The 144,179-nt window shown below is 37.0% G+C and overlaps 1 protein-coding gene across 2 annotated transcripts; it reads right to left on the reverse strand.

The window, feature by feature from the left end:
• Positions 1–12,829: 12,829 nt before the first annotated feature.
• On the reverse strand, positions 12,830–102,431 carry PTPN3 (protein tyrosine phosphatase non-receptor type 3). Of its 2 annotated transcripts, none has more exons than XM_053992793.1 (26): positions 102,294–102,431; positions 90,804–90,911; positions 90,607–90,649; positions 89,473–89,551; positions 88,054–88,098; positions 87,109–87,161; positions 78,142–78,262; positions 74,313–74,400; positions 69,532–69,620; positions 64,205–64,268; positions 58,924–59,096; positions 53,996–54,130; positions 52,312–52,488; positions 42,967–42,990; positions 41,024–41,222; positions 39,938–40,015; positions 38,893–38,949; positions 34,294–34,450; positions 32,441–32,607; positions 29,829–29,919; positions 29,521–29,582; positions 28,528–28,674; positions 26,289–26,417; positions 20,936–21,081; positions 20,185–20,320; positions 12,830–16,311 (listed from the first exon to the last, which is right to left on the reverse strand). In XM_053992793.1, the coding sequence occupies exons 1-26, from the start codon at positions 102,429–102,431 to the stop codon at positions 16,234–16,236; spliced, it is 2,784 nt and encodes a 927-aa protein (XP_053848768.1). In that variant the 3' UTR covers positions 12,830–16,233. The 2 variants fall into 2 exon arrangements, with proteins under 2 accessions (XP_053848768.1, XP_053848759.1); XM_053992784.1 differs by having other exon boundaries at positions 90,607–90,664.
• Between the last annotated feature and the right edge of the window lie 41,748 nt (positions 102,432–144,179).

The raw sequence follows: 144,179 nt of genomic DNA on the forward strand, positions 1-144,179 counted from the left end.
ATCAGGAATCAATGGCAGACAGGCCAGGTGGATTGGACAGCAAGTGGGTATTAGTGCACAGAGCTGCTGCTCAGCTCATGGCTTCATCACCAGCTGAGGGAAAAGATGTATTGGGACATTAAACAACCACTGCAGGCCTTACCACATTGCCCCCTTGAAAGTGATGGTGACTACAGAAATCCATCTGTATTGTTCTTGGATTCATTGTGAAAGTAAACTGATGTGCAAAAAAAAAAACCCAGCTACAAACCACATATAAAATCCAAGCAGTCCTAAAGTGCCAAGAGATTTCATAGGAGCCCCTGGTGAGGCAGGATGCAGCTGAGGTAACCTGCTTCTCCAGCCTCCTAATTGCCTTGATCCATTTTCAAGGAAGAGAATAAAATGTCACAATGACATATTTTGCTTGAGTTAATCAATGCTGTAGGCTGCAAAGCAAAAGAAAACAGCCCCATTAATTCACAATAACCTTCTTCTGAAACCTTTTGGGACTTTATGCTTAGCTGGTACTAAACAGAGGAGGTTAAATAACAAAAATGTAGATTTGCTTCTCAGCTCTGATGGGCAGCCTTCGGAGCAGGCACAGCTAGAAGACAAATGCTGTGGCATGATCCAGACCAGACAGAGCAGCTCCCTCAGGCTTCTGTGCCGGCTGCACTGCCAGCGCTTGCATCAGTCACTGCTGGGCTTCCTCCTCTATCATCAGCAAGCAGCAGACGTGCTCTGAGGAGCAAGGGAGCCTCCTGAGGAGCCTGCACTGAGCTAAAGCTGGAGCAGCATTAGGGCCCAGGACAGCTGGAAGGCTCAGGTGGTGAGCAGGACATGTCAAGCCGTTTCCTGTGTGCTTCTTCATCGGCCTGTGTGAATGAACCACCTCAGAGCTCTTGGTGCGGGCTGGTTTTGTTGGTTTGTTTGTTTGCAGGTTTGGACTTCTTTTGTTAAATATGAACAGAGGTTAGGGTTATTCAGGGAGGAAGCCCTGTCTCTTCTTTCCCAAAACTCTCTTGCTCTGACACAAGAATGCTTTCCCTGCCTCACTGTCACACTCAGAGACTTCTCCCATCCCTTTGTATCAGGCTCCCTCTGTGCTCCATAGCATGTGCACACTGAGAGTGCAAAGAAAGCCAGCAGCTTTCCTAGAATTACTTTTCAACAAAAATGACTACATTTTAGCAAAATTTACTAACTTACTGCTACTACTTACTAATTTAATTTATTTTAAAAATAAAAACACCCTGAGGAAAGCTTCCCTTTAAAAAGCAAGCAGACCAATAGTAAAGGAGTTAAAGCAATTGATTTCAAAACAATTGGAATTCCAAAAGCTTAATAGGTGACACCTGTGGCTGGACTATTATGGAATAAATTTATAGCTGTTTAGAAAGGGCAAGCAAGAGTAAAATAATGTGTTTGGTATGTCAGTGAATCATTTTTAAATATATATATATTGTTTTTAGTCTGATGGGACAAAGGATAAACCTAGAAATTTCTACTTATTAAGGAAAATAAAAGAAGCAGCCTGGGACACACAAGAGGTCTGCTACAGGTCATCTAACAAGCAGCATTAGGTAGAGAGTTTTAATTTATTTTCTTAAAAAAAAAATGAAGTAATTAGCTGAAGACTTTGGTAACCTTCTCCCTTCTGAACACAAAGCAATGAAACAGGCAAGGGATTTAAAAGCTTCTTGGGATATGATGGGAATGATTTTCTGCAAAGTTAAAGGGAAGAGGGAGGTTCAGAGGATAGGTAGCTCTCTGAAGAGACAGTATTAAAAGCACACACACACACACACACACACACACGCTCTGCCAGTGTGGAGGAAGCATAGCAGGAGAGCAACTTGGCTCTGCTAGGAGCTACGAAACAGCCCGAGACTTGAGAAGAATAGAAAAATAGGACATAGGGGAAGCTATTCAGGAGAAGCATGACAGAAGAGCATGAATTTATGAGGGTAAAATCAAAGGCCAAAGACACAGAACAAGCCCAGAAAACAGCAACATCACCAGGAAAGTATGTAAATGAATACATTAGCAAGAAAATAGAGAAGTGGGAAGGGAGCAATGCATTCTACTTTGCACTGAAAAGAACACAGTTAGGAGTGGATGGGCAGAAGAATAACACCCAGGAAAAGGGTAAAAGAGCCAAGATGATACCAGAAGAGAACAAGCCATCGGGTACTCTGGTAAGGAAGAAAATGCCTGAAAGCTTTTTTAACTGATTAGACCCGAGGAAATGTACCCAGATTGCTCATCAGCTTATGGAAGAACATGTCAGAATGACCAGAAATTTTTGTTGAGCACTTGGAGAAAAAATGGCACTTGGTAATGGGAAACAGAAAAGCAAAATGGTCCTTAAAAAATTACTTCAATGTCCAGTGATAACAGAGCAAGTGGTCAAGTGGTTTCGATTGCAACTCCTAGAAAGGCACTGGAACAATGATCTAATTATATGTGAACTTGCAGTAAGCAAACATGTTACAAGGAACCAACATCTCCAACTCATTAATAAAACCCTCATTGAATCAATCTAGTTTTTAACACATTGCCATACCAGAATATAAAATCTGAGAAAGGCTTGTGGGCATGATTTGGGGATTGTTTTGTGATCCCCTCTCCATTGTTTTGGGTTTGAGCTGGGCTTTTTTTCCCCACATCCAACTAGGTTTGGAAAGGAGAAAAAATTGGCCGGTGAGTGAAACAGAGGAACCTCGGGGGACTTTGGCAATACAGGAGCTTAATAATGTGCCATGAAATTAGATCTCTTTAAATGTTTCTCTTTATTTGTACATATTACAGTCACTGCTTTGTGTGTCTGGCTGTCCAGATCACTCACGTTAGCTCCCCACCATGACACAGGTGCTACAAAGTATTTCTTTAACAGCACAGTAGGAATAAGGCTTACAAGGAAACCTGGGGTTCACAAACACCAGATGAATGTAAATACACATTTCTGTGTGCACATGAAAGCATACTGCAGTGGCATCCAGAGCGGTTTTAAAAATAATTATATGCATTAGTCATGGGGTTGAGCAAGGAAAGGTTTCATAAAGGCAGAGTTGTCAGCCTCCATCCACACACAGCCGAGTGTGGGGAGGTGCGGGCAGAGATCTAAGATGTGAAACTGGCTGATAATTACCTTACACCACTCAGCAAGAAAAATTAAGCTGTGAAAACCATACAATATATGTGAATTATTACCCCACGTGGAGGGGGGTGGTCTCTGGGGCCAGGGGCACATCATGTCAGCCCCTGGGGCAGGGGGTGGTAAAGAGATTCTCAGTGCTGCAGCTGCCTGAGGATGGACGCGTAGGCCTAGGGAAGTTCTGGCGAGAGGCATGAGACTGAGAGATTTCAGGGATCCACAGGGGAAACCTAGTGGGTGGCTGCAGGCTTTTCCTTGTGAGGCAACATGGGCAGCTTCCAGGCCATGGCATCAGGCTGGGCAGGGGTATGAGGGACAGCCGACCTGAGTAGGGGTCCTGTTTGCAATAAGTGATGGGGACATAACAGAAGAAGATAGGAACGCCAGGAAGTTGTGGACTGTGGTTCAGAAATCTGGGTACCTGAAAGCTACCAAGACACAAAAAATCACTGGTTGGATTCCTCTCCTCCTTGCGTTACCTTGGCTCAATACACATCATCTAAATAAACCAAACAACTGACAACCACTGGCCACTGAAAAACCCAACAAACTAACCTCAACTTTCCAATTGTTCCAATCCAAATAATTAAGGGAAAAGTAACCAAGCTTTTCAACAAAACCTCTAAATTTTCCCCTTTTCCTTTAGCAACCTCCTACAACACATGAACATAACTAGTGGCTGCATTGCAGACACCATCTGTTCCAGCACAACAGCAACTCACCCACTTCTACCCACTCAGCATGACCAGAATTTAGCAGTGCATGCTGCATGTGCAGGGGAGGCACATGTGTTGTGAGTGGTGGAGGAGAGCAAACTAGGATAAGGAAGGGACAACCACTGCTAGAGCGGGAGCAGAGTGCAGCTCTGCAACAAATCTTTCTTTTTGAGAGGGTAGCGAGTTGGCCACACTTGAAAAGGGTGAGAAAAATTCATCCTGGGATAAACAAATGTTTCACCATCTGTAAACTGCCTAGTACTGATGCAGCCACCCAAACCTATTGCTTCCTTACCACCAGCAATCCAATCGTTTTTAGTGTGAAAATCTTCCAGTACTGTGCTCCACAGAGTATTTTCCACAGGTAGGGCATCCCATAGAATATGGGTAAATCATTCTGGTTGTCAGCCTGGCAATTCTGGCATCAGCCCTGGCATGGACAGACTACAACTTGGCCCTCAAATCTCTTCCCTCATCCAATAGTTTTGTTCTGTGGCCATGAGATTCTGCACCTAACCTTGGGGGAAATACAAATTACTGCATCTCACATGACGGCAAAACAAATTTTGCTTGGCAACAAGACACAGTACCTCGTCTGTGGGGAGCTATAGAAAAATGTATCCTCTTCTGCTGAACTTCAGCTCTTGCTACATCCTTCCACTGTCCCCAACATGGAATGCATGAAATCTACCAAAACCTTTTTCAGTAAGAATTTTAAACATTTAGCACAATTCCATGCAGGAATAATTTCTGTGAAGCAACAGGAACACAGTGAGAACAGAGCCCTTTGCAGAAAGGGCTCTGCACTGTGGGCTTCCTCTCAAGGCATGTTGCCAGTGCTGTGCTTCCAGTTTCTATGACTTTATGTTCTCTTCCTTGCTATACTCTGATAATCCAGGTTCCATGCAGTATCATTCCCTTTGCACTTGGATGCTTTGGTAATTCCATCAGTTCACACAGCTAAACTTCTGCTCTTTAAATATCTGCTGAAGTTATATCTGCCTCATTTCTGTAATTGAGCAGTTATTAAAGAAATTATTTTCTCCTATATTTAACTCTTGTGTCACACCTCTGTTTCCATACCATCACTTGGTTGACTGTGCATGTATAAACTGTTCTGTTTCTCCTCTGAACTAACCTGAAAGCTCATTGGAAGTGGGATTGCATTTGATAGTTATTTGCTCACCATTAAGCACCCTAACTGCATCAGATTACAAACCTGAATAATAATTGGCTTGATTAAGGCAAAAGGCATGATATGTAAACCAGTGCTTGAACAAACACTGAATGTAATCATTGCTACATAAAGTATTTTATTTTCTCTATTCTCTGCCATCTAAACTCCCTGAAATACCAGGAAATCACTTTCCTGAGTCATTACCCTTAAAATAATCCTCAATCTACATAACCTTGTAATGACAGAAGAGCAAACAGTTTATGCAGATGGCAATAAAGCAAGCAAGATTCAGTGTCACTTGAAGTAGTAAATTATGCATGTATTACAGGAATCTACAAAAGCAAAATCCTATGCATATAAATAATAAAACCGGCTTATATACAGACTTTTTTTTCAATAGTTTGAATCAAGTTTTTACTTCACTACAAAAACTACTGTAGCAATCTAGAAAAAAACCCACTCCTTATTCATACATATTATTTATATTACCTGTATGGTCAGCTTCATTTTAGACTGACCTTTTTTTAATACTGTCTATGGCTGAGATGTCAAACTGAATATATGTGTTCTCTGCCCATTTTTGGAGCTACTTTTGTTATTCACTTAAATGTTCTGTTTTCTCTTTCTATATATGTGCTCACATATACATCTATCTCTCTCTATATATATATACCCCTTCCTATCTTGTCTTGATAAAGAGATAATATTTGAAAGTAATGCCATTTAAACAAATCTTTAAGACTCCTATAAGACCACTTGCCAAGATGGAGCTTCTTAGTTACACAGCTGAGGAGTTTTAAGCCAGGCCAGTTCTGAGCAGCTGCTGCCGTAGAGGGTGAAGTTGAATAAGAGAGGCCAAACAGGAAAAAGCCAGCATGACCTGCATCACGCCATGAGAGAACAGATGACTTTGAAAGGGAGCTCAGACTGGCTGTGGCACTTCTTGCCACAGGGACTGAAGATGGAGAGCCTGTTTCCCTTAGTAAAAATCCAAGGGGAATGGGGAGGATGAAGAAGCATAGGAAGCTCCTTGTAAATGGTTATCCTCCAGTCTTCAGCAGGTCTAGTAACACTTGGGTTCTGTAGGTTTCCTGCAGAGCATCTAGACTGTGTTCAGTCCTAACTTTCCTTCAGCTGGAAGTTCTCCTCACTTCCTGCTTTTCTTACCCAAGTAGGGGAAATATCCACTGTACAAGAAAGAGTTCCTACAGAGGTGGCAGTTTCACAGCTGGGTGACTGAGACAGCTTGAGACATTTGCTCATGCGCTGTCATCTCATTTGATAGAGCAGGCAGAGTTACTGAGGTAGCAGAGGTGCAATATCACAGTAATGAGAGCTGTTCTTATGGAGGACAAAACAACATCCTCTATTCAAAATGCAAGTGTCCTCAGCAGTACAATATGGGGAGGTTTTCTTGTAATAGTATTTCTAAAACAAACCAACCAACCAACCAAAAAAAACCCAAAAGCCCAAAACAAACCAAAACCCCAAAACAAAACACAAAAAACATCACTAAACAAATGAAAAATCAACCCAGCAGCACAGATGAAAATAACAAAGCCCTGACTCAAAAAAAAAAAAAAAAAAAAATTAACACTCATAAGCAATCGGGAGGCAACAACAAGTAACTTTGTAAGCAAAATGTATTTCAGATTTTGGCACGTTACCTGAATGATGGAGTCACTGCATCCTTTTAGGCTAAGTATTGTACATAAGCAAATTGGCCCCATTTGAAAGCAGCAAGCTTATGCTAACTTGGAATCTGTAAAATTGAATGCAAAGCTAAAGAGCTACACTACATTTCCATGACGTTTGTATGACCACGCATGAGCAGAGTTACCCAGATCAGAGCGGAGGACTCTCATGCTTAGCAAGGAGTAACATTCAGTATTTAAATGAGAATTTATCAGGTCTAAAAGAACAGGGCATTTGGACTGACACAGAAAGCTCTGAAGGCCAAAATTACACTTAAGCAGGAACAAACCCATTAGCAATAAGCATTCCTATTGAGCTACATCAAAGTATACAGTGAGGATTTTCACACACCTTTCCATCCTCTTATTACCATCTGACACCCCAGTTCACACCATCATTTGTGCCAGTGCAACCTGGCTGTCCCTGAGCAATTAACCCTTGGGCTTGAGAGACAGTTAGTGCTGAGGAAAGCTTTTCCTATCAGTGCCAATTAACTAATTTTTTTAAACTGCACCTGATGCACAGATGAACTAGAAGGCTCCTGTTATAAATGATGTTGCATCTTTTGTGGGTGGGTGCTAAACTCAATGAAATAGAAGTAAATCAGAACACCTTTGCTTAAAACATAGTGTTGCAGTTATTTGAGTTCCCCAGTAGCAGTGTCAGGCCACACAAGGGTACATGTACACAGAGGAGTATGGCCTTTTATCACATTCCAGTAGAATATTGGTGCCCCTTATTCCTGAAGATGGACCTGGGAATTTGAACTGGCTCTGAACCCAGACAGCAGCAGCAATGACCCCAGTCTCCCCAAATGACTTTCAGTTACTCTCACAAGGGTTCATTTAAACAAATTGTGAACTTTGAATGTTGCCACTCAAAATGAAGAAACAAGTTTTCTTAGCAGACTGGCTTTTGCACATGCCACCTTTGCATATTTATTTTTTAGTACATGAAACCCTGATTAATTACATTATACTAGGACTGAAAAAAAACCAAAAAACCAACTTAATCCCAAATGGACATGAAACCAGGTACTGATACTTTTATTATATTAGTTAAAATATTTTACTTTGAGTACACAAGGAAGATAAGCTAAATTGAGTCACTGCTTGAAAATGTTCATATCACTGAACTAAGGCATGAAAAAGCTAGACATGAAAATAACATATATACTGGGGAATGCCATTTGACATTTATATTCCCAATTGTTACAAATTCAAGCAAGACTGTTAAAAGGGAGGTTCTCTTGCCTGTGACTGCTTGTTAGCAGTCTGAGTTACATAAAGGCACTTCTTCATACTCTTGGCTTCCCAGTGGAGCACCTCACTCCTCTGTGGGGTAGCCAGTACCATAAGAATTTTAAAGCTTGTATGGAGGAATAGAACACCTTCATGTCCAAAAATCACATGTAACACTCAGCAAGTTAAAGCCCTCTTCTCCCCTCTAGCAATCAGCTATGATTCAAGCTACAGGCTTGAAGTTTACTTCTGCCTTATCTCCTCCAAAAGGTCCTTCTTGCACCCTATCTTGCTATCAAGCTGTGAAGATACCAGCACATCTTTCCATAAACTGCTTCATTTGGATTTCCAGCAAAGCCTTCATCTTGAATAGCCCTCTATGTACCTATAAGAGATTCCAATGTGCACACATATCCTGTGTCTGAGCTGTCCAGACAGGTGGTTTTGACCATGTGCTTCCTTTCACTGACATTTTATTGAATTCACAACTTCATCATGAAGGGTTATTGGCCTCAAGCTTGGAAAGACTAATCAGTAGGCCACACCTTGTAAACAGCAAAAAGTGCTGGCTAACAACCATCCCAGTTCTTAATGAAATCCCAAACATATTTTCAGGTCAATGCTCTATCCATCTGTTAGTGTTTCATTCAATGTGTTCTCTATTTTGAAACTTATGAACTTGCATTTTAATATGCATGTAAACAGAAATAACTCAAGAACAGCATCACAGGTCTCTGATTTGTTGTGAAAACGTGATGACCACCATGGGGCAACAGACGGTGTAGAAGATTACTCAGACATGCCTGGTGAGTACCCTGAGAACATGTGAAATCCCAAAAGGAAGGACAGGCTGCAGATTTCATACATAGGAGCAAAAAAGAAAATCTGCACTTGAGCAAAAAAGAAAATCTGCACTCAAATGGTTATGTGGCCTTGCATGATGACTGTAAAGGTTTATTCACCTAATTAATCAAGACAATCCTCTTTCATAAAACTTGTTGCAAGTGAAATATTCCTAAGAGTTTGTGACTTTTTTTACTGTGGTATATAGACCAGACACTTCCCATACATGCTTGATTGCTCAGATAAAATTCAAGCTGGATCCACGTGTGATTTCTTAGATGATTCCCTTCCTATCAAAAAGACCAGTAACTTTTGAATGTAATTCTTATTTGCTTTTTGAATAAGCCACAGTAAAACCATATAGCCAAAAAATGCTTTATTTCACCATTATTTCACCATTAGCCATATAACCAATATGCATAAAATGGTGGCTATATTTTTGTTCAAAACAGTTCCAAACCCCAAGAAAGCTCTACTGAAAACATTAACCAACTTTTTATTCCTATAAAAATAAAAAAGAAAAATTATACATTCAAGAGGTGTCTACACTTTTAAACAATAAATTAAACTTTGTAATATCAACATCAATTTACATTTCAAATTATTTAAAAGAAAAGTACAGCGTAGGTTACAAAATAATCTCTTTCCTTACCTTCCAAATACATCAAAAACATTATTTTATTCCTTTAATGCACTGGCACCTAAGATCTTAGAAGAAACTATAGAGTGCTACATGAAAAGGAAAAAAAAGTTAAAAACCTCCAGCCAGAGTCCCTAAATGGATATTATCTTCCAAGATTTTGCTGACAAAACTCTCTGACAAAAATGCTAACTGAACTTATATGAAAATACAAGCTTAGTGACTAGAACAGTGAAATTTTCTTCAAAACTTGCAAAAAAACCCAAACAACTTTGGCTTTCCCAACTGTTGTGTAATTTATTCCAGTACTATAAACATGTTGCCATATCAGTTGTAATGAAGGTCAGTTTTAACCAGTGCATCATTTGTGAGAATGAATGGCAGGCAGATTTTTAAAGCATTTATAGGGCTGTCCCCATGATATACCTTATATTTCTCTATTAAGGTTACACAATGAAGTGTGAAAACCTAAATAAACTATGTTTAGCGCTCACTGCACAGGTTCCTGGAATGTAAGGATTCCATTCCACTGATACTCATCTTTTATTTTGCAAAACCTGGATTAGAAATAGATTTACATTTGAGCACATATACTAATTCCCCACCTAATTTCTACAGACACTAATTCAGTTCCTTCTAAACCCTAAGTTTTCAATCATGTATGCAAAGCTCTGAATTAGAAGGGCACTGATCAGGACTAATCCAAATGCTGCCACACTCACCTGCTGCTTAACTGAAGCAAATGAAGCCTGCTGCAATGAACACTGCTGGGCTGAGCTTTCTGGTGTTTTGGAATGGAGTACTTTGAGATCCTTGCAACCCCATACAGATACTTTCAACTAGACTGCTCAGCTTAGATAATACAAGTACAACTGCACTGAGATCAATATAGGCTGTGGATTTACTGTGCAGGATATTTCAGTCCCTTTCCCAGAGGAAGGCAGCCCTTTTTCCTTACTTCCTGAATCAGGATTGCAACCAACCATGTGCAAGAAAGTTGACAAATAATGAAGCATTTGGCCTGATGATGCACTTTCTGTGCTTCAGTGCCCATACTGCACACTAGCTGAGAGCCAATTTGCTTTATGACTAGGTAAGCTGCACCCACAACTAAGAAGGTACTTCTAGCAGCTAACCTTTGCATCTTGTAGGAAAAACTAAATTTTTTTCCCTTTTAAAAGGTATGTTTTGTACAGAATTTGGTAAATAGTCATTTCTTACTTGAAGATTTAGATTTTAGCTTTTTGTTTTATTTTAAAGCTTAAATTCTAGCTTGGTGCAAGACTACTTCCTGATGCTTGGGAGTGCAAACTCCAAGAACTATTTACAAAATGTTTATTCTGCAAGAGGCTGATAGAATTATGATGCTACTCTGGTTTAAGTTGGTAACTGATGTTAGGTAAGGGGTTTAATAGCCCTGTCAAAGCATCTTACTCCTCTTAAGCATGCAGGGCAACCTCAACAGTTACCCAGCCAAATGCAGGTTTCATCCATGTATCAGAAAAAGACATCAAATGAAAACAGACAATATAGTTTTTAAGAGGAAAATATTTAAAAGTTTTTTTTTTTTTAATGTGACTTAAGAGCACAAACCAGTAGATGAGGAAAATGTTCCACTTAAAATTATTTTCTCGGTGGGTTTGACAAAAATTAAATCCCATGGCCAACAGTATAGGTCTTTACTAAAGAAATTGTTCCAAGAGAAATGATGTGTTTAAAACACAGAAGTGTTTTAAAGGAAAAAGAGTAAAAAAATAATATATTTTCCACCCCTACTTTATCTGTTAAAAGCATTTTCATGTTCACAATGTTTGATTTCTTTTCTTTTTATATTTAAGTTAAACACAGGTCTTATTTGCCACGAGGAGAAGATTTCTTACATGCTTTTCCATATATCTTTATGATCTCTACCACTGCTAGCAGCACTGGTTAGAAAAGAGATCAGTTTGAGACTGGTCTGAACACCACACTGCCCCTTTAGCAAGTGAAAAAAAAAATCCTTTCTTAAGCAACAGTATCATCACTTTGCCTGTCTGAGACAGTTTCACAATTGTAGGAAACCTCAAAGTGATTTTATAAGGCAAAACAATGACATTTCAAGAAACAAAATCATGTAAGTCAAGTAAACAGAAGTTAAACAGTTAACAGTAAACTGAAGTGTTTCACTAATGTCTATTAAAATAAACACTTTAATATTTTACATACAACTTTAATTAAAGGTTAACCTGCAGCTAAACCCAAAATAAAGCACAAACTAAGACTACTCTTATCCAAGTAGTTTGCAAGCAAATGTCCCCTCTTGAGATGAATTTATCTTAAAAAAAAAAAAAAAATAACAATATTTCCTGGTCTCCTACAGTCCATACATTTTCTTTTTTCCCCATAATATTATCCTCAACATTTGCTATTTATATGAGTGGTAAGAATGCTACTGTCACAGAGTTAGTCTGAGCTGAAAAATGGTTAAATCCATTCATACTATGTGGTACTACTTCTTTTGATTCAGAGAAATGTTTTCTTTAGAATGACAGGCTTCAGTGACTGTAGATGCTACTGTTTGAAGCTTAGATAGTGTTAAAGTACACTAAGACTAAATAATATTGCATTAGACTGGTATATTTAAACTGTTAATGTAAACTACAGTTAAAACAGACATTTGAGATGGCTGAGCACTATCAGTGTTAGAACTTAAATGCAAGAAACCCATATAATCAAAACACTGTTTTATATAATGAATTAATCATTCACCTGACCTTTGAACAAAATATTTAATGAAAACTTTACCTTCTAGACAGTTTCAAGTAAGAAAGGCTTTTAACCGAGTAGACTGGTTGCAGGTTACTAATCAAAATACAAACATTTCCCAGCACATATTTTCTTGAAAGGCTGAAAAAAATCAAATAAACTTGTACTTAAATGCTTCATTTCAGGATAGAAAAATAAAGCCATAATCAGTGAAATAACTATGTTTAAATTATAATTGACTGAATAAGAAACATGTGCATCTATTTTTAACATTTATGCATTTAGTCTGACAAAAGAATACTGTCTACAGGGAAGAGCTTTTTTGTAAAAAAGTATCATACTAGACTTGTAATAAAGCCAATGCAAAGTTCATTATACAGTTCAGAATTAGAGTTCTTTTAAAATACATATATATTTAACCAAGTACTGCATAGTAGGAAATATGAGGGGAAAAACATCAGTTTAAAAACTGAGTGTGTATGAAGACTTATTGCTGAATTTGTGGGTACACTTTGACTGGATATAATGTAGTATCAACACATAGAAGACAGGATAATTAAAAGCAAACCCCTAGATTACAATTTTTTTTCTTTTTTTTTTTTTTTTTTTTTTTTTTGCAAAACACCACCACTATTCAAGGTTTGGTTGTATTTTAATGACTTGTATTTCATACATCTGGTTACACAAAAGGCATTCATGGTTTAGGGCACTGTTTTTCTTATTTTTAACAAATAGCAAGACCATCCCTTTCACTTCTGTCTCAGAAGTGTTCCCCTGTGAGATTTCTGAAGACATGCTGAATAGGCAGTTACTTCCACATCAAATATAAAACCACTAAGTTTAAATTTGTTTAATTCTGCAGAAATAAATGTTAGTGTATTTCACAGTGATGAAAACGTCAAGGGTTTTATTGCTCCCTCTTCATCCACCACCACATCAGACATTTTGAATACTTATTTTCACGACCATACCAGCACAGGAGAAATCAAGGGTAAAATGTTTATGAAGGTTATACAGAATCTTTTCTTCACAGCATTTTCTACCACTTGCCAACTGCTTGACAATTCAAAATGTTTTGCTCATGAGTTTTAACTCCCACCAAAATCCCCCCAAACCTATAAATTAAATCTGTATCTCCATGATTTTTTATTTTTTGTGAAAACAAAAGCCCGTGGTAAGATGTTTTCATAATTATGCTTTCACTGCAAGATCAGATCTAAGGCATGCTTCATTCAGTGCAAAGTCATCACACACTACAGAGAGAAGACAAAACCCCTTCAATTCTCCCCTATGCACCCTACAGGTACCTGTGCAAAACTCAGCAAGACTGAAATAAAGATGGACACAATATACAAGATACTTGTCTAGTTAATATTTCCTCTAAGGTATTAAAAAAAAAAAAACAACAAAAAACTTATAGAGATTACTATTTATATAGCTTTGAGTATTCTCTCTGTGGCCAGCAATTTCAAACAAGTTATTAAAATCCAAGATGGTAGTCCCCAATGGCATTACCAAACCCATCCAAGTTTACCAAAACAAGAGCAGCATTTGTTGTCACAATATGACAGTCACCCTTTAAATGCACATGTACTAACCCAAATCAAGCCTATACCATGTATATTGAGGCTGAAGTTATACGAGAAATACATTTACAGTGCTTTGGTAAGTACATATTAAACATAAAGAAACATAAATAGCAATTGGAATATAGGAATAACCTTGAACACAAAGAAACTGTGAGTTCTTCCATGAAAGACACGGATGTCACAAAGATGCTCTAAGTATTTTCTTACAATTTATTTTCTTGCCTTTTTTCACTTCTTGACAAACTATTAAATGCAAGTCATGCCAACTGCAAAGGCTGACTCTGAGACCTGGGCACAGGAAAACTTAAAAAAAAAAAAAAAGTTATGTTTTAACAGACAGGCACACACGTAACAAAGCTTCCCAAGTAATATGTGGATGTCCATTATAATTTTACATTTGGATTCACAGACTGATTGAGCTACCTGATACAATTTAGCAAGATAAGAGTGAACCTGTCTTTTTTTTTTTTAATCTATGCCCAATCAAGCAATATGACAATGATCCAAAAGATTACAGAAAACTCCAGTCAAAGTGAAATTTGGAATGCACTATATAAAGATGAGTACAAACTTATTCACCGTTCAACCTAACAAAGCCAAGAAGGTTTCCATGTTGCCAACTATTCTGCACATCTCAATTAAAACTCTTTTCATCAATAAACAGTAACCAGATATCTTCTTCAGCTATAGCTAAAAATGTAATCTTGGAGAGAGGACCAAGCCTGCAAAAGACAAGTCAGCAATTTAGCTCATCCGACATGCACTTCCTAGTTACCTCCTGGGGGAAAAAAACATAGTCTTCCAGTAACATGAGAGATGCATATTGTACAGCTGTGATAGTTTCTATAATGAAACTCCAGTTATAAATGATAATATCCATAATACAAACCATAATTCTAAAATACATCTGAATATGTGTGTGCATATATATCTCTCTGAAAAAAAAATTATCTAGTTTTCTCTTTTGTACATATAAACATCTGGCTAATATGCCTCATAAAAATTTTTCCCTATTTAGGACTAATTTTTTAAATAACAGAGTTTTAAACAGTCCCTTAGAATACTTTTTAAACACTATTAAAAAACTAATAACTATCTCAGGGTAATCAAAAAGCACACACAAAATAATTTAACATTATACAAATGTGGTTATACTGTTCAGAAAGTCCAATTCTCCCATCTGAAATGAAACAGAGACCAGTGTACCTTAGGGTGAATTATTCATCAATGTACAAATTCATTCTCTCTTTCTATGTAAATCTTCAGGTGAATTTAACTGCATTTCTGTATAAGCAAGAAACACAGTAAATCTGGAGAACTCTTGCAAAAGGGAGTCGTGTTTCACTGGATAAGAGCGCTTTGCTGGAGGGCAGCAAGTCAACATTTTATCACCATCTGAACACTAGCAACACCTGTGCCCTTGTAAGCTTCACACCTTGAAATAGCAGCAACATATTTGATGGGTTCAGTAGTAATTTTTCTTCCAGTATTGGATTAGACTACTTTGCATATACAGTAAGTCAAAATCTAGTACTTGTGTGCAACATTAATCCACATTTACATCAGAGAACTCATAAATACACATGGAAACAAACATGACAAGAGAATTAAACCTAATTTTAAGTTAAAATGTTTACAGTCCACATATAGAAACAGCAGTGAAAAGTATAAAGGAGATGGATAGCAGAAACAGAAGAAAAGGGGTGTAATAACTAAAACTGTAAAAAGTAGGTCACTGTCAAAAGGGCAAGTTGCAAATAAAATTCATCAACAGAAGATGTAGACTGTACCATCTGCATAAATGCCTAAATGCAGCATTATTTTCACATCACATACAGTAGATGTGATTTCTAAGCAGCATATTATAACAGCTGGCATACTCACTAATAGATTTATGGTAACTGAATACTAAATTTCTCCAGCTCAGTGTACAGTAGTTATGCATTAGCCTTTAAAGCTCTTTGTCAGCCTTTTAGTCAAGGTTAGAGTTCCATGGATATTTAGTATCCCAATAAGAAAGTTATAAATATTCACCTTCAATGAATTTTCATATGAAACAAATATACCTTCTTAAGATGAATAATTTCAATAGTAGTTTTCCTTTTGCTGTTTCAAAGGAAACACAAGGAACTTTGTAACTTCCAAAGTAAAGGGTGTTTTAAGGCAGTAAAAGATGTGTTAAGGTTTCCATGATTGTTTATGATTTTCTATGTGAATAAAGCATATTACACACAATTGCTGTCATATTTTTATCTATGTGACTTTGTTATACTGTACATGATTTAGCAATCTTCTTGAGAAATTTAAAGTGCCACAGTTCAAATGTGCTCATCTGTCTTTTCATGGGCTTCTAGTCCGTTCTAGTTGCTTTCAAAAACAAGCCCTTGCTTTGCTTAAAGAGCAGGTTTTTTAGGCAAAAAAAAAAAAAAATCATCCTTCACTGCTGTGCTAACTGGAATCCAGTGGTCGAACTAATCCTTCTTTGTAAACACGAAGAATAGCTTCACAAACAAATTTGTATTGACTCTGTGGAGGAAAGAAAACACAAAAACATTTATGGATGTTCAGTTAAACTGCTGATTAGACAGTATTATTGAACAGGACTAACAGTTCCACAGCTTCCTGCTTTCCTGAGCAATGACAGGAGAGAAGCTACAAGGATGGGAGGAGAAAATCCTACTCTTCTGTCTGTGTTCACAGTAAACAAAGCTGACATTTACTCTTCCTTGAAGGACAAGCACTAAAAAAATCACACATCAAGGAAAATATAGTTCCCCAAACTAAAATAATATGTGCTTAATTTTCAGGGAAAATGAATTATTTGTAAAAACTATGCATGACTTTTGACTAAATTTAACTTGATATTTACCTTCTTTATACATCTCATCTATTTTTGGGGGAGGGGTTGGTAGTTATCTGATTATTATGAGTATTCTGAGCTTTCCAATCCTGCAGTTACATATTACTGGGCACATTTAAAGTTGACATATAGGATCTATAGGTGCAACTACCTAACTGAAACCCTTATGTTTTTTTTTTTCCAAACCACCTACAGTACTGCAGAAGGAGTCACTTTATTTTCAATTTTTGATCTGACCACATATCTCCTTTTGTAACAGAAGGGGATCAAACCCTTTCAAATTAATATTTTTGAAGATCAGCAGCCACATTAATTCTTCTCTCACCCAACATTTTGATCTCAATTAGATCTTGAAGTCTTCACAAATTAGAGTTTCTTTCTGCATTACACTATTACAAAGACTAGCTCTTCCATGTCCTTGTAATGTAACTATTTGTTAAAAACAGTTAGCCTGTAAGCCTCTTCCTAAAAAGTGATACAAGGAGACATTATCAATAGGACTAGTGCAGAACTAAAAATCCAGGTAGCCTGAATAAATTTTTTTGACTAACACAATCCTGAGAACACAAGATGATTGAAAATTAAAAGAACTTGCAAAGATCAAAGCATCCTCACTTCTTCTGTGAAAGTACTATTGTCAAAACCCCAAAATGAACCCTTTTCTCCAAAGTTCCGTATCATATATTCAGAGAAGCAAAGCTTCACATTTTTCATATCCCTTTTTTCCATCTTTGAAGTATTCTCCCAGCTGCCCTTGTATTGTCAGCTCCCATCAACTCTTCTGAAGCGTCTGGAAACATTCTCCCACCATCTCCCGAAGGGCAGGGCTAATAGATAACATTGTGACTGGGAAGCACCTTAGGTTGCCTTTATATACCAGCAGTTAGGAATGTTACTCTTGTCCATAACATAACACAATACATTTTCTTTTAAGTACAGAAAAACGTAAAGGAAAAAAGGAAGGTGGAAATTAGTTTTCTGCATCTTGATTTTCCTGGCTTTTCTTTCAACTTTTCAGTCAATTACTCCCACCTTCAATATCACTTTGATCTTATTTCTTAATTACCTTGACTTGTCTCTTCACTTGTTATTGTCAGTTCTATATTTCTACTGCCTGAATAAACCAGGTGTGGTATTTAGCTCTCTGTTCAATACTTCTGTTAACTTGTGTGATCAAGTGACTGAACAAATAAAAGAATGAGCACTTCACCATTGCTTCTTCTGACTCAATCTCTGACTACTTGTTTTCTTTGCTCTTATCTGTTGCATGTATTCTTACTGCTCACTCAGCTGGTAGCTACTTCTATTACGCACATCCTAAGCACTGTATTCCGCATTGCTTAGATACCTAATTTCTCTTTATTGGTTAATCTTGTTAATCTTTCTTCTTTTTAATGAAAGGCCAGTTACACCAACTTTGTTATAGTTTCATCATTTTGCTTAAAGCTTTTTTGCTGCTCGTAGTAACAAAATTACTGTTTTTTGAGAGGCTACAGCTTCCACATGGTTAACAACAGACACTAAACTAACCAGAAAATAGCTCTGATCATCCATTCTTTTTGAATATGCCCTGTCACGACACGTATCTGGCAAATCATATCACCTTAGAATTGGAGCACACACACAATCCTCACAAGGCAGCTCAACACGCTTTAGGCAAGGCTATTAAAACTGAACAATCCCTTTATTTTACAACTGAATAATCTCTAACAGCTTCTCCCAGACACCCTAAGCGGGATCTCAAATATGAGCAGTGAGGCTAGCTGGAATGCAGGCATGGGAATGGGATAGAGCACACAGGATAGATCGAAATATTAACACACAGCTCTCTGGTACTCTGTTTTCTCACAGTTGAATGCTTGCTTCTGTGTCTCATTTACAGCACAGTATGCCAGTTTTGCTCAGTGGCTGTTCACAACAGTACCTGCCCTCAGAAATAACAAACGAATTTAGTTTCACAGTATTGCTGCTACAGATCATCCCTCTCCTGATTGTGCTGACAGCAAACTGTGTAACCCAGCAAGCAAGGTAAAGAATCCTATTGTAGATATCCGTTTTCCACACCAGGAGTCTGACTGTAGCTGTATTTATTACCATTTCCTGTATTCTTCAGTTATATCAAAGCGTGGATTGAAAGGACAATTCTGGCTGATTTCTATTGTAACAAAAGGGATTCAGTCTTCTGGCAAGCTGATGTTTACTTCAGGTTTTTACATCTGATTCTCAAGGAGAGGACCACTTCTAGAATGTTGAAGCTTGAACTTGTTTGGGTGATTTTAGAAACTGAGGGGTACAGACAGATGCAACTCCAGAAGTTAACACTCAGCTTCCTTAAACTGGAAACTAGTATTCTTCATCTTGTGACCACCTTTGTCACCAGCTCAGCTTCCACTTCAGCAAGGAACAGGCAGGGCACCCTTCAAACCACTGCCTTTCAACCACACAGTCCTGACCCTCTCCCGGAGGGGGCACTCCTGCTGCAATGAACACGAGTCCCAGCAGCATGCATGGACAAGCTCTGTTCACTGAGCACTCTAATGGTACACAGGCAGCTGCAGATCCTGACACTTTTATGCCCTTTGATGATCCAATATTTCCCCCACATCTAGTCATAATGCTAATTCCTGCAGTCATTGACTGTTAATGAATAGAATTTGTCTTTTTAAGTTAAGTTAACTTTTTTTGCGATCAAATGGATTTGATTTCAATGCATTTCAGGCATTTTATTTGTAGGACGAGACAAAAATGCCCGATTTAATTGTTGGCTTTCTGTGTCTAAACCCCCTTACTTTCATTTCTCATAGGGCATTTAGCTCTCCAAGATAACCCACACTCGGAATTCTTGTCATCCATCTTTCTCCTAAAGAAAGAACAATTTCTGATCCCTCATCAGTCTCTAATGTCAATATGTTCATTTCCAAAGCTGACAAAAAATGGCAAACTCAAGTTGTCTCATTTTCATCTTAAAATTGCCATCTACTTTCATGTTTCTGTTACTGGTGCAACACAACTTGCCCTTAGTTTTTTTCCAACTGGGTAGTTGCAAAATTTTAAAAACATCTATATGTTCTTATAGAATTTCTACTCTAAAGTGGCCTTTTGAAAAGCCACTTCCTTCTTTTCAAACCAGGCCACAAACACTTTGATTTTACCTTCAACTTAATAACTTCCTATGGTGTTCTGTACTAGAATAAAAAGCAAAAATTTACTCCAGCTCCTTGCAGAGAATTTAGACAAAGGACCAGGAACAGATGATCAGTACAAGTCTGACTTTGGGCATTTTAACTACTTACAATGTATCAAAATCAATTATCTTTTCATGGCAAGATAAGAAATATTTTAAAAATAGAAAAATATATACCTCATTAGCAAAGCAGCCTTTGCCACCACGCTGCATTATGCTAAAATGATGAAGTTTGATATATAATAGCAACTGAAGACTCATACTACTAGATCCTTTATAAAAATTTTGGACCTGTTTTATAACTTGAAAAGTGCAGTATATATACAGAAAATGATGCTTCCTCTCCATCACTTACTGATGTTTGCACCATCATAGCTCTCTGGTCTCGCATTTTCCGTACAATATCCAGTGGATAAACAGGTTGGTTCCTTTCAATTAAGCACATGGCTGTTTCCATAGTGACCAACACACCAGTGCGACCAATTCCTGCACTGTGAAACACAACAGGAAAATAGTCTATAAAACTAGGTTTTTGCAATACACCAAATTCATATCACAGTCTTAATAGTAGGACAGCCTTGGAAATTACAGGAAGACCCTAGTAAAATTCAAAGAGAGTGCAAAGTTTATTTTTAACAGCAACTTCAATAATATTTTCTGATAATTACTAAAAACAAAATATTTTAAAATATAAATAAAACTAAAACCTCACCTAAAGTAGATCCATGTTTAAACAATTAAACTGCTCAAACTGTACATGTTTGATATTTTTGTTTTAAAAAAGGTAAAATCTAATTGACTGCTTTTATGACAACACACACTTGAACAGCAGGAAAATAATTTTAGCAGTACCATTCAAATGAGATTACAACAGTGGCAGAGGATAAAAATCAGAAAACAAACTAAATTGCAGATTATCAGATCTGTGATAATTATGTGACTAAGCCATTTCACCAAAAGGTTGCAGAAGAAATGGAGACAAAGCAAACTCTTCCTTTAGCTATAACATCAGTGTTTCCATCATCAGCAGTACATGCTCGTATTGCACAGTTTAACATTTTCATCTCATTCAAGGATCTATAATCAGAGGTTTAAAACATAAGTACCTGCAGTGAACAAGAACTGGCTCGTTCTTTACTCTCTTTGGTCTCATACAGGTCACAAACTCCAAGAAGTCCATGGAGTCATCAGGAACGCCATGATCAGGCCAAGCTACATACTGGAGATGGGTGACGGTGTGCTGTTGTTCTGTCTAAAATACAGTAAAGTTTTAAAAAAATGGCCAGTTATATGACTCCTGTATTAATGCTTACTAGATACTAGTAATATTTTTCACACCAAGTGTTTTCTGCAGATGCAATAAGAGGTAGATGGTGTAGAAAACGTTTGTGATTTTAAAATTCAGTGTGAAGTATGGACACATAATTCCTGGAAAGAATTCATAAGGCACAACATTTTCTAAATAAATGAGGATCAAGTTTAACTTCTATGATGTGAACATTTTAATTTTTTTGATTTATTGACTGTTGACCTTTTACATCATTGATTCACTTGAGGTAAAATGCTATAAGACATAAGCATAACAGTACTACACAATAGTTTAGAACTGGTTGGAAGAAACAACTGAGAACAGCAGAACTACTGAGAACAATACCAGTATAACAGGCATTTAGGGCTATACAATCTATTGTAAATATGTCTGGCACACTTACAGATTCAGGTATAATAAAGTTGCCTGCAACACTTGCTAAATCTGGTTCCTGTTAGAAAACAGTATATATACATCATTCATACATACATGCTTATTGTACATATATGAGTGACACCTGTATGATCCACAGGAGACTACTTTTCTGTATGGAAGCAATATAATTACCTAAAAGATTCTGTTGTACAATGAGCTCTTTTTTTGAATTTTTGAATTATATGTAAAAACCCTGCGGTTTTAGAGAAGTCCTTTCAGTTTAGCTTTTTGCAAATTTTGATTATGAAATCACTCAATCATCTCTGCATTCAGATTGAGCTGAACTGTTACAGATGTAAGTAATGGTTAGGATGGGAAGGAAGAGACCTAAGATGCTCGTGAGCTCTGAAGCATCATGCAGCGAGGATGTCAATCTTTACAAACTGAGACAAGTCTTCATGTTCCTTTATTCCTTCCACATGTTTTGCAATAGTTAAGCTGTTACCTGCATTTAATTTATGTCCATTATCAGACTTAATATTTGGCACCCTTCTGAAATAAAACTCTAATAAAGCAGCAATTACACATAACAGTTTGAGCTGATTCTCTTAAATCAGAGATGTTTGAATTACAGCATCCTGGTGAAACAAAGACTTGATTAATTTGAAAATTATCAAAGACTGATAGTTGCTTTCCATGTGCTCCAAGAACTTAAAGCTATACAACATGGATAAGTGCCAGTGGCACACCTGAGAAACACTGACAGCGATCTGTAGAAGCAAAAAGTAATTTTAAAAGCTTAGAACAAAGGAAAGAGCTGATGTAATTTTTATTTATCAGTACTTCAGGCTCAAATAGAGTGAGCTGTATTTAGTTAAATAGTTTACAGACATTAGGTACAAAAAGTACGTTACATAAGACTTACTCAGAGTGAGAATACACAAAGAACATGCACTTAGTCCTCAAAGCTGCTGCTTTTGGTGTAAGTATCTTCAATTTCTGTTTTGTGCCCTAATCACCCTTAGAGACCAATACAGGTTTGTTAATTATTCCAGGTATGCCTCAAGCCTCAGTGTAGCCTTCCAACTATTTGTGCTTCAACATGATCAGTTTTGATTCTTTTGTTGAGCTCTTATGAGATGATTCAAAATGCTGAAATTTAACTATTCTGCCACGTGCTTTCCAAAATACACAAGTATTTTAAAACACTTTATGTTTTACTAGCAATTTAAACCTGATGTAAACAGTAAATATATTTGTTTATGTTAGAATTAGTTTTTCCATGTCTAAGTTTTCCTCTCATGTAGAAAATGTCAAAGCAATACTCAGAGAAAGTCCACATTTTTAAAGCTATTTTTAGCAGGGTTTTTGGCTTTTTTAAAAACATATTCTCTTCAAGTCTAGTGAAAGTCAGTTTTTAAATACAGAAAATGTCAGCCAAACACCCCACATGGAAATAACTAACATTAAAAGACCATCATAGTTGCTAAAATCTAGAACTTCTACATGAAAAAAAACTACTAGAATTGTAGTTACTGGTTCCATAAGTAGCCCTACAGTATATGTTCTGTTAGCAATACTTATTTTTAAACACTGTTCCTCTCAGATCTTGCTCTTTACACAAACCTGATAATGGAAAATAAGAGCTAACTTCTCATATTCAAGTTATTCATTAAATCACTATTCTCTGCAACTCGGTTTAAATCTTTTCCACAATTTTTTCTTTTAGCACTGAGGTTTTCAATGACAGTCATCCTAATGACTAATAAATGCATAATTTTTCTTCATAAAAATCTGGCTTTATTAGTCCTGTTTTATGAGCCTTAGAGAGACAGCAACAGCTGCTTATGGCTTGGTTGCTATTTTTTCTTAACTTGACCTTGTACACCTTGGTATTCCAAGGTGTAATGGGGTTTTTTTTGCATTCATGTGGACTGATTTTAATGGAATTAATGTATTTGCTATTTCTCCAAATCTGTTTAAAAATTATGGATTCAAAAAAATTAGCCCAAACAGACTCCAGTGACACTTCAGGCTTATGTAATTTGCCCAGTTTATTGTCAGCCCTTTGGCCAACATTTAGCTTCTTCATGCCATTGATTCACATTCACTTAGTAAGGAGCTACAGTGGTATAAGGCATCATGTTAGTCTTACACCTCTACAGAGGTGCAAGACATCACCAGCTCTTTGTTATTGTGCTTCTTCGCTGTCATTACAGCAAAGCTGTTCGGCAAAAAAAATCTCCAACAAAACTATGTACTTGTCCCTACCCCTCCTGGGCAAATTCAAGATACCTATATTGTGGTTGAGCTAATATCCTAGATTTTGCTCAGAAGCACATGATCTTTTCCAGTGAGTCTGTCATTGGGGCTGAAACTCCTGACAAAGAATAGGGCTGTCACAGGTAGTGCTTCAAATGGCTGCTCTACCACTTGCAATACAGCTGTACTGTCAAGACCTTCAGCCTCAAAAGTATCCAATCTTCATCCTTCTGCAGTTTGCAGTCTTGCTTATTATAATCACATCAAAAGGCAAACTTCCTCGTTTCATTCTCCTTAAATGACAGACTCTCCCTGATTAATAAAAGATTTGTGTGCTCTTCAGAAAATCAACACACAGAACTTAGAATCATAATAGCCATATAGAAAGTAGGAAATTTAAACTTGAAATGTCAACCTTAATTCTTACTTATGTTGAAACCAAACAATTGATTTTGCATTTCAATGTTTCAGTTAATGTCCCTTTTTGCAGAAGTTATAACATAATCTTCAATAATGAGACCAAAAAAATAAAATCACAATGTAGAACTACATTAACCCTGAAATGGTCTTTTAGTCTTCTAAGCAGGAAAAAGTGTGCTCTTTGCCAGTGAGCTTCATAAACATACCTTGAAAGCTGAGTCTGAATGACCATGGTTAAAGCCTTGTTTCTAAAGAGTAGATACTCTGGCAAGTGGCATTTGTCATTTCTTGGACAACTGTTCATACATTATTATGCTCCTGCACATAATTGTCATAACATTTCTCACTTACTTTTGTTATTTGGCTCTTTATGTTTCAAAACCAGTAAAATTTAATGCCTAATCATACATTGAGGCATTTGTCTTAAGGGAAACAAAAATTTGTTTCAGGCTTCTTATGCTATTTTGTCAAAGACCATAAAGGAAGACGTATCTCAATTTACAAAATAGTGCACTGTGTGATGAGCTCTGAACTCTCACTACATGATTTCTTTCATTTGGTCTGTTTGTTCTGGTCCCCAAAGTGTTCTGAACCTTTTTTTAAAAAATAAAAAGCTTCAACCAACCCCCAAAACCCCCAAACTTAGTGCTACAATATAGCTTTCAATCTTGGTCTTGAAAAGAAAAGGCAAAAAATGAAACCTTTCTTCATTTCATCAGATTTAGAAAGGTTACAAATAAATAATTTGAGTGAAAAGGACTAAAACTTTGGGTACATAGAGTTGCAATACTACTTTCATGAGGTTAATTTCCCCTGTGCTGACATTCAGGTTTATCACTTACAGAGTAATTGGCCAAAATACAGAAACAATTATCATGCTGCTCCCTGACTGGGTGGTTTCTCATATCTAGAAACAGAAGTACTGTAAACTGTCTTAACTGAAAAACCCTTAAGTACTGACATCTGACATCTCACATGTTTATGACTACAAAGGAAAACTTAATCACATTACAGCAAATTTGGATGCACTGTCAAGTGAGAGAATGTCAAGTTACAACTGTATGAGACTAAAGGTTTGGTCATCTTGCTGTAAGAACATTGATTAAATATTATATTTTAAAACAGATCTTGCCTCTTCCTTGCTTACTACTTACTATTACTACTAGCAATTCTGGTAACAGGAAAAGCTACTTAACTATACAGAAGTCTAAAAGACTGACTAAAAATGAGCCTTTGGTCAGTATACAGTGATTTCTTACACATCTTATGATAGCATAAATCCTTAATTTTTTTAGAAAATACCTATGGCCATGGAATTCTGGAAAAGAGGAAGGAAGGGAAGAAGGGAAAAGTGCAAGAAATGCAGGTCAACTTAGAAACAAAAATCAAACTTCAACCCCTACAATTCAGGTTGTGGAAAGTCCAGATGTGACCTGAACACTGATTTCACGACACAAGATAATATGCTGTGTTTTGCCTTCTCTTTGCTTTCTAACTCCCTAGACATTAGCGTGAAAATATTAGGAGTTATAGAATATAAGTATTTTTCATAAATTGAACACATTTATTTTTAAAATCTGACTAAAGACAATGAAAAGGAACTGGCGAGATTCTGCATCTTCTCTCAAAACAATTTTATTATGCTTCACTTCTTTATTAGCTGTTCTAGCTGCATGTGCTATTAACCAAGTGACCCATATTTCATCCTTGGAAGAGCAGAGTTACTTAGGAAAAAAACTCTCTTTATAAATCAAAGTACTTATGAAGAGTCAGTGATTGCAAAACTGTTTAAAGAAAAGCACTAAACATCCTTATGATGCTTATTGCAGTACCTGTACAGCATAATGTGTTATAGAACTTCAGAAAGTGTGTCTTTGAAGAAGCTCTAAAGAAATAATCATACCATGTTGATCCATATAATATACACATACTCTATTTTAAAAAATGTGTGTGTCTGTGTGTATATAGACACACACCATATCCACACCCAGAGATATACACATATACATTTGCCAAACACAGTCTTTATCTACTCATCTATAAATGCATCCATTCAGCTTGTTTGGGGATAATTAAAGGCAAGGAGCATTTACCTCAATGTTTGTAATGACCATTTCTCTGACAACATAAGCAATTGTGCAGTCTTCAGAGTGGCACCTGACACGGAAGCAGCCATATTCCATTACATCTGGTGGATCAGGCCAATACTGATGACATTTGGTCTGTAAAGACAATTAGGCACATGTCAAGACTCTTGTATACAAGCCCTTCTGTTTCTAGCCTTCTTTCTTGTGTTGTGGTTCAGGGAATTCAAGGAGTAGTACAAAATCTGTTTTAGTTTGCTGGTTAGATTTTTTTCCATCCAAATTGAAAAGTAACAGGACAAATTAGGCTAAGTTTTTCATAAACTTCTGTTTTAGTGATATATAATAAATATTCAGGTAAATTGGATGCATGATGCTTTGTCTGCTGCTTATCTGAAATTGCAAGAATGACTTCTCAAGGCATAATGTGGGAGAATAAAGATGGATTTTTGCTGTCTTAAAAAAAGAAGTGCAGGGATTAAATTTGAAACTAACTTTAGCCCTCTAACAGCAGGTTACAGCAAAGGCTGACCACACTTTTCCTGAAAGTGAACAATATAAGGACAAGAGGCAACTGGAAAGAAGCAACAAGGGAAATTCTGACTAGATGCTGGCAAAAAAATTCCACAAAAAAGGAAAAACATAGAAACAAGAAGCCCTATGAGAATGTGGAATCTCCACTTGTAGAAATTATTAAAACTTTGATGTGACACTGCAACCTGCACAAAGTTGTTTTTGTCTGTAACTTTTAAATTGATATAAAGTAGCATGAGCTGGAATTTTTGGAAAGTTAAATTTCTTAATTTTGCCTTTAACAGAGCTCAATTTTCAGAGGCTTGAAATCCAAATTATAACTATTATGCCTGAAAGTTTCATTGTGGTAATTTATCTTAACTACTTTCTCCTTCAAATTTAAGCCAAAATAATGTATTCATTTCTGAAAAAAATGAACATTACTATGGAGAAAAAAAACCCTATCATACAAATCTTAACACCATTGGAAAGAGATAGTTTGGAATGTAAAAGCTCCAGGGACTAGGAAAACGTTAGGCATATTTCAGTGGGGATATTCTTGACAAGAATCTACATCTTTTTCTATGCCTGAAAGTTCACCCACAAACTGGACAAATCTAAATAATTTCTGAAAGCAAACAAAACTCATAAATGTGTCTGGTGTACAAAGGTACCAGAAGGATGATTAGAAGCTATCAACAATTGCCTTGAAGTTTCCAACTAACTGTATGAACTCCAGACTATTACTAATCTGTGTTCCTCCTCAATACAAAGAAATGAATACAACAATACAATCAAAAGATGAAGGGAGCATTTCCATGTCAGGTGATGTTCAACAATGTCTGCTTCCATGAGCAGCTACATGATGTGACCGTGTTTAGAACCTGATTGTTGCTTAAGTGTACTTCCTTATATCTCATTCTTTATGCTGTTTAAGCCCTAAAATACTCACTCCCTTGCTTTCTAAAAACACTGGGTTTTGATTGGGATGCCAGATAAATTTGATAATGTAGGACATATCATAGACTAAATACAGAAAAAGGCTACAGTGAAGGCATACAGGAGTCACCACCTTCTCCACCTCTTAAAAAATCCGACTGTTGAGTTTTCAGCTTCTAAAACTTTAAAAACAATACCTTCCCATTTAATCTAAAAACTTGGTCTTTAAAACTACAAAGGACAAATTAAATCAAAATACACCAGATTTTTACTGTGCTATTCCAAAATTCAAGGAGAGACCTAATTTATCTAAATATAATTAAAATAATTATCAGAGCAATTCTAGGAAGGAACCTGAGATGTAAATGAAAATAAGCAAGCTAAAGTCTGACCACTAGTAAATATCACAATAGCAGACTCCTTTTTACAGCTAGACTACAAGGTTTGCACAACCCACTCAATCCTTCTAGACATTTGCTGAATTTTTTGGAGAGAAACTGCCACATGGAAGCCAATAGTCAGGAAGAAAAACAACAGCACGTAGCACCTGTCTGATCAGCACAACAGAGTGAAGGTAGTGATTTCTGTTTATCACACAGCTGGTTTGTTTGCAAAACAGCATAACAAAAAGCAAATTGAGGACTATCTGCTCTGTCTAAGTAATTCAGAAAGCCTGGCCCTCAGAAGAATAATTCAACAGAGTAAGTTGGCCTCTTTTAGGGTTTTTTAACCATAACAATGGAAAAATTTCAAAGGTACAGTACATTTTTCAGCATACAAGGGACCTGGCACTTACCCGTCCTCGTTCGGTGAGTGTTGTTAGCATGATGATCAGCGATAATCTGTGATCCCAGACTACTTGCCAGAAGTGTGCACATGTGTGTGGAAGAGGCCCCTGAGTAGCAATGTACCGGTTCACAACGCCAGCAGAAGGAATTTCCATCTACAGAGGGAAAGAAAAATCCTGTGTTAAGTTCACTCTCACCAATCAAGTACTTTTTTAACTTTTGCATTTCATTCAAGGAAGTTTTGAGGGAAGATAAAGGCAAAAAGCTAAATAATAAGACAATCAAGATTACAATTTGTTATGTGAAAAACTTTTAAATCATTAATTTAGAACAGATGCAAAGCACTGATTCTATAGTCCTTCATGCTGAACTATGAGCAGGAGATTAATAGTGAAAATGTACTTGAAAGCTTGAAACTGCAAAGCTTTCTAAATTTCCTTTAATATTTAGTAAGTAATGATGTCAGGGTGTATACACCAAAGGTATAGCAAAAGCTGTTTATTGTCTGATACTAAACACAGGAAGTTAATAATTGACTCTGATTTAGGCGCTTAGCTTATGTATCTGACAGAAATATATACGCATTTTCCCCATTTTTTCCCTGACTCCCAGCCTACAATTGATTGATTAGAGAAATCAAGGCCCTAGTTTATCTTCTGGATCCTCCATAGCATAGCTTTTAGGTCTTAAGTGGTCCTAGAGGGAAAAAAGGCTTAGTTTTATGGAGACAACCTCAGCTGTGGAAGCATATGGAAAAATAAAACAATTTTTACTGGTTACAGACTCTGCACATATCACAGTATATCACTACATGGTAGCACCCACTGTGTATTAGGATGGTCACTTGTTTCACAACAGACACTATTTTTTAGGTTATGAAATTTTACATCTTTCACATTTACAAATCCCCCAAATTAAAACAAAATATCCCTAAAAAAGCCAATTTTTTTCTGCTTTAGTAATATAGAAAGTGAGTAAGTGCAGGTCTCTGTATGACTTACATTCACATAATTTGCATTAATGTAATCTTCATCTCCTTGCAATATTATCCTTGTGGCATCATCTGCACACACAAAAGAAAGAGGGAATAAAATTAGCAATTAAGAGACATACTTCCCCTCTATTAAGTTAAAAAAATCCTGAAGACTTGCAGAAACACAAACAGCAGAATACAAACAGAATAAATTACCTTTTAGAAAATAAAATGACCAATTACATGACTTCAATTATATAATGAAATCTTTAATCAGCAAGTCCAATACAGCAGTTTTAAAAAGCAAAATAGGCAGAAACTGTACTTTAGACTCACAAGGTAGAACATCTTTGTATCTATTCTTGTCCATATTCTGAGGTACCTTTGCACATGTAACAGCCAATCCTGGTTTCTTTCTATAAAGTTGCTGCAAAGTAGAATGAAAAATTATAGGATTTTGAGGGATGTGATTATGCTATACACACACTACATTCACACAAAAATACATAGACTGAAAAAAAATTCCATATTTTCTTTATGTTTTTCCTATCCTTCTGCAAAATTCACTTGAGAGGTTTTTGTATTTAATATGACCAGAATTTCTGTTATTGCTAGCCCATCAGGATAGCTAGAAGAATTTATAGGAATAAAGCAAAAATAGCATGTGAGCATCATCGCTATAAACCATTGCTCTGCAAGTTTGCCTTTTGTTTTTAAAACTGCAGACCAGAAGGACAACCATTGGTTGAGGGTGGAACAAGGGAGCAGTGAATGGCATCAGAACAAAAAAATACCTGCAGATTTATTCTCTGGAATCAACTATAATACAAAAAAAATCAGAGAAGTTTATGTATCCATTTCAATTCTGCAAGTACCTAAAAAACCACAACTTCAATGTATCACAATCTCTTAACATGTGACTTTGCTTTTGGGCCAACCCCTATGTTGCAGACTTTATCTGGAGTAAATGGACATATGAAATGGGGTATGTATATTGTGTGTATAACCAAAATTTTGAAGTTAGTGTAAGGTTAATGGTTGGGCTCTATGATCTTGGAGGTCTTTTCAAACCCTAATGATTTTTGCTTCTATGTATATCAAACAAGATAAAAAAAAGGTACAGAGGGGAAACAAGCAAAACAACACAACCAAACCCACAAAAACTGTAATTATACAACTATAGCTTTTGTGTATTAAATATACATGAAAGCACCTTACAGCTGAGTTATTAATCTGGCTGTGCCCGAGTTTTACATCCTTCACTGAACACTTACCAAAGAGTTCATTATATATGAACTGACATGTTTGATGAAGATTTTGAATATTGTTCCATATATTAAATGGAATGAAACAAATAGGAGGCTAAAATCCCCTACTTCTGGTCGAGAGAAAAAGAGCAACACACAAAAATATTTATTCTACTGAGATTTGTTGGACCGTAAATCTCTGCATTCACAGATCACTACACTTTTCAACTTACACAACATAAACAAGCCATGTGAGAAGAGGACTTGATAATATATGTAATGGAAAAGCTTCTATCTGCTGTAAGTCAAGTTCCACTTTACTACAGCCAGGTTGCAATTTCTGCCTTTTTTAGGAAGACGAGGAAGAATAATTTAAAGTCAAATAACCATTCTTGAGCTTCACTGTTGCCTGGCAAACAGTCATTTGCTATTGACAGACTTCTTAAATTCTGACTAAATGAAGATATTCTGAAAAACTTGATTATTCACAGTCTACTGGCTAATTTTTTACTATTTTACTAAAGAGAATAAAGAGTTTGAGTCACCAAAGCTGATGAGGAGACACTGCCATTGCCTCTGCTTCTGAAGATCACTAAACAACAAACTTGAAGCAAAAGGATCACTAAGCTGCACCCCTAGCTTATTAGATTCCAAAAAGCTTTTGCAATTTTTCTGTAAAATCCTTTTATAAACAATGCCATAAAAATGATAAAATATAGGATCAAATATCCTATGAAGATCACTACAGGAAACTTGTGCACCAATTTGACAATTAAGAAGGTATTGAAAGGTCAGTTTACATTTTTGAGCTACTGCTTCAATAGCCAACTGCTGCATTGCATTCAGTACTGTGGATTTTGGAAAGCAGTTATGAACTATTGTCTAGAATTCCTTTAAATCAGGGGAATTTTAATTCTCAGAAATCATAGAAAGAAAGGAAACCTCATAAAAAGAGTGGTTATGCAATAAACAATACCACAACTCTTCAGCCATTACCATTAAATTTTCCAGCTTTAAAAAAAAAACCAGTAAAGGAAAAAAATATCAAAAGGGGGAAGAAATTTTATTGCTGTTCTACAAGTTTTCAGTGACAGAAGGGGTTACTCCAGAACTCAATGCCAATTTTAAAAACCAAAATAAACTAAGGTTTGGTCAGAGCTACTACAAATGTTTGAATCTATAACAGTAGAGCAACCACAAACACACATACTGCACTCATTGCCATTAGAGAAGCAGATGAATTATCCTTTGAAATTTCTTATACTAACACTGAAGGAACTAATTTAGTAAAATATGAAACATTTTATTAGCTAGTTTTCTATGATCTTCCTTGCTAACACATTGAAGAACATAGAAAAGGAAACAAGTACAAGACTGACCTCTGTCAAAATCCCACTACTCTACTCAATCAAACAACTGCAAAAAAATACTGATTTAGTGAACTTTGGGTACTTGAGCCAGAAACATATTAATTTAAATACATTTTTCACAGCAGATGGTATTTTGTGTAAGACTTAAAACTCGATCTTCCCTATTCTAAGTAGTGAAGTGTGAAACTGATGGGCAAGTCAGCTTGTTGCTCTCCTGAGATAAGATTGAACAGGAACAATGAGATTTGCAAATAATTACAACCCCTCCATTACTCACTGATTGCAGCTATTGTTCTACACTAACAGCATTCCAGAGTTGAGTATTACCTACCTCAAACTGAATAAGGACTGTCCCACTTTCTAATCCTCTTCTTAGCTGCTCCATAGACTCCTCCAGTGTATCACCACCATATTCAGAACAGACAGGAAGAATAGATTCTGGCAGAGTGTGGGAATCAGCTTCATCTTCTGATATGGGCTCCACAAACTGTTTAACTACTGAAAGATGTGTATGAAGTTATAATCCATTACATAAAACATAAATGTGTTTTTAACATTACCAGCTTGAAAAAAACAGGGTTGGCAAAATCTCAGAAAAGCAAATAGCAACACATTTAATCATATTTCTTTTTGTACTATATTACTGTAGAAGCTATAAAGAGTACACTGTCCCTAAGACCTATCTGAAATTGAAACTCCAAATGCCCATTTATGAAGGCAAAGAATTTGAATTCCTAGCACAAGGAGGTTTTTGCAACCTTGTCTTACCTAATGAACTGCTAAATAGGCTAATGAAACACAACATCCACCATGGTAAAAAAACAAGGGAGTTTTACCTAAAAAAGTGTAGATCATAATTAGTGGACTATCTCTACAAGAAACTTGTATCAGTTTGGACCTCCAACAGCAAAACAAAGGCAAAAATCCCTTCATCACACTCCTTTGCCATTAGAGAAGACACAATTAGCTTTTGCAGTTTCTTATGCTAACACCAAAGGAACTAACTAAAGTTAAAAAGAATTCTTAGTCCATTTTCTACAACATTCCTTGCTATTGAAGAACATGACAAACATTAATGTGGAGTAATCTGTATGGCAGTTCTGTCCCTATGAAATGTATTGTATCACCAGACATGTCCAGCTGTGGTTATCCTCTGAAGTGATGGGAACAGTTCATACCTGCCAAACTTCAGAGGATGGGGAGCTGGTTATGCTCATGCCTATAAAAAATTACTGGTATGGGGCCACAGGTCATCTTTACATAAAAGCAAATTTCTCTTATCTGCAAGTTGGAAGGGGACTAAAAATTAAGGGAAAACTAAATACTGCATAAAGCCAGTGGAAAATAAAATAAAGAGCCCCTCTATCTTCTTAGAAACACAAGAAGTTTTAAATAAAGCCAATGTCACAGAAGTACATATCACTTAGACTGTTTTATTTCCTCCTGTTTCCTAGTAATACCTAATCCCTTCAGATTTTTATGTCTTCATGCAATCAGAAACTGTGTAATTGTGTGTGCTAATGTCTTACCATAGCTTTTAAGGAAAGCAAATAACCACTTATGAGTTTGACATCATCTGAAAGCTCTTGGGATCTACAGCTGTTTAAATATGGAGCAAGCAATGCCAAGCTGGATGAGTTTTCCATTTTTAAACATACAGGCTTAAGACCCTGCATATTTCAAAGATTGTCTCCTCTTTGCAGGCAGCAGTTCTGCAAGCAACCAGCAGGAGTTTATCTCAGTATTGTCACAAAATGTCTACTCTAAGAATCAGGTGAGGAGCAGTTTATTTGACTTGTTTCATCACATAATTGTGCAGGGGAACAGCACATGAGTTTTTGCGAATCTGCAATTGTGGAGGGTTTAAAATTATGCTTTATTCACAATAAAACCCAACACCCCACATGACCAAAAAAAACTTTTTCAAGGGACTACTTATTCTCACAGATTTTCAGACCAAAAAATAAGAAATTCTAACTTGCTAGATTCTTTGTTGCAGTGGTAAGAACCTATATAATTTAAACTACATGTACTGCTAATTCAAATTTAGTGAGACCTACTCTTGGCACAGATCTATTCCAAATGCACTGAGAACATGTTTATGCAAACAAAAGAGGGTACATCACCAAGCATAAGAGCAACAGTCTCAAAAACATTAGAAGTGAATAAAATTAGCCCAGTTACCTTTCCTCCTGACCAAAAGTGCAAGCTCTCTTGTGTGAGATTCTCTGCTGGCTTTTATGAACATGACCACCTGGTCATGCGTGTGCTCTGAGATATCTCGGCCATTAATTAATACTATCTGATCACCTTCATTCAGCTTTGGGATGCATTTATCAGCCTGTTTCAAGACCAAAGAAACACATTAATGTCATCACAACCAGCTGTGCAAGCAGGAACATATCAGGATATTAAGTACATAACCAAATGTAAGCAAAGTCTTCACAGTTCTCCTGGCAAAGTTTCATATTCTGTATCACAGGTTCTATCAAAGGTTTCAGCTCTAAAGCTCTCATGCTTCAAAGCCTCTCCATGATGATAAGGAACAGTTCAAACAACATATTGATAGCTTTAAAAGGAATTCACATTAATCAAACAGCCATCATCAAATTGCTCTTAAAGATCTGTATTTCAGACTCCCAAGTGTCAACACTGTCTGAATTTCTGGATTAAGTGTTTTGAGATAATCCAGTTCACTTTATGCAGTGAATACTAAGAAGTCCAAACATGATTTTCATGAACATGATTTAAGTAACATGACATTCCCCAGGCATGCACTTTTTAAATTTCAAAGAAATCCACACACATTTAATATCTCTGTTATTTTGTAGAGTCTTTAGATTTAGATTAACTGCTGGACTCCAGGGTTTATTTGTCTTTTTTTCTGCCACGGTTCTTTGTATGCTTCGTCCTATGTCCAGCACAAAGCAATTAAAACTCTGGCCAGAATATGATGATGATCATCATCATATTGATCATCAAAGATGATCAAAGGGACAACAAGATGTCTAAGGGACTAGAGCAGCTCTTGCATGAAGGAAGACTCAGAGAGCTGGGAGTATTTAGCCTGGAGAAGAAAAGGCTCAAGGGGATCTTGCAATGTCTGATTCTAGGTGATTCTTGGGCAAAGGGCATTGGACAAAAGGACCTCCAGGTCCCTTCCAACTTTTTGTTTCTCTAATATGAATATGCAGGATTCTACAATCTTTGAGTGACAAGTAATGTAACAATTTTATCATCATTACTATCCTAATCTTTATTTTGTCCAGGAAGTCTCCAGCTACACAAGTGATATACTTATATAAACACTTCATTTCATTTATTGTATGAATGAGACATAGACCTTTACTGTTTTTATTTTTTCATAGATGTTCCCTGTATTTCCTTAATAGCCAGCACAGGTTCCCTGAGCTTTATTCATCCAATATCGTTAGCCCTACCAAACAACCATTACCAATCCCCTGTGAACAAGATATTAAAATTAGATTCAATCCTGATTATGCCCTGCACTGATGGCTTATAATATACTGATATTACCAACTAGTAAATAAGAGATGGAAAGAAGAAATTATAATGAAAAAAAAATCAACAAGATGAAAAATGAAGAATAAAAAAGAAATATAGGCAAGAATATGAAGAAAATAAATTGGGAGTAATTTGTACCAGCAAACAAAGTTAAAGAAAAGAAAACTTAAGACCTGTCATACTGTCAAAAAACAGATAAAGAAGAAGAGAAAGAAGCAAGAGAAGAAAGATTAATGCAAGAGGAAAAAAATCCCATGCAGAAAAGCTGATTAAAAATTTAAAGAAGGAATAGTTGCCCCCAACTTTTCCATAGAAATAAGGAAAGAAAATAGTGAAGGATAGTGAAAACTGACAATGATTGACAATTGACAAAGATTGACAATGAAAATGTAAACAGAAAAAGAATGAGAATTAGGAACAGCCATGATGTTCTTCAACACTGATTTAACTAGGTATTCACAGGTCCCTAAGACCCTCCTTGCCATATTTTGCACAATTTACAAAGGCAAGACTAAAGAATGTAACTATGAATAACTGAATAATTTAATAATTTTAAAATATTGTTAAGTTATTGTCTCTGAAATATAAATATTTGAAAAGATAGGTGAGACAAAGACCATATCAGGTCAGTCTAGGAGAGTCAAGGAATGGTTTCTGAACTCCTATATTTGCCTATAATTAAGATTTCTTGTCTGTCTTTACTACAGATGGAGACTAATATGTTTGCTCAAACAAACTTTGTTAATCATGTGATATGCTAATGCATCAACTTTCTTATTTGAATCATCTGACTATATAAAATATATCTCAAAGGAGAATTAATTCCTCCTATGCAAGCATAATTTATAGATTTTTCAGAGTCTGAGCTTTTCCAGTCAATTTATTATTTCAAAGGCTCTCTGTCCTATTGATACACCCAATGTGTCATTTTATGCTAATCACCTGCTAGTGCTCCAAGGAGCATGCATGGCTTTTTCCCATCAAAAGATCTATTAAACAAAACCATAATGACCTCTTTACCACCTGAGAGCCTTAATACTGTTTGTGAAAAAAATCTGGTTGGAACTTTAAATTAAAAAAAAAAAAAAACTCAGACCAAACAGATGAAATAAATGGCTGTTCCTTCACTAAAATATGCTTTCACAAAAAAATTGGGTACTCTGTCCTTCAATTTTCCCTGCATACTACATTGCTGCTTTATTAAAGGATTTTTTTAAAAGAACTTTAGGATGTGTAAAGGAAAATGCTGCCTTATTTTGGGGAGTAGATTTGCTTCCCCTCCTCTACAAAAAACACACATTTTTTTGTAGGAAAGTGAGAAAAAGGTGACCTACAAACCTGAGAAACAATCTTAGCAAATAATATTACCAAATAGCATCTCTAAAGACAGTTCACAGGGTAATGAGTGAATCTAGTGGAAGTTAAAATAGCAGAAATGAAGGTAAGGCATAACTGAGCTAAAATAATACCAAAATGCATTCCATAGACTTAAATTTGAACTTATATCAGCTATAAGCTATTTCATTAAACAGTAAAGAACAGGTAAAATTTTCTTTATGGAAAACAATATAATCAATGTTAATACTGCTATTCTCTAGAAATAAGTTTATTATTTTCCTCTTGCTATAACATGACATGATTTCCCTAGCACTGCTGCTGAGTATTACATATTGGATAACTGTTTCCATTTTTTATTGTGATCCTGGCAACTAAATCACCAACTAAACTTGGTCGTTTACTAGGCTAGAGAGATAATTGATCACTCTTGTCCTTGCCTATGAGACCAAAGGGAGACACTTCAATCAAGTGTTTAAAGTTGGAAGTCCAGCCCTTTTTCAATCCAAGAGAAAAAATACAGATCAGTACTTTCCAGAAGACCAGCCAAATCTACCAAAGGAAATTACTGCCTCTGGAGAAACATCTTTCATTCTCTGATTGCAGAATGAGCCTGTTTGCCCTATATAATTTCAGAATCTCAAATCACCGTTAGAATATTTGCTAGGTTGACCATGAAATGTCTTAGGAACTGTTTTATTTTCAATTCCTGGATGTAAGTTATAATTTCCTACCAAACATTTTTTCAAATAATTATTATAGTTCATAAAGGAGTGCTATGAACTGTGTAAGTCAGGCCAAAAATCATACATGTGACAAAAAAATAACTTCTCAAGCAATCTGTTTCAGCTGGATTAGCATCATGACATTTAGATACCAGTCCTGTGACTGCTTATCAAATTTCAGAAGAGTCAGAAGATTCAGAGTGCATTGTATTTTTAGGATTAAGTCAGTAATATTTCCTAACAAGTCTGCACTGAAATTATTTTATGAGTGTCAGGAAATATAGTTTGGAAAAAGGCAAGTGAAAAAATTTGATATAACATTTGTCCTCACAAATTTATGTAATAATTATTTTTTAAAAAAAGTTTTAAAACATTTTATGTTCCTATTATTATAATCACAAGTCAACAGATGAACTCAATGACTCTGCTGATTCTTATAAACATTTCACCTAGTCTATAAACATCTCCATAAGCAAAAAGTCTATGGCAAGATAGGAGCAAACATATGCTCCCTTTTTATGCTCCCTCTCTCCTGCCATGTACTCTCCCATCCCATAAATAATTTTAGCCCTAAGGATTTCCTCAGCCTACTGTGACTAGCTTAGTCAGTAACAATAGCTTTTTTCCCCACGTATTTCTCCTGTCCTGACCACATAAAAAATTATTTTAACCACACATCCTTTGTCAAGGAGCTTCACAGGTAGGCCTACTATCTTCTGCGCAAAGAACTACTTCACCAAACATGAAGAACCTGACCTTCACAAACTTAATTTAGTAGTCCATATTTCTGCTGGAATTCCTTTGTCACAGTGCTCCTAATCTTGCAGATCCCTACTACATCTCCCTCAAAGCAGCTATTTTTTCTAGGGTGCAGGGGCCCAAATTATTTACTTCTTCAGTAAATGATGTTCCTTTTCCCCAGTTCTTGCCCCTCATCAAGCATTTTCCAGTTCAGGACGCACTTCTTGAGATGACAGGAGAACACAGATATACTTTCTACTTATATCTGGTTGGACAAACTCTTCCAGATCTTTTAACCTCTGGTTGAAGAAATCACTGGTTAAACCAATCCCTAACAAGAACAGTTCTGCTGCTATCTCATACTGGTTACAGGCGTCCAAATTTCTATGTGTACAGAATTTTGAGAGGTGGAAGGAGTAGCAATGGAAGGGGTTAAAAGCCTCAAGAATTTACTTACAGGTGATCCTGGAGTTATTCTTGATACCAGCAGTGGCATTTTCTGATCTACTCCACCCTAGAGGAATGAGAGGAACATCAAGTAAATAGCAACCATAAATCTACCATTAAGCATAAGCAGAATTTAAAAGAAGTAATTGCTTATTTTCTTTTTATATAATTTTTTATGTTGTGTCATCATGGACAGGCTTGGTAGGACTGAATTTTCATCAGTAAATGAGGAATCATGGGGTGGGTTGTGGTGTCTTTAAATGTATCAATTTCCAGTAAACTAGATTGGGCATCTCTTTCAAGCCATACATTTTAATCGGCATAAACAGATAAAATGGAACATTTTTTTGTAACTCTGTCCTTGAAGTAAGCCTAATTTAACACTTGAACTTCCAAGGCAGACAGTTTTCTTAGATTTTGTGACAAATGTGCAAGGAATCTGGTAAGATCAAAGTTCCAGACAACTGTTCTCCTTTATTCTCTTTACATCACCAATAAATAGCCAAGGTGAAATGACCAAAGTCTACTCTAATTTTATTATTATGGCAAATTTATAATATTCTGCTCAAATGGCATTTCAGTGAGGGAATGTAAAACATTTACAATAGTCAATTATCAATACTAATTTAAATTTTCTTCACAAATTAATTTTGAAATTTTCAATATGATTTCTAATGGGTATAATTAAACAGAACAGCACAAACTATTTAAATTGTTTTATAATACAGAGGTCCAATTTTCCAAAAGTCGATGCCTTAAATTAGGCTTTTGAGTTCATATTTCAGCAGCCAAATAGGCACTGTGCCTTGGATATGTGCCATGCCCATAATATATGCAACTGAAAACCAGACAACTATTAGATGCTTATTTCTGTATGTTTTGCTTTAGCACTTAAGGATTAGGCTGCCACTTCTAAAAACTCTCAGTCCAGAGGACATTCTTGTAAAATAGACCGCTTTCTCGAAATCATTATACTAAAAAAATTCTAAAAACCTTGAAGTAAAAACATCTTATCCATAAAGCATTTAAAAATAATTAAAAGACAGCTGCTTTACCTTTAGATTAAAGCCAAACTTCCCTTCTTCATCTGGTATGATACGCACCAAAAGTAAATCTCCCTCTATTAGGTCATTCTGCAATATATAGAAAGAGAAAGAAAATGTTCTGATTTTTAAAAGAAAATATCAGCAAATTAGAAAACAGTGCAACCAAATTTAGAAGTGCTGAACAAAAATACTCTATGTAAATCCACATTTGAAATAGAAAGAGGATATGGCTGTAGAATATACCTATGGTAGTGACCTTTTAAATAGTAAAAATAACAACATACATCTCAGCAAACTTCTTCTGGTTGCTCTGTCCTAACATTGTTACTCTTATCTTAGCTTTGCTTCCCAGCTGATAAATCCTATTAAAGTTCCAACCTGTTGTCATTAAAAGCTTAGGTGCAACATATGAATAGAAATTATTCTACTCCAGGAACTATCAAGTGACCATTTTTCCCTTGACTTTTCTCCTTTAAATAGGCGTATTTTTATGCAACAGATCCACAGAAGAATTACGCAACAAAAGGCAGAAGAATTAAAAAGTGTCAGCAACTAATGGACATGGTGGAAATGATAGAACTAATTTTAGTTAGTTGTTTTAATTAATTGTAAGTGCCCACTTTTAGCCAGAACCCCTCTGGAACAGGCTGGGGAAGAATGATCCACTATCATAACGTTAGCAAGGAGCAGCTGATCTCCAGCCAGGTCAGAACCCAAAAGGATGATGTTTAGCCATCCTTAAGAGATGCCTGGGATAAAGCAGAGCTGTGTCTGCTTTTCAGACAGCAACTTGAGTTAGCTGATCTTTTTTTTCCCTTGGAAGAAACAAGACTTAATCATGTAAGGATTTCTATTCCACTAGGAACTTTCCCCGAAGCTTCTAGAATGCTGGACACTTTGGAAACCAATGCACCTGGTAAGTTTGTCTATCACAGAACCTTGGATAAATATGAGTAGCAACACGAGATCTACTCTCATTACTACATAAAACATGCCCATCCTGAAAGACAGCCAGCACTTTACACATTCTCAAACCGCAGCTCCAAGTCACATTCACTGCTAGTTCTGACTTTACGAGCACCCAAGTGCACATACCTTATCACAGTAGTACTGACTGGAGTCTTCCGTCGAGCTGCTTTTTGTAACGTTGTCGTACGTTTCTAGGAACTGCTTATCCACCCCTTCCAATGGGTAAGAGCCAGAAATGTTGCCAACTCCATTGGGAGATCGAGCCAAGGCTTTAGGTGAGAGACGGGTCAGAGAGCTCCGTGTCGGACTGTTTCCCAATACATTCCTTTATTTTGAAAGGATAAATATTGTAAAGGTACTGTTATCTAGATTTTTAAATTAAAAGATTTAAAAAGAGCAAGTTCTAAGAGTTAAAAAGATTTAATACCACTTTTTAGTGGAAGTGCAGGGTAACAGGACTGGAGTGTGATCTAAGCCTATCATTTGATCAGTGGACGTCCAGAAAAACGGACAAAAATTCTGGAATAGCAAAACCATTTTAAGCAAAATGTTTGGATGCTAGCAGTGAAAGGCACTGTTGCAGTGGTACAAGAATTCACAGTAACAAATGGAGAGGGCTGAACCACAAGGGAAAGGCACTTCAGCTGCCAATTCTATCCATGAAAAATCTTTTGCTGTGATTCCACTCTCATTCCTGAAAAGCACTTTTTTTTTTTTAAAGATTCCTCCCTCTTACAAGTGCCATCTCAACCTTATCCCTGTGGGAGAAGGCAGTTTGAAGAAAAGCCAGGGTAAATTGTCAGAGAAACAGGAAATGAAGTGACAATGAAAGGTTTAATTGCAGTTGAAGTATTGTGTTATTGAGGCAGTTATAGCCACACGAAAGGACTCAGAACTACCTTAGGGTACAGATCTAGCATTCAAGAACTTTAACATTCAATGATAACAAAAGTCAGTAACTAAAATCCTCAAATCTGGGAATTGCCCAAGTTTCCTGATGGTTCTCCAGGAGTTCCCAAACATTCATTTAGCTACATTCCTCTTATGAAAAGGATGACATACAGACTTCTCATACAACCAACCCCCTTCTTTAATTGGACCAAACTCATGGATATCATACAGACTAACTGCTCCATCCTTTTAAGTACTACCTAATGTGAAAATATCTGCCTTGGGGAAAGCTCAAGGTATAGCAACATCACATTTTGACAGTGCTAAAGTGGCAGCAGTACATGTCTTGCCAAGTAAACCTTGGCATTAAAATTTTTAAATTCAAACAAATTTGAATATTTCTGCTTTGGGTAGATATATATGAGCTTTTTTGAACCATTTCCAGCAGCCATTTTGAGCTGTCAATGAAGAAGTAATTCTACAGTCCAAGGAGTGTAACTTTTCACATACAGGACTTGTATTGCAGCAAACTTCAATGTTGCAGCCACTTGTTTTTCAGCCTGTGATAACCTGATCACAACAAACGCAAATGTCCTGGAAGATGCCATCAAGGAAATGTATTCTTACCATAATACCTCCGACCTTCAGTTAGACTATGTGTACTTGGCAATGGCAATGAGGTGCTTCATGCAACATTTGCAGTATTTTCAGTTACTACAGGAAGTGGTACTTTCTGAATGCATTCAAAGTTTGAGAATGCTTTGAAGCAGTGAACTATAATTACACTGTCAAAATTCTAGTTTTATCTAGTCGTTTCCAAGACTTTTCATGATTCTGATGAAGTCAATGTTAAGCAAGGAGGAACACTATATAAAGGCACTATATAAAGAGTCACCACATAAAATTACCAGTGGATTTTTGCATCATTAAACTTTTGTAACAGTTTCTAACCAACTTTTTTTGTTAATAGTGATGAGAGATCTATTACAACTTAAAACTCTCCAAATCCTGATGCCAAAACTTACTTTTTTTTCCCACAAATCTTTACAGTCTTCATTGATTCATACATTTATTTGTATCTTTTAATCATACAAAACCACTACTTTGAAAAGTCAGTTGAAATTACATATGTCATTATTTATCTTAAAGACATAGGAGAAAGCATAAAGAAAACTCACTTTGGTGATTCTTGTTCAGATGACCTGGTAAAATAAAAACAGAAACACAAAACCAACGTTAAATGAACGTAAGTTAAATCTTCAAGAAAACAAGAACTAAACTCCAATTAAAAAAAAAAAAAAAAAAAGCCTGCATAAAAGCCAAAAGGTGTGCTCATAATAAATTAAAGAATACTTAACCCTATGGTGAAAGTCTGAATCAGATAACTGATTGGTGTTTATGAGACACAGCAAAAATCCCAGGGCAGCTCTGATCACCCACTTCTGCTTTTAATACAAGCCCAATACAGGCAGCACCTATCTGCTACTGCAACTCAAACTATGCAGGAGTTTACACAGGCAATTATTTAGCCAGACACACTACATCATTTCAGAAAGTTTTAGGTGTGGATTATGACTACAGATTCACCGATAGTATTTTGTAAAAGTCAAAATATGGCAAGATCTTTTTGTTTAGGTAGCCAGAAACGAGCACAGGTGGCTTCAGAAGCTTGACATTTCCAATGCTTATTCTCATGAAGTAAGAGCAGAGACGGTGTTGACAGAAAACTTTGAGACAAAGTATAATGAAGATAGAAGTGGTTATAGCAATGAGGACAATCTAGAATGGAAAAGAAATCAAAATTTGCTGTACACAGCATTTTCCAATGCATTCAATTAACTTCAACAAAAATTCCCTGAAACAGCAGCTAAATGACATGACAGAAATTAAAACAGTAGCAGTGCCACTAAGACAAATTTTAAAGTAAAAGTTACCAAAAAACATGCTTACAAAGCAAAGTTTAAGGCAGATGGAATAATTTTACAAATTCATTTAAGGAGTGACCAAAAATCCTGGAGTGGTATATATCCATGCTGGAAAAAATATGTGAAGTAGTTCAGTTTGAAAGCAGACTTGCTGAACTGCAAAGTTATAGGAGGCCATTCACAGTATACAGTTAAATTTTCAATTCATGCTCTCTAAATCATCCTTAATACTAAGAATTACATACTACATTTCACTAAAATGACAGTAAAAATAGCACCAGTATCAACCTAGTTAAGATTCCTTGTATGTAATTTGACAATATGAAGAAATTCTTCTTTGAGCGGCAGAGATGATAAAGCTTGATCCCTGAGGAATTTTGGAGGTTTGAGTTCTGTGTACTTTTAATACTTTTAAAACATTAAGCTTCTTCCCCTTTTATTGCAGTCATATCTAACGTCTGACCCCACTGACATCCATTCCCACTCACCCACTACTATCTCTGGTTCCGTTTGTCCACAATCCCCAGAGAATTTTTACCCTCCAAGGGTAAGCAGATCCTATGGGAATGCAAACTCTCCTGCTGCCTGACCAGCCCCCATCTAAACGGGACAAATACTGAACTTGTACTTTAACTCCTCAGTGAGAGGACAATGTTTTGGGATTTTTTCTCTGCCTAGTCACTGACTTTCACTAATCTTGAGCAACTTTGCATGTTCAAAAACTCATCTCCTACATTACATTTGATTGCATTGTCCAAATATTCTCAAGTGGAAACAGGCAGAAGGACTGTACAATGACATAAGCCTTATTTCCTTAGGAAGTCACACTAAAAATAAAGAAACACTGAATTTATTTTCATTAAGGTGATGGATTTCCTTGTAAGGCAAAGAACAATGAAACTGTACATCTTTTTTTACATTTTGCCACAGGAGACCTGCAGCTCTATTACTAAATTCTGTGCAGAATCAAAATTGCCCTGAGTTAACCCTTTCAGCAGTCTTCATCAAAAATTTACAGACATAGAATTGTGATGAAAATCAATACAATGACCTGGTTTTAATATATTACCTCCACTCTATCTTTCCAAGAAAAAGAGGCAGTTTGAGAAAGTAAGAAAAAAAAAAAAATGAGCTTTGGCTTTCATTCACAGACCTTCTATAAACTTACAGTAAATTTTTCATTATCTCTACCTTTGGAGACTTGAATGTGGGAAATAAATTCTTAGTACTATTTGATGAAGACTTATTTGTTAAATTATTGCACTTTAATTCAAACACATTAGCTCTAAAAGATTAACTGAAAATTCTATAACCTTTTAAATTGGGAAGAAAGGTGGCCAAATATTTGACTGAGAAAAGTGACCAAATTCAGTGCCTGAAAGAATAAATGAGAGGCAGCACAGCTGCGTCTTTTAAAGTCCTCAGTAGGTCAGCATGCTAGAGCTGCAGAGTTTTGCACTCCAACGCAGTTAAATAGTTTTTCTAGCATTTAATTACTCGGCAATATGATAAAATACCTTAAACATGAATAACTAGGTGATTTTTTTTCAGCTACACAGTGTTACACTAAGCCATCTTCCTCATTTCACAATATACAAGGACTGTATTTTAAGTCAATGAAAGACAACACTCACCAGACCAGCCATTCAACTTTTTCATCAAGGAAGAGAGTCCTTCCTTGCAAGGAGATTAAGCTTTCCATTGATGCAGCAAACAAGCAAACACTTCAAAACTTCATGTAATTTCTATTACATGAAATATAACTATAATCATGCCATTTCAATCTTGCATTCAGTATGGATTGATCTATTGACAATTACCTTTAAATATAGGTCTTTGCCTTGAAAAGTCTAACTCTCCTCTTCTGTCAAAGGACAGAATGGAAAGGTTTTAAGGAAAGACCCCACCTCCTCATTTTGGTGTGACCTACCAGGGAATTCTGCTATTTTGAGAACCTAGGATCATAAACTACAGCAGAATAAAACCCCGAGAGAAAAGGGTCAACTGAAACAATAGCACTGTAGCAAAACTCCCCCTTTACAAACAACTGAAGGAAACATCTGTAGGTTTTGCCCTTGTGCTGTTCTTGAAGTTCTTAAAGCTTCTTTCATTGTAACACCTGCAGGGCTGGGGAAAGTGAGTATGCCAGCATTTCCACTATCACCTCTTTTCTGAGGACTCACCATTACAACTGGGTTTTTTATTCATAAGGAAAATAAGTGGAAGGTACTTGCAACAACATCTTTCTGCTGCCTTTTAAATGAATTTATACACAGAATATTCAGCATTTCTATGAAGAGAATGACTGTGTAAGGTGTCATAAGTTTTTTGTACTGTATAATTAAGAGAACCAGTACAGAAAACTTGAGGACTTCATGGCATACACAAGCTTTTCAGTGAATTCCTATAAATTCCAGTCATTCAGATTTGTAAGCTGCTACCATCACCTTAAAAGGGATACTTTGTTACTCTGCATTGTCTCTATTGACTGTACCCAGTTTACTGGCTTGCCAAGAAAGTTTCATGTGTTTTGATACACAGCAACTGCTTTGATTGCTGCAAGGTTTGCCTTATCAAAGATTTGCAATTCAACTTTGAGACTTTCCATTTAGATGCAAAATTCTTGCATTTTGAACTGGCAAGGAAAGTGTAGTACATTTGAATAAGGATATATTGAAAAAGCAAAGTTTGCATCTAAGCAAAATATATACATGCACTATTTTCATGTATATTTGGGTGGAAAAGCACAAAAAACTTAAAGTCTATTAGTAGTAGCATTATAATTCTAATTTGAAAGTAATTGAAACATTCCCAGCTCCACTGTCTAGTATTAGGATATCTTCCTTGAGAAAGGCTGAAGTACACAAACAAGGACAATAGGATTTTGTGAAATGCAACAGATTTTGTAGAAACAAAGAAATTATCATATCTGTGTATGATTAAGTACTAAGGATAAATAACAGTTTACAATATGGGGGGGGGGGGGTTCACATATTTGCAATTTTCTACCCAAAAAGTAGCTACAGGGTCTCAGCTGGATAAATCTGAAGGGTACTTTTATCAACAGTAAAGCTTTAAAAATTTTCCTCTCATGAAAAATCATATTTTAGTTAAACTAATAATGTGTTCCCATAGTACATTCACCAAAGCTCACTATGCAGCCACAGTTATTGTCTACCAAATGCTAAGCTAAAAGAATTGAACAAATGCAGCATCCGTTTAGGAAATCTATTTTCAGTGCAATACCTTCACCAGATGATGCATCACACTCACACTAGGAACGTATGTGCACTTCCAGAAATTCATAGCACAGTGCAAGTGAATTTCCGTTTTGTATATTAGTTCATCATTTCATTTCCTTCCTCTCCAACTCTGGGGCTGCACACATTATTCCATCTGTATCACTAGCAAAAGATAGTTTTACAATGTAAATTGAAAGATGCTTATAGCTTTGTAAGCATTTCAAACAAAAGTTTATGAAGAGATATATTGCATTTTTAACAAGAAGAAATACAGACTCAAAATAATTTATGCTGGAAGGGATCCTGAGAGGTCACATAAACTCTTATTCAAAGAATAGACATCAAAGCTAGATGAGGGTATTCAGGTCCTTGCCATGTTGTGTTTTGAGATTTTCCAAGGATGAAAACAACTCTACCTTTTTGCTGATGCATAAAAAGGCTTAAATAATCAAATGTGATTCCCTCCCCCGCCCCCCCACATTATCTTTTGAGTATCTCCCTAGCTGTAACTTGTGTTGGCCTCACATTTTTGCTCTGCATCTCCAAGAAGAGTTGGCTCTATATTCTTGATAATCTTCTTTTGGCAGAGCAAGGCAATAATGCAACCAACCCCTCTTTGACTCCCCCAGCCTTCTGGTTCTCATGCATCATATGCTTGCACCTGTGAATAACTTGCCAGGTTTATCTCATCAATCAATGTATGGCTCTAAATATACAATCTATATCATCTTACCTGCCAGGGAGCTTTTCTTGCTGACTGTTACTATACCTTCTCACTTAGAAATATGTTTTACAATAATCTTCTTTCTGGTTAGACAGAAAATTTCACTAATCTTTTCTGTTAGGCCAGCAAACCTACTCTAAAAAAGTACCAAAACACTTGCTCCTACACAATCTGCTGTTCCAAATCAAACAGACATGTTTGGCTTATTTAATTACAAGGTGAACAGGAGAAGCTGAATATAAATCAGATAACAAGACCCTCCTTCACACAGCTAATCAGGTTACTTTTCCAAGCCAATAAGCCAGTTATTTTTTCTCTTTAGCACCTTATATAATTCCACAAAACGACTGTGCTGGTTTTGGCTGATGTAATTTTCTCCACAGTGTCCAGTATAGGGCCCTGTTTTGGATTTGTGCTGAATTGTGGTTTGGATTTGTGCAGGGCTGATAATACAGAGATATTTTTGTTATTGCTGAGCAGAGCTTCCACAGAGCTAAGGCCTTTGCTGCTTTTCATGCTGGTGAGAAAGTTTTGGGTGCTTGGGAGGTTGGGAGGAGACACAGCCAGGACAGGTGACCCCAACTGACCAAAGGGATATTCCAGACCATATGACATCATGCTCAGTATATAAAGTGGGGGGAAGAAGTAGGAAGGAGGAGAATTTGGAGCGATGGAGTTTGTCTTCCCAAGTTACTGTTATATCAGGGGGCCCTGATCTCCCAGAGATGGCTCAATGCCTGCCTGCCCATGGGAAGTAGAGAATTAATTCCTGGTTTTCTTTTGCTTCTGTGCATGGCTTTTGCTTTCCCTCTTTAACTGTCTTTATCTCAGCCTATGCACTTTCTAGCTCTTACAATTCTGATTCTCTCTCCCTGATTCCATTGGTGAGGGAATGAGTGAGTGGCTGTGTGGTGCTTAGTTGCTGGCTGGGGTTAAACCAATGCAAATTTATATATTCTTCCTGACAATTCCTATTCAGAAAAGTGCATTCAAAAACAGGAAGAAAGGCATTAAGAGGGCAAACAACAACTATATTAACACTCCAAACTATTTCATCTATGATATAAAAAAATTAAAAATATTTTTTAAAGCACAAGCCATTAAACCTGAATTTACAAGATCAAAAATAAGCTCTTCTCCTCATATAAAGGAAAGGGGAAACAACTCCTGTACACGTAACATGACTAAGATTATCCTGAACTGCCAAAATAAATTATGGTTTGTTTCAGTAATCCTTTGCATGTAACACCTTCTTTTCTTAAAGAAACCTGAGCTTACTAACATTCACTTAAGGGACAGGTACAGGTGCTGGCCACAACACAAGTCCTCCCACAAAGCCAGATGAAAACCTTAAGTCCATGAGCAGAGAAGAATGGAGTATACTCCTTTTTCATACTGAATGGTAGAAAAACATGCAGCTTCCCATAGCTGGGTTCTTGGAGGCTGAGCATTAAACAACACAGTGCTTTTCAGTTTTCATTTCTTGTCATTTGTTTGTTTTCATTTCTCATTGCCTAATGAAGGGTGAACATCTGTATCACACCTCTTGTACCCAAAGATGCTTGAGAAAAAGGAAAGGAAAAACGAAAACAAGAAAAAATAAAGTCCAAAGATCCTTAAATAGTATTTGTTTACATTGGCTTTAAGTTTTCATGGCAGACCTTGGTATTTCAGGTTCACCAAGTGTTTAAAAAGTGTATTATTGAAACATTGAAAATTACATTTTTAATTTACACCAAATACCTTAACATAAAGACACCAGCAAAATTGTTATAGCAGTTTAAATTTTCACTTATTTACTTGAGGGTAAAGGGCATGCTACTTTATTTTAAGTTTTTCTTTTTGTTTCTTCAAAGAGCTCATGTATGAAGAATCCTACACATATTCAGTTACATTTTATTTTTTTTTTTTTTTTTAAAGCTACCAATGCCAAGAACCAGACCTTGCACTGGGAATGGCCAGTGCAGCCTCTCAGGAGAAAACCCAATACTTGATAAAAGAGCAAGCATGTCAAGGTACATGATTCCAAAACAACTCATCTACTGCCCCAGTTAAAACCAAGTTTGATTTGAAAGTTACTGAATAAATCAAGGATGTTTTGGAATTTCCCAACCTGATATTGAAACAATGCCACATACTTCAGTAGGACTATTTTATTTTTCCTGTACCTTTTCCCCTTAAGTGACACAGTAGCATACAGATCAGAGTGGTGTCAGGGAAGGCAAATCAGCAAGGATGACTTGTTCCTCTACATCTGTGAGACTCCTTATTCCAAATTTGGAAACTGTAGTGGTACCTTTATCAAGACAGACTGCAACAGTGGTAATCTTCAAGCACTATACCAGGCTAGACAAAGCAAAAATTGCAGTAAAAAAGAATTCCCTGGACAAGTCCATCACTCTGCCTTTAAAAATAACCAGCTGTGTGTTAAACCTGTTCAAAAAGCCCAGGGGAAACATCCATATTTAATACTGAGGATATGCAAGGTAAACTTTTTTCCTTACAAAACCGATTTAGCTGATAGGGTAGGATTTCATCCATTAATACAGCATTCATGGAAAGAAAGATTTTACTACACAAACATACTTAATTTCATTTTGCATCTTTCAACAAAATAAGTGAAGTAAGTAATAACTACTCTAAGACTGCAAAAGGAAAAAAACTGGAATGTAGACTAACAAACTTCAGTGTAGAGAAAAAGTGGGGTTTTTTTAATGGCGATTATTTTACCTCAATTTTTAAAAAGGAAATTATTAATGACTATTTTACTTCACAAAAATCTAACAGTCAAGACAACGAAGGATCATTTATTCCATTCTTCTTCCAAAACATTTAATTACTCAGATTTATGCAGGCATTTTTTCACCTACCTGCAGAGTATCAAATATTATAAACATACCCAAAAAACTGATAATGCATTTGGGATGAGATGTAAGAAAAAACCCAATGATTTATATGTGGTAGTAACAGTAAAAATCTCCACAGTGAGTGATCTTACTCAGATTAAGCACAGTCACTAGGGCTCAGAAAATAAATGAATGTGCTATTTTCAAATTTAGAACATCCTTTTTTTCATTGTCTGAGAAAAGGCATGAAGGCAGGCATTTCCACTCCATTCTCAGTAGGTATAAGATAACTGAAACAGGAAGGAAAGAAAAAACTATAGGGGAAGAAATGAAAAAGGAAAATAAAAGAAGTCCTACAATGTACTAGCTGACAAGACACAATTTGCCAGTCACAAAACACAGCATGGCAATATAATTTTCTGTCTACAGCTTCTACCCTCATCTTCTCTTCTTATGTCTGCCTCTCACTATTTTTACTCAGAAAATACTTCTAAAAGTGTCATCTGCAAACTTTAAAACACAGCAAAGACATGGTTTCCTATTTATGACTATTCACAACATCTAAAGGCCTACTTTTATGCATTATCATGGCTACTACTGCCATTACTACTAATAAATAGTATTAAGGTTCAGCTGTCTTCCAGTCAGAAATATAGAAACATGAAGTGACAAACTCAAAATACTTAATATATTCAAAAGAGTGACAAAATCCAAATAAGCATACATGCCAATTATTCCTTTCTTTAATTGAAAACTCTCTGCTAAAATGTAGTAATAATTTTACAGAATTTAAAGGAAATAGTTTCAATCAGAATTTAAAGCTATATTTAGTACCTGCACACTGTCACAGAGGGAGGTGAGTCCTATCAGCTTCCATTAAGACATTGCTTCTCAAAATACACCTTGCCTTAAAGTCACTAGGCATTACTAAAAACCATGTTTCTTTTGCAATTCTACCAAATGCTACATGCATTTTAATACGTAGCATTCTCCCCAGTTCCAAGTTTTAAAGCAGCTGTTTTCTTTTTGAGACTGAACAATTAATGACTTCATACATTATTTCTGAAGCTGATATTATGACAATCTGAAGTTATTCATTAAGAAATCAGTGTAGCCATACATATAATGTTAATACATGAACGAGCAAATAATCAGAGCGCACAAAGACAGGTGCTTCAACTCCTGGTACCAAACCTAGCAGTTGTTAAGGCACTGGAGAGGAGAACAAAGTAGGTCCTCAAGGAATACAGCCAAAAAGCAGACACTGCCTTTAGACAAGCCATCGACAGTTCCTCTGAAGAAGAAAAAGATGGATGACCACCAGCATTATGATGTTCTTGTGTACACTCAAATGCAATACCTCTTTCAACTGACAAGGCTGAGCTGATGATGTGGAACGTGAGTGAACTCTCAAAAGAGTTCACTACGTCTTTCTCCCCACAAAAGAGAGTTTCTGACAGGTAGAAAAGGGTTGCAAAACCTACTAGGAAACAGGATATAACAGATTTGAACAGACGTGCCTTAGTACTTCTAATTTTACTAACAGCTCAAGTACTGTGTATTGTTCAGGGATGAAGGGCTGGTATGCTTTTGACTTGTCATTTTGCGTCATGGCATTTGCAGGATAGCAATTGGTCAAAATAAAGCTCATGCAAACAGAACTGTTTGAACTCATTGTAGCATTACAACTGATTGCATCTGTTTCACACTACAGCTCTTTGGGTTTTTTGTTTGGTGCTTTTAAAAAAATCAAAATAGGCAATGGATTGTTTCCTGATGTCCTTACCTCCTCTGTGGACTACGGTTCTGAGAGAACTCTGAATCACTGTCCTTTGATGTTGGAGAGCCCTTATATGTGTAAAAAACATCCTCTGTTTCAGTAATATAACTAATCTCGTTCGTAAGGTTATCTACAGATGAGTGTCGTGGTTTGCGGATTTCGTGCCGTAGTCTGGGACTCCGCCTTAAAAATACAGAATACAAACACAAGCAGGAAGATTAGAATATTTCATGAAATTTTATAAAAGAAAAATTTCTATCCTATTGCAGTTATGATCTGAATTTTCATACCAGGCCTATAAGTCTCACTTCAAATGATCAATTTTTAAGCATTCTGTATGGTATACTAGGCAATCATATACTGCTAGGTTCAGTACGCTGAACTGATCTGTGTTTCTCCCTCTGTAAAATACAATTTACATTATTACGTTTTAATCATAGGATAATTCTGGTTGGAAAGGAGTCATGGGGGTCACCTAGTCCAATTTTCTGCTCAAAGCAGGGTCAACTAAGGCCAGAGTAGGCTGCTTAAGGCTTTATTCACTCATATCTCAAAAAATCTGAAGGACGGAGATGGAGACCACAAAACTTCCCCAGGCAATGACTGTCCATGAGGTGAAGCAGTTTTTCCACTGTATCATGACAAAACCTCTTTTGTTTCAACATATACTTGTTGCCTCATCCTCCCACTATGCAATAGTGAAAAACCCAGCCTAATCCTGTAGCTGTCCTCCTCCTAAGTAATTCTGGGCTGTTATTAGGCATCTGGGCAACCCCTGCTTCTCCAGGTTGAACATGTGCCACTATGTCAGCCTCTCCTCACAGGGTAGGTGCTCCAGCCTCCTGACTGCCTTGGAGCCAGTGGTCTTTTCCTGAGCTTTGCTTTGCTGAGTTTGTGTCTATTTTATATTTGCAGACAAAAAGGACTGCAGCATTCTAATAAAATCTAGAGAATGCCGGGCCAAAAGAGGCTACCACTTCCACTGAACTACTATCTACAACTCTGTCAATTCTGCCAGGTTGGACTTGTTTGCTGTCAGGGCATACCAGATGGCTCATGTACCACTTCTGCCTATAAAGATTACTAGGTTGTTTTCCAGAAAGTTGCACTGCAGACAATACTGTTACACTGGGTTCTTATTTCCCAGGACACTCTGCTTGTCTTTGTTGAATTTCACACATTTCTTATTGGCCTATTTCTCCAGATTATTGAGATCACTTTGGAGAGCAGCCCTGTCCTCAGGCTTACTGACTCATCCCCCAGTTTGGTGCCATCTGCAAACTTTACGATCAAGCATACCATTGCCAGGTCATAAAGAGGTTAAGCAGGACAGGTCTCAAGAGAGACCCCAGCAGTCATCTACTTTTTATTGTTGTCCAGGTAGAGTGTGACCCATTAACGACTCCCCTCTTAGTCCAGTCATCCAATAATTTTAACATTTTTTTTTAAACCATCCTGTTGTCCACCCATCCAGAAACATAATGTCTTAACTTGGGTAAAATATTTTGGCAGACAGCATGAAAGCCTTGCTAAAGTTGAGGTGACACCCACCCTTCTGTTGTCATATATATATTCAGAATAAAAATGCTTAAATATATATGTACACAGTACATAATTCTTCTGCTAGAGTACATACAATTAGAAACGGTAAGAGGCTAGAAGGCATGGAAAAGGCTGAAAATGGATTTACCAATTGGGGGTAACAGGAGGCGATCGAGAAGGAAGGCTTTTGGTCTCTAGGTGCTCAACTGATAAGGATCGTCTCATAGATGGGTTCCAAACCATCCCACCTATCACTTTTCTGCAGTACTGGTTGTTTACAGACCTGAAAAGATATAAAACAGCTATATGTGAGTTATTTTGCATAGAAAACTTAAATGAAATAAAATATGCTTATGAAAGTCAACTTCATAATTTAAAGTGTCCCCCTGTGCTTACCCCTCCTTACTTATGCATTTACATTCTCACAGAGACATTTGCTGTCCCTCATTAGTGACAATAAAAGTGATTCCCTGCTAGTTAATCCCTGCTACATTGCTCATCACAAGCCTGGGTAAAAATAACTTTTTCTGAGAATTATTTTTACCCAATTGTGTTTAAGAAGACAGAGGGGAAAACAGGAAATTCAGTATGTCCTACTGAGTGCCTGACAAAACACAGTTCAGATACAGGTAATATGTTCTGAAGCTTCCCTGTTAATATTCACAAAGGGGTAACAAAATTAGGCAAGAGCTTCACTGAGCACAGGACAACTTTACCCATCTACCTGCTGCCTCATCAATTAAGAGCTAAACCAGACAACATTCTATTGTGGAGGGAAGCCACCTCTGAGTGATGTATTCCTTATAGAGATAAACCACTAAAAAAAAATCTGACATGAAAATATCATCTCCAGGTCTGGACTGCTTCTTTTGACAAGAATCTGAGAGGAAGAAGGCTGCAACAGGATAAGAACCACAGCTAGGAAAGCAGTAAAAGTATCTCAGTAGTGAAAATACACAGCATAAAGAAAATCTTTAAGTGGACTGAAACTGAGATAAATTAACTCTTATGCATCATTTTATACAGCATTCCACAAGTCAAGCTGAGAGATAAGCTGCTCACCCTTAATTTTACAGACCTAGGATTTCTCATGGAAGAAACAATTTATTAGTTACAGAGAAAACACCTTTGGCTCATGAAGCCCTGAACTGTACATAATGGACAGCTGGGCTAGCAGGCTATGTAAGGATCTTACTACAGAGCTGAAAAGTCTCAATTTTACATAGTATTAAAAATAAAATTTAAAAAAAAAGAAATAAAAATGTTACTAAAACTCTGAGTATTATGCTAAAATCAAACCTTAAGCATGCTTTGCATTGTACTACTTTTTGCTAATATAAGTAAAAGAAAAAGCAACCCATAATTTTTTTTTCAAATATATACTGAAGTATTTCATATATCCTGCTCATGATTTTAATGGAAATCAATTCCTTCATCTTCTAAATGTACTTTAAAAGCTTCTCCAAGTATAGAAAACATCAAAAACTTAGTATGAAGCATCTACATATTACAATCAGCTACCCATGTATCTTTCCATGCTTACTAATAAACAAAGTCCATCAACTTAGGAGAAGCTTTTGGCTATACTACTGATTTTATTTTTCAAACACTTCTGAATATAATGACAAGGTACCAGCTACTCATCTTCTTCAGAAACAGACATCTTTCAAAGAACCCTTACATAGTTGGAGCAGAGGGAAACACTGGAAAACGATGATGCATTATGAAAAATGCATTGTGAAGAACTCCACATTAATAAGCTTTTTATTTTTACAAGTGGCTGTTGAGGCATTTTCCAACACAGACAACTTGAAGTGCAACATAACTCATGTGATGGAAGCCAGAACCCTAAACCCTAACTCTAATCTTAAACCCCTAATCCTGACCACAAAATCACCTATAGGGTATGTCTCTAGGTATTTCAATTAAGGCACAGAAGATAAAAAAAATCTGAATTCAAATAGCTGCCATTCAAATGTCATATATCAGCATATTTCTCAGCAAACATTCTGGGAGGCAGCCAAAGTGTTTCTGGAATGGGCTGTACTATCTGGAAATGATGCTTCCTTTCTCCTATCTATTACTGAGGCTATCCTTGGAGAAAAATACAGATACATTTTTTAGCTTTTCAACAAGGAATGAGAATGTGTCTAGGAGAGATTATTCAGCATTCAGTCCAGAATTTACTTCTCAGAATCTGGGAGATGTAATTCAGTCTGCTCCTTGAACAAGGCTCACAGGTGGTTTATGCAACTCAGAAGCCTAATTTAAATGGATCCTCTAAGCTAAGAGGATGAAGATGGACACAGGTATGTGCAAATAAGAAATTGTACTCAAGTACTGCAACTATCTGAACTGATGTAATAAATGCTGGAGTATCTGCCTCAAAAAAGTGTAGAAGAACACAGAACAAGAAAGCCACAAATTCCATAGGAAAATCTGTGATACTTAAGATGGTAAAACCTGAATGTGGCACCTTTCAAAGCTGATGGAAGCTGCATGAAAAGAATTCTTGAATGTGAGTCAATCTTAAAATCTCCAGGACTGCACGTTGTGGTCAGTGGAGCTTTTGTGTGCACATTTGGGTTTGTGGTTTGGTTTGTCTGTGTTTGTGTGATTTACACAACATAAAAATATGTTCCCTTTCCTAAGGGAGAATGCAGAATCTCTTTTTTGGTTGTGTAACTTCCACGTGAGTTCAGAGCCATCCTTGAAAAGGAACATGGAAAATCTTACAACATTCCGCAATCATAAACAAGTTGGAAAGTAAAAATTTTCAATATGTAAAATATGACCTCAGAAGAGACTTTTTCACAATTTTTCTTAACTCTTTTGAGAAAATATTTTGCTGAGTTCATAGGAACTACTCAAAGCTTTTCAAAATTACTGTTGCTTCTTATGTAGTTAAGCAGTCTTTCATAGCAATGGTTGCTGAGTTACTTCCTCCTCATGTAGATCCTAAAATTCATGCTTACAGCTGGTATATAAATGTAATAAAACATAATAAAATTATATTTCTACTGCTGGTATAAATAAGGCCAAAGAGGTTATCCTAAGCTGATGGAAGGTATCTCCATAACCTATTCTCCCCCTGCAGATTCCTTAGAAGTCTAAGTAAGCAATTTAGCAGAGACAGTTTCTCAGAGTATTGAAATCCCTTGAAAATAATTATTTCTTAGTAATTCAGATCAACAATGAGAACTGTCCTGTATGCTACAGTCTATTAAGAAATTGTGACAGCAGATTAGTCAAAAATAAAATGCTTGGTAAAAAATGAAATTATACTAAACCGGCCCTTTGGAACTCATACTGTTTTCTTTCTTAACATTACAAAGGCTGTGCAATGCTTGTGTGTATATATCTGTCCTAAAGGAGGATCAGGCTTTTCAATCTCTTTGCAAATTTGAAAGAAATAAAGGACTCCAGGACCTGACAATCCAACAAACTTTGAGTCACCTCAACACCTCAACTACAGGAAAAACAAGATCATATCAGTTCATAAATGAATTAATTCTAAAAATAGGGATTTTTAAAATGTTAGAAAATTAGAATACTGTTTGTGCAACTACTTTTTTTTCTATGTTCTAGAAACCAGATCATCCAGATATGATCTAGTACTAGGTGAAAACATGGAATTATACTCCAGCAGAAAGCATAACATTTTATCAGAATTCCTGCATTGGACAGCCCTTAGGAGTTAATTGCTTCATTTACAAGCAATACCAGTGCACTTGGTAATAATTTCTGCAGAATCAGAGTGTGAAAAGCCAGAAAGCCACCAAAGTCTGAGAAGCCATTTGAAGCATGTTGATATCATTCAGAAGTTAAAGCTTACCCAAACAGAAGACAGAAAATCAGTCTGACAAATTACATGTACAGTTATACTCTTAAGAGAGCATACTACAAAAAACTCACAAAAACACACTATCCATGAATAAAAAGAAAACAATATAATATTTCTCCAAAAATCATGAGAGCAAGCAGGTTTCTAGAGAGTCTACAGATGATCAAAGGGTTAAAGAACCTCCTCAGAGTCTCATATCCAGAGAGGATAATGACACAAGACTTTCTTTTTCTTTCATTACTAATATCAAACATTTTTTGTGTATTTCATTACAGAATGTTTTTGGGGGGTGAGGCAGGTGGATTGGGATGGGATGGATGAGACAATGAAGACACAGGACGTGACACCTTTGTAGCTGCATTGCTGATAAATGTAACAACAGAACAAATCAACATAATGGAAGAAATCACTGTAAGTGATACTTAACAAAAAATGTAAAAGCCCCTAAAGTAAAAGAGCAGAGTAAAACCTCCCACTTCAAAAATCACATAGGATGGCCAAAAATAAAGGCCAACTGCAAAGAAATGGAGAAGAACATTATGTCATGTGACTGGGCAATAAACTGGCAGCTTAACTTTAATGACAATAGAGCCCACTTACTGCACATGGGGAGGAATAATCCCAGCTTCATACAGGAAAATCACAGGCTCTAAAGAATTACTTCTTGGTAACTAGATCTTAGACAACACTAGGAAACTACCAGCTCTGTAACTAGAATAATCCAATGAGACAAAGGATTAGAAGTGCCACAACAGGGGTATCTTGGAATACCTGAATGGGAAAAAGTTTTTCATCTTTATGTCCGTAATAAGTGGTAGGTGTGATGCACTCCAGAAACTGCCCTAACATATTAAACAGAATGTGTATATGACACTAATGGCTAAACATTTCAAAGCAAATCTGTTCTGCAGTTTCTCTTACCAGATCATTAGCTACATGCCATTTTCCCTTTCCAGTGTTTTAATACTTCAGACTGAAGCAACAAGTTGAAAAAATAGCAGCAAAACTTATATCCAAACACCTTTTGAGGCAATTATAAGAAAAGCTGTACTGTAAGGAGATCACATTGCAGAAAGTAAAACCACAACCATATAACTTGTCAAATGGTTCATATATAGGCTGGAACAAAGGTATGGACAGGACGGAACTCTGCCACTCCAACTTGAGCTACTACTAACACAAATCCTCCCATTCCCATCATAGAGCAAAATGTGCTTTCACACAATACTTACTTTGCTGGATTTCTAGAACCCAGAGTCCAATAATGTGATAATATCTTTTTTTCATGAGGTAGTGACTTCTTTGCCTGAAAAAATGTGTGATGCTCTACACAAGATTTCCAAAGATTTTTGCATGCTCTGTAATTTAACATGTTGAAGGCAACAATATGCTCTCTGGATTCATTCTGTAACAGTAGGGAACACCATGTTTCAACATATACAAGTAGATGAAACAGTAAACAAGGTCATAAAAAACCAATAGAATTATTTTAAGCTTAAACATGAAAAATACATTGTGGCAAACAAACAAACAAAAAATCAACATATAATAGATTTTGAGCTGGAGATGGCCAAAATACCTCTGTGACTATTTGAAATTCCAAACTGCAAAATGTGCACTTTACAAGTTCGTGAAATGTTAATGAAATATTTAAGTCTAGAGTGGCAAAGATTTTGTATATATGAGTACCATGTTATACCGATAATTATATTCTCAGGTTTCCGGTCAGATTTTGACCTCTTAAGACAAACAACATTCTTTAAAACATTTCATTAAGGGTGCAATTTCAAAAGAAAAAAAACGCTCATTGTTTGAATTCAAACTCTTAATGTAAGACTTCAATTCAATAGTATTCTTTCAAGTGCCATAGTATGCAAAAAGTATATTTCTTGATAGTCTTTCAGAAGAAACTGAAGATGTTAACAATGATCTTTTCTTGGAGGAAAGAAAATAGTTGTGATGGGACTGGAGCTACTGCTACTGCTGTTGAAATCCACTCCTGCTTGGATGATAATATGAGGCCACAATGAGGTGGTTCAGAAGGCAGCAGAATATAAAACTTGTGTGCAAACTCTTACAAGTAACTTCAGTGCCAAAGTGCCAGTGAAACATGAGTGCCAACACAATTGTGCCACCCCAATGTTTACCCCTAGAGTTTTGTACAAGAGAAAGCTTTGATTAGTTAATCTAGTTATTGATGCAAAGAAAGTGGAGAGTGAAGCACAGAGTAGAAATAAAGGTAGCATGAGACCTGAGTCAATTGCCAGCATAGATCAGCACTTCAGTGGAAAACAAGTTTTCACCACTCATCTTTCCTAGCTCCTCTAAATTATGACTGATTTGGACATCTCAACAAATAATTACACAAGCAACCTTTTGCTTGTTCACAGCAACAATCCTATTGGGAAGTAATTACAAATCATTTTGTCTGGTATAGTCAATCTGGTTTCCTTGTGTTCTTTTTAGTTCTAGGCAGCATTTTACAAATGACACGTATCTGAGACCAATCCTGCATTTTGCAAATCACTTCATGTCTAGTCCAGAGAATCTGTGGCTTCAGACATGCTTTTAAGACAAACAGTGAGACTCTCAAGAGAAAAAAATATTTCCTCTTGATTTTACATAAGCACTGAAAAACATTTAACTGATTACAGTCTTTAAGGAACGTTTTCCCTATATCTATTGAAGTATTTTAAAAGTAATTTCTTTTCAAGATGTAAGTTTGTTATTTGAGTCTCTTGTATACTGGAACCAATTTGTCAGTTCACCACAATTTCTTCTAAGTAGTCACGTAAAATAAAGAAGGAAAGCATAGCAAATCTTAACTCAGAATTTCTTGAAATACATAAAGCATACATCACAAAGGTTTAATGACAAATGCTATTGCTGACATACTCCCTGTTGGTTGAATACCACTTGAAGGGTTTTACTACTCCAGCAGACAAAAGCAAGTTTAAGATATTTTTGTTGGCCTGAAGCATTGGCTTTTCAATTGCCACAAAAATACTTTATCCAAACATCTCAATTATACTGAAAAGCTATAGTATAAAGATAAGGAACTAAGTTCATCTAATAATCTGTTTTTAAATTTAGGTTTGATAGCAATTAATTTTGCTTGTTACAAGTGTGCTTTTCTGTTGTCACAGAACCTTCTTAGCAGCCTTTAAGTGGGCTGAAAGCTTTAATATGGATTTAAGCTAGGAAAAATATTTTCAGAAGTTTCATAAAAATTTATTCAATTTTTAGACTAACATAACCTTTTGTTAATAACAATCTGCCTTACTAACAGGCCACCTTACAAGTTATGCTGTTAAATCTGTGTACTTTTTTAAATGTGAGGAGAGATCTAGTGGGATCCATGGATCTAATGACCATCATACTTCTCAACTCAAGTTCTAAAAGAATGGCATTTTAATGATTATCAAGAAATAAGGATTAGAGAAATTTGAGGCCATTAAGGTAAAGGGAACAATTCCACATAACTAAAGTGTTTTGCTAGTTCAGCATATGAAAGAATTTCTGCATCAGTCGTATGCCTACTCCATTAACAGAAAATCCGAAAATATCGACAGCATAGAAAGTGAAGATGTATTTTAGTATGCAGCAAATTAAGTTGTTTTTAAGCATTAGATAAGCACATTGAAAATAAAATTTCATTTCTGAAAGGTACAAAATGTAGCCTGTAAACAGCATAGTTCCTATTCCTACCTTAAATCCTGCACCCTTCATTAAGCCTATATGTCATGAGCTATTATCAAACATTCACTGATTCCTCAGTCTTGCTCCCCAGTCCTTATTTGGCTCTTCAGTAGAAAAAGAAATACTGCATACTCCTAATCAAGTAGCTGATCAACAGACCAGAGCAGTGGGAGGGTAAAAGAGAAGGTGAGTGGAAGGTAAGTTGACTTTTCAGAAAAGGCACATAAGGAAAGAAAAATGGAGTCAAATAAGGAGAACAAATCAATGAAACATGGAACATCCCAGGAGACTGCAAATTCATTGCCTTTGAGAACTTTCTGTAGATTTTTGTAAAGAATCTACGTATAACATATAAAATATAAAAGAGGTTCTATAGCACTCTCTTTATCTTTAGTCAAACCTTGCCTATGAATATACAGTATCTACTCTGTTTTCCCCACACTCTTCTGTCTTCCTTACTTTCAGATTCATTTACCTATTGGCTTCTGTCTTTGCAAGCAAAAAACTGATCATTTTGAAGACTGACACCAATGCAGTCATCTGCCCTCACCCATGCCTCAAGCATCCCACTATTGTGGTGAAACCCCTAGGACTCCACTCCCCTCTCTCTCACTGCACTGCACCAACAAGCTTTTCCAAGCAATACCACTGGAGCACTGCACACTTGATGCCCTAAATTTCACGCAAAGGGCTGACAAGGATGGATGTATCCACAGATTTAGTGGCACACCTGCTGTGTGCTTTTTCATATGAACTGAGAAGGAGTAAAAAGGTCATGCAGCTGGCCTTACTTTTTTTACCTTTCTGTAGCTCTTTAAGCGTGACACTGTGTGCATTACTGTCATCTCCGTAGGTTACGAAACAAAGAACTATGATCACTTAAAAGAAGGTAAGCTAAAAGAATCAAGAGCCTTGAACTGTCATCATTTATCAAATGTTTAATTGAACAAATTAAGATTGCTGCTCTCTTCAAAAGTGACACAGGCCTCCAGAGACAAAAATTCTACTTTTGACAGCAGTCAAGTCTTTATGTAATGAACACACATATTTTACATTAAGTCCACAGATAGTTCTATATTGACATTTTATTCTTCCATATTACAAAACCTCTGTGAGTACATTCATTTTCAGAGAATCATAGAATGGTTTGGGTTGGAAGGGATTTAAAATCATCAAGTTCCAAGCCCTGTTTTACTAATCATTTTCAGAGAGTTCTGTTACTCAGAACTCATTTATTCTCACAGACACACTTGAAAACTGCTGTCTGAAAGCCTGTACTTATCTGTATATTTGAAAATATTTAGATTTTAAAATTACTATTTATCAGTAAATTTTTAATCCTCAGACTCAGGAGAGAAGTTACTCCTTGCAAGTGTTTACACTCATAAGTGAGTATAATGGTCTACCAACTATTCATTTCTTCATGCAGTGAAATATGTACGAACAGACTGTGACATGCCTGCATATAAACAACATATTTAGAAACTTACAGCTAGGGAAAAAAACCTTAAGATCCCCCTACAGTGTGTAAGGACAGACCCTGTGCATGCTATGTGTGTGTGCAAGCATTAGTGCAGTAACACTATCTCTGGATACTAACTTTTTTAAAACGTGAATCCTGAAAAATAACATGTATATACTTGCACACTCCTCAAATTTCAAAGAGCCCACCAAACTGGGAAAAAAGAAAGACACAAAGAAAAGAAAAAAGAAGAAAACATTTTCCTTTTGGGTAAAAAAAAAAAGCCTCCTTAGAAATCTGTGTTCAGCAGATCTTCAGATCTTCTAATCTACGTGGATCAAGAGGTGGTCTTGTAACGCAGTTCCTAAAAATTTAAGAGCTTGTGTACTACCAGAAAGAGCCTTCATTAACTTTAGGCACAAGTTAACACTTACCTTTTACTAAGTTTTGTCCTCAAATGAATTAAAATATTTATATATCTGCTGATCACCAGTTTCTGAGAAGATTTTTTTTTCTGTCATATTAAATAATCTATGCTCTTTGTAAAAAGATATCTTATTTTTTTCATATTGTGGCAGTACAATAATAATCAGTTATCAAGATTTCCTCTCCCATTAAATATATTTCAATTGCTCTGCAAAGAGCACAAAGCAAACAACAGAAGCCATCTCTTAACAGTTGAAAAATTTTATATTTGTTTTATCAACTATCTTCACATAATTTGCCAATTCCTAAAGCCCTCCATGTTACACACAGCAGGAGGTGGGCTATTCCCCTTTTCAACCTCATGTTCCTCATCTGCAAAGCTCTCCTTTCCTCCAGGAACCTTGCTTTCTTCCTGAGCTCTGAGCCCCATAAGCTGAAGGGACCTCACAAACTCCCCCTAGATGGGACAAGCAGTTGTTTAGTAAATTCACTGCATTGAGGAACTCTACACAGCAAGGAGAGCAACAAGGAAAGGAGCAGCAGATGCTTATGAGAAAGGAGAAATATGCTATGTTAATAGATATTGGAGCAAGGATGGAGATCTGCATTTACCCAAAGTCTCCAAGGGAGAAGAAACCTCCATGGGAAAGATAGAGTCCAACAGACTCAAAGTGGAGGGATTCAGTGTTGGAAAAGAAACAATAAACGGGAAAAAGAGAGCGAATAAGCAGACCAGAATAGCAAGACCAAGTTAACAAAACAGAGTTTCAAAGGCACATTACCCCAACAAAGCTTTTTGATCCTTTGTTTGTAAAATAAATGTTATATTCAATATAAAATGAATGTAACCTTTGTTTGTAGGTTACATTCAATATAAAATATCGAATATCGTCACTGGAGTTAAACAAAATTAGAGGACTACTTACATGTTTTTGCCGTTGTTGTATAAAAAACTTTTTCCTTTTAAAGGAAATTTTTAATATGTTCACCCTAAAAGAAAGAAACAGGCCATGAAATACCAAGCAATGTTTAGAGTAATAAAACAATGAAAAATAATACTGTGTACAGTGAGCCTGAAAGATTATAGCTGTAAAATATTCAATGAATAATATGCAGCCATCTCCCGTGTTGAGTGGCAAATAGATGTCCTCGTTTAATCTTTAAATAGTTCACAGCAGTTCTCTCCCACCAAATCTATTCTTGCAGCAAAAAACTTGATGACATCTTCTACGCTAAGCTGCACAAATGTTAAATGTGTCAACTTTTGTATAACTTTAGAGTCATATGACAACTGTGACTAAAGGAACAAAATTTAAGACCCTAATGACATGACAAGATTGGTCTTACAACAACTGAAACTTTGCAGAGGCATTGCAGAATTGGTTTCATAATGTGAAAGATATCATGTACTTCTGTTAATGACTAAATAAAATCTCTAGATAAAATCATAATTTTAAAAGGATGAAAACTGTAAGAATGAGTGTTAATGTATTTTTCACTTCATTAACACAGATGTGACATTCACATTCTCTGGACAGAGAGACATTTTACTATACATTGCTATGTAATTTATGTGGTAATTTTAGAATTGAACACCTCTTTTTAAATATACACAGTGTAAATACATATTCTCTAGGGTAAAGACTATAACTGGAATCGATGCTCAAGAAATTTTCATTTTAATTATATGGTTATCAGTTTTGCTAAAGTAAACAAACTTCTACCCACCTGCACACCTTCCCACAGCAAAACAAGATTTGTCAAAAATACCTAAATTTTCTCTGCACTAGTTCTACTTCAGTAACTGAAAACCTGCATTTTTGGACAAAGAAATCTTTCATCTATGGTCAGCTGGAATCTTACAGAGGCCTTAAGGAAACCTATTTAGGGTCTGATCAAGTCATATTTGCCTGAAAAAAAAGCCATGAAAGGGTTTTGTAAGTTTACTGCTAAAAATCTCATAATATTTTCATGAACTGATGCTTCGCAGGATGTTAGATATCAGCTATGAACTTTGTTGAAAGTCCTCTCAGTGTGGCACAGTTTTTGCATCACTCATCAAGCGGGATGGCATAAAAACTCATTCCCCACTGTTCATGGGAGAGGCACTTGAGTTATAGAGCAACACCCTTCATGGATACAGGAGAATATATCTGCCAGTTACTAACAAGAATATTAATGGAATTACCTATCCCTCTTCCTGCACAAGAGGTGGAAAACAGCATGTGCCATTTTCAGAAAATGCTTTTCTCCATCCATTACAGAACCACAAAGATACAGATATTTCAACACTATTCTTTAACAAGACAAATTGGCGTGAAAATTAATGGGAAGTTGAAATCATATCCACCTCTCCTGTTAGGGCAACTCTTAAAATACTTGTGCCATTTGACTTGCTACCTCAAACATCAGTGATCTGCATTGCTTATCTAAAAGGTCTTGATTCAGAACTACGTGACAAGTGATATAAATTCTCAGTTGTATTTCCTGAGCTGCAGTTCATTGTATATTAATTCTTTCTTGATTCTAGTGCTACTCTGCCTGAGCTAGTGCCACTCAAGTTTTGTGCTTCTGGTTCTTTCTTACCACATTTCTTGACTTAGACTAAACTTCAACAAACAAGTTTTTGGATTTATTCCTGAGCTGCCGTCATAGTCTGGTCTTACCCCAACACGGAGCCAGCTGAAGTGTGGGACACAGAAAACTAACCTTGCAGACTAAGTTAAAAGCCTTGCAACCAACAACAAAAAGGGAGCCAGCATCCTAAAGTACCAAAACTCCCTCAATTGCTCTTCCATTACCCTTTTTTTTTTTTTTTAAAGAAACCCCAAAACAAACAGAAAACTACCAAAACCCCATCAAAACCAAAACAACCCCCATGATTCAGTGCATGATCATATAATCACTTTGAGCCAAATCAGGGCATTAAATCTCTTTATTTGGACACTCTCCTAAATAGAATACCCTTCTCAATTCCATTCAGCCTTCTTAAAGTACATCTAAACCCATTTAGCTCAGGCATGAAGAACACTTGCTACTCTGACATTTTTATTTAACAATAACTAAAAATCATTTGCAACATTATACCCACAAATTGACGGAATGTTCACATCTAGAAAAATACAGAAAAAAAATCTAACATATTAAGGTGTCAAAGCACTTAGACTTAACAAGTTCTTGAAGATGCCATACCCAAAAACTATATTAATAGAATGCAGTTACTGTTATTATAACTGGTGGTTCAGTGGCCCTTGTCTCTAACCAATAATCTGTTCCGTGACTATGCAGCATTCACAATTCATTAAATTTCATGGTTTACTTAAAAAGCACTCACTAGCTGTAGCATTTTAAGAATAATGGATCTTTTGGGTCCCATCTTCCTATCATTCACAAGCATCAAAATAGATTTGTCACTCTGTGGGCCACAGAATTGCTAATTTTTGATTAAACTGGCAGTCCTGTTCTAGAACCTAGTACTAACAAGCTGGTACTTGTGACTTGAAGCAAAGAAAAAGTTCCTTTACCTGTAAATCCTATACTTTGCCACTGAAAAAAGATTCTGTCCAATTTGCTATGCAAGATACTTGTTTTCCAAGGTTTAACTAGCAATGTATTATGCCAGTTTCAGTTTCTTTGAAGTTTTCAAAGCAGTAAAACTGCAGACACAAAATAGCATTTAATACCTAACTTTAGCTGCTGCTGATATAGAGAGCATTTGTATGTTTTTGCCATTAACATTTTACTTGTAAAATCATTTGGAAATTACCACAGAACAGTTAAGCACCCATGAGAATAACTCTGCAGAGTGCACAAAATGCTGCATTAAATCCAAAGCTATTTTTTAAACCTATCTTGACTTGCATTGTCGCTGACTGATCAGTCAGCTCCTTACGTAGGTTGCTTTGATTGAAAAGCGTCTTCTTGCCAAGGCAGAACTCTCTCACTGCCTCTGTTCCTGAAAACTTTTGGTCCCCTTTGACTACTACCATATGGCATAGTTGTATTGTTGTCATCCACTGCAGAGTATTTTACTTAAAATTTTGGAAAGAGTGCTTTGGTGGTGTTTGCTGCCACCTTGAGTTCCAACTCATTAATGGGGAAGTTTGCAACAGTCCATAGGAAAAACCACTTGATACAAATGGTGTTCCGAAAAGAGCCTAAATAAATACCACTTCAGGCATTACAGAAATATATGCTGCTTTGAGATCTAAAATAAAAGTGAGAATCCATACTACAAATACATCCCAAGCAACTCCGCTCTGGTGGTTTTCACTGTTTGCTTGCTTTAGTGGGATCAGGAAATGGACACCATTCCTGCACAAAGAATTATGATAAACTCATGCAAGATGACAGAAATAAAATATCAAAAAGACAGCCCCTGTGTAGGGAGCTTTTACTTTCAAGATGAAAAGAAATTTTTAGAGAGAGAGAGGGAGAGAGAAAGTGCACAAGTAGGAAAGCTTGGAACAACTGCATGAGCTGTCAGCTGAAAATATTACTGCCTAAGCCTCATATTTTAGAGTGGGAATTATTTGAACTGAAATACCTGTGGGTTTTATTTCCCTCAATTTTTTTTTTTTCTGTAAATAAGACTAGGCTTTTGTGAAAAATGTTTTAGCATCTATGTTTTATTCCTCTGTGTTCTTCAGGAGTAGCACAGGAAGTTGTAGATTCCTCCAGTCTTCTGTGCTATAAACTATCTTTCCCTTCCTTGAAAAAAACCATATAGTCACAGATTTCAAAATGCCATTACTCTGTGATTTTCAGGAACAACTATTATCAATTCATATGCTACTTAGGTCAACTAAGTTGGCAGAACAAGACTGGCAGAAGACATAAAATGTGCCTCCAGCTGGCAGTTTTTAAAACTTGCAGCAGTTCACAGAAGCTGGGAGGCTGATGTATGAAAGAGCAGCACTCAAGGCACATTGATGAAAGATAAGTCTTTTATGCTTCAATGTGCATTAGAAATGGAAAAATACAAGTTTTGACTGTGCTGCTGCATGAGAGCATTATTACTGACATGCATTTATCCAGGATGATTGCAGTATATCCCAGGGAGTTGAAATGCAACCCACAGCAAAGAAAAAAAAAAAATCCAGAGACCGTGTAGTATATTTTTCCCTAGAATTTAAATTGAAACTGATTTTATTATTTTTTTTACAGGAAATAGCTGTTTCGTTGGGTTCATAAATGAAAGGATGGAATGACACTAGTATTTAAAGAATACAGCTAGGGAGCTTTTTTTTTTTGTATAATTAAGGGCCAAAAAGCAAGTACAACCCATTGGAATGCATTTTTCTGTCATGATTAAGAACACTGTACTATCTTACTGAAAAAGTTATCCAGAAAAATTGTTACAAATTCAACAAAGAACTCAGGTATAACGACAAAACTATAGTTTTATCCAGCATAAAAAAACAAGATCATACTTGGTTTAAAAAGGAAAGACTGGAAAAAAATTCTTTCTGATCCAATACAAAAACCCTTAAGGAAATGCCCAACCTCCATATAATTTCTTATTCAGGTTATAATTTTTAGTATGGTATAACTAATAAAGCCCAAAAGCACTTAAAAGAAGTTATAGCTTATGTAATTTCTCATGTCATTCACATTAGAGTTCTTATGCACATTATTTCTTTGCAGAGGTTATTTTCTACAGCACAATCATGCATTCTAATGTTTTATATATCACAGAAGAATGTGAAGGTCTCTCACCTGCTTGTTAATGTTATATACCCATTTGATGAGATTTTAAAATTTCTAAATTATATTATTCTCCTTCCTGTAAATCTGAAACTCCAAAAACCTAATTTTACATTTATACTCCAAGAAGTGAGTATCTTCTTGCTGAATGCCATGTTAAAAAGTCCAGACTGAACTTAATTCAGAGTAGAGTTAGGGGCTGAACTTTAATAGCAATACTGATTGATTTCTTTTGTTTTTAAAGAGACATATTATTGAGCATAACGGCAGAAAATCTCTAAGACCACAGGGTCCTCCTAATAATGTGCTCATACTGGTATGTAAATTAACTTGATCAAGACTTCACACAGTGCAAGGACTTTAAAAGTCTTAAAGGTATAAAAGGCTAGGCAAGTTTTCATTTTGATCTAAGTACAAGGAAATACCACAATATTCCATAAAGAACAAATATATATATGTAGTGTAGGCTTCTTTGGAATAAATGTGAAAGTAAATGGAAGTAAGATTGAAAAAACTGGACATATTTCTTTACAATACAGGAATTTACCAGGGATAGAAGCTTGTACAGATGAGTTTTCTATATACAGCAATTCCACCAGATGCAATCCCAATCATGAGATCTAGATTATGGAGATCCTAAAAAAGAAAAATACTGTAAGAACACAGATGTGGTTTATGTCATTCACATTTATCTACTAATAAATTTATTTTCAAGCTTTCTGTATCTAAATTGCTACACTTAAGGAACAAAATCAATGACATTTCTGAGTTTTGATTTTTGTGCATCTCTTTCCTTTGATGTTATCTATTACACATTCTAAATATTATTCATTCATAAAAGCTGTAATGTTCATTCTACTACCCTGGACGTTCCTTAGGTCTGTATCAAGAGTAAATTTGCAAGTCTAGCCTTATTAATTTCAGGAAAGAAGTTGAAATACTTCCCAAGATTAGTCAGGCAAATGTCACAGAATTTTGGGAACTGAACAAAAATTGCCTGATTATATGCTGTTTAAAAAAAGAGGGGAAATAATTCCTTACTTTTTCCTAAAAGGTCTTACCAAGAAAGACTGCACAGGAGGTGACCACAATTTTGCATATGAGAATATGTTGGAAAAATACATGTGCACATGAATATTTCATACATTAAATGAAATCCATTATTAACTAAACCAAAAGGTGTGCATTAGATTAACACATGCAACTGGGGGAAAAAAAATCATAATTTTACAATCCTTTCTAGGTACTGAGATACTCAAGAGAAAATACATTCTTCCATAGAAGCAAACATTTGAGTTTAAAAAAAAAACTAAACAACAAAAAGGCAGAGAGGAGAATGCTGGATGGTCATTTTGAGCCTAAACCCAGACTGACGTTAAAGAAGTTACAAACCTTGGCTTCCCATTTCTTATGATTAATACACACTAATGTGTTATTACATAGATTTCTAAACAGAGCTAAATGCATACATAAATCCTCATGTAAGTAGAATCCATTGTTTTAAATATCAGGTTTGACTCAAAAGCAGTTTCAGACTGTTTCTGAAGGACAGCCAATAGTAACAGATTCTCTTCAAAGCCTTCAGTAGCGCAGTTGCTCCTCTAGATGGTACTCTGGGCTCAATTAATATATGGCTTTCCTCCATGTCCAATCCCAATTTCTTTATATTAGTAAGGTACAGAGCATGTGCTCTGGCAGTACTGTGGAAAGTCTACAATAAATCTTTTAAAAACAGTTGAACAGAAGTGTGATACAGGCCCATGAATAAGGGAAGTCCAACCTAATTTGCAAAGCATAATACAGGAATCCAGAACTGACATCCCTGTATTTTAATACTTGGAAAGAACACTGAGGTATTCAGGAGATTAACTGCCTACATTTTAGCTGTTTCGGCCATGATATGGCCAACCTAAAGCAGGGTAGAAAATTGCATTATTAGCACTTTGAGCTTACTCCAGGTTCCTGCTTTCATAAATCAATACTATGAAGAAAAAACAATTTTAAAAGTAAAACCTTAAAATCGACATGATTAAGTAGAAATAAAGGATTATCTAAAACACTTGATAGGGATTAATTAGGCTAAACTACTCTATTTTCTCCAGAAGCTTTGTCAGAACAAAGTTCATTCCTTACCCTCCTCTGCACCAGCCCAAACCACTAATCTCCCATGTTATTTGTTATTATGAATTCTCTTGTATTGAGCCTAAGAAACACAAAAATCAAGATGCTGGAAGAGCATAAAGAGAGGGTCTCTTATATGAAATATTATATTGCTGTACATTTATTTATCTTTCAAAACATCATGCTGTTAAATATCATCAAAAAGAAATAACATGCATATATTTATAAAAAAAACAGGTAACATGAAGATAATAAAAAGGTTGTAAAGAGAAAAGATTATAATGCCAGGCATCTAGCTAGTTAAATACTGATTCACATTTGATTTAATTTACAATTACCATTTTGATTTTTGTAGATATGGAAATAATATTGATTCAACAAATTTCCTATCTTCGACTCTCTGAGTAAAAATGAAAGATGAGTTAACAGCAAATTAATTATTGAGCAGATGGGATAGTGGTCCAGAGTGAAAAGGAGAATAGAAATTCAAGACATATCAATATAGTTTTAAGATATTGAATTCACTCTCTTGAGTCTCCTAACACTATTGCATATTTTAATATTTTAGCAGTTCAGTTTTTTCATCAGAAAAAAAGCAGAAGTGTTTGCAGATGAAAACTGAGCTCAGATTGAAGTTGCATGTTTAGTAAATTGCTAAAAAGAAAGCTCACATGTTAAATATTTAACTTTCTATCACAAAACAAAAAAAAATAAAGAAGCTATATGTACATCTGCTCTTTAAGAAACATTATCCAAAAGTATCCCACTCTCAACCACCAGTACAGGAGCACCAGCTTCTTTGGGCCATTAGTATAAAAGTCAGGTGTTCCCTGGTTCTTCTGCCACACACAATCTAAGAGGAACAAGATCATCAGAATCCACAGAGCTAAAGCCTTTCACAGAGACACAGTTTAATCAGCCCCTGCTAAATCAGGTCAAGGCACTGGGATGTGACAGAACTGGAAGCATGATTTAAAAGCAGTACTGAGAGGGGGGAGAATATCAGGAGGCACTGTAAACCTCCCTGCCAAAGCATGGGCAGATCACAGTAGCCTCAGTGAAGAAGCAGCTTACAAACCTTCACTGTAAACTTCTTACAGGCCTACAGGAGCGAGATCAACCTCATGTTGTTTGAGAGGTTTGCCTCATGGCATTCAATCCAAACAAGGACTTGCAACTGATGTTTTGGAAGGACAAAACTTCAGAGACAACCAGCTACACCCTGACTAACAACTCTTCCTCTCAGCTTCAGGTCATTTACAGCTAGAGGATTTCCTGGTTTAGAAGCTTCTTTTATGCTTAATGGACTCCAGTGACTGCCTGACTGCTCCTCATAGCTATTTCACCGTGGGCATCCATTAAATCACAAGTAACGCTCACAGTTCAACTGCAGCCTTGTGGAAAAAGTGCCTTTACCTAAACCTGTTTCTTTTTAGGTAGACTGAAGATCTTGTTGGCTATTCACATTCTCCATGCTGTTCACCAGCTACAGAAGGCTTTTCCTTAAAACAATTATGATTGTTATCCTTCTCTGTACTTTTCTTTTTCCATTACCTACTCTGACATAAGGAAGGGATAGGAAGAATGAAGCTCAACATTCAAATGATATCAAAACTCAATTTGGAAGGTGGCATGATATTTTCTGGTTTGGGTTCTATTTCCATCCTAGCAGCTTCTAAATGTCTAGATGTCTAGTTCAACTGTTAGAGAAACCAGATCACTTCAAATATTTCATTCTTAAAAAAAACCCGGAATTTTGATAAAACTATTATTTTGAATTGAAACAGTAGCAAAATGGTCTGCAGTGAAATTTCATTTAGCTGAAATGTCTGAATCCAGTCTATTATCACTACTTGGCACTGGTAAGACCACTACTGACATCCTGCATGCAGTTCAGCAACCTGCAGCTCAGGAAGGATAATGGAAATTAGAAGAGCTTGCAGAAACAACATCCTGTTACTATTAAGAGACTGGTCACATAGTGGAAGTCTTAGCACTCAAGTTGGCTTATCAAAATACTAGGCTATAATAGAAGTTAAAGGCAAATATCCAATCAAGTTAAGTGCATATAGTGATCTCGAGTGTAACACTAAGAGCTTCTTCAATAAAGTAGAAAGGTGACAGATGACCCAATGAACAGACTATACAAAGTCAGATTTAATAAGATCATTTCCTTTCCTTTCTACTTTTCTCCGTTATTAAAAAAAGTGTCTACCTTTTGAGTGCTGTATTCATGAATATGAATGTAATTACAGAGGCTTCATACAGAAGTACTTTAGGAATTTCTAGAAATCCAATGCAACACTCACTTATTTGTGGCAGCATAAAGAAAAACAAGAAAATATGCTGAAGGAAGCAAATTACTCACTCTATTCATTCCTCATCATTAAAAAAATTAATGAATTTTTCATTATAACTCTTAGTATCAGGATTATTAACAAAAGTCAAAGAAGTTAAGAAAACTAGAAGTCATCTTCACCTAGGAAATCAATTATCTGTAGTACACTTCCTTTTTGCACGACAAGCCTTAAAACAATTTACTATTGCATAGAAGCACAAAAGGCAACTTGCACATTAGGATGCAAATAAAAAAGCATTTTGGAGATTCACTTCAGATCAATAGTGTAGCCAAAAAATTAAATTGCAGTAGACAGTGAAATACTAAGACATGTTTCTTATCAATGAACACCCTGTATGTAAAAGATTTCAAATACACTTTTAGTGGTCATCTTTCAAGTTGTTAAATACTTCTTAGATTTAGCCTAGAATCAGAGAATATAGGAATTTAAACAAACAAACAAAAAAACCTCTATAATCTTAACACTTAAATTAGTGCTAGAAATTTATAGAAATTAAACTCTTAAAACACCTGCTGACTAACAGCACTAAACAGAGCATTTCATTTTCTGTCATTCTAAGACATTCAGAAACCTTTGTAAAATTAGAAATCTAATGTAAAAATATACTGCAGTAATTAAATAGTTTATCCTAAAAAATATTTTGCTACCCTTTTGAGGAGCACTAGCTTATTTGGTTGAAAGTCCAGCACCTAGATCACACAAGTTACTGAAAAATTACCCAGCTCTACTTAAAAATAATACATGATAAAGTCAGTACTTAAATATTACTTTTTTTTCTGCTATTAATTAATGTAAAAAAAAGCATATAAATTTACTTTCCAAGGGAAAAATTACAATGTAAACATACTCTACCACTGTGCAATTCCACTCCATAGAATTCAAGTGTTCTTGCTATATTTATATAGCAGGACTCTGCTTCAGATTGCTTGAGGCCACTAGAAAAAGGGAAAAAATAATAAATATGAGCCACAGACAAGTCAAAAGTAAAAGATATTATATTTATTCCAAATGCATAAAACCAGAAGAATGCTGAAGTCCAGTGTCTCAGAAAAAAAACCACATTAAGTAGTGCCACAGTTTCTTTACTGGTGAAGGCCCTGCTAAAGTACTCCCAAAAAAATTGAGTGAATTATACATGATTTTATTACCTTAGCCACTCTGGAGCAGCTCTTTTTATAAAAAGCTTTGCTATCTGTTATGTTCAAAGGGACAAGGAAACAATTCTCCTATAAAATCTGACTTTTTAGTAAGAAGCTGCATCTGTAAATATTGTATATTTCATAGTTTCTCAGAAAGAAGTCATGTAGAAGAAAGATAAGAAGCATGAACGCACTAATAAAATAAAGGGGAGAGAACAGATTAAAAGTTAAAGTTATGAAACTCACCAAGGAAAAGCCATCCAAGTTACCTAAAATCTGTAAGTCCTAAAATATTTTTTTCTCCTGCAGGTAAGACATTGAAATCATAAAAGCATTTGACCTCCTTGTCATTTGACCTCCTGTACTTCAAGAAAGCGTCTATAAGTACAGGTAAAAACAACTCTTTGCTAGGTAAGATTCCAAAACAACATACATAAAATTACATTAATCAAATGCAATTTAGGTACAACCTGCAAAAAGCTGATGCAACATTAAGAACTCCAGCATCTATTACTTCCAATTAATATCCCTCTTTTTAAATGCAAAACAATCAAAATGCAATGCCCTGAAACAGCCACTCTAGGAAATATTACATCATGCAGCAAAAAACTGAAAGCTACCTTGAACTGGAAAGCAATGGCCAGTGTGGCTTGAGGATGGCATAATATCAGGAAAAAAGAGAGCAAAGATGAAGAAAACTGCTGTTTATCACAATCCTGAGCTAAACTGGTTTCTCAGATCTACCTGTACCCTGACTATTGTCACCTTGATTCTGAAAAACTTTAGTAGACCCTATATCTTTCACTGTGTCAGAAAATTAGAGAAGCAAATCAATGTGAAATGGCCATTTTGTTATATGAAAGGATGCTGAATATGTTTGCAAGAGTACATTATTGTCATTTAAAATAATTTGATCAAGTACTTTGTACAGAAGGTCTGCTGCACACTAACAAGATATGCCTGCAAATTTTAGTTCTCAATTTGTATACTCCATCTGCACCAGACCAGTCATGCCTTGGGTCTTGAAGGGCCAACAAGTATCTCAGCACAGACTTAGATATTTTACTCGTTGTTGTTACACCCTCCTACTCAATTAGAGGTGAAACGAAACCTTCAGGTCCCTAAGCAGATGGTAATTATTCAGTGAGATAAACAGGCAAGAGGAAATCGGTCTTGATGTTCCAATTTTTATAGTTGTTGATACCCAAGGACTAGCGAACTTCATCTGGAATATAAGCATCCTATTTAGTTTCAAATGCATCCTTCTCCTCAAACTGATGGCTGGATCTAGCGAGCACTGTGAAAACCTTACCAATTTGGACAATATCTGCATCCTAAGATCTCAGGCTGCTTATGTTACTAAGCAAAACACAGCAGGAAAACCACATTAGAACCAACTACATACAGAAAAATCCCCCTATGGATTTAGGGATGAACACAGAAGGAAAATTTCTGAAGCTATTGTTCAACACGACAATAGCTGCTTTCTTAAAAGCTACATACTGTCCACTGAACAATGTGGCATGGAGTTGTTCAGGGAATACTCCTCAGATTTTGAAAAGCAACGTAAGACCTAGGTAACAAAAACTTTTCACTGAGTTACAACACGTAACACAAGACATAACATTACTTCTCAAGTCTGTATTTCAGCAATTCAAACCTTTTTCTTTTCCACCGTGAAAGTTTCCCAAAGGATAGACAGTAAAGAATGAAAAAAGCATAGATGTTTATAGGATTGGCTTTGAAACCCTCTAATATAAGAATACCAATTTCAAAGCTACAATAATTTATAGATAACCGATATGGTTTACAGTAATATTTTTTATTCCAGATGAGCAGAAATCTCATTCCAAAGCAACAATGTTCTCTCAAAGGGTAAAAAAGTAAATTCTTCCTTTCCATCTTTCCTTCCCAGCAGCTCTGGTGAACACCAGAACCATTCTTGTCAAGTATGTTCTTGGCACCGTTCTAATCAAATTCATGTCCGAGACATACGAATGCCAAAGGAGTATGCAAGAAATACTGCCAGGATAAACAATTTGTCTGCCTCTCCTTGCACTCTAAAGTAGATTGGCCTTAAGAGCTAAGTTTCAAAAGACATGTTAAAACAATAAAGAAAAATTTTTTCCAGTTCAATTTACTCAGTATTTTTATTCAGACATTCAATTACCAACATGTCTGTTAATTCCAATACAGAAGTTAAACTTCTCAACCATGAAGGCTTCACCCCACCAAAGACACTCAGTGAAAGCTTTGATATCACTGAAAGGACACAGAGAAGAAAGGAGTCTTTCCAACAGACACCACCACACCTTAGTCTGGACCAATGCTAACTTCTGATCTTTCCTCTGCAGAACATAACCAGTTTTATATCTCTTGCTATCACAGCACTAAATACATGACCAGCCACTCCAAGACTCTTCAGAAACTTCCCTCAGTGGTCTCCAAGGTGACTGCTTCCTAAAGACAAGCAGGTTTATTCATTCCTGTCTAAAAGTCCCCCTCAAAAAAATACTGAGACTACTGGAAACTGCCAATTAATCTGGAAGGAGTAGAAGCATCAGCTGTTGTGTGCCTGAACACGAACTGTTCAGAAAGCAGTCCAGATTAGTATCTCCAACAGAAAGGACCGTTGGAGTGAAGAGTTCAGTGGTTATCTTCTTTTGCCCCATAAATGACAATGCCTGCTCTGGATAGCTAGGGAGCACACGTGAAGTTTAAAATTTCTCACTACACCCACTAGCAGTAAAGAAACCAGAGGAAAAAGTAAGAGTATTGAAAGATGAGAAAAAACAGCTGAGGGACATTAGGAAGATATGAAAATGGAAATATTTCAAGGAATAAATCAAAGAAACTAAGAGAGCAGGGAATTCGTTCTGCTGCAGTTAAGATACAGACAGAGAAAACAAGTCTACAGAGATTTGTATTTCATTTGCTCACAGACAATTTCTTAGACTGGTATATTTGCATTCAGCTTGCAAGTATCTGATCAACACCACTAATTCCAAAGCTGCAGTCTTACAAGAGACAAATCAGCAGGGTCAGAAAAAATAATTAGCAGCGCATTGACTGGAATAATCTGTTGCAGCCTTTGTATTACACTCAGGAGAGGGGAGTGAAAGCACCAAGTTAATTGAAGTGTTTTATGGTTATGGCATTTCTTGGAGATTTTTTCCACATATATAGACAAAAAAAAAAATCTCTAGAATTTGAAAAATGATCAAATGTCCTCCATGCAGCAAACCCCTCAAACATCTAGTACAGTGTTCTAGATTGTTTCTTTAATAATATTTAAGGCTAACTAATCACTTGGAGGTTATAACTAGACATTTAAATGTTTCAACACATTAGCATCATACTCAGAATATAATTAATCTAGCATCTCTATGATAAACCCAAGTATTTCATTTAACAGAAGCTATATGAAATACAACTGGCTGTTGTAATGAAACTACTAAGAACTTGAGTCTTCCTTTTGACAACTTTTCTTTTCTTTAAAAGCTCAAGAGGTAAGAGAGAACTAAAAGTTGACATTACCTGTGTTGCTCATGTAGCGTTTCTACTTTGGTAAGAAAATCTTTGTTCTGCTCCGGTATAAAGTTGTAATTTGAAAGATATCCTGAACAATGCACTGAAGCATTATAGTCTCCAAGTTGTGCTGTTAAGAAACAAGAAACACATATATACAGTTTTCATAGTTAATTGGATTTTTGTTTAGAAGAAATTCCTTCTCATTAAAACATATACATATATGGGAAAATGCAGAAACTACCAATTATTTCCCAACAGACAAGAAGTGTTGAACATCAGGAACTGTATGACCTCAGCAAGGTAAGGTTTTTTTAAAAATGCACTTGCCATAACTATAATCTCAGGCACGGAATGACTCAGTACTTTATTTAGTTACTTATGTAGCCTCACTTTTGCATCACAACCTGTAACAGCACCAGACAGATGTCATGTGCTGTGCTGACACAGACGTGCAGCACTGCAACATCAGAGAACACCCAATTGCTTCAGTAAGAGACGGCAAATGAAATCAATTTGACACATTTACTTGTGTAGAACATATTAGAAGTCTTCAACAAGATCTGTCACTTAAAAAGCATTCACTCTTCACAAATTCAGGTGGAAATCACTCCACTACCAACTATGGCACTGTCCTAGAAATTCAGCTGTGAATTACTTAACAGAAAATGTGAAATGATTGCTGATTGACACATAACATTACAAAGCTGCTACAAAACGTAAATAACTATAACCTGTGCTAACCTTCTTTTTCATAAGGAGTATGGAATAGTGATTATAAAGCCTTGAAGTTTCCCAGAAGTTATTAGTATGATTTGCAAATTAACACAAAAGGAAGTAACTGATAGGCTGCAAACAATTCAGCATCAAAACCTCCTCAACTAAATCAAAGTTCAAGAGCACACTTTTAGGATATACTATCAATAATATTAACACTATTTTCCAGAAAATTAAAAAAAAAAAAAAAAAAGATATATTTAAGTGATTCAAGTTGAGGGGTATGAGAGGCACATCAGAAATAACTTACACCTAGTAATTATGTATGATCTGTAATGCAGGGGATAACTAATATTTGCCACATATATATATTCAAACTGTATGATTTATATGGTCCAGAAAATGGAACTACAATGATAAAATACAGTTCCCAGGGAAATGCAGTCAAAAGCTAATATAGTTGCACACCTAATTGTCGGCATCAAGAGAAATATTTAAATAAAAAAGGCAATGATAAAGAGAAACTAATTTACTTTAAATGCAGAAAGCCTTGCATACTTAGTTCTTTCTTTTTAAAGGTAGCCTAAACTTTAAATTAATTAGCAAATGGCAGACAAAGGACTAAATATATTCCATGAAAGCCAAAACATATGTTTGAACATTACTGTAAAATTTATCTGAAGAAGAACAAAAAAAAAAAAAAAAAAAAAAAGAGCTAATAAAAACAAACTAAAACAAAAAAACCCCAAATCAACCAAGACAGATGATGCAGAAGTATCATAAGAAACTGAAGTGATTTTTAGGAATATCCATATATTGACAAAAGTCTAAGCCTGACAACGCTAAGTCTAAGGCAACAGCAATAAAAGTGAAAATTTGAAACTTTTAGAAATAAGTAGTATGCTAATAAAGTGTAAAATAAAACCCACAATTTCACAATTACAGTTGTTGATTGAGGATCCTGTCCTTTACTAATTATTAACACAACCCATTTTTTCTATGAAACAATCTACATCTTTAAGGTTTGCTGCAGCCAGTTTGAATGCCAATGGGAAAAGACCAGATTGCCAGGAATAAGATAACATTGTTTTCTATTTAAATTTTCTTTGCAATAGGAAAAGTTACTTTTACTGTAATTTTACCTTCCCTAAAAGGGACAACTGTTATTCCTTCACACATTATAAGGTAGTCTTCTTTCTAATCTCCTAAATAGGCTACACTGGGTTTTTTCCCCTCTTGCTACTAGCTACCTGAGGCCATGCCAACAAGGGAAGAAATTTAGCTTCTCCAACTCCCTCGCCAGCTGTTACAGTAGAAGAGAAACATCTTGCAAGACTAATGATCTTGTGTAAGATTTAATTATCCAAGTAGGAAAAAAAGTGAGGACATATCAAGACGTCAGCAAGAATAATAACCCATGATGCTTCTATCTCTTTACTGGATTTCTCCAGAAGAGGGAAGAAGGGCAGGAAATATTAAAGACCTATTTCTCATCTGAGTTTCTCCTGACATATTTTCCGCTCTGATCGTGAGTCAGCAGATACTAACTCGATGAAGATAAAGTTACAGTATAAAAATAATAATATTTTAACCTTTCTCCATTCTAGACCACTGGTGCTCTTTAATTTGTTATAACTGGCAAACAGTATAGAGCTAAGTGAGAGAAATTGGTCAAAATAATGAAACACTATGACGAGTCAAAAAACAAACAAACCCCTGATATTTGAATATCAGAATATTGTATTTTAGAGTTCTATATCTAATATGAAAAGCTTTAGAGAAAGGAATGTAATGGACCATTAATTTAGAAGGCAATATTCAGTAAAAACAAGGTATTTTTTTTAATTTCTAGTAAAAGAAGAGTCTAATAGCCAAGTAGCCATGTTGACATGAAACACTAGTTCTACAAACTTTCAACAAAATAAGAGCTTATAAGTGCTTGAAACACAAGTCTTGAGATCATATATGTTTACAGAGTATAGGATCTGTCTATGTCGTATTGAAGCCTAAACAAGCCATATATTCTTCATACGTTCTTCAAAAGTATTTTGTTCAGACATCCTTCAAGGTGCAGATGACATTGTTCTCCATTCTACAGACTTTATTTGTAAATAATAAGAAAAAGAATTGCATAAAAAGTAATAGCACCCAAACCTATTTCTGCACATGGGCATTTCCAGTAACTTCAGATACAAGAAGAGAAATGTATGAATGGCTCATTGGCTAACCATGATGAGAAATTAGTTATAGAACATATGGGCAAACTTACCCAAAGGAATGCCTACAAAAGCTAGTCTTTAAATCAACTTTCTATAGGCCTGAGAAGTGTATCAGAAAAGAATCAAGCAGGTTCATATTGAATTTGTAACTTTATAGCTATTTTAATATTTTAGGTCAAATGAATAAAGCACAAAAGTGAATTGAGTTGTCTATTTTAAAAAAAGGATAACTACATATAAAGATAAGGTTCACAGGGTAACAGAATAAACAAACCACAGAAAGTGTCTTGCATATACATTGTAAAAATTCTCACATATAAAACTGCAGTACAGGATTAAAACATAGTTAGGATCATTTGACTGGCTTCCAAATCAGGACAGCAATAATGACTCGCATTCTTGAGATGAGGGTGAAATGTAGTATTAAAGGCTAATGATTAATTTATCATCATATGAACACTGAGGCACAAAAAGAAAAGATACTTAATCCATACAGTTTAATCACTTTAGAAATTTTAAGTGATTGCTTCTTGGCACAAAAAGAGAACAGAAGAAAGATGAACTTCCTAGCATAAAATGTTTCTCAACACTAACTAAAAATTATTCAAGTATTAATATGTTTCTGGAATCAGAAAACAATCCGCTACAGCACAATTCAGTTTCAAAGAACCAACATAAAAATGTAGACACTTAAAGACAGACTAAAAAGGTACATTGGAATAAGCAAATGACACCATGTTGAAAATGGTTTTCAGAGAGAAATTCCTAAAAGGACCAAAAAACCCTCAGCAGTGAATGCTGAGAGAAGGAAAGGTGTTTCAACAAGTGGAACCTGTATCCAATTAAGGATTCGAGCATGAACACTAACCCACTGAGTCCCTATGTAACTGTGATGTCCCTACAGGACAAGTAGAACTAGCTATCATGTGAATTAAAATTAATTTGTTTTGTAAAAGGAAATAATGCTTCATACTCAAGAGCCCTTACAAAATGTTCAGCCTAGGCATGACTGTAAATAGCTGCTTATGACCACTTACAACAGCTGGCCATTTTGTGGTAAGACAGAATGAGAAATTAGGCATTAATAAAAACAAAGAAACATTTGTAGAGGAAAAATAAAGAAAACTATGCATGCACAATGGTAGTCTCCAAGTTATTTACCACTCCAGAATGAAAAATGAGCCAGTCATTGTGATGCCTTTTATTAAAAGAACTAAAAAATAAAAATCAGCAGCTCAAAACCCAGACACAGTTAAACAACAACACAAAACAATAGCCACAAGGAGAAGGAAGAAACAAATCAGAAACTATAAACTATACTGAGTTGCCGTTTCTGCATCTCAAATACAACATGTACTTCAGAAACCATACAGACACAATCAAAAAACTATTGAGAAAAGCGAAGTATAATCCAAAGTACAAAGAGTATTCATTTTGAGGAGGTATTGGGATAAAAGCCTTAAAGGAATAGCTACCAATACTCCCAAAACATTGTGAGGCTTTACCAAACTAATGCATCTGATCCTCTGCCATATATGTTGTTTCTCAGCATTCACCACTACTCATTTGAGAATCACAAAGTCATTTAGGTTGGACTAGACCTCTAAGATCGTTGAGTCCAACCCTTAACCCAGTACTGACAAGCCCACACTAAATCATATCCCTCTGTGTCACATCTACACATTTTTTAAATACCTCCTGGGATGATGACTCCACCCTTACCTGGACAGCCTCTTCCAAAGCCTGACAAACCTTTTGGTGAAGAACTTTTTCCTAATATAGAACCTAAACCTTCCCTGGTGCAAATCGAGGATATTACCATGAGTGTAATTACATGGACCTTGACCTTGGGAAACTCTTCTTTCCCCCTTTTTAGTTATGTTACATAAAAATATTTAATAAGTTCATTCAGCTTAAAAATACAGAAGAATTGTAGTATCAAATCTAAGAGGCACTGCAGAAAGTCAGCTCCTTCAGCTACAGCACTGGCCAGTATCCCAATCTGGGGTTCTCCACTCTGGAGACTGTATCTTGTTTTGAAGTGTTACCGTTCAAAAAATTATTTGTGGCTTAAGGGAAGACCATCACATAAACAATACTTGAAGCAATGATCTCCTGAAGTGGCTTTTGTATTGCCTAACACAACTGTAAAATATAATTAAGGAAAACCAGCCCAAAAGAGCTGGAAAGTTGCTGTATATAAACAATCAGGACACTCTTAGATGATCTGTTGTACAGAGATGCTAGCAAGCTCAGGAGCAGCAATCTAGAATTCAGTGAACCATATGGAAGGAAATAGGAATGTTTTTCAATTAATCTCTCCAAGCTGATTCTTGTATTGGGAGGTTCATCACTATCACACAGATAACACTGGCACTGCTGATGACAGGTACTGTAAGATATAATAAAAGGTACCTCTGGCTGAACAGCACTGCTGCAGGCTTCAGGAGAACAGATGTGACATGCACACAATCCTCAGACTGCCCAACACACCCAGTAAGTAATTTCAAACCCTGGAAATTCAGCTCAAAGTTCTCTCTACTAATCCAGTCAGATTTTGATTTTAAGGCACAAGGGTTAAAGATACCCTGGAAAGAAGCAAGCAGAAACTTGACTGATCCGTAAGCTAATCTGTCAGTTTATATGAGATGTCCTTATGAGCACTATTTCACTTCAAGAAACCATGGGTGGGGAGCACACACAGAAAAATTCCCAAATGCTAACCATGAAAAGAGAGAGGTTTCCATAAACTAGGAAGTCTGAGGGGTCAACCTAATTTTTATGAAGTGAAGCAAAATGAAGGCAAGTTAGAAGAGTCAGGCATCACTGTGGAACTGCTGTTGCTGTTCTCTAAGTCTTACAGCCCACCTCTATCTCTGGGATATCAATCTTCTGGCATTCCCAAAATTCTATCACTTTTATTCCCAGTTCCTGAGAGACTTTCACACTAAGTTCAGCTTTCCTTGACTCTTCATCATCACCAGCCTTCCTTTCCTTAGAAGAGGTTAAAGTCCATTGGAAGCCCTAGCAACCAGTCAACTCCTTTCTGAACAGTGTGGGACTTCTGAAAGTCCCAAAGACAGCAGTGTGCTAGAGATGATTCCTGGGTCTCAAAGCAGGGCTGAGAGGAGCAGTACCACAGGAGACAAGAGCAACTGATGCTCAGGAAAAAACAAGCTTAGAAGCATTCGTAACATCTTTGCTGGTTTTATTCCTGTGCTTCATATTCAAGTTCCAAGTCAGCAATGGATTTATTAACACAAGAGCATATTCTCATGAAACCCATGGGATTTCTTACATACCAGTAGCTGGGCATTTAAGCAATGGCCTGGAAAAGGCAATTTCCTATATGAAGTGATAGAAAACAAGTGGTGCTAAATCACCATTTAAAAGTTAAAAAAAGGAGTAGTCGTACTGTATAGGTTTCCTTATTTGGTTTTAGAGATGGTACAACATTCCCATTTTACACTAGTAAAAACACACGATTTATCAAGATTTTTAAGTATGAGTGTATCCTTCCAACTTCACAATGATGAAATTATTTGAAATGCATCTTAACAAGTCTTAAAGAAAAAAATATTTCAAACTCCACAGACTTTTGTCACAAATCACATTCCTGAAAATACACTAACAACTTATTCTTGAAGTGTCTGAACTATGTTCGTAATCAGGTTCAGTCACATGTTCTTCAGACACAGTACTCACACCCAGTTACGTTCCCCTGTAACTTAGCCCCACCAGGCAACGCAGGGTGTGCTGCAGCAGGGCAAAGGGACACGTCAGAGCTTTATTTCAGAACCAAATACCTGAGCACAGGGCACTACAGAGAAGCAGCATCCCAGCAGATATCACCAAAAACTGTCCCCTTGGAAAACTCAGACAAAGCCTTTCTGAAGGCCAACCATACAACCAGCACATGGAAAAACTTCACTTAAGAAGAGTAGAAATATCAAACACCAGACTTCATACACTGTGAAAGAGAACTGCTTCAGCTCTCCCGTCAGCAACAACTGCTACACCTTTTAAATAAACAACCCACAAGGTTGTCAGACAACAAGGATTTTCCCTTCTGCGTACAAGGGAAGCTACAGAAGGAGAGAGCAGCCTGAAAGCCGCCAAGAAGTGGCAGTAAATAGCTCAGGTAGAACTGATTCATGGCAACCTCAGACAATGGATTTCTCATAAGCAGCTACTTCATACCAAGAACTTCAGCTTTCCTTAATAAGCATGATTAGAAATTAAAACATTGATAGAAAACTACTTAAAACAATTTCAATTGACAGGAATCACAGCAAACATGACTCAGTAAGGAGATTGAAACCCTTGATTTCAAAAATGTCTTTCCTATGCCATCATCTTCAGGTAAAAGCAAAAAAAAAAAAAACCTTAAGGAAATATGTCTTTCTATTAAACATTTCATTCCTTATCAATGCAGAGAATAAATATCAGTATCACACAAACAGCAACAGAAAGCAAATCAGATAGCAAAAAATAGTTACTTTTGGGATTGGGGTTTTTTGTGCTATGGCTTTTTTAATTACAAAAAAAACAGAAACAAAAAAAAAATCCCCACCACCTGGTAAAAGCAGCACTATCAGAAGTTAGAAAAAACAGAAAAATATGGAGACGGAGAATCCAGAATCCATCATGAAAGACAATGATTAAAATACACTAGCACCCTTTGACAATCTTCACCGTCCTTCTATCATTCTTCTTTAGTACAGGTAACTGCATTCGTAGGTATCCTAGCCTAAGTACTAAAAAGGGAACAGTTGTAAAACTGAAGGGGAAGCAGGAACAACTTTGGGTTTTGGGGTACACTAGATACAGCATGATTATTTTCCCTTTTGATAAAATCTTTGCATTCTTCATTTCTGAGCTTTAGCATAACTGGATCACCAATTCATTTAGTAATCCTAACGGTGCAGAGAGTTTGAGCCTTCAAGTGCCCTTACTGGGCCTTGGAAACACCAGAGCAGGATGCATTTCATTTGGCATCAAAACTGGGACTGTGAGAAATTTGGAAAATTTTAACTGTTCTTACTGAAGCTTGAATCTGATTAGAGTTTCATTTTATAAAAGGATGCAACACATGATATGCTTAAACATAAAAGCAAATGTTTCATAGACTCTTAGGGTTTCAACAGATACTAAGAGTTTATCACATTCCTCTTTGAAAACCACACTTTAATTATTTTAACTTGATTCTTGTTTCAAACAAAAATTACAAAATTGTTTCTGTGGGTCTTGTTAGCCTTTCCATAAAAGAAATGAGATTCAGCCAAATAATTACACAACTATTCTCACTTATTTTCCCCTGACTATTTTAACAAATATGCAAACTCCACTAAACCCCCAACCTGTTTTGTTTTCTTTATTTGTTTAATGAGAAAGATCTTCCTCCAGCTGTTTTTCACTATCTGTTGAGGATGCTTGTGAGGCATTGTCAGACTCCAATTCAGTTTTCTTACAAAAGATGTTTTCCTAGTATCATCATTTGAATTTTTTTTTGTCAGCTGAAGGCAGATGAGAAGGATGTAAGTTCTTATAGGCAAAGTCACCTTAAATGTGTTGCAAAGAGCCAGTTTTACATAACTAACAAACCAAATTCCATAAAACACACATTGCATAAGAACACTGTAGTTTCTTAATCATGAGTTTACCTTCCTCTTGTCTGTTCTCTAGACGACCACTTATTCCCCTGGAATGTGTTCTCGTAGCTCTTGTAATACACAGTAAGTTTCACAGTTTTGTTTCCACTGACAATGCAAACCTGACTTTTTTGTCAGCAGTCAGAAGCACACATAAATAGCAACATTATTCTTGGATCAACTTTTTTTTTTTTTTTTTTTTTTAAGAGACCTTCTTTTTCTATTTAGACTGTCTCTGGAGACTGCTTTAATAACCTTCACCTGCATACTGAATACTCTGCACAAATAGATCAAGAAAGAAATCTTTCCTGAGTTTTCAGTGCCAAACAGCCAAGATAGTTGTTGGTCAAATAAGTTTATTAACTAAATAATGGTTGGTTATTACTTACATTGTACTGCATATGATGCCAATACAACAGCAGAACTAATGGGGCATGACAACCTGGAAAGGAGAGGAAATAATTTTATTTAAACATAGGCTGTATATATGTCTTATTGAAACTGTCTCACAGTTAGTTCAGTATGTGAAGACTAATTTATCTTCAAAAGAGTATCTGATTTTTTCTTACTAATTTGATTGTTAAGCACAGTACTACCAGATATTAAACAGTCCCTTAAGTGAACAGAAGGAACTAATCGGAAAAGGACCTGATCAAAATCCTGCTGGATGCTTAGTCAGGAAAGAAAAAGGAAAAAAGATTTTTATGGGGCTCTGGACATTACTTTAATAGCTGCATTCTGGTGTATTTAAAACAAACACTAAAATTACCCAAATGCCAAGCACAAAGACAGATCTGAGCTTATGACCAAAACTGACTTTATAAAAGAAAAAGCCAACCCCTGCAGGCAACTGACATTTGGCAGCAAATACTTGGACCATGTTTTCCTTTGGACTTTTTTTTTAATGTACACAGCCGAATAAGCCACTGGCTATATGGCCACCATATCAGTAATATAGCCCTGAAATGATGAGAAACAATAGCATGAACTGCCCGTTGCTACTCCTGATTACTGCACTAGGTAGAGGGTCCCCAGGTTCCATGCCTGACACACCAAGCCTTGCATAAATATCCCTGTGGCTGATGTTGAACCTGTTCACACACAGCTTCTCCTACAGCTCCCTCACAACAGACTTCTAAACTGTTCTCAATAAGTGAGCTATTAGAAAGCTTGTAACATTTCCTAGCAATATGATTTTCCTTTAAAGCAATGTTTCACAAGGCATATTTATGGGAAAACTGGGATAATTTTACAGCAGCGATACCCTCAGGTCAAAGGCTTTTAAATTTTATTTTTAAAAGAATTATAGAGAAAGTGAAGATTCTTCTTATTACCTTCCTTCTGCAATATCAATCTTCAACTGCAGAAAGAATAAATGCCTAGAAAGTATTTTTTTAGAAAAAAAAAAAAAAAAAGTGCATTTATTTTTAAATGGTATGATTTAAACAGCTACATATATTAGTTTTACTTCATTAGATTTCCCAGCAAGCTATACAAACAGATGAACAAATATTAGTGGAATTTACAAACACGCAATCATACACCCACTTACTCTCTTAACATTTTTAAGGATCTTTGGCAGTCTCTATTGCAACTCCAGGGCCACAGTATTAATGTCACAATTAACACTACAAAAACCAAATCACCACTGAACTGGGCTCTTTTTCTCCCTGGAATAATCATTTTGAATCCAAATTAAAAAAAAAAATTAAAAAGGCAAAACACCCCAAATGTCAGTCAAGGTTGACTGTGAGAGTCTATCTTGGAGCTAGTCAGTGGAGGATGAGACATTTGTCTAGCAGCATATGCTGACAAAGAGCTCTTAAATAATTCTCCAAGAGCAGTTCGGTCTTCCTCTTGTTAGTGTGTTTGACAATGTTAGCTTATAGTGATACTGAAGAGTGGCTATGTGAAGAACTTTAAAGAGCAGATCTTAGAATAATTTCAGTTTTAAACTGCATAACAGCTTAAAACTGCATTATTAACAAATACCAAAACAGGTGGAAAGCTACATTTTCTACAAGAAATATAATTTCACATGTTGTACTATTTATATTCCCAAGTCACTGAAATTAATAAGCAATGAAAGTGCCACAAAAATGCCAGATTAATGGCCAGATTAATGTGTGCCTTCAAATTCTAAACTCCAAATTACAGGCACTGAACAAAACAAGTATTCAATTAAAATCTTGTGACAAATTAATTGAAAATTGCTTACAATTCATGCACCCCACCACCCCAAAAACTCAGATACAGGTTTAAAAATAAAACTTCCCAAGTCTACTGTAAACTGAAGCATTATACATGTTTGCATGTTACAAGTAATGGGCAAACTAGAAAACAAGAACTGTTATCTATTCTTCCCAAAAAAAAATAAACCCCACCCTCCCACACCCTCAGCACTAAGTCTACTACACATGTTCAAAACTGACTCAGTGTTGATACAAAACTTCTTAGATAGATAGACCTAAGGCAAGCAGACTCAAAAAAAAAAAAAATTCAAGATGCAAGTAAACGTACTTTTAAAACCTACACTGCTCTACTAACTTATACTCCAGCTGTATCTCAGGGCTGTAAGCTGTGTATATCAGAAACTACTCATCATGAGCATGGCACTAAGCTCTCCACTCTAAATGCAATCAATACCAAGAGCTATAGAAAGTTATCTATGTAATAAAGCATAGTTTGCCAAGCTGCAGACATGGGCAAGACAGATTCTTAGTTCATGAAGGCAAACATCAAACAGAAGTTACCTGGTTTGCTCTTGCTGAAGTGTGTTAGGATCAGGTATAAAAAACCTTACACGAAAATGAAGCGTGCAGGGAAAACCTCCTGCAATATTTTAGAAAGCAAATCAATATTTAGTTTAAAACTGAAAGAAAATAATATTTTCATTTCTACATTTCCAGAAAAATTACATTAATAACCACATAGAAATCTCATGTATTTTTTTCATGAAACTAAAAGACACTCTGAGAAGTCTCTCCTGATGCCCCAACACCAACTTTGAGAAGAAAATACTCTCAAATGTAGTAACACTTTCATTTAAACTACTACTTTGCATAAAAGGCATTATTGAGCTTCCTTTGCTTCCTAAGTATTAGAAAAGAAAAAAGCACTAAATATAGTTAAGGTGTCTCAGTTGGGATCATACTCAGTTCTACCTAACATATAAATACATGAAATTACAGCAGTCCAACATGTTACTTTTGTATATGAATTGAAATAAAAGTGTATGATCTGTAGCACAAGGTAGAAATGAGAGTGCTGGAAAACATAACTCAAGTGTCACAGCACAAACTGAGACAGTGCCATTCCTAAGCTGCTCTCCAGCCAGGGTTATGCTGGCTGGCCTGTCTTTACTGGTAGGCATTCTGTGTTACTCAAAGCTGTATAAAACAAGACTTATTAGAACAACAGATGCACCTGGAAGTGTGTGGCATTGTTTTTTTTTTTGGTTAGCTGTTTTTAAATAAAAATGCATAAATTTGGGGTTTCTTATTGTATGTGAAACAAGAAATTGTCAGAACCTACCACACAAAGCTGGCTATTCCTCCCTCAATGAAAACCCCTCTTCCTTTGCTTCCCTCTCAGGAGGAATTCACTGGCATCACAATATGACTACTGCTTTCATGGCCACCTAAGCATGTCTAACCCTGCTCAGAAACCAGGTTTAGCTGCTATTATAGCATCAAAGTTAATGACCTACCAGGTCTTATTTCCACTCAGGTAAGAGTAAGGAGAAGTAGAAGGATCTGCTGAAAAGACTGGCAGACACAAGACTTGCTCTTGAAGAAAAATCTACCATCTGGACAATATGCATTTGTTCTAGCCATAGAAAAACAGAACTGCAAAGTTACAATCAAAATAGTAAAAATAAGTCTTACCTTTTAACTGTTTTCTAATAGGTTTGCTTGGTTCAAGCCACCGCTGTGAAATGAAAAACTATTAGATGGATTAAACATATTTACAAATAAATACTGTTTATGTGCATGTGTGTGCATGAATATGTGTGTATACATACATGTGCATATATTTATACACACATATACATGCACACACATTTATTATTTATTATACTTACAGGTGAATCTACTGAAGTCTCATTTTGCTGTAAACCAAAATATTCCTTCTCTGTCACACCCAGCTGATTATAGGTCATATCCAACAAAATCTGTCCAGTGTCTTGTTTCTGAAAACAAGAAAAGTTTATAAGTGAAATCTGCAACACTTACACATTTTAAGTGTAAAATTAATTGAAACTAATTTGGTTTTGGTTTTTTTCCTAATACAATTCATGAATAAAATAGCTGCTAATTCATCAATTCAAAGTTTTTCATCAATAAAAACTTTATTCTGATAAAGGTTTGGGTTTCTTCCCAAAATACTTCAGGCACATGAAATTTCCTAATATGAACAGACATGTATTCCAGCCCTTGATGTGAGTGCAGCAAATTAATTGTAATCAGGCCACCCCTCCCTCGCCCACAGTGGGAACCATGCCCTTCCCCAGAGTGGCAGTCTGCAGGGATGGCTTGCAGACACATGGGGCTGCTCTGGCCCCTGCTGTCACCACAAAGCAGCACGCTTTGCTTCCACATCAGCTAATAAAAGGCAAAGTGAGATACACTAGGATGGGGAAAAAAAGGAAGGGGATCCTGTGATCCAGCCATGAGATACTTCAGCCTGCACTCTCACCTGCCCCTTAGGGTCCACATGCTCAGCTGCCATTTAGCCACCCCTTTTTCTGCCTAGATGTCCCCAGTGACAGGAATCACAGAACAACTGGTACAGCACAGTATCAAACAGGCAGCAGAGGTCAGAAGTCTAAGGCCAGTATAATTTCCCCCAAACCAAAAAAGAATCTCCATGGCATGGCATTGTGGAGAACAGATTAACCAAGTTCTGCCAAAGAACACCATGAACCAATTCCATTAAAAAAAAACACCAAACACAGAAAGAAAAAAAAAAAAAACAAAAAAAAAAAAAAAAAAAAAAAAAAACAAAAAAAAAAAAACAAAACAAAACAAAACAAAAAAAAAACAAAAAAAAAAACCCACCCAAAAAACTCAACAAGACTGCAATCCTAAATATGCTAATAAGTAATAGAGAGCTTGCTGTATTGGATTTGTGTGGCTAGATTTTGGTACCAGAGAGGCACCAGAGCAGAGATTCCCCTGCAGACCATGGTGAAGCAGCTCTGTCCCTGCAGCCCATGGAGTCCCACAAGAGAGGCAGAAATCCACCTGCAGCCTGTGGAGGATCCCATGCCAGAGCAGGGATGCTTGAAAGGAGCTTGTGAATCAATGAGAAGCCAGTGGTGGAACAGGCTCCTGGCAGGGACCTGGAGACCCATGAAGAGAGAAACCCACACTGGAGCAGGTTTGCTGGTAGAACCTGTGACCCTGAAGGGCTGCATCTCAGGGAAGAGTGATCCATATTGCAGCAATTTGTGAAAAATCGTAGGAAGCCCATTGAAGATATTTGTGGAGAACTGTCTCCCGTGGGAGGGACCCCACAGTGGAGCAGGGGTGAGCAGCATGAGAAACAACCTGTGGAGAAGAACCTATGTTTCCCCTGTGTAGCAGGAGAAACAACCTGTGGCAAACTGACCAAAATCCCCATTCCCTGTCTTCTTGTGCCACTGCAGGGAGAAGTAGAGCCTGAGAAGGAAGAATGACTGGTGGGAAGGTGTTTTTAAGATTTATTTTACTTCTTATCCTGCTCTGATTTTGTTTGTAGTAAATTCAATAATTATCCTCAAGTTCAGTATGCTTTGCCTGTGATGGCAGAGTTGTACGGCATCTTAGCTCTAGAATTTTATATACAGAATTGCTGGACCGAGCAAAAATCAGGCCAGTTTGCTTTTTTTTTATTGAAAAAAAAAAAAAATCAAAGAAAACAGTTTCCTAATTACTTTAAGATTTTTCCAAATGTCTCTCTTAAAAGCAGAAATATTCTGCATACATTAAAAACCCCAACCCAAAAAAACTCCAAACCAAACAAACAAAAACCCAGAAGAAAGTTATTTGAACTGCAAAAGACAAGCACTTTACTCTTGAACAAATTTCTTAAAAATTCAGCTCTGGTTTTATTATGTTCTGATTTCATAAGAAAATTTCTCGATTTTTTTGAAAAAAATCTCTTGAAACAAAGGACTCAATGTATATGCCACATTACTGTGGCTGGCCCCAGTCTTGCTCAGTATGTAAGAGTGTTCACTAATAAGCCAATTCAATTCTTTGCTTAAACCTTTTTTTCTAATAGAGCAGCCCAGGAAGTCCTGTTCAGAAGACAGATTTTTATTATTTTTTTTAATAGGGTACAACACTCTTGTGATTGAGTGCTTTAAACTGCATCATATTCCATAGTCTTTCCTTATCTCACAGGAGCATTCTTCCTATTTAAAAAGATGGGAAAAGAAAAACAAAATTTCAAGCAAAGGACACCCACTTGCCCCATCTTATTTTGGAGGATGGAATATTATCCAACATTTTCTACTACTGCTGCTAGAGCAGAACTCCTAGCAGTTCATTTGAAACTTGAATGATCAGTGTTCTCATATCAGGCTGTTGGCCTCCTGTGAAAAGCTGTGCCCATTTTTCTGGAGTCACATGTGGAGAAAACAATGTAGGCAACACCCAACTGTTGAGACTACCTTTTCCTCTCCAGCACTCTCCCATTTTATTTAACTTTCAGAGAAAACAGTTGAGATCTCACAAAAAATATAAGTCACACAGGCCTGTAAAGGCCATGCAGCCACTAAGAGCTGCAGCTTTGTGCCCTCCTTCTACCCTAGCTGCACATTCCCACTCCCCACCTTTCAGACAGGCTGCTGGCATAGTCAGACCACAGCATTGATCAAATCCCACTTTCTTCTGAAATAGCATAGGCCTAAAATCCAGCCTAGAAACTGAACTCTCAGTGACAGGTAAGGGCCGTGCAACCACGCATTCCTTGTCACACAAAGCCATGGCACCATGCACCTGTCAGGCGGCTCTGTCCGGCACCATCAGTGGCATTGCCTCCACCATGCAGACTGAGATTTGTCCATCTCTGAGAAATTATCCATGTGTACACAAGAGGGCCCTATGGAAACAGCAGATTGAGCCCTCTGAGATAATGGGCATTTCCTGGTGGATCAGTGAGCTCATCTTTAGCATTGACCATATTCATTTCCCCAGGGTTGGGTTTTTATAAGCAGAAAGTTAAAACACTTTTTTAAGTGTCATCACAACACCTGCACAACTCAGAAGGCTAATTGCACACCTATGGTGTGCACTTTTGACAGCACCTAAATGAGCTCCTGAAGTTATATTATGACCAAAAGCAGTAATTAGAAGGGATGGGATAGATACTTTGATGAAAAAAGGTGTTCAGGAATATCAGGTTTCATTATAAATGAGGCAGGAACAAGACCACAAAGGGCAGATTCTTCTGCTTATTTTTAGTTTGAATTTCAACACTTCTTATTCCTTTTGGTCTCCTTTCTTCACAATAACATTACCTCAGAATTCCTTTCTGGATTTCCATGCTTCCAGTCTTTCATCCCAATTCAGATGCCTTCACCTTCTCCCTCCTCATCCCCTCACAATTGCATTCCTGCCTCTCCCCCAGCATATATGAATTACTAAGCCTTCTCATTGTTTCCCTGTAAAGACAAGCAAGCTCCCCATGATGACATTCTTGCTCAGCAGAGTTCTCTCTGCAATGCTCCCAAGGGTCTCCCAACAGTAACGCCAGCTGTTCAGCCAGCACTAGTCTCATCCACCTACACATCTATTTAGTTCTCTTCTGCCTCTCCACATTTCCTAGGAAAAAATAATTTCCAGCATTACTTTTATGTGGTTCCAGTTCTTGCCCTCTGGTACTAAATGCACAGGTTTTTTTTCCCATTGACCAGATCAAGCACCCAGTCAAGAAATCTAAGCAAAACAAAAAATGTTATTTTAAGTTGTTCAAGTCTTCTTGATAAAATTCCCAGTTATAAGTTTGTTGTTTTTCAAGGAAATGTTTACTGCCTTAATTTTGGCATTGCCTTAAGAAATGTTTGAATTATTTTTCGGTCTATACACCTAAAAATGACCACGCAACTCATGCTGCACAATCTTCAACTTATTTTGTAAATTAACAGTTTTGAGACCCAGGTGTAACATGAGGCCGGCTAAGCATGTCAAATCAGCGCTTCTGAATTTTGACATCTATTCCAATACAATTCATAGCCACAGCATATTCAAATATTACAATGTGTAATATTACAACACATCCTATTTTTACTCCCCTGTGCCATAGGAGAGCAAAAACAACATGAACACTGCTCAGCTATACTGGGCATTAGAATCAAGTTCTCCTTAGCCCTATCAACCATTAGGGCAAGCATTTAAGGCATTCCTAATTAAGCTCCTGTTTTTCTACAGTGTAATTTTAAAATGATGTGTTTTCATCACTAGCCTACATTGCTGTAATGACACAAGCTCTTAAGAATTTCAAAGCTTTTACTGAAAAGAAACATTTCCAAGAAGTTTGTGTGTTTCCACCTGAAAAGAACTTTCCATTTATTTCACCTTCATGATATTTCTAACAATCCTTATTCTGAACTGTTAAAAGCTTTGCATCAACCACCTCATAACCACACACTATTCACCTCCATTTAAATCTGTCTTCAAATCAATTACAATTTATGTTGGATAGGCCAAAAATTAATATTTGAAGCACTCATAATTAACACCTGTTACATTCTGCCCATGCCACAACAAGTTCCTACAATATTTAGGGAATTTAAATTAGTAAAGTTTAATTTCTAGTAAGTTAAGCAACTGTGAAGAGAAAAAAGCCCTTCATTACTTTTTAATGTCAAATACTGCCTAGAACCTGGAGTGATCCAGACTCACTGCCCTAAGAGCTGCATAAACTTAAGGTGAAATTGTTAGACCCTTGGACTGAAGAGGTAAATCTGCATGTAAAGTTCTTCAGGTTGTTAACTTCTGTGGGAAGTGGCACAAAGTGACAATTTCAGAGGACAGTGCCATGTAAAGCATATCTCCCTGTCCTCTGCAGAAGCTTCGCCCCCACTCTCCGATAGTGATAACCTCCCAGTTAAGCACCACCTAAGCTTTTGCAAATTCAGGCTCACTTCAGACACAATGCCCACTGCCCAGCTGTTTGAGGTCATCCTTTCCTAATTTAGCCTGTAACACTCATTTGCAGCCAGACAACCTATGTCCTTTGGTCCTAAAAGATGTGTGAGCCTGAACACAGTGCTACCACTTCCTTTTAATTTCCACAGTAATTTAACACACAGCTAATTTGCTCTTCTGCTATCTCTGTCCTTTTCTCTTCCTGGAATTTATTTACTAACCTGATGCTCTTATTCAACCGTGGAACATTTTGTTAATGTAGAATAAACAGAACAGGCTCTTTCCTAAGGTCCAGTCTTCTGCAGAGCAGCCTGGTTTTACTTTCTATGCCTGCCTGACTGGAACTTCCCTCTTTTGTCTCCAAGTGGCCAGGATCCACATGTGACATTCCCTGGAGGGTTGCCTCAATGCCAAGACTAACACTGTTAATATTTCCTTGACACTGGCTGAAGATTCTTGCCTGGTGCGCAAGAATCACCTTTTTCAGAACAGTAATACATGAGCAGCTCAGTCTGCAAACTGCCACCGTTCTCTATTGTTTGCAACTGAAAATTGAGCTTAAGAAAACATTACCTCATCTCATAAAAGCTATTAGTTTACACTACTGATTTCCCTCACTGCAATTACTCCTTGTTCAAGATAACCTGCTACCTCATATTCCTGTATCTTTTTGTTGCTAATAAGGCCTCAAACTTAGTATTTTTGATTTTTTGAAAAAGTTTCAAGAGCAACACATTAAGGAAATCTGACAGTCAAGAACTCGCTTAAATGTCCTCACATTATTTAGTATCTCCTTTTCACCAAGATCTACAACCAACTCCTCAGCCAACTCCTGGCCCACCCCATAACATTTCTAGATTCCATACACTTTAGCACAATATTTTCCTATATAAAGGTCATACAAAATATTTATCCAAGGACAGAGTTTTAACCCACTGCATTTCCTCTGCCTCACAGAAATTATTTAAAACAAACATGTATATGAGGTTAGTCATTCCATTCTAACTTTGGAAAAATTTCCCCTCCACTAATTCTTTCCTTCAGCATTTATTATGAAGTCTTGCCCCACAAAGGGCTAAGACTAACAAGCTTGCTGTAGGGCAGATCACTTTCTCACTGTCCTCAGAGACTTCATCAAATTTCATACTGTCTTACTGCTTTCCAGTCTACTGCTTTACTGACCTGACTCAATACAAAACTAAATATTTGTTGCCAGCCTGAAACTTCATACAGCAGTTCTTTCAACATGCAGGGACACAGAATAGCATTAAACCATCTTGTATTATCGAACAATACGCAGTAGGAAAACTTGGTGACAGACGTAGAAAAAATTCTGCCTCATTGCATTTTTCTATGATTGATTTAAAATCATAAAACTCACACCCACAATCAAAAAGAACCTCTAATACTTGTACCTCTGTCCATTATTTTAAATATACCAAGAGTAATTGTGGGTGTTCATTTTACCCATCATATTCCTTCTCAAATACTTGAAGAAGAAACTTAACTAAGGTGGTAGGAAAGGAAAAACATTCCTTACAATTCAAGCTTCAATTCATGCAACCTTTGGAATTTTTACAGCCTCATCATTTTATTTCTAGAAGGAAACACTATTACTAAAAGACAACTAGTCTAAAAGCAAAAATCCCATGTAATAAGACAAAAACATTAACTCAGACAATGCAATTCAGAAGTGATCTGACACTGTTAGTTTTATACCCTCTCAAAAGTCAGTTTACTTGAGAGATGCTTCCCAAGTGATCATTCCTGGTAAATGAGTCAAAGTAGAGCAAAACCAGAAAATACCTCCATGTTTATATCAAAAGTTACAGACATATTTGCATTATTGCACAATGTAATATGCATAATATAATGAACACCTATTAAACACACTCGTACACAGTATATGAACAAATTCTCTATATATCAGAATGACAGCTGACATTTTCTCCAGGTGAAAAGCCTATGCATTACAGTCTTAGAACACAACAGATGTGACATTAGGGACAGAGGTGAGTTACCCTTACCATAAAACTGAAACACCCGAAGTCTACTGGGAGGCTTCAAGAATTAAATATAATATAATTAAATATAATTAAAGTCAAGTGCAACATTCAGCACTAAATGCTGAATGAATACTTTGCCTCAAATGTAGTTTTAAAGAACATTTCCAACTCTCAGCTTCCATGCACCTTCTATTCTATGCCTGGACTTTGGACATGTTCCATCCAAGTACTGAAACACATAACAGTGGAACAAGAAAGGCCATGTCAGCCTTGCATAGTTAACATACTCTGTGGACTGTAAGCAACGTAGTGGAATGTGTCTGTCTGTTCTCCCATGTGAATTTTCTTGATAATGATGACCTAAAATCAGCACATACCACAGGTTATACTGATGAACTCTTTGTGATACCATGAATCAAAATTTCAGATTCACTGAAACTGTAGTATAACACTTTAAATAAAAACATTGAACAAAATAGCCAACCACATCACTACTCTGACAAAGTAACAAGTCCAGGAGAAAAGTCCAGGAGAAAAACAGCACTGCTCTCTTGCAATTAAGTCTTTGTTTACAGCTGGGCAGAATACCAATCTTCTTTGGGATAAATGATTAATAAGAACAACTTTTAAGAAAGGAAATTATGCAGATATCTTCAGGTTTCTCAATAGATAGAAAGTTCCTCTGGTTAAATCCATATGCAAATCTACTTTCCTTTTTCCTTTATCCAGTTTTACAATACTTGGTTTTTATTCACCCTCCTAAAGACAGAACCACTGGGAAAACAAAGTAACATCTGAAGTATCATTCATCAGAATGATAAAGAAGAAAGAAATGTATAGGTATAACTGCAAAAGTGCCATGCCATTTGGTACAAAATTTGATAAAATCAGTTCTGTGGGCTCTATAAAGATCTTGCTCCTACAGAATGAAAAGAAAGTTTTATCTCTATTCCCCCTGTTCTAGTCTCTGAAAGATTCAGTATTTTGAGATACCATGAATGTTCTACCATAATTTTAAATAAGTTAGTACTAGTTCAAAATTACAAAATATCTAAGTTGTTCTCAGTGTTGTAAGTTTAGACTATTTAATCAATTTTCTTTCTATTAAATTTAAATCCACCTCATATTCTGTAGTCTTGAGTATATGTACATTGTCAACAAGATAACAGAAACGACAACATAGGAATATCCATTTGTTTAAGCTTACAGTAAATCTATCTTAAGTTTCTTCTTACTCATGAGATTTCTTTTCTTTCATGTTATTTTCCTATATAATCCCCTTATGCCTTTGAAAGAAAGAAATCCTTTTGCAGTAAGAATTCTGTGTTCAGAAAGCTGCTACATGACAAAGGAATGCTCAGTTGTTTCCATCCCACTGTCATTAGAATGGGAGAACTCTCCAATTCCACTTACACTATTAAATGGACAAAGGCCAAGCTTCAAGTATTCTGCTTTTCCACTTTTACTTTCTACTATTTGTTGAAGAAAAATATAATTACGTCCATGAATATAAAACATACTTATGTATATGTAAATATTAGCCTAATATTAGTTCAAAGTGTAACATCAATCCAAACTTTGAGCCTTCACAGATCAGAACCAGGTACCACTAGACAACAAACAACCCTTAAGAATTCCCAACCTTAATTTTCCACTGATAATATTGAAGTTCTTTTAAAGAGAAAACACTGAACTCTATGCTTTAGAAGAGGTGATCCTGTTCAGGTCTAGTTCTCCAAACTCTGACAGAGGAGAAAAATTCAGCATATTTCAGTAATAACTGTAAAAGCAGAGAAAGTAAAAAACAACTTAGAAAACTTATCTAAAATATCCAAAAAGACATAGCAGGTCTTTTTATCCATGTATCTTGTATCTATGTCTAGTCACTTCAGAAAGTACCTTAATTTTAATAATGTATTACTCCATCATTAAATACATTTCTGCTAATTTGTCTTCCGGGTAATTATGCCATGTGATATGCATATTAAATTTCTTTAAAATATGTAACTGTCAATTAAGATGTCATCCAGAAATGAATTAAATGTGGAGAAAAACATCTTGATACGAGAAACAGTTTCTCTAAAGCAACACAGAAAGCCTTCACTAGTGGGGAAAATCCGTTCAGAGCAAAACTTACTGCTTTCCAATAAGTACATGCCCTTCAGTTCATGACCAGCTGATTCCCAGACTGACCAAGTCCCAAGTTATTCTTTGCTCACAGAGATAAAAATGAATTATGTTGGCAATTAAAATAAACACACAAACACAGAGTCAGGCTGAATTTTTCTGCTAATGTAACCAGAACTTGGATACAAATTTTCTGCAGCTGGTTTCAAATTCTTTTGAAAAATGGACCTTATGACACTACCAGAGTGTGGCAAAGCCTATTCTTAGGCTGATATCAAGGTTAGATAATCATGAAGGGCAATCCTCAAAGAAAAGTGCAGCCTCCCTCATTACCAGCTCAGTACTCAAAGAACATAAATCTGTGAAACCCTTTTCTTAGTCCATAACACAGCAGGGTAGCTGCACTCCCTGCTTGTTTCATGTAGAGCAGTAATGAGTCCTCCATCACCCCTATGTGGCTCAGTATCACAGCTGCAGTAAAGGAGGCCCTTACAATTCCTGGATGAAGGAGGTAACCAGCAGTGGTACCCCAAGCATATGCTGAAGGTAGGGAGAGAAATCAGTTGGGTTTAGAATTTCAAAACATCATAAAATAGTTTTGGTTGGAAGGAACCTTAAATATCATCTGGTTCCAACTCCCCTACCATAGCCAGGGATGCCTTCCACTGCTCCAAGTTGTTCAAAGCCCCATCCAGCCTGGTCTTGAACGTTTTCAAGGATGGGACAGCTGCAACTTCTCTGGGCAACCAATTCCAGTGCTTCACCATCCAAACAGCAAAGAATTTCTTCCTAATATCTCAGCTACATCTACCCTCTCTCAGTTGGAAGCTAGTCTCCCCTTGTTGTATCACAACAAGCCCTTGTACAAAGTTCCTCTCCAGCTTTCTTTAGGTACCAGAAGGCTGCTTTAAGGTCTACACAGTTCCTTCTCAAAGGCTCCCATTTTGCACTCACTGCCCAAAGGAGGAAATGGGGAGCAAGTTTCATGTATAGTGCTGGACTTCAGGCCAAGCTCTACACCTAAAGCTGTGCAAACATCTGTTTACAAAGAACAAATATACTACTATGCACAGATTTAAAACCATTTTGAATTCCTCATTTTACACAGATCCTTGTGCAGGGCAGGTGGCAATTATGTCAGCTCACTGACAGACAAGACAATGCCTAGGGCATGCTGGAGACAAACAATAGAAACTGTATACTAAATGTTGGCCCTTCTCTTACTTATTATCCTTCTACTCCACTCCCCAATATTACACACATTTATGAACACATAGCATGCAAAATGCATACTAACATTATACTAATTCTGGATATACTATGGTGAAAATAACCTTTCTAACCAATCAGATAATTTATATTTCAATTAATATCCAACAGACAAAGTTAAAAAACAAAATCAATCTGCAGAGAACTGTAATAAGATATGGGACAACTTTTGGATGCAGTTTTGAATGTCCTATTAGAAAGCATAGTCTAGTCTAAGATATCTAAACAATACAGCTTCCTCAGCAAAATGCTTCTTCTCAAACAAGGTAAATTGGATAAAATAAGTATAATATAAAGATATACACACAAATCTTACACACAATTCTACTTAAATTTATCCACAGTTTTTCTGCATGGTCAAATAATTCTATTGAAAGCTGACTGAGAAGTTTCCCTTGTTTTCATTTAAAAATGAACTGATATTTTAAATCAGTACTAAAGGTTATAAACCTTGCAGAATAAAATACACTAAAAATACAGAGTACAAACCTCCATTAATCCCCTTTCCCTCCCCACACCCAAATAAAGAGACTGTATTGAAGTACAAAAGACTGAACAGAACGGTCCTACTGAGCCACAACGTCTTCACTGTTTACATCATCTTTGCATTTCTGAAAATATGTACTGACATCACTACAGGAATTTGTAAGGCCTCCTTCTTTTAGAAGTACTCCTTTTTACTAGTCCTTTGAAGGAGAAACACGTCCCAATTAAGGAGTTCCCTTTAAATATTAATTACTTATTCATAGTTGATAATGATCACCAGATCTGTTTCTTCATGGTTCCCATATTATATAGAATTCCAGATACAATCTGCATGCCATGATTTTATGACATTGAAGTTGGTTGGCTTGAAAGTAAATTAAAACAGCACTTTTAAAATCCACTTCATAAGCAGTAATTCTGCAATTTGCTATGACAAAGCCACATCTTCAACACCTTTTGGAGATACCATGCCTCAGGGTCCCATATTTCATCTGCAGCTTTCAAACAAATTTCTATGTATTTAAAAAGAAAGTAGTTTTCCAAACTTACGTTGACTTTGAAGCTTTGTACTGAGCCATCCAAGAAGTGGACGTTACAGATTATTTCTGATCGGGTTTTCTCTTTTGGTAGTTCTGATGCTCGTATGTTATTTATCCTCCCACCTAAGGCTCGTAAACGGGAGTTCATAACTATTGCTGAATAACCTACAAAACAAAAATTATGTTTAATGACAGTTCTTATAATTCTCTATGTTTGTTTTTCAGAGTAACTTACAACATTATGAAGACCTCATTACATCCCAAGTTAACAAATGCTTCTTATAGAAAAGAATAAGTTGTAAAATTGGCCTGTTGTAAACCAGAACATAAATGCATAAATATAGAGGGGTTCGCATGTTGTAAATGTGAACATTATCAAGAGAATTACAGGTAATCCCTGCAATGTATACCTGGTTTAGGCATGAGTCACTGCCTTAGTTTAAACCAGTAAAAAACCCCAGACACTTACTATAAAGTAAGAAGGCAATGTCAAGACAAGTTTTTATCATCTGTAACTAGGAAGCCCCTTACCCCCTTTTACATTTCCATATTTCTGCATTTACAATACAAGTTCCACTACAATAATTCTGTTTACTCTCAACTGACAAAACAGTCTTGAGTTAATGCAAATCTGGTTCTATCAAGTAACCTTTTGTTTCAGGAATATATATGCAAACACCATATGTAAGGCAAGCAGAACTAACATTAAAACATGTCAGTATTTTACAGTCTAGCATACATAAATTCATGAAGCCAGAAATTTAAATCAAAGAAGAACATGCCACAAGAAAAAAACTTATTTTGTTGCTTAGGCTTTCTTTTTTAAAAAAACTCTTCATGAAAACCAAAACTCTAAAAACCAGTATTTACAAACTAAAACCAATAAAAGAACATCCCATCAAACAGAAAAGGCCATTCATTTAAATAAGAGGCAAATTAAATTCAGACAAGCCTGTAAACATTTCAAGCCTCTCTTCACTGGATCAGTTTACTAATTAACATCACAGCATTTAAAGCCAGTTGGCCAGCGAAGCAGAGGATAGCTTTTCAGGTTAATTACCATACCAATTACCAAACCATTCCTCACTTATAAGGGGACAGCTACAAAGGGCCTTGCATAATAAGAGTGTTAGGTAGACTGCTGGCCAAGCTAGACAGGACCTATATGAGCACTATTTTTCATCTCCCTTTTTTGTGTATCTGCCTTAAAACACAGTCTGGCTTTTCTTTTACGCAGCTACGGAAATGGAACAATTTAGAAAAAAAAAAAAATCACTTAAAATACCAAAGCATTGCATCTACTACATATCTCTTTGAAAGGGAAACATGAAAAGAATGAAGAGCCATGAAATGTGAAATTGTATAAAGAGGTCTTTTTGGGGTTGCAAAGACAACAAAGCAGCGCAGTGATCCTTCTCCACTCAACTCCGTGTAATCTATACTCAGAAGCAGCTAAAACAATTGCCTTCTCACAGACAGCTCAGAAGTCAGACACACATTAGCATTCAATACTTCCAACAACACTCTCATGGGTTCTTTTGTTAGCCAATTGATACTTCACTGTGGTACATTTTCTAAAATCAAAACTGTAAGTTATCAAGACTCATTTTTTAGCCAGCATGCATTTTTTTTTTTTTCCTCAGAAAAGGTGCAGGTTGGGGTTTTAGATGTTTCTTTTCTCTGGCTCTTTTATTTTTCTTTTGTTTTTAAATGAGGGGATAAAAAGTTTTAGGAGAATTATGAACAATATTTACATATAAATCACCAAACACTCCTATTGCTTTGAAATTTTTCTTGATATACAGTCTGCATTTAATCACAGTTTTGGTTTTGTTTTGGTTTTTTTTAATATCCAAAAAATGGGCTAATTCAGGAATGGTTGCTGTTAAATAAAACATACAGTTATCCAATTACCAAGAGTATACAGAAAGTTGACGACAAACTATGATTGTAGAGGAAGCCTTCAATCTCATATTCTCTAATTTTCTAGCAGCTAAGTTGTAAACTATTTATTCAGCACTGTGTTCACCTTTCACCAAAAAGTCAAGTGACTACATGAATTATACTACAAAGTCTTTTCTCCACTCTCCACCTCATCTGGCAAAAAAAAAAACCCTTCTCATTTGCAGAAATAGCTCTCTACCCACTAGTCCACTGATGGGTAAGTGGAAGGTTATCCTTCACTGTGGGCCAACCACTAGGTAAGAGAGAAGAATGTTTTGGTAGCCAGATTCAAAGCTTCATCAGCCTGGCCTTAAGGGCTTGGTCTGCACTGTGACACCTAATGGTCCCCAGCACACAGACTTCTCCATTCACGGGAAAAAAGGCTATTTGACCCTTTTGCTTATAATGCCCAACCTATCCTACATTTCTACCATTCCTTTTCTCTATGCCCTAATTATATTTAAACTTTGTCAGGCTTCAGCAGAGCACAACAATCCATAGGAGTCTCCAGCACCCTGCTCCTGATCTACCCAGAGAGAGGGAGCAAATTATGCTCAGCCCCTGAAGCCCTAGTGCAGAACATGCTTCAGGTTAAGCTACACTTGAAGACCCTTCAGACGTTTTGATACCTAACTCTAATTCCTCTCCAGCACAGAATTATTTTTTCAAGTGTTACAATATAGCCAGTTCTTGCTACTCACTTGTTCAAGCTTCAAATGCAGAAGCCAATAAAATAGCATCAATAACATTTATATATATATATATATATATATATATATATATATATATATATATATATATATATATATATGCGCTTGCTATCTAGAAAAAAACAACAAGAAAAAAACACCAGCAATAAAAAGAAAACTCTTGTAACTGCAAAAAAATTAACCTGAATAAACCAAACTGATGATTTTTATTTAAGTGACTGTGCATAGTAGCACAAGTAATTACAGGTCCATTTCATACCATGGTTCCTCTTTAGGAAGCCCAGCCTGGATAACCTCAGCTATCCAAGAACTAACAGTAACACATACTTACATACTGCAGTTCATGATAAAATGAGAGGTGCTTAGTTTGAAATTTGTAGTCTTGTGCTAGTTTTTTAGTTACCTCTGGTTTAACACCTTCTGGTGACCTGCTGGATGCTGGGTTACACGCCCAATGCCCAAAGTGAAGCAGTAAGTTGGAAATTCATCATGAGAAATTCAAACCTGCTACCGTGACCAGTTTGCATTGGGTTCACAAACGAAAACCTGCAATTCCTTTCTTGTTACCATTTTATGTAAAATCACACCAGGAACACAGAGTTCATGGTTTGTGCTTACGGCAAGCAAAGAGCCCCAGCTGAGGCTGTCCTCAACAAAGCCAGCTGACCACAGGAACTGTGCCAAGACAGGGACAAATGGCTGAGTGTTTGGGTGCCACAGCTATCAGTCAACGGGAGCTCAAGGGGACTAATCAAGCCCTAGAAAACTGCCACCAGCTGGAGACCCCTGCAGAGAAAGCCACGCTTCTACTTCCCACCTCCATGGCCTTGAGCACCACTGTGCCAAGTGAGCTCCTCAGGGAGCTGTGTTACAGGTGTCACACCGCAGGAACCTGCCCACACCACTCTGCACGTCCCACCTCAGCGTGCTGCACGCTCAGCAAGTCTGCAAGGAAACAACTCAGTGAATCCCTAGCCTAAAGGGAAAGGGAAGGAGAACAGGAGACAGGTGAGCAGTTCAGTTGTTGGCACCTGCTCCATGACTTTTCATCCATAAGTGAGCTGATTAAAGCTATATTTTAAATACTGGAATGGCTTATGGACCCCAGTGCAACATGTAGAAGCATATGAAGGAACCTGCAATGGCAACTGCTTTTGGGGAAGGGAGATGGGCCACTGAGATCCCCAGCACAACCACAAACCTCACACTTCTAAGACAAGGGCTCTTAAGGCCCTAGCAATCACCCTCCAGCCCTGAGCAACCAGAACCAGCCATTAAATGCAAATGTCAGTTCCTGTTTGTAGCCTCAGGAAGGAGGCTGATTCAGAAATGAAACAAAACTCTAAAAAAAACTGTAAGACAATTTAATATAATCAACAAGTCAATACTTCAATATTTGTTTCCCTTTCCCTAAAATAAGCATGTCTTCCCTAAAAAAATCCAGGAACATGGGAGGTATATTTTAATTAAACAAACAAACAAAACACAGCGAAAACACAGTTATTTTCACAGTTATAAAGTATAAAACAAACATGTGAAATTCTATCCCACAATGAAATCATGCAGTAGGCTTACAGGAGAAACAAATACAAGTACAGCTGTGGAAAGAAGTTAATGTTTTCCAAGTACATTAAACACATTTCTGGACAAGTTTGGTTATGCATGCCTTCTCCTACAGTAATGCTGCAGTCAAGCAGAACAAAAATAACATGTTTACCTCATCTTTTGTATTGAAGACTGACTTTTAAAAATACTTTTTTTCCATACCAGCATTTTATTTCTTTCTAACTGCTCGGAAATTGCTGTTTAAGAAACTTAAGATTCCATTATCAATATAACTGCTGTCAACTTCTTTTTTACCAAATAATTAAATCAAGGGCAGCTTTGCTGAGTATACACTCAAGGGCCTTCTACATATAATCACACTGTGTATAACTGTTAATAGTTTTGTTGGGCTTGTGATTGTTTAAGGGTTTTTTTTTTTAATAATTATTTATTACCTCCACTTCTTCAGGTCAATAGGGATAATTTACTCCTGTAAATGGGTGCACTCATATTTTTTCTAGGAGGAGACTACTGCACTAAGTTTTCTCAGTTTATTACAGTCTTGACTGAAAATGCTGGCCTCTCAAATATCATATATATTACAGAATCTGTGGGAATGTCATTTACAAAAGGATAGTGCTTCCAACCCACTTTCATTGTCTGAGTGACCACCCCTGACAAGGAAGTGAAAAACAGTAGTACTAACAACACGGCCAAGTCTTGTGTGTCCTTTCAATAACAGTTACATTTTTGGTTATCTGTTCCTTTAATTAAATGTACAAAAGTGGGAATGGAAAGAGTTTTAACAAAGTAAAGGTGCCTTTGTGATAATGTATGTCCCTAAACAACTGATACAAATGCTCTTCAGCATGCATCTGCCCATGTAGTTAAGAATTACTTACACACCTCAAAGCCCTATCTATCATCAGTGCATCTTAACAACAACTAAATTATACAGCCAGATTTTCCAAATAGAAGAATTAGGCTTAACTCACTACACATGAAAATCAGGTTCTGCTTCCACCTTCTGCAGAGGAAATGCTTCATCTTTTGTACATTCCCAATAAGAAACTAGATGCCTCCCTATTAATAAAAATTCAGCACTTCTATCTCGCTTGGGAAAATCCCAAGAGGTATTGACCACAATACAAATTACCGGGCTAAAGCAACAACCAAAGTAAAAGATAAACTTCATTTTGAACAGTGTGTGCAGGTCACCATTTTATCCTTATTTGTAATTATTTCCTCACAAAGTTTTCCTGACATATTCATGTAAGTTATATAGAAAGTAAATGTGGAAGCCAGAAGAAACATGATAAAACTTCACATCACTTGGAAAAATAAAAGCCAAAAAAAATCCGATCCAAAGCAATTAAATCATAAATATAGAACAAGCATAAAAGCCTTAGATGATTAAGCCTTACAGCTTATGGTATAAAAATACCTCCAAACTGAGATACAAAGGAAAAAAGACTTGTTGCAGCATGCCCTTCCTTAGAACAGGAATAAAGGTTAATATCCATGTTGAAAGCTGCTGCATGTGTGTAGATACACACACAACTTCCAAAGCAGTATCTGCAAGTTTTCAAACCACTGCTCTTTAAGAAAGGTAGCAATATAATAGACTCTTCTAGCCAAGGTTAAAATCCACATTAATAAAATTAAAGATTTGGCTTAGATTTATTTCCAGTGGCTATGGCACCGATGATATTTTCAAGTACAGCAAAATTACTTATCTGCCATGTAAGTAACCAATACGTCTAGCAAAGTATTCTAAGACTGTTATCAAAAATTGGACTAATAAGGCTTAAATCCTTCTAATTATCATCTTAGGTTTTCCAGAAATAAAAAAACCCAAACCTATAGGCAGAGATTCTTCACAGAAAATTAGTCCATATAAGCAAAAAAACATAGGCATTTTGAAGTTATACCTCAAACGGGCATAACACATATTGCCAGCCCATAATTTACCAGAACCAGTACAGAACAGAGCAAAGGGAAAACATCCTTCCACAATAAAATATAATGATACTACTTCTTCATTTACTAGCCCTTAATGGTGGAGTTCACCCACAAATAAGCCTTCAGGGTAGACCACATACAGTATGACACCTCTATTTGTTTATTTAGAACGTACTTCAAAGCATTTTAGTTTCAGTGAAGGTAGGTACAAGGAAGAAAGGCTCGTTCTAAAAACAAAAACCAGACCACAAGTAATTGTGAATACTCTTTCCTCTTCTAACCAGCGCAGAATTGGAATATAGCTTTTTATTTCACTTTTAAATCCAGTAAATAAATAAACTAGATTTGTTCCTATGTCTAGGAATCAGGTACCTACCTATCTACAGCAGTCATTGCCTCTTAGAAGAGAATCCAATATATGGAGGTGAATAAATTTTTTTAAATACCTACACCACTACAAGACATTTGATGCTTAATTAGTGCATAAAATTGAGTAATTAAATGATTTGTAAGCCTTCCCTGCAATTCATTTAGCTTTTCATTATAACACAACCCTGATAAATTCATATTGCAAAGTGTTTTCATGGGAAATCCAGCTATTTTAAACTCTGGATTCAGCAAGACCACACATAAATGTCAAAGACAGGCCCAAAGAAATGGATGGGAGAGGAAATATGCCTTTTAGCTCTAGCATTATACTGTACCCTGACTGATATGTCATTGAGATCCCACTAAACCAATACCATACTGAAGACAATGCCAGCAGTGTGAGCAGCTGCAGTATCTGGTGCAGAAAAGCCATGCACCACAATAAGCCACCCATGCTTATTTCAGTTCTGCTGCCTGGAACCTACGTACACTCATGCAGCTGCACTGGGGACATCATTTCTGTTGGGGACCATTTACAGTGGCAGAGTAAAAACACTAAGTGATCAAATTATCCTCAAAAAAAAAGGAATATTCACATCAAACATTTGTTCTGCATATACATATATATTCATTACAATACGAGTTTTAGAGACAAATATTTAATTTCAACTTTTCTGAGACCCTTCTTCCTCTTTCCCCTCCCCTTTTGAAAGAGGTGTGCTTTACCTGCAAAGATTTACCAAAAAGATTTTTACCCAAAGAGTTGTAAAACATGCACAGCTTCAGGCATCCCAACAGTTCTTGCTGTTAAGACTGAAGAAGAGAACAGTCTGCCATCACAGGGTAATAGAGATTATTCGACCAAAATAACCATACTCTTTACATAGTAATAGCCTTTACATGGGGGACTGGGGGTTAGAAGGATTATCCCAGCCTTTCAGCAACATGTTCAGCAGCAAAGACTGCTTATCTGAAAACTTAATCTTGAAACCAGATAACCTAAAGGTAACTAAATTCTAGAATAGCTTATTGGTGGAAAAACAATACTGACCATCAATTTCAGTGTTGTTCAGATCTTCTGTTTTTAACATCCTTTATTTCAACTTCTGAGGTAAATATTTTGGTCACATTTGCAAAGGATCAAACAAGATTTTATGAGTAACTCCTCAAACTTCAAGGGTATAAATCTGGTCACGCCAACTTCACAAATGTTCTTTTATATACATACAATAAAACCACGCAGCTAACGCATTGTAGGATCCAATGTGTCATTTCAAAGTGAATGAAGCATTATTGCTAGACCTGAGACACAGGATTAGCACAAGTAAAGATATAGTACCTACTGCATTCAGAATGATTGAGAGCAGAAAAACTAGTGGGAAGAAAAATCAAGAGACCTGCTCCCTACATTGCTAAAATACTGTGAAATACAGGTGAGAACAAGACATACTTATAATGCTTTCACATTTTTGCAGTTTTTAGTGCTCGTATCAAGAGATTTTTATGATGTTTATTTTTAAAAACCATTTATACAATAACACCTTCAGCCAGTGTGTTGAGAGCAGTAAACAGCACGCTGCTTCACTTCCTGCACCCTGCCAATCAAAGCATTCAGGAACTCTATGGCTTCCTCTATTGCCTGCCTCAGCTTTAAGCAGACTATAGAACAAAAGAAAATCATCTCACCAAAAAATTCAAGGGCTACTACTACTTTATTTTCCAAATAATGCCTTTGGGAGGTAACTAACAATGTTGCATGAATTCAAAATAAAAACTGCAGAATGAAAGCCAAAGCTCACCTTCCCTAGCTTGGTAGTGCATTACACTAACAACACTGAAGAGTAGAAGTGAACACTGAGTCAAAATGACAGCTGAGCACTGCAGTGCCCAGCTATCAACATTTCCCAAAAATATGAGTTTATATAGAATAAATAATTTATGCCTTCAAAATTTCAAAACCAAGTAAATAAGCATTCACCACTGAAATTTATAAAGACAAGCAACTAAAATATTCTGAAATCTTGGTTATCAAATTAATCACCATACCAAAACTGAAATACAAAAAATACCTCATATTCTATTAGCAATGAACTGTGTGTCATGAAACTTTTGTATGACACATAACATGAAACAAGAACCATTATGTCTATTCTCCTGCCAAGTAAAGCTGTTACATTTAAGCAGAATTATAATCATCTGCATGACAGATTCAGGAAGAGATGTAGAAAAATAACCAAAGCTTTAAGGATTCAAACATATTTCAAAGACATGCTTTTAGAGGGAAATTCTACTTTTATACTATATCCATAGTATGACACTGCAGTCTAGAAACTATCTGTTCTACTTCCACTGGTTTTAAAAACACCCTGAAGTAAAACTGGGATTATTCATACAAATCTCATACTATCCACTATGCTTGCAGGTTGATATAAATCTCTACCTCCTGTAGGGTAACATAAACAAATACATATAATTTTCACTTTTGAGAATGTTGCTGAGAGTGTCAGAAAAGCATCAAGTCCCCATATAATGTTCCCTATGTGAGACATGCTCTTTTCTGATAGCAACTTTGAACTGTTGTCCTCCACCTACGACCTAAAAGACTACTGATCTACACTGAAACATTTCATTTGCCAATGCAGCATGACAGCCCACCAAAAAGAAATGAATATCACGAATTGTACATAATGCCTCTTTTGAGTACAGGCATGTTAAAAAAACCCCAAACACCAGCTTTCTAAAACAATCTTCTCCTCATATCTCAAATACATGTCTAGAGTAATTTTTTCCTGTACATATTAACCAGACAAATAAAAGAGACCTTTTATAATTTTTGCCTCCAATTTAACACAGTACATTTGCACATCAAAGCTACAGTTATCAAAGATTTTGGTCTTTTCAACAGGACTGATGTCATTGTACCTCACAAAAACAAAAGAAATTTTAGCTGTTTTTTAAGGAGCAGGAAAACAGCAGACTGTACACAGAACAAAGTATAGACTCAACACAAGGCCATGAATCTAAATGTTCACATTCTATTTCTGATGTCTGCTGACATTTTGTGAACTGGTCGCTTTCCTCCTCCTCCTCCAATTGAACATGGACCAGGACAGAAGTAATTGCCAAAGCATACTTTTGAAAACTTTGAAAAAGCAGGGGTATAGGTAACTGGACTGTGGATACACTTAAGAACTTGTTCTTCTACAGAAGGACTGAATGGCCCTTAAATCTGTCAGCTCAGAAAGATGCTGCTGGCTGTGGTGACTGCCATTTTTTGCCAAGGGAGAAAGAAGAAAAAAAAAACACCTTAATCATGGCTGTAAGAGTATTAATGAGAACTAATGCCATGGAAAGCTAACTCAGTTTTTAAATAAGACAGAAATGCCCCACAAAATTCAGTGCTGGATTGTTGAGAAATAGCCTGAAATTACAGATGACTGAAGTTTCCTTCATGCGTGGGCACAGTTGAGCAGCGGACCAAGACCTGCCACTATTACCCGGTGTTTTCCACTATGGGCAATACTCAATCTGTTTCTCAGCACAACAGAGGACTGTGTACCATTCAAGCTTGGGAAGAAGAAGTCTCATCACTAGCAACAAAAAAACCCAGTCCATACTTTTTGCAAGAAAACATTTCAGATCTCAGAAGAAAACATATCTTGTAAACTGTGTTAATGAACAAAAAACTCTTCAGAATTACTACGAATTATCTTTCTGAACCCAGATATTTCTTTTAGAACTTAAAGCTAAAACTTCATAGAACTGTTTTCTATACATTCCTGTTTCGTATATTTTATAATACACATTCTGACACAAGCTTTTGAAATCTATTCCGTTAAGCATAACAGAAGAATTCTGTTATAAAACCTATGGCTTCAAAAGGTCCCCAGAAGGATTTGGAACACAGCACAGGCAATCTGCAGTTAACCACAGAATACTACTGAAAAAGATAAAATGGTAAAATAATCAAATGAGAGCAATTCTTCCTTTAAAAGAAAAAAAGAAGGACACAACAGCAATCTGGAAATTGAAAGTTATGTTATGAAGGGAACTTTAGGCTGTATGGACAGAGAAAAGCATTTATTTTAGAGACTATAATTCTATAATGCAATTTATACTCCAGGACTGCTCAAAATGGCAAGCTCAGGAGATCCTCAGGTCTCACAAAACTAGGTGAAGGAATTACACAAAGTTCTACCTCATGATCTTCAGGAAAGAATTTGAAAATGTGCTGCAGAAGTTTTGCATCTTAGAATCGAAATCTAAACAACATGATAAAATTAAAACACCTCCTGATACTTTGATCATAACGTCTTGTTTTTACGTATTCAGATTAACAAAACTGAAGATGTTCATGTAAGATGTTTACTTCCCCTGTGAGGGGACTAAGGGAGAAGAACACCTTCAGAAAATTTACAACTTTTTACATGTGCATGTAGTGATAGGAAAAAGGGTAATGACTTAGGCTAAAAGAGGAGAAATTCAGTTTAGATATTAGGCAGAAAATCTTCACTATGAGGATGGTATGGCACTAGAATGGGTTGCCCACAGAAGGTGTGGATGGTCTACCCCTGGAAGTGTTCAAGACCAGGCAGCATAGAGCTTTGAGCAACCTGGTCTAGTGGAAAGTATTCCTGCTCATGGTAGGGGGTGTGGAACTAGGTGATTTTTAAGGCCTCTCCCAACACAACCCATTATATTTGATTTGTAAGTCAAGAAGAAAAAGCAAACACACACTGTGGAAAGCCAGTCTAGGAACACCTGCATTTTGTAAACAATTGCCAGAGATGAACAGCTTACTGCCATTCTTCCCTCTCTTCATCTCATCTTCCTCCCCCATTTATGACTAACAGAAGTATTTGTATTTTAAGCTTACCAAAGCACACCTCTTTCTTCCTTTCTCAAGTTGTTCCACAGACTTCAAAACATCTAGTATCACAAGAATTTGTTATCAATAAGATCAAACTGCTCTCCAGAACCTGCAGTAGCAATGACTGCAGCTCTGCAGCTTTTACACAAGTCCTCCTCCTGCTGCACAAAGAGGATAGGCAAACAAAAAAAAGCAACACTGCTATCCAAACTGGATAAACATTTTTCCAATTCCTGCACGTGCTTGGACATCGTCACTTTAAAAGAGGAAAGTAATTCCTCCACACAGTGAAGAAAAAAATAGAGTAAACATACTACAGAGCACGTCCTGGCTTGCAAACAATTTGTGCTTTCTGGTTTTCCATCAGTATTTAAACAGTGTATGTTTCAAACCAGCAAAATCTAAACATTTACATCTTTACATCCCTCTTAGGCAATTTTTTCACCACCCTACAAGATTAACACACACCCTGTGACCATGGTGCACCACACCGGAAGGAGATGGCTCCGAAAAGCAGTCACCTAAAACAGATGCTCCTGCATCTTCCCTCCACTGCAAACCCAGTGGCAGCTATCTCTTGGTCATTTTCTTCCTTTCAACATTTTAATTAATTAAGTCCCCTAAAGAGCCAAAAAGCAATGCAGCTTTGGTGCCAAGCTCAGGCTGGACAGACATGTCCCTGGCAGCACAGATACCTCCCTAGACCAGGGAAGGCAGAGCATTCCTCCAGCATCACAGGCTGGGGTGAGTGTATTGGGGCAGCTTTTAGACAAATACCTGCTAAACCTTCTGCCATGAGGCCACCAAAGTAGAGTGAGCATGAGCCATGCAAACCAAACTGGAGTTTGCGAGAGTAAAATTGAATGAATTAGAGTGAGATCTTGTAAAGGAGCCTGGTAAAGAACTCCTTGCTCTTGGGTGAAGTACTGCTCTAGTTTTGTTGGGAAACAGGGAGGGGGGGGGTTGTTTTAGGTTTTTTGGTGTTTTGTTGTTTCTTCACCAATTCTCCTATTGACATATAGCACTGGCAGAAGTAATTCAGCCCACTTAGGTCCATTTTGTTCATTTTTAACACAGCGGTCCAGCAAATGGGCATTTATAAAAAAGCCTCCTGTTGCCATCTGAAGTAATGCAAGTCTCTGCAACCTTGTGTTTACAAGGTTGTTAAAACTCCCTGCACAGCCAAGATCACATAATTTAGAGAATGAAACCATCTCATTTTTGAGAATGCATCCCTATGTATCAACTGCTGCTATTTTTCACAGTTTATAATTCAGAGGCTAGTTTGGTTTTTAAGTTTCAGATCATTCAGTGCACAAGACAATGCCAAGCATTTTCAAACAAACACACCAAATTTTGCCAAGCAGATCTGATATTCCCCAAGCCTTTCTATTTCAGTTTTTGTATTCCTGGCTGGCAGGTAGAATATTTATCTACTTCCCACAAAGCAATCTTAGCATGCTGTGGCAACCGATTACAGAGGAATGCAGGCACCAGGCCAGCACTGCTGGTTTATACTGAAACAGGAGCAAAAAAGGGAGAGCTCTGCTTACAGTCCTGAGATCCGGTATCTCTCCCAGTTTCCTCACTGCTCAGCACTTTTGCAAGGCAGAGGTAATGGGCAATTACCTCAATGGCAAATTCCTCAAAAACTAATGCAGAAGGGCTGGGAGAGGGGGTTGACTGCAGCATCTCACCAGGTTAGAGCCATGATCAGAGAAGAGCTGGAATGAGAAACAGGACAGAAGTCCACAACTACTAGTGGTTTTTTGGCTTTGTGTTTCTTTCATGAGCCAGCAATACACCAGAAGTGCATTTTATAGGAAAGGCACCAAAACAAGGACTACTTGAAAACACAGTACTGTATTTCTAGTTTTGCTTAAGACTAGTCAATTGACCAGAAGTAAGCATTACAGCAAATCAATGACAAACCAGCCTTTTTTCCTGGAAATAGCTGATCATCATGAAAGCTTTAAAGGATAAATTAATTTGAAATGGGTTCTTCAATGTCATCAAGCTTATTTTACCTTAGCAACTGAATAAAACAGATTAGCAACTTGATTTTGAAAGCTATTAGCTAAACCTTCACATAGATCTCTAATATTTAAGCTTATGCTGTAATCAGTAACAAAGGTAATGACCCCTATTCCAGATTGCCTACCCTAAATTACACCTAAATAAAAATACTCAGCTTAGTTTATTTAATCTTAATTGCTTTCCTAGTGCAAAATGTACCTTGTCATGACCAAGTAAGTGGTCTGCTTGCCCACAAGAGCTTTCTGAATGTGACATCAATATTTACACATACTGAATGCTCTCAACTGCTACGTGATCTTTGGAATCAAAGTACAAATTCTGACCTACACCACATACACTTTCCTACTATTAATAAAACCTAGTTTTTCACGCAAGCAAGTTTGTCCCTTGCTTTTAAAAATAGGGTGGGGATTCAGCTTCAGCATGCACTGCAAATTAACTGCTAGATCTAGCCAAAACTTGCAAGGTATGTAACCTTCAACCAGATTAAATTCATGCAGCATCATAGAGTCCCCCTCTTGAAGCAATACAACAAGAACAGAAATTCTTCCAAAGTAAAGGCAATTTGCAAGACTAGAAAGAATAATTGGTAGGACAATTTTGCTGGGGACTGAATGCAATGACAAGCTGGCTGCCTACCCTGAACCAGCAAACACAAAGCAGCCAAAGTGAATCGTAGCAGCATGTTTGGAAGGGAGGTCTAAGAGATCTTCATAGCAGAGCTCTGGTTGGGAAGCACTTCAAAATCTTGAAGAAAAATCAAGAAGGGAATGCCACATTCATGAAAAAAGAGCTCCCCTTTCCATAAATTTCAAAAGCATTATATCAGATGATATTCAAACATAAAAATAAATCAGGAGTGATAAGACTAATTTAATCAGGAACTAGTGCAGGCTCTGAAGAATATAGGGGGTTTCAAGTAGAATAAGCAGAAGATCAGACATAAAAACAAGTACTGGATGAATAAAAGCATAATGGGATGGAACAAAGCAAATGGTAACATGGGTATGACAACCATGCAGAGGCTGGAAGAAAAAGAAATTAGATAAGATAGTGAAGAGGAATTACCTGGCATCTTTAAAAAAATGAATGAAGTTTGCTCCTGAAGAACTAGATCAGTGCCAGGCAACAAAGAAAAACATGTATTTAGGAGTTGTACAAATTCCTACTACCATCATTTAAAAAAAAAAAAAGAAGAAAAAACAACAGGAGAGAAGTTAAACCATTGATTATTGTGAAATAAAATATGGTGTTTGAAGCTTTTTTTTTTTTTTTTTTGGGTTTGGGGTTTCTTTGGGAGGTCATGGTTGCTTGGTTTTGTAAAAGTCCATTGAAGTTTCAGTATCTTTTGTGGGTTTCCCTTCATAAATGTTAGATAGTGTGATTTCATGCTGAGTCTGAAGTGCTTCCTTAAAAGCACTTCTTAGTCCCAGCCAGTCTCAAGAAATGTCATCTGCACAGCTGGGTGAGGAGTCAGATGCATCTCATTCAACTATCTGGTATTCTTACTACTGAATATGTCACCTTTTTCTCCAACATGACTCAAATTATTCATGTACAGACAGCTAACAGTGACCACATACACACCTTAACTTCTGTGCCAGACATGTACTACTACACTTAAATAGAGGTCTTAACATCTTTTCTCCCAGATAGAGGATTGACCTGCCACAGTATAAAATATTTTGCTGTCATTTCCTTTTACTGTTTCGAGACCAACTCTCCAGCTCCACTTTATTAATATCTCCAGGAGAAGAGGGAAATTAAAACCTCAGAAGAACAAGGATGACAACTCTTTCTGGTGGTATTGTTACAATCATCATCACAGACTGTGCTAATTACTTTCTTCTACCTCAAGCTTTCAGTATGCAACAGTTTAGCAAACTATCACCTTCCTATCTCCAAGATCCTTTTGCTCGATGACCAATATTAAACTATGAAGAAGAAAACTGGCAACATTGTCAAAGATGTACAAAATTAGACCAGTACTGTAGTGTACTAAGCTTGTAAGAAAGAAATGTGCATTCTTACTTGTGTAGGTGGAATCAGAGGAATCATACTGTTATTTGCTTCAGAAAAAAAACCCAAAACTGTTTTGATCAATTAATCAAACACTTGGAGAGTAAATTTTAGAAGTTCAGCTACTACAAAGTGTTATCAAACCTACAAAATTCAGTAATACATCTCCCATTACAAATGCAGCAAAGAAAGGATTAGAAAAATTCAAAAACGCAGATTTAGATGGCTACTTTCCTCCGGTTTTCAGCCACGCAAACCTCCAAAAGAGGCTTGAAAACTGAGCCTGGAAGAGAAGCCTGGCTGTGCTGGGCCCACTGCCGCCCCCAGAAGCGTGGCCGCAGTCCCCAGCCCAGCACACCCTGCCCACTCTGCCGCGGCGACACCGTCAAGCCGCCCGACGCTGGGAACACGGAGGTCCGAGCTACTCATTAACAGGGCCGGGCAGGAGGCTCCCAAAGCCCGCCCGGAGGTGGGGGTGTTGCCAGAGCACCTGCGAGCTGAGCTAACGCTGCCCTCTCGCCCGGAACAAACTCCAGGGAAAGTCTGTGCGCTGCCTGCCCCGGGAGAGGGGGCTCATGCTGACGGCAGGCGTTCAAAACCACCAGCTCCTCTGTTCTAGGACTAATCCGTTCGAAGATTTTCTCCCCCCTTCCCTGCCCCGTCAAGGGGAGCTGTCACCTAAATGATAATATTTTTAATTGTGCAAACAATAGTTAATTATAAATGTAGCTATCCAGAGAAGGGTGACAGCACACCAGTGCCTGGAGCAGTGCTATTCGAACACGGTCTGTGATGGCTGCAATTATGCTAAGGAGTCGTGGAAGAATAAGAAATTTCTACATCAAACATCTCTTCTCCAAGGCAAGCACAATGCAAACACCGTTCTGCCCACTTCAACAGCAGGTCCTAAAGTGGTTAGGTGCCAGGAAAACAAAAAAAAGTAGGGCTGATCTAAATGCAAAGAAAATAAAGACAGCAATAATTTAAACAAGCAACAAAGAAAATTGTAAATCATTAGCAACACCAGGTAAAAAGAATACAAAGTTTTCATTTAGAGAAATGCTGACCTTGTAACCGTTTTTATCCCTGCTTGAAATACTTTTACTAGGTTAATGAAAAGAAACCAAAAAATTTTAAAAAGAACCTGATGAGTCGTTTTAAAACAGACTTGTAAAGTATATCTATATATATACGTACTCCTCTTCTATTGCAAAGTTAAGCATATATAAAACTTGCTAAATGTACTCAAGCAAAATCATAACTAGACCAAGTAGTCCCTGCACCTAATTTTACATGCAAATCAGTCACAAGTTAACATAAAAGATTTTGAATATTTAAGTATACTTTCCCATGAAGTAGCTTACAGGATTTTGTTATCTCCAGTAAGAGATCCTTAAATTCCACTCTGAAAGCCAGGTCTAAATTTTTTCCTCTTCTGCAGCACTGTAGAAATTTTACATAGTATATGCACAGACATCACCACAGAGCTCAGGATTATTTCCTGAACCAGTAGACAGCAGAATTACCTTGGCAAAATTTGAAAGGCTAATTTGAAATGTCATACAGGGAATGCCAATAGATTACATTGACTTTGTAACAATTTCTACAATTAATTGCTGGGACAAAACAAAAAACACACCAGGAAGGCCAACCACTACAGCTGGCCAATTTGGAAAACAGACAAACAAATAAAAAAAAAAAAATCCACCAACAAAAATGCCCAGAAACCAATTACAAACAGGATTTGTCTACTTCAAAGTGTTTTGAAACAAATATAGCTCCACCATTTATAAGCTTGTCTTAACATGCTCAATTTGTTCTGCAACAAACATATCAACATATATGTTATTTTGATATACATACATAGAGAACATGCCATTAGCCACAAAATCTTCACTCAGGTATTCATCATTTACATATATAACCAATAATAAAGGGGGAGGGTAAGTATTTGCTACTAACAGTCAAATGCTTTCTGATTAGGTTTGAAACTAGGTTGTTAAACACTACTCAAGCAGCATGGTGTGTGTCAAGCAAACTCCTTACAGGATGCAACCTCACTAAGAGCTCTTTCTGCTCTCATTTAAGTAAAAATAACTGAGTACCAACATTATAGCTATTTTTCTAATATAGAACAACAATGCAAATTCTTTTAGTAAGTTTATAGTTGTATACTGGCAACGGTATTGCACTGGTGGACTAATTTCCCACATTTATTTTCAAGAGAAAAAACATCCTTTATTTTAACAAGATTAATGTAATTTCCATTATGCTACCACAAATATTTTAGAAAAACATGGCTATATATGACCTAGATCACAGACTCATAGAAAAATCTAGGTTGAAAGGGACCTCTGGAGATCATCTGATCTAACTGTTCTTGAAAGTAGGGCTTTAAAATAGATTTTCCAAGGTCCCATCAGGTCAAACCTTGAATACTTCCAGTAAGGAAGACTTCAGTACTTCTCTGCATAAGCTATTCCCAGAGTTAAATAGTTCTCTAAGCAAATACTGTTTTCCCCCTTATATACAGACATCTAATTAAAAAAAAAATCACCAAAAAATTAAAAAAACAGTAAACATAAGCGCCTCACAAATGAAAGCAGAGTAATAGAATATAATGTCTGCGGAATATTTATTTCAAGTAACTACAGATTTATAAGAGATGTAACTGGTCAAGTCCTGTATTTATTATTAAATAATTTGGTAATATATCAGTGATCCCTTTTAATGAGTACCTCTGGCACCATCCACTATCCTAAGAGAGTCACATAGGCATTCCCAGATGCTCTGAGCATGCACTACTACTCTAATAGGGTTCCAAGCTGCCAACTCTCCAAGCCTGAGCCCTTCCCCTCTTCTCACAGATCCCAGGCCTCTGTGAGTCCCACACATTCCTCCATACTGCCAGTCTTGCCCAGCCATCAGACAGAGGATGGAGAGAGCAGCAGTGCAGGTAGTGACTGAACACAAGCAGCTGCTCCCCTCTGCCCTGTGGGCAGAGCAATACAGACATCTGCAGAGCCTCTCACAGCAGCCCCAGCCCTAGGGCAGGCAGCAACCTCTCCATATAGTTCACAGCTTGAGGTCTGTAAGACATTATACATCTAAAATGTGTTGAAACCAAGAGGATCGAACATTACAGGTGCAGAGATGGATAACCAGCATGCTTTTTAAACAGCAAAACTCAGGAGTGGAGTGTTTATTTGACCCAGTGCTGCTTCAGGTCACCTGACAGCACATCAGAGTTAAGCATATGAAGAAACACAAACTTGCACCTCGTTTACTTGTCACACATCAACTGCCAAAAGGGATCTCGATGAATGGAAAAGTTCATTAACAAAGCCAGGCTCCTCATGCTGTCTAACCTTATCTGCTGGCAAGAGGCACATTTGCTGATTGCCTTGAAGTTGCCTCTAATCAATCCAGTAAAACAGGCTTTTTTATTACCCATGTTAAAAGTTCAACTTTGCCTTATAACATGCAGATGGTTGTAAAGCCAGTTTTTCTCCACACTGCCAGAAAAGAAAAGCAAGTGTGCTTCAAGGAACGCTGTGAGCCGTCTCTAAGCAAGAGAGGCCATTTCACAGCTCTGGGTGCTGGCACGTGGCACCTGAGGACCACTGATAGACACAGGAGTCCTGCAGTGCTGTGACCATCTACACAACTGAGGTGACACCTACAGCAACACTTCCTTCAGAGCTTCTACAACATTAGGCCTCCTATCTGCTTTTGTAAAAAAAAAGTTATAAGGATAAGCATAGTATCTTGACCTTAGAAGTAATTTTACTTATTTAAATACACCAATCCTTCTTGTCCCTAAAGGGGGACTACAAAAGGAGGGGAAATCTTTTACACGAGCATAGTGACAGTAAAAGGGGGAATGCCTTCAAACTAGGAGAAAGTAGGTTCAGATTAGGTATTAGGACAAAATTCTTTCCTGTGGGGGTGGTGAGGCAGTGGATGCCTCATCCATCAAAGTGTTCAAGGCCAGGTTGGATGGGGATTTGAGCAACCCATTCTAGTGGAAGATGTCCTTGCACACAACACAGAGGTTGGAACTTGATGATCTTTAAGGTCCTTTCCAACCCAAACCATTCAATGATTCTATGATGATAAGCAATGGAGGAGATAGACCATGTTTGGTGGTTACATTAATGATTAATGTGTTCATAAATGTCGAGGGGACAAAAGGCAGAGGGACAAACATGGCCCAAAAAAAATCTACTTTTGCTTTTGGTAAATGAGGTGATAATAAAGATACAGCGCTGGACACTTGTGAGACTAAGCAACATGAAGATTTCTTTCCTTCATACCCAGTTAACACAGCTTGTAACTGTCTTTGGCTAATTACTTTGACACCCAAAAGAGAACTTTTAAGCCAGTTGTTTTATACCGGGAAAGACTTACTTCCTGGGTAATCCTTAAAAAAAAAAAAAAAAAAAGCAAAACCAAATAAGGATGACCATAGTACACAACACGACACTATTCCAAGTCAGTCCAATGTAGCAGGCACTGGTTAACAAGTAACAGAGCTAACTTTAGACCCCAATACAACAGATTCTAGAGGCTTGCTTTTAAAACCACATTAATTAATCTCTGAAAATGATATTTTCAGAGCACATTATCCTTCAAAACTTCTTTTAATAAAGGTTTAGAGCCCTCCTTTATAAGCTAAAGAAAATGGGGAACACGTCATGAGAAAGGTTGGTTTCCTGTATAAAACAATCACAACTCCTCTGCATTCCTTTTGCTCCAAGAAGATGGAGGGTTGTTTGAAGAAACTATTTATATTGTGTTTTCAGAATCAAGAAGTCAACACAAATAAGAAGCAGCAATTCTAGTGATCCATTACCTTTACCAGAATCACAGAATCATTTAGGCTGGAAAAGATCTCTAGGATCATCAAGTCCAGCCATTAACCTAGCACTGACACCACTAATCCATGGCCCTAAGTGCCATATCTACATGCATTTTAAATATCCCCAGGGACGGTGACTCCACCACTTCCCTGGACAGGCTGTTCCAAAGCTTGCACATTAACTTGGTGAAGAAAATTTTCCTAATTCTGAATATGCCCAACTTCATATTCCACTGCATCGTTGTTTGATTACCACAAGACCTTTGATGGCTTGAAAGTCACATAAATTTTTTTAGAAACCAAGTATAGTTAGATGAATGACACTCACAGTAAAATCAAATGTCCTGCTATCTCAGGATCTAAAGCCAATATATATTAACATGAAATAAACAGGTTTACCAGTTTACCGCTGGTTTTAAACAACTGTGTAATTATGTTCTTCTGTTCATAGTGACAAGGAGAAATAACTGTGAGGCTGCAACCCTATGCAACCTGCTCCAACAAAAGTACAATATTCCCGGTTCATTCCAGGGAGATGCTACCTGATATACGCAGAGCACTGGCAAGAAGCAGAATGCTGTTGGCCAGTCCAGGTTCTGTCACTGAACAGTAACAGGACACTTAACATGATACATCAATTATTTGGTACCTCTGGTCAAAGGCACCGCGTATCACATGAATGAATTGAAAGATTAAATATTTATCTGAAAAATAATAAAGGGCTATCTGTTCAAAAAAGGTATAAGGCAAAAAACCCCGAAAACCACAAAACACACAACCCACAGCTTTTCCCACTATCAAACATTGAATCATTTCCTAGTTATCAAGAGCCACTGTGCTTCCCTTAATCCTGGAACCTTATCAGCTGCCAAGTGCCAAATCACCAGCTTCCTTAAGATAGGTACCTTTTCTCCAGATGTGCATTCACAATATTAATAGGAAGCACACCAACCAAAGCTGGAGAATAAATTTAAAAAACATTGAATTTAATGAACAGAAAGTTACAATTAGGACAGCTGCTTTACTACAAGAGTATTCTGGGGAGTTCTAAGATATGTCAGGGATTTTTGGTTTCTTGTCATATCAGTAGTGCTTGTTGCAACAGTGCTCCCTGAATAGTGTGGTCCCACAGAAATTTCCTCCATTTATTAAACTTTCTGGCAACTACTTTAAAGAAAAACTGTGTTGCTAAAGTCGAACAAATCTGAAAGCAAGAAGAAGGAAAAACCTCCATCATGGCTGCAAATATAAAACCCTACACCTATGTGCAGTTTTACTAAAAGCTGTTAATTTTATATACACAAAGCACAGTACCACAAGTATTTTCACAAATTAGGAGTTGACTAATATTTGCTCATCTGAATTTTCCCAGGGATATCTCAAATTGACTATACTTTTGGAGTAAACCAAAAAGCATTGATTCCATCCCAAACTGTTCTCCACAATTCTAGGTTATAAACAAGTATTGGATTTTTATCACTGGTTTGCAACATTCTATGAAACAGCCATCAAATGCTGCATACTTCTCCAAGCAGATTATGCTGTCTTATTCTACTGTTGCATTTTTTAAATTGTTTTATTAAATACATGGAAAACTTAAGTTTTTTAACTAAGTAGTCATGCATGGCTAAATTCTTAGCAACATTTTCAGGTACCACACAAAATAAACTACACTTACAAAATCATGCTGTGAAGATAGGTTGATCATTAAAACAGTAAGGTTGATCATTAAAACATTTATGATCATTAAAACAGTAAGGTCTTTCTGTAAAAATATTCTCAAAAGGCATGATCTCATTTCAAACTAATTAATAGAATAATGCAAAAGACAATTTTTAGAGTGCCTTATGCTCTACCCTGTTGTAGTGCTTACCACGCTACCCAAAGTCAAGCGCACCAATGAGTTTCCATCAAGTGAAAATTGTGACATCTTTTTTAGGCATCTGAGAATGTCACAGATGGAAGTGGCAATGGGCAGAACAGACACTAAAATGGCAACCAGGTTTACACTATTATTAATAGAAGGATTGTTCTAATCAACAACTGCACCGATTCACAAATGGAGAGAATCAAGACTTAAAATTGAGTTTGGCACAGGAAAGGGTGGAAACCTTACTCAAACAGCAGTAGTCCAGGCAACTCTATGTGAAAGGGGAAACGATCAGAATTCAATAATTTTATCCCCTTCAAGTCTTTTGATAATTAACACAATCCACTGACACACTGAATCCAAAAATAAGAAGCCAGGCACATCATAAAAGTTTGAACTATATCATAACTATGAACTTAATGCACTCAGTAGGCCAGGATGTTAGACAAGTGTTTTTAACTAAGTTTCCAAAGTGCTTTAACAAATCTTTACGGATATACAGATATACATATTATATATATATATATATATATATGGCTAGAAGCATGTGCAAAATCCTACAACAACCTCTGAAACCCAATAAGGACAACTTGTGCTCACTAGGTTGTTCAAAAATGCCTTTCTTTCCTACAGTAGATATGGACTCACATATTCTGAAAGAACAATGTAAAGATAAGGCAAGCTGTACTTTAACATGTGCTAGCTGATCTTCAACTTGACCAAAGTACAATCTGCTTTAACTACAGGCTCTTAACGTGCTAGTTAGAATATCGGTAACACAGTCAAGAAGATACCTTCTTCCAAACCATTAGCATTGAAACCATGGCAAAAAAAAATACTTCTAAGTCCTTAACTTCAGGTACACATTCAAATTTGCCTCAATCAAAAGCTGTGCCTCTATCTACACCACTGTAGTTCCAGAAGTATAGTCCTTCCCCATCTCTGTAAGAATATGCAAAAAAAAAAAAAAAAAACCCAAATCAAAAAAGTATGAAAAGCATTTAGACTGACATAGATGTAGAAACAGAATACTACTGAACATACATGGCATAAAACCCTTAAGTTTAAAAGAAAAAAACAGTAAAACTGAGTGAAACTGCAGAGATCAGACCTCTGCATACTTGGGCCAATCCCTGGGGAACGCCTCATGTTGAACAAGAGGATCCACAGTCACAGAACTGTAGGGAAACAACACAAGAACAAGAGTACCGTATGAAATCCCACATGTGTACAAGTCACAGCTCCGGCTCCCAGCTTTGATTCATAAAATGCGTCATTCCAGAGAGCGTAACTGTATCACATAACTTGCTAGGGAAATAGCCATGGTTACTCATCACAGCTTGGTGTTATGAACCACTGGCTTTCCATAACACTGCACACACCAGATTAAAATCTCTCTGGGGGTGGAGGGAGAGGATAGCAGGAAATCAATGAACAAGACGTCAAATCATAACTACTTTCATACTTCAAAGTGCAAATAAAACAGCATTTGACTTAGCAGTGAAATACTTCACCGTTGATTTCAGCTGCTCACAGCTGCTCCTCCTCTAGAACTATTTTTTAAAGTCTTGCTCAGGCTAAGAAAAGAAAAAAATCTGGTTCAGAATAAATAATAAATTACTTGAAAAGAAAAGGGGCTTTTTGCATCTTGCTATACAAAAACTTAAAAGGTAGCTTTACTTTGTGCACATGCATGTTTAATTTAACCTATAAACCATATTGTTGAGGCACAAGCCTTGGTTTGGTACTACTGGCACCTGTCAGAATCACCAAAATTAGAGCTACCACCAAAACACTGCAACTGTATTTGCCAGCTATGAAGGCTGAAGCATTTTATGATTTCACACAGACTTTACAATCACTTCTTCAGAAAACAGAAAAGTGAAGCATATTTTGTATTGTCCACCTTAACATCTGAAATTAAATATTTTAGCTTGTTTGAAAGGTTATGTGAACTGAAAGAGTACACAATTAGTTTTATATTACATTGCAATAGAAGAACAAAGAGTTGGAATCACTTTCTTTACAACCACTTTTCTTCTTCTTGCAGAGAACTTAAAAACACACTGATTTTATTTTCACCTGGAATTATTAAAAAACTCTTGAACTCCTTGTAAAACTTTACCTCTCACTAAGATAACACACATGTACAGGTTTGAATTGAGGACTGGCTTTTGCTTCCCTTTTTATGAATTTCTATGAGCAACATCACTTAATATTAGTGGGGGAGTTCCAAAAACAGAACTAGTGACTGAACCTGTGGCTGGTAAGTTACTACCCTAGTAACACAGTATTGATTGAGAACAATTACCTAACCAATTTCAGAGTGCACCAGTCACTAGCTTGAATTAGTAAGATAAAAGCTGGTTGTTGACAAAGATGATAGAATAAGAAGCTGTGACAAGGGTTACTACCTTGCCTCTTGAAACATACTCACTGAACTGGTCAATACAAGCAAGCTTGGCTATATTTCGACTTTGTGATGCAGGGAAAAGAACCCACTTCATTTTTGGCAAAGCAACACCTTTCAGAAAGCCTAATATTCCTCCTGCCAAAAAAAGAATTGTGATCACTTATCTTGAAGAGTTCCTCTCAACTCCAAATTCTGAAAAACACAGTTTCCTCAGCAGTGTTTTTAGTCATAATTCAAAGCTTAGGACACTCTCTCCCCCTAACATATGTTGCTGTGCTTGTATCAAACCTAAACTTGCCAAGAGAGGAAACTGATGAAATTACAGCAAATATAACAGATTAACATATGTTCATAGCATGCACAAGCTTCACTGCTTCTGGGATTTCTGTTTTTTTTGGTAAAACTGCATTACTTGTCCTCTAATCTTCATATTGAAGAGATATTTGCAGACGTTTAACAGAGAGAACTTAGTCAGAGAGATACATCAGACAAGACCACTCCTAATGACTTTAATTTCAGAGGCCATTAGGATAATGTGCTGGTACAGACTTAGGGACCTAGAGCCTACAGAGGTCCACCACATCCCTTATACAGTGACATGCTCTCCTGTTAAATCAGTGGTGATAGTTCTTGGACAGAAGAACTACATTTCTTGAAAGGAGAAGTATTGTTATTGGATGGAGACACATGCTGAGAAGGGATAGTAAGACAATGTGAGACAAGAAGGCTCTCAAACCACAGAAGTGTGACAGACAAAGCCAGAGGAACTCTAAGACCAGTGAAGAGGTAGATACAGTTCTGCTTGTATATTTTTCAAGTTTTTTCTGGAAACTGATTAAAAATTACCTTGCATCTTCCTGAGGAGTACCAGATGGATAATCTGATTCCAAATGTATGCCCAGAGTCTGTATTTCGCTTGGACATCTCTAACTTGTAAGCCAAGAGCACGTGAGACTCACCAGGTGAACAACAGTACAGCAGTGCACCAAGAACCTACAAGGTTTTCAAGTCTCTCTCTCTTGATTCCTCCTGACCCAGAAGATGGGAAACCTTTGTTACCATTACTCATGTGTAATGTTTGGAAATCTAAACCAAAATCTAGCAGACAAGCATGACCAGACTTCAGCATGGACCAGATTTCAGCACAACTCAAGCAACCAAATTACGTACGAAGTAACAGTGTTTTCTGCAGGGAGAAGGCTCTTCAAGATTGTGAAAGCAGTTTGACAATAGGAAGAAAAATTAGGACCAAAAAAAGTTTTATAAAGCAAGCTATTAGACAGTGTTTTCTATAGTATCTGATTTCGTAGCATTTCATGAATGCCAGGATATGAAAAGAAGAAAGAGAAGGAACACAAAGTCCCATAGCGGGCACGTGACTAAGTTTCATATTACAATGCTAATAATAGAAATTAGAACTACTCAGTGAGGTTCAGTACATGCTGATTGAAGGCAATGGTATCTCAGGGTATGGGGAGATTAGAATCAATTATCTCAAGGTATGTCAGGATGAAACTTGCAGCACATCTGTTACTCCATTCCAACTGCTTGTGTGCCTGCTCTTTCTCCTTGGTAAACACCTCGACAGAATAATTTACCACCCATAAATTCCCACTTGTCATGAGGAAAGCCCATATACACCTTCTGACTTCTGGGCTTCAAGAACAGGAAAACACTACAGATCATGAAAAGCCTCCAACTCCAAGACAAAACTGCAGGCAGAGCATTTCTAGTTGATCCTGGCACTTCCCTTGCCTGGATTAAGTTGCCTAAACTCTGTCTTCTCTCTTAAGAGACAACTCCAGTTCAGACTTACTTGATTGATTCCTATTCAAGTGAACTATCCCATGCTCCAGCCCAAGGTATGGGATGCCTCCATCAGGGCTAAAATGCCAGAGCTATGGCTTCTCATCAGTGTTGTGCCAAATCTCCCTTGCTGACTAACATCATGCACTCAACACCACAGAACAAAATGTACACTGTACTGCTACACATAGGTAGCCAGAAGAGAAACCAATGCTACAAACACAAACAAATACAAGGAGGAAGCAAAATAAATACTTTTTGCTTAATATACTCAAAGCTGTGATTTTGGGAAAACAACTGAAAAATGTTGCTCTCTCATTTTCCGTACAAACTTTTCAGTAGATGAGCACAGAATGTTGCCTCTGACAAAAATCAATTCTCAAGTTCACAGCTATGAAGTTTAGGGAATGTGTTTCTCAGTCAAAAAACAAGCAAACAAACAAAACCCAACAACTAAAACCAAACCCACACCACAAGCCTTCTTTAGTTAGTAACAACTAACATTTACCACATTTAGAACAAAGAGATTGGTAACCGTGGTCCTCATCACCACTTAACTACACTTTACTTTTAACTGGTTGAGTTTTAATGAACAAATACCCCTATGCATAGATGCCAGCATGGCAAATATTATTTTTGAATGAAATGACAAAACAGAAGAACTGCTCACTGTACTGGTATTTAGTCCACCTTGGAGAATTTAACATTAATGACTTCTGTGCATAAGACTTTTGGTGTTATACCTATGTAAGGTTACTCTTTCAATGCCTATGTAAAGCTATCATTTACCCATCAGTGTAAAAAGTAGGTCACAGCTTAGAAAACCGTGCACAACTGTCTCTGCTGTAATACTGACTACTAAAAAAACAGTCCACCCAAGATCTTTAGAAATCAGCTGATATTTTAGACTCCTGGATTGGATGAAAACATGATTTATCACATGGTAAGTCATGAACATAGAAGACAATCAAGATAATCTTCATCTTCAAGAAGATAATGATACTACCACTAGCTTTTTTACTTTTCTGTTGCTTCTGTCTACTGCTTTAAGTATATTACACCAATAAAACAAAATGATGAATTGAGATGCAGTTATAGAGCTTTGCAATTTAATAGCATATCACTTAATTACAGTTTTATCGCATCTTACTTTGTATTGAAAGTATTTTGGAAGCATGAAGGTAAAGAGTTAAGTATTGTAAAGTACAACATGTCACTGTGATATTACCCAAATTTATGTCCTAAAATAATGAACTGTCCCCATCTTAGAATATGCAAAAAGTTGATATGGAAACATTAGAAGTGCTTATTAAGTCAGAGAGAGAGATGACAAGTGTTAAGAGTTCTTCCAGGAATCCACTGCCAGCAATATTAGAGTGTTTAATGAAACAAAATTAATCTTATCATCACAAGTTGGTCCTTCAAATGAGCTGTTCTGTTAAGTGTACTTAGAACTATGTGGAGTATTACATTTTTTTCTTATGAACTAGAAAACAAAAATGTATTAGGTATTTGTCACCAACCTATCAAGATATTTTTGCCACAGGACAATGCCAGAGAACATCACCATCATAAAAATTTAGCATTTGTATTGCACTGGCAAGCCTTTCTAGATATGGTAACTGAGGAGACTCTTCTTCCCCACAGTTCTATCTGTTTGTTGACTGTTTCCCTTATGACCAAACCCACTCAGGTAATAGGGATAACTTGCTTCTTGTACAACTAGTTTCAGAAAAATTTTGTTTTTAAAAAAAGGAAAGTGCAACTGCCCTCCAAAGCTAAGTAAGTATTCTGCACATCTACATTCACTTTTTATAAATAATCCTTCAATGCAATGCTGTGCAAAATTAATACTTCAGTAATATATGTATTTCTACTATAAAGACAGTTTGTGACTAACAGAGTAGCAGTACTAATATTTAATAGCATTAAAGAACTAACTTGTTCTGCTTTCTATTACATAGGTATTAGAGCAGTAGCAATTTGTGATAGGCTGAAGAGTGCCACAAGGGAAGTGACCATCCTAGCAGGGAAGACCAAAAAATCCCAACTGTATCTTTGAAAGAGAGGAAAGCAAGGAGCAACAGAAGGAGAGACTGACTATTTACTTCGGATAAGTTCATTCAAGAGAGGAAACAAGAAGTGCTGCAAGATGAATGAGAATTCTGTATTAAAAGAAGTATCCTATTTTACTGCTGTTGCATCTGAGGCAAATAGGCAAATGAGGCAATGAGGCAAATAGTTGTCACACTTGACATCTATGGATATATTATATATATATATCTTAGATATACTGGGTATTTTTGTATCTCCACAAGGCAAGTCAGCACCCAAAACGCTGAAAAGTAACCGCTGTGGAGCACCGGCAGCCTTTGTGGTGGGGCAGCTGCCGCTAACTAGTCTGCAGTACTGTATCTCCGGGCTTTTGGGATTCTGATCCCGCGGCAGCCCCATCCGGGCGGGGGCACGGGCAGGGCTGCTCTGCGCCCGCAGCGCTCCTCTCTCTCCTAAACACGCCCGAGGCACTCGGGGCTCGAGAATACTCCGAAGTCGGGTGCTCTGCCAACGATTCGGGGGAAAAAAAATGGGAATAGAGAAGAAGCCAAACTCGCCCTATATTAATAGGCAGCAAAGGCGACCGCAGGGAAGCCCGGAACGGGACGGGACCTTCCCCGTGCCCTCCCTCGGTGGCCGGTGCTAAACACACAAGGCGCGGAGTGGAACAGAAAACGGAGGGGCAACGCGGAGCGGAGCAGCGCCGCCCCCCGAGGGCACGGCACGGCACGGCTCGGCGGGCGACGGGCTGACACCCAGCCCGGCACGGCCGCGCACCTTCCCGCTCGCTTTCCCCTGCGCCAGCCGCCGGGAGCAGCGCTCGCCCCCGCTCTCCCGCGGGGCCGGCGGACAGCCAAGCACCGGCGCGGGGCCAGCCGCCCGTCCGGCCACTCCGCCGCCCCGCCGAGGTGCAGGACGAGGAGGAGGAGGAGGGAGACGCGGGGGCGGCCCCGGCGGCACCGCCGCCCCCGCCTCCCGGAGGCGCCCCGGCGGCGCCAACTTTCCCCGCGCCCCGCGCCGCTCCCGCCGCCTCGCCCGGTACCTGCCGCGCCGCCCCGCGCCGCCGCCGCCGCCGCCCCGCTGCCCCAGGGGGCGCAGAAGGCCGTCACGGCCGTCGCGGCCGCCGCCACCGTGCGGAGCGAGGAGAGCAGGTGCGGAGCGCGGGACCACGGAGCCGATCCCGCTCCCGCCGCCGGCTCCGGCTCCTGCGCCTGGGCTGGGCGGGCAGGGCGGGGCGGGGCGGGGCGGGGCGCTGAGCAGCGCCCGCCGCCCGCGCCCGCCCCCTAGCGGAGGGAGCGAGCGGACGGGCCCGGCCCAGGTCCCCGCCCGCCCCGCCGCTGCTCTCCGCCTCGGCTCCGCTCGAAGCCCTTCGGCGCTCTCCGCCGTTTCCGCAGGGGGAACGGGAGCGGGGTCACCGCGGATGGCGGCGCTGGAGCTGTTCCCTCGCCGCCCTTCCCGCCCCGCAGCAGCCCTGGCGAGGACTGCCCCGCCGCCACCTGCTCCCGCACGGCCGTGGTGGCCGCGGTGCCGCCCGGGTCCCTCCCTGCCCACGGCTCCTCCCGGGCTGTGCCCGCTGGCAGCGCGGCACGAGGAGCTCTAGTGGCTGGCTCCAGAGGCTGCCACAAGCTTGGCACACCGCCGGCTGGCGGACCCTGCCAGGGGACGAGGAACCGCGTGTCCCTCGTGCCATCGGCTGGGGAAGAACGGCGCCGGCACAGGAGGTGCGAAGTGTCACCGCAGCCAGCAGTTGGTGGCACAGCCCGCCCGATCGGCTCCCGCCGCGGGAGGAGGGCAGGTCTGACCGCCGGCGAGGCGTGGCGAGCTGGCCAAGGCGTGGGGATGCGTGTGGTGCCTCCTGCTTCCCTCGCGTCCCCGCTCCCCGCCGTGCCGAGGGATCAGCCCAGGTACCTCAGCTCAGCTCAGGTCCTGCGAGCGGAGTAACTGTGTCAGGGCAACTCTATGCCCATGCTAATTAGCTGAGCCTTCCTGCAGCGCTAATTAACTGAAGCAGAGTACCTCAGTGGCCGAGCAATCTCGCGGCGTGTTTTCTCCAGTTTTAAAGAAATTTCCAGGTGCTTGGTCCTTGTGCCATTGTGCTAATGCGACTGTACATGACATCAATGAAACAGTCCCGGTTAAAGTATCCAGAAAAACCCTCCAAAACTGTGTGAAGCTTGGATGGTGTTCTACTGATCTGTTTTGCCTCCTGCCTTCCACCTTGTCTGTTAACTCAAATGCAGGGGTGGGAGCAGGGAGAGAGAGAGAACCGATGCGCCAAAAACTCCCTGCAAGAGACCCAAGAGACCCAGATCCAGAAAAAAAAACAAAAAAAAAAAAAAAAAAAAAAAAAACAAAACAAAAAAAAAAAAAAAAAAAGAAACCAAAACAAAAAAAAAAAAAAAACCAACACAGAGACAAGCCCGAAAAAAAGCTTATCAGACGATTCCTTGACATGGCTGTATTGTTTCACATTCCAAATTGCCTTTCCAAGCTTAATTCAGAGACCTCTGTGCTGTAGTACACAATATAAATATGCCTGCTGTGGAGATGGGACATTCCAAAATGCAACTTAGCTCTTGCCATCTGCTTATCTAGTGATCTAGTGCTTATCTAGTGCTGTCTGCCCTTCTAGTGAGCCACGTTCATGGCTAGTTTGGGGAAACTAACAAGAAGGCAGCAGCTCCGGTGAAGGCAGAAGAATGGGAGGCAGTTTGAGCATGTCTACACAGTACTGCCTGTCTGAATTTGAGTACTGGGAGAAGCGTAGCTATGTCACAGGTTTTCCCACCATGTACAATGCCCACTGCTGCTCAGCTCAGCTGATTCATAGGATTTTGCAGATTTCCTACAGGCTTCTCTGAATGGTTCTGTCTCACACTCGTGTGTAAGTGATCTTTCCTGAAAATATGTAAGTGTTCTTTCCCAAATGTTTGAGGAAACCATCTAATAATCTAATCTCCTGTCATTTGTTAAAGGCACATAGACTTAATTTTCCATGCATTTAAGTCCTAATGACAGGCTTAAATCCTAATTGACAGGCTTCATTCTATTTAATAGTTTCTAAGGCTCAGAGTGAATATTAGTTCACTTGTTAATTCTATAACATTACTCCAGAATGTGAGCTTGCTTATTTAACTCTGGTACAATAAGAGTGTTAAAAAGCATTGATATTGCCATCCCAAATCAGCCTGTTAGATCACTATGTTTCCACCAGAACCTCTCCTACTTGATAAGTGAGGATTAGACCCATCTAATGCTTTGTGTCCCATGGAAGCAAGTTAATTTTTTTTAAAACTGATACTTGGTATTTTCCAAAGTACTTTGCAAGCAGTAATCATCTTTTCTTTTAGAGAGACTGCAGGAAAATGGTGCTACATAACAAGTACACAAAGTGAACATCCCACTGAGGGCCACACTGCTGCTCCCCATATTGAAGTTTACTGCATCTTGCCCTTCACATAGTCCCATGAGCATTAATTCAGAGGCATGAGAGCCTATCCATTCCAATTAATCACAGTCAGGGCCTGATGGCTCTAGAGATGAAATACGAGTACATCATCAGGCTTTTGATTTAGTGGTACAGCTCCTGGATTCAGGTCCAAACCTGTGCAGCAGAAAACTTTAATTGCAAACATCAGAAATTCTACTGCTGGGCCTTGAAGGAAATATGTAATCCCAGTGTTCCCCTGAGTAAAACTATTACGTATTTCATCAGGTGCTATCAGTCATGCCAGTGAAGAGGGGTAGCTCCCACTTTTCATTGGGAGTTATAGATTTAATAGGAACAGCTACAGCTTTCTATTGCACACAATTACTCTCAGCTCAAAAAATCTGTTTTTGGAAAGCACTTTCCCAAATTTCTTGACTTTATGGAAAGGCGGAGAATCCTATAGTGATTAAGACCATGGAAGAGAAAAAATTATTTAATACCTAGGATTGCCACACATGGGACACCATAGAAGCACTGTCTCTCACCAAGAGATGAATTATCCCTCCAAATGCGGTATCAGCTTATAGCAAACACTTCTGAATCCTCTACTCATCACCTACTTGTTAAAGTTGTGCTAAATTAGATCAGTATTAATTAATTTAGTGTAATTTATTTTCCTATCACACAATCAAAAATGTGGACATGATACTAATTCCATGAGAATAACAACTTCAAGTTAAAAAGAAAAACCACCACTCCTCTTAGAAAAAAAAAACAAACAGACAAACAAACCCTATAAAAACAACAGGATAAAAGTCTGTTATTTTCACCTTTTGTGGCTGAGGCATTATTATTTTCTGTAATTACATAAACAAACTCTCTTTTTGCTGGATCATCTCCCATTCACTGGGTGTTTCAACATCTGCTTCACCCTTCACTGGACATGTTAATCCCTACAGACTGGTTGTCTGTTCTCATCCTCTTGAGTATCCAGCTCAAGACATCTAGGACACAGTTTTTCAACTAAATTTCTGAGTGTGTTTATTCACATCTCTGAGCACTTCTTTAAATAAAAAGAAATCACAACCTGAACCTCTGGTCAGTTTACTCAGAAAAAAAAAATGCTCAGTTACTGATCAGAGGAAAGAAGTCCAGCTGGAGTAACTTCCTCAGCATCACCCAGAAGCACTGTCATGGTAACAAACATCTCTGAGGGCAGTTTGAGCTGCTGCCTAGACAGGGATCAGGTACTGGTTAAAATCAGATAAGGAAAAAACTTGTGAGTAATGTTACTTTTAATGTAGATAAATTCTGCAGTTAGGTTAGCAAGTAGTGATTTGAGGAAAAGTGTGCAAGTGTAAAAAGCTGTCAATGTTCTATCCCAGGAAGTGTTAAAGGGCAGGGTGGATGGATCTCTGAGCCACCTGGTCTAGTGGAAGCCCACGGTAGGGTGGCTGGAACCAGATCTTTAAGGTCCTTTCCAACCCAAAACCTTCTATGATTCCATAAAATATGTGCACACACGCACATACAGATTTTCAGAACTTAATTAGCCAAATTTAGGAGGAATTCCTTCTTGTCAACAAAAGACTCCTTGCTGTCAGAATCATGGACATGCTAAAGCTTCTCAAAAGATGGCTACAAATAGGGAGTTTGTGTGATTGTTTTTAATTAGCAATTCCTTATCTTAATTCTTCTTGAAAAGACAAAATTATGATCAGTTCAGCAGAAATTCATGATGCGAAACTTCATCCCAAATAATTACATTCTGACACAGTTGTAACAAAAGCGGGATCTTTATAAGAAAAATAATTGGCAATATGAGCTGTGGTCACTCTGCCTTATAGATAGATCTGCATATGCAAGCACAGAATAAACTTCTCTCCTCTTCCAGAGACACTAGAGTTCTAACCACTGTCCTTATCTCAAGTTCACAAAACATTTAAAAATATAAACCAATTGTGAACTTCAAAAAAAAAAAAAAATCCTAAGTGGCTTAAAGTCTCATTATCACAAAACACCAGTTTAAATGAATACAGACTGGGAGTGTGAATACACACAGCCAGTGAATGTTCCCAGCAGTTAGACAGTAAATTGTCTGGCCAAAGTAATTTATGTGCTTGCACAGTCTTCATGGGTATTATCCTCCTCCCACACTTTGGCTGACATTTTTGAAGGTGCTTGCATTTACTTACACGCATGTATGAAGCAAGTCATGTGCTGATTCATGAAATGTGTATCGTGAAATATTGGTTAAACAGAGTGGAAGAGTGCCAGAAAAAATACATGCTGGGGATGTGCCTACAATGTTGCACTTACACCTAAACAGTGAAAGTTGTACCAGGCTGTAAAAAAGTATTTCTAAGGGAAACAGTGTAAGTACAATCAACTCAGCCATCTAAACTTCGATACATTAAGACACATAGATGAGAAATTACTTTGCACGTAGGTGCATAAAAAAATAGGTAATCATTTTTATATCTACTTTGATTATCTGATCAGTAATATACTGAATATGTATTTACATGAATATTGGCCCTGCTGTTACTGACAAGTGTTCGTCTCAAATTATCATTTTGGCATGGTCTTCCTTTGCTGCTTCTTATGGCCACTCAAAAGTTTCCTCTTATTAGTAATATATAACGATTGTAAATCATGAAAGACAGAGACATATTGCTGGAACTGCTATATTTTTTTTTTCATTCACCTATAACAGTATTTCTCCACTCCAGGACATACCTTTTTTAATCAAAAAGTATGATTCATATGAAAGAAGTGTCAAATAATTTTTGTTTTGTCTAAAATTTGCAAATGCTTTACATTTAGCAATTAACCATGAAAAGCATATTTAAATGAATCTTATTTAAATGAACCCAGCATATATATTTAATACCGCTGCACAAGAGGAGAAACATGGTACTATGCTAATTTTCTGTAAAACATACTTCGTTCCTTTCAAAATTACCACTCCCTGAAGTAAAACAGTAGTCCATTTTAAGTTCTGCATCATTTGAATTTGAGATGGAGCATTGAAGAAATCTGCTTTAATTGAAGCTTGAAAGATATGGAATTGAGCCTTTAGGGAGTGTTGGGCACTTTTCTTGTCGTTCTGGTTAATTGATTTGCATGATGTGGGTGGGGAATGTTGTTGATCAGGCTGTCCATTTTAATTTTGTACTGGTTGTGTCAGCTTTAAAGTGAGGGGCGAGCATACAAGCTTTAGTACAGACATTGTGCTGCAGGCCAAAATAAGTAAAATAGCACTATATACACTCTTGAGAAGTGTGATATTTAAGTCAGCTCAAAATGTCATATGCTGCAATACATTATTTTTAGTCTCATATTGAGCAAGTGCCTTCTCTTTTTTTCTTTTCCTGATTCACATGTATATAAACAAGGTGAAATAAAAGTCTTTAAACCTAACATGTCACTGCCCTGGTTCCTTGAGAAATACTGTTCTGAATTTAGCAGACAACCAACAAACCTTAATTATGAGACTTGAGATGTCCCCTAAAGGGAAAAAAAAAAAAAAAAAAAAACAAAAACCAAAAAAAAAAAACCCTAAAGCTTATTTTGCTCTTCTGATTTACATTGCAGGGTATGCCAGATTTAGCTGCCATCCTGTGTCTTACCACTGCCTGATATCATATAAAATCACTCTAATTAAGAGAGGCTGGACCAGCCTCCTAATTTGTTGTCATATACACACCTATTGCAATCAGACTTCTCTTTTGAAAAGGCAGAACTCTGCACTTACAAGTTTTTTTGTGAACCATTTCTACTCAGAGTGTTTAACTGGGTGACTGTTTCAGCTTGCATTGCTTGTTATACTGCTGTGACCATTGTGAAAATCAAAAGCACCTTCCAACAGATGGCACACAGGCCAATTAGTGGCAGTAGTTCTTCTGCGTTACTTGGTGTCCTATATAAATGGAATAAAAAGCCTTCCCTTTTGCCTGTGTTATCATACAGTGGTGTTCATTAACACTCAAAAATGGGGAAAAAAAAACCTGCCACCAAAAAAACAGGTCTCTCTTCCCACCCACTCCCCACTCCATGACAAGGAAACTAAGTTTTAGGAGATGAGTAATAGAGCAGCTTTTTTTTCTAAAGGTTACAATCAATGCAAAACAAAAAAACCCAAAAAACAAAAAAAAAAAACAAACACAAAAACCCCCTTAAATACTGTTATAGGTGAATGAAAAAAAAAATTATAGGAGTTCCAGCAATATGTCTCCGTCTTTCATAATTTATACTATACTTCTGTTAAGAGGTTCTTAATGAAATGTGCAAATGCCTCAGTAGTTTTCTATTCAGCACAATTCAGTCCAGTAGCACATGGGGTTATAACGTACCTAAGGGGAGAAGACATAAAGAATTAGGTCTGGAGTCTGGGGAAGTCAAAAGCTTGGCTAGACTAATTGATTTTGCAGGCTGATGTTTTAAAAACCTATACAGTGAAAATACTAATGAGTTCCTTTTTTGGAAGGATGAGAAGAAGTTCTAAATTTAACTATGAACTTCCAGTAACTTTCAGTAACTATGAAGTATTTTTGCTCCAGGTATTTAGGATATAAAACAGCTGGAGAGGTTATCCTCCTATGAGCCCTCCAAACATGGCTCAGATATGTCTGGTGCTATTTGTTGTGACAGGCACAAAAAAGCAGAGTGTATCAAAGAGCTTAAAAGCTGAATGTTGTAGCATTGAACACACAGATACCTGGTTCTGGAGTAAAATCCTGCATTCAGCTCTTGGGCTGCTTCAACAGAAAGAGTTGTAGTAGGGAAAGTTTTCCAGTTCATGTTGTGTTGGAAAACTGTCAACACACTGAATCAGGAGTGCTTGGTCACTGTCTTCAGCAGAGAGATGCCTGTGGCAGTGGTTGGAAGTGCTCCCTACACAGGTACCTGTTAAATCTCACATCTCTGCCTCAGGTGCTCCAGAGAGGCACCTCTGTTCACTTGGGATCTGTTTCCACAAGTGTGCTCTTGTGTGTAGGTAAGACTTATATCCCTTATTTCTGAATTCTAATCAGGACCAGGTATTTTCCAAGCTGTGGTTTCACAGCCCTGTTCCTGCAAATGTGAGTGTGCACAGGAGTGGAACTCAAGTGACATAGACTGTGCATTGCCAACCCCAGGTGCAGCCCCGAGGTCTGTAGTCTGTTAAACATTAAGTGGTGTAGTGCAGGAGTTTTAGATTTAGTCCAAATCCCACTCTAGACTTTCCAAAAACCCATGTTGTACCTGACTTTTCATGCTGTTCATAATTATGAACCAATTCTCGTGAGAAATTATCTGATGCTCTGAAAAGACTGTCATTCTGTGGATTACACACATAGAGAAGAATTGAAAGAGATCAATTGAAAGGTGTTAAAATAATTCAGATTTATAATTCTGACCTCCTGGAAAACTTTTCAATTGCAACATCCCACTTAATATTGGAATATTACATATTCCTTGTCACAAAGCTATCTTTTTGGATATTACTGAATTGTGTTAAAACATTTGCCACTTTTGAGAAGAAACATAAACTCCTGATTTCATTCCTCTTTGTTACAAACCCATTTCTTAAGTTCAACATGATTTCTCAAAAGTTAGACTTCCAGGTGGCACGAAGATATTCAGACAATGGTTTAGTTTTCTTCTCCCTGAATCATCTTGTGATGGAATTTGCAGTGAAGCTGATGTCCTTGCAAGGCAAAAATAGGAAAACAGGCTCTGAGTTGCTACTTTAAATACTTAGATTGACTCATTTCAGTCCAGAGTAAATAGGAACAAAATCTATTATCCAGGTCCAAGCACTGCAGTCAAGTGCTCTCATTTCTAATTATTCCAAGCAGAGTAAGGCATATTTTTCCCAGAGTGACCAGGTGCCTAAGCAACCTTTAGGATTGCTTTAGTTAGAGAAAGAAGTCTAATCATTGTCTCCTATTTTCCTAGCAAAAAATGAACACCAGCATTTCTAGATTAGTGTAAGAGTGGCATCTAATGGCTCTGAAATCTTCAGGATGGTGGAGGAGGACATACTGATATTTAAAGGATCACATATAGGTGTTTTGCCATTTTATTAGGAAAGGTAGGAACAAAACGAGGATTTTGGGTGCCACTAGACACCTAGTTCCACTGGGATCTGCAGTTTTTGATGCTCAGATGCATATGGATCCTGTGTGGAGCTAATTTGCTGATATTAAGAGTTTGTGTATTCTTGGTTGATTACCATCCCTATAAATAAACAGATATATACCACCGTCACATGTTCTTCCTTTCCTGCCTTCCATTCCATGTGGAATTTTTTGTAATTTTTAAATTGCAATATGACATAATCACCAACATTTCCTCTGGCAGCACTATATCTCTGTAAAGCCCAATAGCTAACAAAAATTGTTTTCAAAGCAGAGCTGATCTCATTGCTGATGCTTGTCCATAAAGATGTTTTGGCATGATAAGATTCTGTATAAACTGATATGTTTGTTATTGAAACAAACCTTAACTTTTCATATCTATTCAAAAAGGAAAATAAAAAAGATAGTAACTTCTTTACTGGATGGAAATGGCAAAGCAAAAGAATTTTTGAAATTTTCTAGTTGCTAAAAGGCTATTTTAAGTATGGAAAGAAAAAAATCAAGCTGATAAGAGTAGGCTATTTGGCCTTTATGCAAATGATTCCTCCAAACCTTCCTTTATGAGTCAATAGCTCCAAGTAGCATGCACTGAACACTGCTGTAACCAGGTATGCTGCTATCTGGAAATTTCAGATTAGACTCTGTTAAAAAATTGTCAAGGACAACAGACCACAAAATAAAGTGGGGGTGGGGGGGTGAGGAGAAGGGGAGGTGGCAGTAGTTGCTTACAGTGGGTTAGAGGCTGCTGTTCTGGTCAGAAAATTATTTGGAGCAAAATAGCTACAATTATAGGTAGGGAATATAAATGGAAATTTGAATGAAGTATATACAGTTATATGACCCACTAATGACTCCAAAAAAGGGCATAAGATGAATGAGTCACAGAGTTTTAAATATAGTTCCCTGCTGCAATAGTTTTATCATCAAACAAGGCTCCACTTGAATTAAAGGGGAGTGAGGGCTATATGATGGGGTCCTACAGCTATGCCTCAGTGACAGCAAAGGCAAGGGCTACTCAAGTTGTTTCCATTAGAAGCAATATAAGAGAGAAGCATTTGCAAAGGGATGACTCAGATCAGAGAGCTTTCAGTTTGACTCTGATACAGTAGTTCAGATAAATGTGCTCATTATTTTCTATAGCCTGTGACCTTTCCTGATTCATAAATAGTAACATTTATTTTTCTGCACAATATTTATTTTAACACTGTTACTATTGATTTCACTGTATTTCATCATTTGTTCCAATTGTAAAGTTTGGCTCACTTACTAATATAAGATCAGCAGCTTTCTAAAGGCAAAGAAAATAGCAAAGTCGTGCTAGGATTTTAACAGCTGGAAACAGAAATAGCCTTTGACACAATGCTTTTAAACTTTTTTTTTTACTACATGACACAATTTGTTTTTAAAGAACTGTGATGTATCTTACAGACACACGTCTGGCAAAGCATGGCAATGAGAGAGGTAAAACAAACATAAGGACTTCTGCTTTGCTGGCCACCAAAGCAGCACAGGAAAGGAAGTGAAGAATTTTACAAGGTCCTTTGGAAATATAAACCCAGAGACTACATTGCAAATGTTCTTCCTATCATTTGCAGTGCTGTCTCTGAAGGTCATTCCTAATTTCAGTCACGATTTGCATGAAGTGAAAAAGTAATTCAGATAGACTGCTAAAAGGTTTGTCAGTTTAAGGGGTGATATATTGCTGTACGAAGCTTCTGAGTGCTTATATGCAAAAATATGTCACACAACTTCAAGAGATTTTCTTTGCATATTTGAAAAATTGAAAGGAGACTTCAAAATAATATTAAAAAAGGTAACCTATTTTTTTCCATCTCCCCTCTCCTGCATCACATATGCATATTTCTAAAGAGATAAGAAGAATGAACTTCATTGCTGCTCTGCTGCAAATGTCTGTAGAGACAAACTTAAACAATTATTTATTTCTCAAAATAAATAAAACAAACAGCAGCTTTCTTTCCCTGGAAATTTTGGTATCATTTACTGGTAAGAAACCACAAAAAGCTTCTGGTATTTAAAAGCTATTAGGAACCAAATCCAGCCAGCCTTTCTCCTGTCTACAGCTTGAATGAATTGGCTCGCTCTTAGGAGTGAGCATAGGATGAGAGCACAGGGTTTGCCCCTTGGCGTGGGTGACTGCTGTGCAGCATTGCCCAAGCTCATCCTGTCAGAGCAACAGAGCTCAGAGTTTAAGCTGCCCTTCAATCCCTGGTTTAGCACAAGCTGTTTATAAGCTCTCTTGTAGCTTGTTAATGCAACAGTTTACATTGATTATAATGACACCAAAGTGGTAATTAAGGGGGAATATTTTAACTGTACCTGATTTTAACTTGTCCTGTATTGCTATTCAGATAATCTGGTGTGTATATAACCTCACCTTGAAAACATATATGTAAAGGTAGAAGGTAAAAGATAAAAAAGTAGATAAAGGTACAGAAATATAACAATATTTTATGTAAGAGGGTACAGGCGTGGCTGATTTCTTCCTGTCAATGCCAAGACAACTGTTACATGCAAGAGTTTCTTTGAGTTAGCATGTTCAATAAATTCAACCTTGGCAACTGTGCTGACAATCAGCATTAAGGTTATAGACCTTAGGTTATAAAAATCTTTTCTCCCATCTATTTTGAAATTTGGGAAGTGCAGCTGAAAGAAATGGAAGCAGTACAGCAGGCCTGAAGCAAATACTGAAGAGCTTGTGATCTCCCCGTGCTTATTTATGTGATGAGTCCTAACAACAACATTGGAATTTCCTGCAAGTCACATTTGTCTGGGAGTCTTTGGAGATTTGTGGCAGAGAGGGTAATGCATCCTTTCGTCTGTAACCTGTTACAGCCTTTTAGGGGTTTCATGGGTCTGTCCTTGTGTCCCTTGCAGTTAAATATCTTAGTGTCACTTCCACACACTGAGATAAGTGCCACCATGGAAGATGTGTGTGTTATATGTTTAGACATATACTCATGAAAATCTAGTATTTTTAAAGGCATACGGTTTCAAATAACCAACTTTCATGATGTTCATAGCTTAGTGTAGAATTAAATAAGATTTGTAGTCCATGCTGGAATAGGAATATTTAGTACGCACACTATCTCGTGGGGTACCAGCTGTAGAATGCTATTGCCATTAACTTCACAATACCAAACTTCATGCAAAGATTTGGTTGATACCCTCAGTACCAAGTGGCTAAATACTAATGGAACTAGCACAGATTTTCACATCAAAAGCATGCAAATATTCAGAACTAGTTATTTACTTTTTATAGTGAAGACCTAGAAAAAGAGTCTTAAATAAAATGTTATAGCTCTAATTTTTTGATGGACTTATTATAAGGAGCTTAGTAAGTTTTTGGTAAGTTTTGGTAAAGAATTATTTGAAGAGATTGACAGTGGTAATCTATATAGCACTGGAGAAAAACTTATGTCATTTTCATACAAAGGTAGATACTTTTGAAATATTTTTTGTGTACTTTGTGTAACAAAGAGAACTTGTTTCAATATAGTATTTCATGCTGAAAATAACATTTTGCCAGGGGTATAAAATATGAAGATTGATTTTCATTAAAATTTTCAGTCAGGCAGTCCTTGGTATATATTAAAAATCAATAACTGTTTTAGTCTCTTTTAAATCTTATTTATTTCTATTCTAATAGAGGATGGGAATAAGAAACCCCCTGGTGACAAAACTAGTATCTTTGTATTGAAATGGGTATTAAAAAATTGTATTATGTACTTAGGGACTCTAAACTGCACATGCCCAGGTGCTTTATTCTGTGCTCATAAGGAGTCCCATGGAAACTGAAGAGGACTGCTCATATGCATGAAGTTAAAACACATTTCTATGCATTTGTAAGTTTAAGGGCTAG

Source organism: Vidua macroura, chromosome 1 (genome assembly GCF_024509145.1).
Source record: "Vidua macroura isolate BioBank_ID:100142 chromosome 1, ASM2450914v1, whole genome shotgun sequence".
NCBI classification, from domain to species: Eukaryota; Metazoa; Chordata; class Aves; order Passeriformes; family Viduidae; genus Vidua; species Vidua macroura.

Excerpts from the sequence above, each read along its gene's own strand:
- PTPN3 (XM_053992784.1), bottom strand. The coding sequence starts at position 102,431 with ATGAACTCCCGTTTACGAGCCTTAGGTGGGAGGATAAATAACATACGA. Across the intron at positions 28,675-29,520 it reads TTAATGCAAATTATGTGAAT|ATGGAAATTCCTTCTGCTGG; the intron begins GTAAGTCATACA and ends TTCCCTCTGTAG. Across the intron at positions 16,312-20,184 it reads CTATGATGGTGCAAACATCA|AGTCAATACAAATTTGTTTG; the intron begins GTAAGTGATGGA and ends TTTCCTCCACAG.